Source organism: Pongo abelii, chromosome 16, assembly GCF_028885655.2.
Source record: "Pongo abelii isolate AG06213 chromosome 16, NHGRI_mPonAbe1-v2.0_pri, whole genome shotgun sequence".
Classification (NCBI taxonomy): domain Eukaryota; kingdom Metazoa; phylum Chordata; class Mammalia; order Primates; family Hominidae; genus Pongo; species Pongo abelii.
In genome coordinates, this window is record NC_072001.2 from 15,104,268 (window position 1) to 15,248,446 (window position 144,179).

Genomic DNA, 144,179 nt, shown 5'->3' on the forward strand with positions numbered 1-144,179 from the left:
AGGAGAATTACTTGAACCCAGGAGGTGGAGGTTGCAGTGAGCCGAGATTGTGCCACTGCACTTCAGCCTGAGCAACAGAGCAAGACTCCTTCTCAAAAAAAAAAAAAAAAAAAGATCATATTAACAATTCCAACACAGAAGTTTCAACTAGAAAAAAGTACCTAAAGTGGCAGTTAAAGAAACTGTCAAACATTTCAAACTAAACATTTTAAAGGGATGTGTTTAATATAATTATACCTCAATAAAGTTGATATTTTTTAAAAATGGAAATTCTGGAATAGAAAAATACAATAATAAAATTTAAAACTCAATGGATTTGATTAAAAACAGATTGGGAAGGCCTGTGCTTCCTCCACCTATAAAGGATTAATTTTGTAGAAATTACTTCCTTGCTATAATCAACTAGAAAACGGGACAGAATATACCAAAAAGCTGTTACCAAAAACTGGACAACAGAAAGCCCAGAGCTGGGATCCCTCAGAGAAGCAAAACACTGCCCAGAAGCAGCTTCCAGGCTGCAGCACAGGAAAGGGGAACCCAAATAGAGCCCAAAGAACTTGCTGAGCTCAGGAGACAGATCAGCTATACGTAGGCCAAATGACAAGAATACAGCAAGCTCCAGAGATGAGTCAAGGGGCCCCTTGAGTATCTGTCTGAGTACTGCTCTGAGCATAGGTTAAGAAAACTACAGAATACTGGGGAAAGAAGCACTAGAAAGTAATAAGCAGCATCACCATGATGCACAGTCTGGGAAAAGCCTGTGTTTCCACAAAGAAGGACAGAAAGATCTTCTCATACACCAAGCATCAGGTGGAGTCCTGAGAAGAGTATTGCCTTCGTAGTATGGATAAATGAGCCCAAGGGTAAAGGCTGTGTGGATCAGCCCTAACAAACCTCAGAATCAAGCTTTGAAAACATCAAACTGACCCCATGTAACTTACATGTATGGCAGAACAAAACTAAGGCTCTTTAAAAAAATAAAACAAAATCCTGCACAGAACATAAAATTAACGTCTAGCATTCAATCAAAAATTAGCAGGCATACAACCATGCTCCCATAACTAGGGCAATCAATCAATAGAAATGACAGAATCAATCAACAGAGATGGATCTAGAAGTGATCAGAGATTAAGGAATTCACAGAGAAGGACATTAAAACCTCTTACAGAAATGCTCCCTGTGCTAATAGAAGGAAAGCATGAATGTTATAAAGAGTGAAACAGAAGATATAAAAAGGACTCAAATGGAATCTCTAGAAATGAAAATACAAAAGTGAAAATTGTGATGGATGATATTAACAGAAGAAACACTGCATAACAGTTACAACCATAATCTACAATGTCTAAGCACATAGCTATGCCATGCTCTCTCCCTTAACACTCATGCAGTCTAGGTTTAACAAATAACTGTTTCACGCCCATCATCAGTTGCAGGTTGATCTACAGTCATCCAGTTGTCCAAAGATCTTTCTCCACTCCATTCCTAAGGAAGGGCTCATGAGAACAATACTTCCAAAGTTACAGCTCATTGAGAAGTTTACATGTTTTTCATCTGAAAAGTTGGTTTTGCTAGAACAAAAAATGCTTTACTCACATTTTCTTTTCTTGAGTGTCTTAAACAGGTTACTCAATTTCTTCTTCATAAAGAATTGTCATCTGCTGGGCTCAGTGGCTCACTGCTGTAATCCCAGCACTCTGGGAGGCCAAGGCGGGTGGACTGCCCGAGCTCAGGAGTTCAAGACCAGCCTGGGCAACATGGTGAAACCCTGTCTCTACTAAAAATATAAAAAATTATCTGGGTGTGGTGGTACATGCCTGTAATTCCAACCACTTAGGAGGCTGAGGCACAAGAATGGCTTGAACCTGGGAGGTGGAGGTTGCAGTGCGCTGAGATAGTGCCACTGTACTCTAACCTGGGCAACAGAGTGAGACTCTGTCTCAAAAAAAAAAAGGAATTGTCATCAAAGTCCTATGACTAAACCCTTTTCCTTAAAAAAAAAAAAAAAAAAAAAAAAAAAAAAACTAGTATTACTAGTCTTTTCCAAGAACCAAAGTTAAAAGTTAGTTCTTTAAAACACCAGGCCAGGCACAGTGGCTCACGCCTGTAATCCCATCACTTTGGGAGGCTGAGGCAGACAGATCACGAGGTCAGGAGATCGAGACCATCCTGGCCAACATGGTGAAACCCTGTCTCTACTAAAAATACGAAACAAATTAGGCGGGTGTGGTGGAGTACACCAGTAGTCCCAGCTACTCAGGATGCTGAGGCAGGAGAATCGCTTGAACCCGGGAGGCGGAGGCTGCAGTGAGCCAAGATCACGCCACTGTACTGCAGCCTGGTTGACAGAGCCAGACTCTGTCTCAAACCAAAAGAAAAAAAGAAATTCTTCTAGTCCCTCCCGCACTTTCCATTAAACACATTTCAACTGTGTTATAGAAACACAAAGAGGAATCTAAGAGATATTTCATTAAACATTCTAGGATATTTCTGCTAGTTAACAATATGAAAGCTGGAGTTTTGAAGACTGCCTCAGTGAGCTCTTTTTTTGACTGCCTGATTGAGTTGGAGAAGCTCTGCCATCAAAACTGCTCACAGCCTAACACTATAAGACAACTTAATATGAGCACAACAGAAAGGTTCGAAATTCTCATAAGCTGGAACACTTCCACAAAATTTATAATGGATAAAGTTCATGTTGTAGGTTTTATTTTAAAAACGAAATATAAAAATACAGGAAAAGAGCTGATGTTATTATTATTACTACTATTATCTTAAGAGACATTGCCTCTTACTGTTGCCCAGGCTACAGTGCCCGGTGTGAGCAACAGCTCACTGTAGCCTCAACCTCTCCGGCTCAAGGGATCCTCCCACATCAGCTTAACAAGCAGCTGTGACTACAGACATACACCACCATCCCTAGCTAATGTTTTTTAAATTGTAGATAGAGACAGGGTCTCACTAAGTGCCAAGCCTGTTCTGGATAGAACACCTGGCCTCAAGTGATCCTCTTATCTCAGCCTCCCAAAGCGCTGGCATTGCAGTTGTGGCCCACCATGATCGACTGACCTGATATTATTTTGAAAGCTGCCTATTTTTAAATCTTACAAGCAAATTGACCAACCTATGGGATTACAATTGCCACACGGCTAAATAAGCTAACATATTGCTAGATTTACTTGTTAGAAAATTTAATAATCATAGGTCATATGAAATATCATCTTCCCATGATACTCTGCTAGCACACCATGTCTGCTGCAGTGTGCTCAAATTTGGAATAATATTTCAAAAATGACACTAATCAATAAATGGCTTTGGCAGACAAATGAAGAGTGGAAGACAGAAGTGGCATGGAGAAAACCTGGGGTGGATAAGAAGACAGGAATATGACCATGAAATTGGTCAGATGTGGATTTAGTTCCCTGATCTTGCTACCTTGTTCATCTTCACATTTCTTCTAAAAAACAGGAATACTATAGATAATAACCGAACTCTCTGTAATGCTTTAGAGAGATTACAGGTAGCATTCCTACTAAAAGTCCTAGTAGAGTAGATGTTCAATTTATGAATGTTTTATCTATTTCAGGAAGCAGATTTCATGCAAACCAGTTTGAAAACTTGTACCTCACTGGTCTGGCTTACACATGAAACAATTTTTGTGGTTAACGGACAAAGTGCTTCAAACTTACTACTGTATTACATTTTTTAAATCTCAAAAATACTCACCTCCACCAAAATCTTTTAATAAGATGTGGCACAAGATTCAGTTAGTCCATTCTCCAGGTGACCAGCTTCATAAGCACTACAAATAAGTGAAAACAACACCATTTACAGAGGAATGAAAAAAATAAACCCGTTACCTTATATGCCAAAGTCTGAATCATCAGCCGCCATGGATATACACTTTTGACTTCTTTTAGCAATTAAAAAAATCAACATGACCACAGTAAGGGGTTGAACAGAAACTTCAGGGGGAAAAGGAAGCAGATTTAAAAATGCTCCAACAGACCAGGCACAGTGGCTCACATCTGTCATCCTAGCACTTTGGGAGGCTGAGGCGGGTGGATCACCTGAGGTTGGGAGTTCAAGACCAGCCTGACCAACATGGAGAAACCCCGTCACTACTAAAAATACAAAGTTAACTGGGCATGATGGCACATGCCTGTAATCCCAGCTACTTGGAAGACTGAGGCAGGAGAATTGCTTGAACCCGGAGGGAGGAGGTTGCAGTGAGCCGAGATCACACCATTGCACTCCAGCCTGGGCAACGAGAGAGACTCCATCTCAAAAAAACAAAAAACAACAACAACAACAAAAAACTCCAACAGACCTGTGAACACCACAATAAAGACTGGCCAGAGATTTCCAACATATAGACTATATAGACCAGATACACAATGCTTTCTGTGACTGAAGTAGAGAAAGAGAAGGGATATGTACCCAGAGACCCACAGGTTCAATGTTATTGCACTCCACCCTGTACTTAAAATCCAACTTCCTGGCCAGGCATGGTGGTTCATGCCTGTAATCTCAGCACTTTGGGAGGCCAAGAGGGGGCAGATCATCTGAGGTCAGGAGTTTGAATCCAGCTTGGCCAACCATGGCCAACATGGTGAAACCCCGTTTCTACTAAAAATACAAAAATTAGCTAAGTGCAGTGGCACACGCCTGTAATCCCAGCTACTCGGGAGGCTGAGGCAGAATTGTTTGAACCCAGGAAGCGGAGGTTGCGTTGAGCCAAGATTGTGCCACTGTGCTCCAGCCTGGGAGACAGAGCAAGTCTCAAAAAAAAAAAAAAAAAAAAAAAAAAGAAAAATAATCCATCTTCCTACAATTGTATTCACAGCTATTAGATTTGACACAGACCTGTATACTTGGTGAACTGTACATTAAACAGTTCTGAAATACTGAATGGCATTCCAACTTAAAATGACTTCAGATTAATCCAAATTAAAGCAACATTAAAACTCAAAACAAATACTCAACATCAGGAGTCTAATCAAGGGCCAAACATTTGATTCACCCACTACTAATACTTGTACTTGTATGAATTAGTTCAACCCAAGCAAATGTCTTTTCCTACAAGAATGATAATATTCCTCATCATAACTGTAAAACAACATTTAGTGGTCACAAAAAGTCAATACAATAAAGGCCCTTCTGTCCGGGCATGGTGGCTCATGACTGTAATCCCAGCATGTTGGGAGGGTGGATCACCTGAGGTCGGGAGTTCGAGACCAGCCTGACTACCATGGAGAAACCCCATCTTTTCTAAAAATACAAAAAATTAGCCGGGCATGGTGGCACATCCCTGTAATCCCAGCTACTCGGGAGGCTGGGGTAGGAGAATTGCTTGAACCTGGGAGGCGGAGGTTGTGGTGAGCCAAGATCATGCCATTGCATCCAGCCTGGGCAACAAGAGCAAAACTCCATTTCAAATAAATCAATAAATAAAAAATAAAGGCCATTCTTGCTGTAGAGTTCCTAATGTTTGGAACTAAAACAAAATAAAATACAGCTGTGAATTTCTCAATGCTCATTTTATCATATTAATAAATCATAAGACTGCAATTCTCCTCATGTTCAGTATATATCAGAAGTCTAACCACGTGAAGTAAAATGAATGGGCAAATGTTAGGTATCCAATTCAACAAAACGAGACTCCTAGACAAATCCACAAAATACATTTCCGTATTTTTTTTAAAATACCAATCATTTTATTTAGATAACAAATTAGTTCACTGTTTAACAGTTACCCAAAAACTGTGGAACAAAATAATTACAATGCTCCCCAAACTACAGTCAGAGAATAATGCAGGAAATATTCTCATTTCTATTCTGATCAATTTTATAAATTAAAATAAAAATTAAGAGCACACACACACACACCCACACACACCCACACCCATGCACACACACAAGAATCATACCATATGAATAAAAATCAAACTGTTCTGTTTAGAATGAAAAAGACCAAAGAACTTCTTAGAGGATGTGACTAAGATGCCAGTGACTTACTGTGTATATATAGTCTAGTGTGGAAATACATTCAGCCAGAGTACCCTTAAAGCACTACCAGAACAGATCATCTCTCATTCTGTTACTGATTAATCCACCTGCAGACAGGGTGGTGGTGTGCCTGGTAAACTAAAATGGAACTGAATCATGGGTTTAGCCTTATGACAAAATATACCTCAGGGTAACCAGGACTTCAACAATGAAGTAGGCCAGGTCAGATGGCAGGACAGACTCCCAAACAGACAAGAAGGCACTTTTCTCCAGAGTCTGGTGCTAGCCATAACCAATAATTCTGATTTTCTCTTGCTCTGATCCCAAATTTAATGGCAATTCCCTCTCCCCAAAAGTAAAAATTCAACAGTGACAAAGAGTTATTAAGCATAATTAATACTTAAAAGAGATTAGGAGTCTGAGAGATGGTGAGGATAAATATCAGGGATTTTTTTTTTTTTTTTGAGAGAGAGCGTCTCGCTCTGTCGCCTAGGCTGGAGTGCAGCGGCATGACCTCGGCTCACTACAACCTCTGCCTCCCAGGTTCCAGCAATTCTCCTGTCTCAGCCTCCCAAGTAGCTGAGATTACAGGCAGACACCATGACACCTAGCTATATATATATTTTTTGTATTATTAGTAGAGATGGGGTTCACCATGTTGGCCAGGCTGGTCTCCAACTCCTGACCTCAAGTGATCTGCCTGACTCGGCCTCCCAAAGTGTTGGGATTTACAGGTGTGAACCACCGCGCCCAGCCAATATCAGGAATTTTTTGGTAAATGGTGGTAAAACAACTGGACATCAACATGGGGGAGAACAAAACTCCGTCTCAAAAATTCAAAATGGAACAAACATCTATATGTGAAATCAGAACCAAAAAGCTCCTAAAAGAAAACACAGGAAGAACATCTTTGTGTCCATGGGGTACACAGAGATTTCATTGACTGATTGATTGACTGAGACAGGGTCTTGCTCTGTCACCCAGGGTGGAGTGCAATAGCGCACTCATAGCTCACTGCAGCCTTGACCTCCAGGGCTCAAGACATCCTACCACTTCAGCCTTCTGAGTAGCTGGGACCAGACACACAACACCACACCCGTTTCCTGGAGTTTTTTGGCATTCTTTTTTGTTGTGTAGAGACAAGGTCTCCTTTATTGCCCAGGCTTGTCTCAAACTCCTGAGCTTAAGCAATCCTACCGCCTCAGGTTCCCTGAGTCCTGGGATGACAGGCTTGAGCCATCACACTAGATTTCTTGAATAAAACACAAAAAGTATGAATCACATAAAAAAATTGATACCCCGTCTCTACCAAAAAAATACAAAAAATTCTCTGGGGAGCCTGGGAGGCAGAGATTACAGTGAGCCAAAATTATGCCACTGCACCCCAGCCTGGGTGACAGAATCAGACCCTGTCTCAAAAAAAAAAAAAAACAAAAGGGCTACGACAACATGGCAATAGGATAGAATAGACTAGTGATGTTTGAGAGAGTAGTTTAGCAGAAAACAGGTAAGGGGATTTGAACCCAGAAAAGAAATTATAACAAACACAAACTTAATCTTAAAAGCATTGAAACATTTTTTTCACTTGGAAAGGACACCTGAAACCAGTTTATACACATACATGGTCACACAACTGCAAAACAGCCTTTCCTGTAGGAAATCTCAGATCATGTATGCCTGCTGACACACACACTAATTTCTATATGTATGTACATCAATAACTACTACTCAAAATGTCATTTTTAAAATTCCTCATTTCCTGAGTTTATTTCTTTTAGAACTTACAAAAATAACATACCTTTTTAGAAAGGCCAAGGTCCCCCTTCTTGGGCATAAATCCAGGGTCTAAATCTTTGGATTCAAGAAGTTTCTTAGTTGGTTTTCTTTGACATTTACTTTCATAAAGTCCTGAAATGCATGTATCTTTACATTAAATGATTTAGAAACTGAGCACAAGTTAATTTTTTAAAAATCTGTATACCACACAAAATGAATGTCAATGTTTTTTGATGTTTTCTCCATCATCTTATGGGAAGAGGCAGGATGGTAATTTGATTATAAAATATTAGTAAACAAAACAAGTAAATAGTTCTCAATGCAAGCACAAACTAATGTGAGGGATGTGTGTGTTGACTTTAAATCACAAAATAACTAAGGGAGAAATCAAAGGGACAGAACTATCTTTATAACAACTGATTTTTGGGAGGACAAAATAAGGAGAAAAGGAGTGAAACAGAGCTTGAATAATGGTCATAAATGGACCAAACTTACAGTTTCTGCTCTGCCCCTAAGTAAATAAAATTCAATAGGTAAAAGATAATTCATAGGATCACTCAAGAATTATATAAAAGAGCTGACTTAATAAATCGAGTTTGGCACATAATAGGTACTGAAACAACAACTATCTTTACTATTCTTTCAAAAATCTTTTTTATTATACCCAACTAGTTTAAGCACAATTGGAATCATTTCTTTAAGGAACAACATCAAAAGCTCCTGTTGATAATGTAAAAAAGTTACATCCAAAATTTAAAGGGGTACAGAAAAGAGGATTCTTTCCATTCCTTGACTGCCTAGAATATTCAATAGTTACAAGGTGAATTAGAGACAATGTGTTTAGATCCAACTCTCCCCAGGTGATTTATAAAGAATGATCAAGTGAGAAGTAACTGGTAATTAACTTCTAATGAACTGGTAATTACTATGTGGTCAGGTATATAACATCATACGTTAATACATTATGATCTCCATTTTATAGATGAGGAAACAAGTTCAGAGACTAAACAACTTCCCAAGTAACACAAGGACTGGTGGAGCCAGCACTTGAAGCACAGTGCTTATTCCACTAATGTGCGGTGCCCCTCTTGAAGCCCTGTTATCCTGGTTGTAATTTACACAGTGGCTGATCAACAATCATGAAGAGCAACACTGGAGCAAGGAGCATAGTTATCAAAAATATGTCTTCTTGATAGCGTGCCACAATTCATAGTTAGTAACTATATCTAATTAGCCATCATTGTAAGTATTTCCCAGGACAAAAGGGAGTAGTTTATCGTATATAGATACTATGTTGGCTTTACATCAAAACATACTAAAATCTCCTGCTTCCTCTAATCATACCTGCTCAAATACTGAGACCCCAACCCCACCTTACCTGGCATTTTAACCAGCAATTCCTCAGACTCAAGGGCAGGCCGTGGAGAGACTTCCGGAGCCACAGGTACAGACAAGGTCAGCTGCGGCAACTCAGCATGTCCACCTCCAAGTTCTGACTGAGCCAAGGGGCCTTCCAAAAATGGAACTTCCTTTTTTTTTTTGAGATGGAGTCTCACTCTGTCACCCAGGCTGGAGTGCAGTCGCAGGATCTCGGCTCACTGCAAGCTCTGTCTCCTAGGTTCATGCCATTCTCCTGCCTCAGCCTCCCGGGTAGTTGGGACTACAGGCACCTGCCAACACGCCCGGCTAATTTTTTGTATTTTTAGTAGAGACGGGGTTTCACCATGTTAGCCAGGATGGTCTCAATCTCCTCACCTCGTGATCCACCTGCCTCAGCCTCCCAAAGTGCTGGGATTACCAGCTTGAGCCACCATGCTTGGCCAACGGAACCTCCCTTTCAAGAACCGGAGGCTCTTCCTTGGTTGAAATCAAAGAATTCTCGTCCACCTGCTTGTTCTGAGCACTAGATCGACCTCGGGCTAGAAGGCTTTCCTCTTCACAGCGGGAACTTACCTAAGAACAAAAAATAAAAATAAGAGTCCACAGGCCAAAATTGTTGCAATTTAAGTGTCAAAAAGAATAACGCCCTTTAAAAGGAATGAAATTCTGACAAAGGCTACAAAAAGTGGATGAACCTTGAAGACATTATGTATGCTAAGGGAAATTACTTAGACACAAAGAACAAATATCATATGATTTCAAGTATATGAGGTATCCAGAATAAGAAAATTCTTAAGATAGAAAACAGAATGGCAATTGCCAGGGCCTGAGCAGAAAAGGGAGTTATTGGTTAATGGGTATTGACTTTTAGTTTGGAGAGATGAAAAAAATTATTGAGATGGATGGTGGAGATGGTTGCACAACAATGTAACTGTGCTTCATGCCACTGAACTGTACACTTACAAATGGATAAAACAGGCCCAGCGCTGTGGCTCACGCCTATAATCCGAGCACTATGGGAGGCCAAGGCGGGCGGATCACGAGGTCAGGAGATGGAGACTATCCTGGCTAACACAGTGAGACCCCATCTCTACTAAAAATGCAAAAAATTAGCCAGGCATGGTGGTGGGCACCTGTAGTCCCAGCTACTTGGGAGGCTGAGGCAGGAGAACAGTGTGAACCCGGGAGATGGAGCTTGCAGTGAGCCGAGATCATGCCACTGCACTGCAGCCTGGGCAACAGAGCGAGACTCTCTCTCCAAAAAAAAAAAAAAGGGATAAAATAATAAAATGTTATATATATATATTTATATATATATATAGCATATACATAACATATATATACAAATATATATAACTATATATAACATATAAATATATACATATCTATATATATAACATATATAACATACAAATATATATAACATATACATATAACATATATATAACATATACATATAACATATATATAACATATACATATAACATATATATATAACATATACATATAACATATATATATAACATATAAATATATATATTTTAACCAAAATTAAATAAAGAAAACAATGAAGTTGACTGACATACACTGAAGCTATAATATTGATAAGTCCACAACAGTAATTCAAAGGCAGGGGAAAAGACTGCTCTAATGTCTCCAATTAAAACAACTACTAATGAACTCCTTAATGTTACAATTGGTAATTAATGGGAAAGAAAGAAGCACTTATTCTGCCTTTCAAGTATTTCAGGACAATAATAGAGTCCAGTTAATGAAAGAGACTATCACTTAATAAAAATAGAGAAAATAATAAAACCTGAAAGTCTGCATTTTGTAACCTCTAATAAAATTATTAATATAGGTAAAGATCTTCAACTGGCATTTTCAAGAAACCATCAGGGAAGCTGGGCGTGGTGGCTCACACCTATAACCCCAACACTCTGGGAGGCTGAGGCAGAAAGATCACTGGAGCCCAGGAATTCCAGACCAGCCAGGGCAACACAGTGGGACATTGCCACTACAAAAAACTTGTTGTTAAAAATTAGCCAGGTGTGGTAGTGTGCACCTGCGGTCCCAACTACTCAGGAGGCTGAGATGGAAGGATTGCTTAAACCCAGGAGGTCAAGGCTGCAGTGAACCGTGTTCATGTATCTCTGCACTCCAGCTTGGGCAAGACCCTGTCTCCATTTTAAAAAAAGAAAAAACAAACTGTCAGGGAATGGCTGATGGGAATAAAATATTCCTTTTTGTAACCCTCCATATGCAATATGTTACACATTATCATCTCTGGTATAGTCTAGCTAAAAATGTTCAACTTCAATCTATCAAACTGACAGGTTCTATCTTCCACTTCACAGAGAACAGGAGATAGAGAAAACAATCTAAGTGACACCTATGGGGAAGCAATTACACAAATATAGAGAAGTAGATAACTTTACATGTCACTCTCTTAAAGACATGATCTTGATCAGGAAAAAGAGATTGCTCTGAATTCAAAGGGATTTGAGAACCATAACAACCAGTTACAATGAGTAGTCCTAGACTGAGACCTGGTATGAATAATCCAAAGGTAAAGGTTAGGGGATAATTGGTGAAATCTGAAAGACAGTTGATGTCAGATAAACAGATCTTATATAAGATGTAAGTCTGTTAAATTGATTATAAAGGAAAATGTTCCATTTTTTAACTACATATTAACCTATGTAGGCGTAGAATGTCAAAATGTCTCTAAATACTTCATTTTAAAACAACTGAATTAAAAAATAAGACAAATAAGATGTATTTATTTTTGAAATTAGGGTCAGATTATATATATTTCACTTTATAGCCCATATTTTTACTTAAGATTAAATCATAACAATATTCCTAAGTCATTAAATATTCTTTGAAAGCAAAGAGGGAAAAATATATACATAAAGAAATATAATATGTAGACTCATTTATATATTTCCTGAATAACCACTAAATCCTAAGTACTGTGCTAGAAGCTGAGAATAAAAAACAAGATCCCAGTTAAGGAAATTACTGTTTCATGAAGCTAAAGTATGACACTGAAGATAAAATTGCAGTTTCCTAAGGACCAGTGAAAGTTTGCCGAAATTTTGCAACACACCTTGTGCACCTGCTCCTGTACCTTCTTTTGTTTTTTCTTAGGAGTAAATATTGGATCATATTCTTCTGTATATTCCAAAAGCCACTTGCTTGGCTTCCTAAGGCGTTTCTTCTCTGACCACACAGCTAAAAGATGATAAACAAGTTCAATATTATAAAAGATGATAAACAAGTTCAATATTAATCAAAAAGTTTCAGGAAAACCCACTGTTTTTATGAGACCATCTGGTACTCCCAAAAGTAACCAGATAGGAAACCACACAGTAAAATAGACTATGGCTTAAGATGCAAGAGGCACAAAATGGCTTATGTTTTCTCATATGCAAAAGGAACTGGGGGAGACAAAAGGACTTGTGTTACCTTATATACACATACAACAGAATATATGTGGCCCATCCAATATTAAGGAAAAGGTTAAATTTAAAGCCAGGTCTTATAGTCACTGACACCTGTACATATAAAGCTAATATATACCTAATAAAAATATAGCATCTAGATCAGGTAAACGGGTAAAATACATCTTGAGTTACAGGTTAAGTATGGCTTATCTGAAATGCTTGGGATCAGAAGTGATTCAGAATTTTTCATATTTTGGAATATTTGCATACACATAATAAGTTATCTTGGGGATGGGACCCAAGTTGAAACAGCAAACTCATTTACGTATTATATACATCTTTTATACACATAGCCTGAAGGTAATTTTACAAAACATTTATTTTCTACATTACACAAAGTTTGTGTACAGTGAACCGTAAGAAAGCAAAAGTGTCATTATCTCAGCCACCCACGTGGAATATCTGTGGTTGTTTGGCATTACCATCATTCCTGCCTCTGAATTTATATGCTACTGAGAGGCAAACATTTCCTTACACTTATTCACACATAAGTACTTAACAGTAAAAATGTGACATACCCTTAACACAGTGAGAAAGTAGTGTGTTCAGGGTAGCTACGCAGCACAGCAGCATCACTAGAATACTTGTACCGGCTGATAAAAAAACAGTAATAACAACGTCGGGCTTTGTGTCTCCATCTATGATGCTGTGTTTTGATTGTAAGGTTACTGTAAACTGTTTTATTTGATAAGGTAAGCAGAGGCCAGACCCAGTGGCTAACGCCTGTCCCCAGTACTTTGGGAGGCCGAGGCAGGCAGATCACAAGGTCAGGAGATCGAGACCGTCCTGGATAACACGGTGAAACCCCATCTCTACTAAAAACACAAAAAATTAGCCAGGCATGGTGGCAGGCGCCTGTAGTCCCAGCTACTCCGGAGGCTGAGGCAGGAGAATGGTGTGAACCCGGGAGGCGGAGCTTGCAGTGAGCCAAGACCATGCCACTGCACTCCAGCCTGGGCGACAGAGCGAGACTGTGTCTCAAAAAAAAAAAAAAAAGACTTTCTAATCATATTGTAAATGTGTAACAAGGGCCAAGTACTGTGTATTAAACTTAATAAATCAAAACAACAGGCCCTCTAAGACATAAATGGTGCTTCACTGTATGTTTATCTGCCTAACCCATCACAGGAACTCAATTCAGCATTAAACTGGTTTTAGATCAAGACACTAGAACTCATGTTTAGCAGTTATTAAATTACAATTATTAAGAAAAAACCTTCATTAGGTAAAGTCCTTTACTCCAAAAAGTTTCTCTAAATACATAAACACTAATATAAAAACAATTATTAAAACAACTTTGCCAGAATCTCAGGATTTCAGAAATATGAAAGTACTCATCTCTCACCTCTCCCATCCACTTAAAATGACAAAAACAGACCATTATAGCTAAATCAAAGGACATGTTTAAAGAGAAACAAACCCAAAGAGTAACTATACCAATTCTTGACCCAATTCTCTGTGCTCTGTCTTATGTAACATTACACTATGAATAACAATCCCATCATCCACGACAGCTTTTTTTTTTGAAACAGTTTTGCTCTCATTGCCCAGGCTGGAGTGCAATGGCGTGATCTTGACTCACTGCAACCTCCGCCTCCTGGGTTCAAGCGATTCTCCTGCCTCAGCCTCCCGAGTAGCTGGGATTACAGGCATACACCACCACCCCTGGCTAATTTTGTATTTTTAGTAGAGATGGGGTCTCACCATGTTGGTCAGGCTGGTCTCCAACTCCTGACCTCAGGGGATCCACCCACCTCGGCCTCCCAAACTGCCGGGATTACAGGCGTGAGCCACTGCGCCTGGCCACACAACACAGTTCTAAACACTGGACTCTCATATCTACCAACACTCAATACCTGTTTAAAAAGAAAAAGAAAAATTAGGAAGGGGCAATAACATTTCAGTGTAAGTATCCATGATCAACTACTGCTTAACAGCCTACACGACTTTCGATGAACAGTCAAGGCAGATTACTTAATACTTAAAATGGTTAACCTTAGGGAGTAGTAAAATACACAGACACACACAAGATATTTCAAACACTTCTTTTTGCTGCTGATAAGGAGTTCCAAAAGTAGTTTTTCCAAGCCATTTCCAAATAAAAGTAGATTGGGTGTAAAGAATTGTCTATCGAAATATTACTGTTAGTATTTATTTAATAATCTCCTGACAAGCTTGCAATTACCACGTTAAATAAAAAAATTAGGATCTAAGGCCAACACTCTTTCCTCATATTCTTGATGTGAAAATCTGAGCACTCCTCTCAATAAGGAGTTACAAATACAAAACAAACAGCTCAACTGAACTAACTCTTCTCTCTCCAGAAACACAAACACAAGACCTCATAAAATGAGTGAGTTCCTAGCGGCCATAATTACTGCAACTTACTTCTCCAATTTTCCCCTCCACAGTTAACTCAACAGCTCAAAAACTATCAGTAACAAACAGCAGTCACCATGATATGGTTAGGAGTGTGGCAGATTTCTTAACCAGTAATAATAGGAAAAAAATTTTGCCTATTCATAGATCTCAAGTTTCGTGCACTTGCAAGAAACTAATTAAAAGGCAGCCGTGCACAATCTACAAAAACAGCCATAAAAACTGTTACATTTTAAGTTACAGGAAACAAACCTGCTCCTCTAATTCAGCAAGATACAACTGATCTCCCTTTACATACCCTAAAAAAAAAAAGCCTTGCACAAGAAATTTAAACATGGAAGCAGAAACACACCAAGAAAAAGACATGTCAAACCTCACCTGTATGTCTGTTTTCAACCATTTGGAGTCAAGGCGAGCCTGGGCAGCAAAACAGAAAGATTCAGAGGGCATCTTTTCTCCAGCTTCCTCCCAGGTCTCAGGCCTGCAAGTAAACGTACATGTTGAAGACCTAACGCTTTTTAATAGTTTACAAAGACACTCCCGAACGGTTTAATGCAGAAAAGGAAAAAGAGAGCGAGAGAACAGAAAGGGGGGAGAGAAGAGCTGGGGAGGTGAGTGAAGGGGGGACAGGGAAAGAGGGAAGAGATGGAGGGAGAGGGAGGTGGGGAAGGGAAATCCTCCTTCCAAGGTAGGCAGGGTGTGCCGAGTTTCTGCACCACGCTGACGAGACCTTGAGAATGGACGGTCACAGGAAGCCAAGTCACAATGTCATCCCCCTGCCCTCAAATCGAAAAGATACACACACACGACAGGGAGCCCATCGTTTTAACGACAAATGACAGCAGCATGAATCTGCCGCTTTACCCCACAGCAGGGCGCGTGCGTGAAACAAATCACTCAAAAGGATCGCCTGCAGAAAAACCCACAGCCGCCACCACTTGAGAGACGGAGAGAGGCCCGAGGCTGCGCCGCGGGCGGTCGGCGCGGGCCGCGGTGCGGCCGCCGCGCCCACGCCCGCCTCCAGTGCTCCGCCGCCCGCCAGCCCCGCGCCCGCACCGCCCCCGCCACCGGCCGCCCGGGTGCCCCAGGCCAGGACCTGAAGCGCAGGGCCCGGCCGCCTCGCCCCGCGGGCGTCCGGACGCAGCCTCCCAGGAGCCGCTTGCTCAGCCGGCGCCTGCGATCCCGGCGTCTCTCGTGGCCCGAGGGGCCGACGCGGGACAGCCGCCCTCCGCGTACGGCCAATCGCAACGACGCTGCTCCGCGGGCGCAGCCAATGGGGAAGAGGAGCCCTTCGCTGCTCCTCCGGACTCTCCCGCTTCCAGCAATCCCGCTTATCTTCCTACTTGGAGCGCCCTGGCCGTGGCCAAGGCCAACAGCGGGAGCCGGAAGGCGGGATTTCCGCCGCACGCACGCACGCCTTCACTCCCACGGAGACTGCTTGGCCCGGAGCGCTCTTAATCACGCGGCTGCGGGTGGTCGCGCTCACACAAACTGGAGCTATCCAGGGCGCTGGTCGAGTGGCGAGACCAGCTCCCCTGGGTATGAGAACGGATCTTTGTCTGGTTGGCTGACTCGGGCCTAAGAGCTTCCTTCCTCTGTGTTGAACTGAATGCAGCAGAAGTCTTGAGCAGATTACATGGAGCAGCTGTAGAAGCACGGTGCGGGGAATCAAAGAAGGAAACAGATCTCCAGCGACCACAAAATAAAATTGAAGAAATATAAAACAATATAGGCCGGGCATAGTGGCTCACGTATGTAATTCTCAGCGCTTTGGGAGGCCGAAGCGGGAGGATCCCTCGAAGCCAGGAGTTGGAGGATCCCATGTTGCCAGACTAGGCAACATAGCAAGACTCCATCTCTAAAAAATAAAAATAAAAAAATTTAACAATTACCCAGGTGTGGTGGCACACACCTGTGATCCCAGCTGCTCGGGAGGCTGAGACAGGAGAATCGCCTGAGCCTGGGAGATCAATGCTACAGTGAACTGAGATCGTGCCACTGCACTCCAGCCCAGGCGACAGAGTAAGATCCTGCCTCTAAGAAAGAAAACTACCGGCCGGGAGTGGTGGCTCACGCCTGTAATCACAGCACTTTGGGAGGACGGAGCAGGTGGATCATTTGAGGTCAGGAGTTCAAAACCAGCCTGGCCAACATGGTGAGACCCCTCCTCTACTGAAAATACAAAGATTAGCGAGGTGTGGTGGCGCGCGCCTGTAATCCCAGGAGAATCGCTTGAACCCAGGAGGCAGAGGTTGCAGTGAGCCGAGATTGCACCACTGCACTCCAGCCTGGGGGACAGAGGCTGCGCCACTGCAGCCTTGACTTACCGTGTTCAGGTGGTTCTCCACCTCAGCCTTGCCAGTAGCTGGGACTGCAGGCACATGCAACCACACCTGGCTAATTTTTGTATTTTTTGTAGACAGGGTTTTGCCATGTTGCCCAGGCTGGTCTCGAACTCCTGGGCTCAAGTGATCCGCCCGCCTCAGTCTCCCAAAATGCTGGGATTACGGGTGTGAGTCACTGAACTCGGCTAATAGTAATGAACTTTGAACAGAAGGAAAGATGTTATTATTTTCTTGATTATGTTTTATCTATATTTTCTAATTTTTCTAAACATGTAAAGATAAAATTCTAAAAACTCAATATAACCTCAGAACAAAAAAGTTAGAGTATAAATATTTATTTTAGTTAACTTGTACAAATTTGGTTTCTGGAAAAAGAATGGAATAGATTTTCTGAGAAAAAAAATCCACCACTGGCCGGGCGTGGTGGTTTACGCCTGTAATCCCAGCACTTTGGGAGTCCAAGGCGGTGGATCACCTGAGGTCAGGAGTTCAAGACCAGCCTGACCAACATGAAGAAACCCGTGTCTCTACTAAAAATACAAAAATTAGCCAGACCTGATGACACGCACCTGTAATCCCAGCTACTCAGGAGGCTGAGGCTGGAGAATCCCTTGAACCCAGGAGGCAGAGGTTGCAGTGAGCTGAGATCGCACCATAACACTCCAGCCTGGGTGACAAAAGCAAAACTCTGTCTCAAAAAAAGAAAGAAAGAAAGAAAAGCAGACTGGCTGAAAGGATTAAAGAACAAAATATGATCCACCAATGTGCTATCTACAAGATAAACATTTTAAATACAGAAACAGATTGAAAGTAAAAGGATACAAAGATACAATTAAAATAGTAACCAAAAAAGAGCTGAAGGGGCTGTACTAATATCAAATGTAATACACTTTAAATTAAAGCAGGGCTGGGCATGGTAGCTCACGCCTATAATCCCAGCACTTTGGAAGGTGGAGGCAGAGAGATACTTGAGCCCAGAAGTTTGAGATCAGCCTGAGCAACATGGCATAATCCCATCTCTACAAAAAATACAAAAATTTGGCGGGCATGGTGGTACCCACCTGTGGTCCCAGCTATTTGGGAGGCTGAGGTGGGAGGATCATGTGAGCCAGAGAAATTGAGGCTGCAGTGAGCTAAGATCGGGCCCCTGCACTACACCCTGGGCAACAGAGCGAGACCCCGTCTGAAAATACAAAAAATAAAAAACGGGGTTGAGAGACAAAAAAGGACATCCTTTTTTTTATTATTATTATTTTTTGAGATGGAGTTTCAGTCTTGTTGCCCAGGCTGGAGTGCAATCATGCGATCTTGGCTCACTGCAACCTCCGCCTCCCGGGTTCAAGTGATTCTCGTGCCTCAGGCTCCCAAGTAGCTGGCATTACATGTGCCTGCCATCACGCCCAGCTAATTTTTATATTTTGGTATAGACGGGGTTTCACCATGTTGGCCAGGCTGGTCTCGAACTCCTGACCTCAGGTGATCCACCTGCCTTGGCCTCCCAAAGTGCTGGGATTACAGACGTGAGCCACCATGCCAGCCGAAACCTTCATTTTAAAAAAGGCCAGGTCAGGCACCATGGCTCATTTCTGTAATCCCAGCACTTTGAGAGGCCAACGCAGGCGGATCACCTTATGTCAGGAGTTCGAGACCAGACTGGCCAACATGGTGAAACCCCGTCTCTACCAAAAATATAAAAATTAGCTGGATGTGGTGGCATGCACCTGTAATCATAGCTACTCAGGAGGCTGAGGCAGGAGAATTGCTTGAATCTGGGAGGCGGAGGTTGCAGTGAGCCGAGACTGTGCTACCACACTGCAGCCAGAGTGACAAGAGTGAGATGCCATCTCAAAAAATAAATAAAGGCTGGGTGCCAGATGTGGTGCATAGGCCTAGTTTGTTCACTCCTGTACTTAAGATATAAAACTCTAAAAAACAGTGGGAGGAGGGAGCTTCCCTCTAGAGGCACAGGAGCAGGCAAGTTGGTCCCTGAGCAGTGACTTTATAATAACATGTTACACTGTGTTTTTTTGTTTTTGTTTTGTATTTTGTTTGAGACGGAGTTTCGCTCTTGTTGCCCAGGCTGGAGCACAATGGCATGATCTCAGCTCACAACAACCTCCACCTCCCAGATTCAAGCGATTCTCCTGCCTCAGCCTCCCAAGTAGCTGGGATTTCAGTCATGCAACACCACGCCTGGCTAATTTTGTACTTTTAGTAGGGACGGGGTTTCTCCATGTTGGTCAGGCTGCTCCCGAACTCCTGACCTCAAGTGATCTGCCCGCCTCGGCCTCCCAAAGTGCTGGGATTAGAGGCATGAGCCACCACACCCGGCCTATTTTTTTTTTCTTTTTTAGACAGAGTCTGACTCCGTCACTCAGGCTGGAGTGCAGTAGCGCAATCTTGGTTCACGGTAACTTCTGCCTCCCAGGTTCAAGCGATTCTCCTGCCTCAGCCTCCCAAGTATCTGGGATTACAGGCATGCACCACCACATCTGACTAATTTTTGTATTTTTAGTAGAGATAGGGTTTCACCGTGTTGGCCAGGCTGGTCTCAAACTCCTGACCTCAAGTAATCTGCCCGCCTCAGCCTCCCAAAGTGCTGGGATTATAGGCCTGACCCACCGGGCCTGGCCCTGTGTGTTGTTTTATGTACGTTTCTATATATGTTATATTTCACAATAAACTAAATATTAAAACAAAGAATAACTGATAGCTATGCACAAAGGTATTTAAATTTCACCCTCACAAATAATTATTTATTTTTAAACAGGGTCTCACTCTGTTCCCCAGGCTGGAGTGCAGTGGCACCACCTTGGTTCACTGCAGCCTTGACCTCCCAGGCCCAAGTCGTCCTTCTACCTCAGCCTCCCGAGTAGCTGGGACTACAGGTGCACTCCATCACACCCGCCTAATTTTTGTGTTTTTGGTAAAGATGGGGTTTCACCATGTGGGCCAGGCTGGTCTCAAACTTCTGGGATCAAGGAATCCACCAACCTTGGCTTTCCAAAGTGCTGGTATTACAGGCGTGAGCCACTGTACCCGGCCAAGAATTGTTTCTTCTCCTTACCTAGGTAGAGACCTCTGCAGAAATGCTGGGAGATCTTTGGAGAGGGGAGATTTTTCAAATAAAAAATTTAATACTTGGCCGGGCGTGGTGGCTCACCCGTGTAATCCCACCACTTTGGGAGGCCAAGGCGGATGGATCACGAAGTCAGGCGATCGAGACCATCCTGGCTAACACGGTGAAATCACATCTCTACTAAAAAAATATAAAAAGTTAGCCAGGCATCGTGGCGGGCGCCTGTAGTCCCACCTCCTCGGGAGGCTGAGGTAGGAGAATGGGGTGAACCTGGGAGGCAGAGCTTGCAGTGAGCCGACATCAGGCCACTGCACTCCAGCCTGGGCGACACACCAAGACTCCGTCTCAAAAAAAAAAAAAAAAAAATTTAATACTTTGGGATGCCAAGGCGGGTGGATCACGAGGTTAGGAGTTCAAGAACTGCCTGGCCAAGATGGTGAAAACCCGTCTCTACTAAAAATACAAAAATTAGCCGGGCTTGGTGGCAGGTGCCTGTAATCCCAGCTATTCAGGAGGCTGAGGCAGGAGTATCGCTTGAACCTGGGTGGCAGAGGTTGCAGTGAGCTGAGATAGTACCACTGCACTCCAGCCTGGGCAATAAGAGTCAGACTCTCTAAAAAAAAAAAAATTGATCTAGTTCTAAACCTTATTTTGAATCCACCCGTATTGCTCTGAAATACATTCATCTTTTCTGTGGCTAAAACCTTAAACCCTAGCCAGTAACTCCTATTGCACTTAAGGAAATCCAGTCTCCTTGCTGTGGCCCCTGAACAGGCTGCTGCTTGCCCATCATGGTGCCTCTAGTTTGTGTAAAATGCATATGTTATTTTATAATAAATCATACAAGGCTTTTTTAGTTCTAAAAGGCTATTATTCACTAGTTGCTGTGTGAATCAGTATTTCTGGGTGCATTAGAAATTATTAGAGTTGATGCCCAAGACTCATCTCCACCAGCACAGGGGAGGCATCTGCTTGTTTTATGGTCTGTGACTCTGGGCCTCCTTCTGCTGGGCTCAGTCCTGAGGTGGGTCTGACTCAGCTCAGAGCTGTGCACCCCAGCCGTCCTCCCCAACTTACATGAGTGCTCTTTAGGATGGAGCTGAACAGCAGCTTCTCAAAACCACTTGGCCCCATCACAGGCCCTGAGAACTGATTGGGTCACTCTGGTGGGCTCCCCAGCCCTAGCCAAGAAGGGTTTCTCTAGGGAGCCTGGCCCCCACTCATGAGACCTGGAGCCCCAAAGATCCTGACCAGGGGCCTGCCTCCTCCAGAGAGGGGCCACTCACCCCCACCAAGCTCCCTTCACAGAGACCCATCCAACAGAGCTGAGGAAAATCATGCCTCATAAATGAATAAATACATAAATAAGGATGCCGGGGACCTATGGATTTTGTAATTCCTGAAAGAGGGCAGAGTGGCTGGCTCACAGCAAGCGCAGTAGGAGATACTGCTCACTGGCCAGGCTGTGCTCTGTCTCTTTGCAGGGAGCCCTAGGGGACAAGAAAAGCCAGAGGAGACCAGCTTGCCTAGAAGGTACCTCTCCACCCCTTCTCTGGAGTTTCTGGGACATGAAGCCCACCCGAGGGACACGTGCCTCCTTGGGAGTTGTACCAGGCCTCCTTCCTGATCTGGCCATCCAGTGGTTTTCAGTGCCAGAAACAGATGAATAAAATAGGCCCTTTATTGGATGTTCTTCAGGAACATGCACACTTCTTTGGATATTTCCATCGGTTTATCTGTAGTTAAAGTTAAATGCTGTGTTATACCGAGTATTGGTGAAGATGTAGAGCTACAAGAACTGTCAAGCTGGCAGTAGCATAAAGTTGTATAAGCACATTGGAAACCTGTTTGGCAGCTTCTACTAAAGCTATATCTATGCCTACCTTCAGAAATTCCATCCTAAGCATGTACACAAGAGAAATGAGTGTGTATGTCCACAAAAGGACATATAAAAATGCTCATTGCCATTTCTATTCATAAGAGCCCCAAATGAAAACAACCTAAATGTCCATCAACAGGAGAGTGAATAAGTGGTGATAGTCACATCATGGAATACTACACAGCCAAAAAAGAAAAATGAAGTGGTAGGAACGTTCAACGACATGGGTGAATAGAGGGAGCCAGGTATGAGAGACAGTGCACTGTACCAGCCCACTTAGATGAAGCGCAGGAAGGCAGAACTGATGATGATTGGTCAGAAGAGTAGTTTCCTTTGTGGGAAGGTTAGATCAGGAAGGAGCTCTCTGGGGTACTAGAAATCTGCCGTATCTTGGCTGGGTGCAATGGCTCACGCCTGTAATCCCAGCACTTTGGGAGGCCTAGGCGAGAGGGTCACTTGAGCCCAGGAGTTAGAGACCAGCTTGGGCAACATAGCGAGATCCCATCTCTACAAAAAATTAAAAATTAGCATGGCATGCTGGTGTGCGCCTGTAGTCTCAGCTACTCAGGAGGCTGAGGCAGGAGGATTGCTTGAGCTCAAGAGTTTGAGGCTGCAATGAGCTATGATTGTGCCACTGCACTGCAGCCTGTCACTTCAGTGACTAAGTCAGACCAGTCACAAAAAAAAAAAAAAAAAAGAAAGGAAAGGAAAGGAAAGGAAGAAAGAAAGGAAAAGAAAAGAAACGGCTGAGTGCACTGTTTCACATCTGTAATCCCAGCACTTTGGGAGGCCAAGGCAGCTGGATCACTTGAGGCTGGGAGTTTGAGACCAGCCTGGACAACATGGCAAAACCAAAAACACAAAAATTAGCCAGGCATGTTGGTACATGCCTGTAATCCCAGCTACTCAGGAGGCTGAGGCATGAAAAATCTCTTGAACTCGGCAGGCGGAGGTTGCAGTGAGCCAAGATCGCATCACTGCACTCCAGCCTCTGTGACAGAGTAAGCCTCTGTCTCAAAAAGGAAAAAAAAAAAAAAGAAATCTGCTATATCTTCACCTAAGTGAGGCTATCACATACATTGATATATATTGGAATATGTGTGTGTGTGTGTCTCAGTGTATATACCAAAATGCACATTAACAAAGATTCTGGCTGGGCGCTGTGGCTCATGCCTCTAATCCAAGCTCCTTGAGAGGCTGAGATGGGTGGACCACTAGGTCAGGAGTTCGAGAATAGCCTGGCCAATATGATGAAAGACCTCTCTGCTAAAAACACAAAAATCAGCCAGGCATGGTGGTGCGCTCCTGAAATCCCAGCTACTCAGGAGGCTGAGGCATAGGAATCGCTTGAACCAGGCAGGCTGGGGTGGCAGTGAGCCAAGACCGGGCCACTGCACTCCAGCCTGGGTGACAGAGTAAGACTCTATCTCAAAAAAAAAAAAAAAATATATATATATATATATATATTCCATTAGTAAACGTAGAATTACTGAACTATAAAAATCAGCATTTTGGCTGGACGCCATGGCTCCCACCTATAATCCTAGGATGACACTTTGGGAGGCTGAGGAGGGCAGATCTCAAGGTCAGGAGATCGAGGCCATCTTGGCCAACATGGTGAAACCCTGTCTCCACTCAAAATACTAAAATTAGCTGGGTGGGGTGGTGCGTGCCTTTAATCCCAGCTACTCAGGAGGCTGAGACAGGAGAATCAATTGAACCCGGGAGGCAGAGGTTGCAGTGAGCCAAGATCGCGCCACTGCACTCCAGCCTGCCAACAGAGTGAGACTCCATCTCAAAAAAAAAAAAAAAAAATCACCATTTTGTGGTATTTAATTAATTTATTGAGGCAAAGATGGCAATGGATGAAAATACCGTATTAGATGAGAGGATGATGGGGGATGTTTGCAGTGAAGGAGTCAGTTTCTCACCACCTGAATTATTTGAACTTAGCACCACTAAAAGTGGAGCAATCAGGTACAGAGCGCCTCCAGACCTGATGCAATAGAAATCACTGACACCATCTAGTTTTTTTTCTTTTTTGAGACAGAGTCTCGCTGTGTCACTGAGGCTGGAGTGCAGTGGCATGTTATCGGCTCACTGCAATCTCAACCTCCCTGGTATAAGTGCCTCAGGCTTCTGAGCAGCTGGGATTAGAGGAATCTGCCATCACACTCAGCTAATTTTTGTATTTTTAGTAGAAACGGGGTTTCACCATGTTGGCCAGGCTGGTCTCCAACTCCTGACCTCTAGTGATCCGCCTGCCTCAGCCTCCCAAAGTGCTGGGATTACAGGGGTGAGCCACCGTGCCAAGCCTATTTCATGTTTTAAATATTAAAAAGTAGAACCTGGCCGGATGTGGTGGCTCACACCTGTAGTCCTAGCACTTTGGGGGGCTGAAGTGGGAGGATTGCTTGAGCCCGGGAGTTCAAGACCAGCCTGGGCAACAGAGTAAGACTCCCTAGCAGGGGAAAAAAAAAATTAGAAATTTTGTCTAGGATGCTGTTCAGAAGAATTAGAATAGCAGGTCTGAGACTACTGTCCTCAGAGAGGGCTGCTTGCAAAGCTGGCATCTGGGAACTTGGGTTTAGAGAGGTGTGTCACCATTCCCTACCTAATAAAAGTGGCTCACTGTGCCTAAACCGTTTGTACACACAACACAGTTTATGTTGCTTTCCTTTATTTTATTTATTTATTTATTCATCGAGACAGAGTCTCCTTCTGTCACCCAGGCTGAAGTGCAGTGGCATCAACTCAGCTCACAACAACCTCTGCATCCCAGGTTCAAGCGATTCTCCTGCCTCAGCCTCCTGAGTAGCTGAGATTACAGGCATACAGCAACACACACAGCTAATTTTTGTATTTTTAGTAGAGATGGGTTTTCACCATGTTGGCTAGGCTGATGTCAAACTCCTGACCTCAAGTGATCCACCCGCCTTGGCCTCCCAAAGTGCTGGGATTACAGTCGTGAAGCACTGCGCCTGGCTGCCGCTTTCGTTTGGAATGCTGCTGTTCTTTAGAGTGAGACAAGGGTGAACACTGGTGAACACTGTCTGGGGCGGCCTGGTGGACAAGAAGGCATTGGCCCAGGCCCTGAAGGAGGGTCAGATCCGCGGCAAGGCCCTGGTCATGCATGAGTCAGAACCCTTTAGCTTTAGCCAGGGCCCCCGAAGGTTGCACCCAATCTCTTCTGCACCCCCCATGCTGCGTGGTACAGCGAGCAGGCATCCACCGAGATGCCAGAGGAGGCGGCGCAGGAGATCCGCAGAGCCGTATCCCAGACAGGCTGAAGAACTGTGTCAACAAGGACCATCTGACGGCCGCCACCCACTGTGCCAGCGTGGACCCCGCCATTGTGCACCCTGAGCTCAACGGGGCCACCTACATGTACCCTCAGGGCGTGGTGGGAGTGGCTCCCACTGACATCCCAGCTGCTGTGAAAGGTATCCTGCACATCGCCGTGTCCCTATCCCACAGCCTGCCCCCTGTGGCCCACCCGCCCCACAGGGGCCCCTTCTCCTGGCCAAACTGTCAAGCCCCAGGCAGATAGAGACCACGCCAGTGACCAGTTGTAGCCCTGGAGGATCTCTCCAGCCCGGGCACCTGCGCAGAGGGCCTGGAAACCCTCGGACCAGATTGTGTGGAGGAGGCACCTGTGTGGCAGCCCTGGCACTGCAGAGACTGTCCGGGCTGTCAGGAGGTGGGAGGGGGCAGCGCTGGGCCTCGTGTCAGTTGTCGTCTTCAGTCTTATGGGCACTCTGCCCTGTGTCCTTCGCCTTCCTCATTAAGCAGAAGTCAGTAGTTATTCTCCCACGAATGTTCTTGTCTGTGTACAGTTTTTAGAACATTACAAAGATCTGTTTGCTTAGCTGTCAACAAAAAGGAAACCTGAAGGAGCATTCGGAAGTCAATTTGAGGGTTTTTTTTTTTTTTTTTATGTTGGAGCATGCCCCGGAATGAGGCAGTTGGCAAACTTCTCAGGACAATGAATCCTTCCCGTTTTTTTTTTATGCCACAGAGTGCATTGTTTTTTCTACCTGCTTGTCTTATTTTCAGAATAATTTAGAAAAACAAAACAAAGGCTGTTTTTCCTAATCTTGGCATGAACCCCCCCTTGTTCCAAATGAAGACAGCATCACGAAGCAGCTCCAAGACGAAAAGCTTGGGTGCTGCCCAGCTTGCCCGCAGCCCATCGACTTCTGTCCTGGGGACACAGAGGGTAGCAGCATCCCCGATTGCACCAGTGCCATCCTGCTGACGTGGTAGGCTAGCAAGATTTTGGTTAAAATCATGTTTGTGATTGTAACCATCTGTATGAATTATTTTAAAGAAATAAAAATCTGAGAAAAACAAACAAAAAAAAGAGACAGACAGTGAGGCTACTAAGCAGGGTGGCCTCAGGCAGTGGCCTCACAGAACTGCCTGTAGACCTCTTAAGAGCGACTTGGCCACTGCAAGACAGGACACAGTCAGCTGGGTGGGCCAGGCCCAGGACAAGTTGAGGCTGAGACAATGGAACTTGCACCAGAGATCCAGAACCCTTGAAGGAGTGGACATCTCAGCCAACACCAGCATCCAGGGCTGAGTAGGCACAAGAGAAGACCCCACACAGTGTGGTCAGAGTGAGCTGGAGGACCTGAACTCAGGCCCCAATGCCGCTCCACCTCTGCCAACCTCACTCTGGTCTAGATCCATATTGAGCTCTTGGGCTGCGAAGTGTTACTATTTCACAGAGTAGACAGACAAAAGCAGTCCACTGTTGGCCGGGCACGCTGGCTTATGCCTGTAATCCCAGCACTTTGGTAGGCCGAGGCAGGCAGATCACCTGAGGTCAGGAGGTCAAGACTAGCCTATCCAATATGGTGAAATCCTGGCCCTCTAAAGATTCAAAAATTAGTTGGGGATGGTGGTGGGTGCCTGTAATCCCAGCTACTCAGGAGGCTGAGGTGGGAGAGTCACTTGAACCTGGGTGGAAGTTGCAGTGAGTCAAGAAGGCACCACCGCACTCCAGCCTAGGCCACAAGAGCGAGACTCCGTCTCAAAACAAAAAACAGCAACAACAAAAATTCCACTGTCAAGACAGCAGCGTGACCACATGCTACATCTCTTTCTTCTATAGAACATCATTAGACATACTAAAATCAAAACAAAAAAAAATGTATTTTGAGACAGAGTTTCGTTCTGTTGCCCAGGCTGGAGTGCAATGGCGCGATCTTGGCTCACTGCAACCTCCACCTCACAGGTTCAAGCGATTCTCCTGTCTCAGTCGGCCGAGTAGCTGGGATTACAAAAAATACATATATTTTAAAGTGGAATAACAGATTCATAACTAAGCATGGCATGAAAGAGGGGACCCCCAGGGACTTGAAATGGTAATGTTTTTCTTAAAAAAAAAAAACAAAGAAAGTGTGCAAAACGGATGTCTTCCTGTCACTTCGCACAGCCTACTGTCATAGCACCCCAGCCCCAGACCCCAAACTCACTATCCTGCTCGGGGACCCCCAGAACACACTGAACATTGAGGACACACCAAGTACTCTCCTATCCTCACCTCATTCCTGCAGTAAATGGCTAAAAGAATAACTCAGAAGAGAAGCCAAAAAGAAAATGCACACAGGGAACAGGAGAGGCGAGCAGAGGCCACAGGCTGGAGGCCTGGGCTGATACGCTGTGAAGACATGTCTCTGGGGGCTGCCTGCGGGGAGCAGTCTGCCATTCAAAACACACCTAGACAAGCCTCTCCTAGCAGACAAGGGCAGAACCAGAAATTAACACATGTGGGGGAAGTTATACACCACAAATAGACAGTAAAATCCATGGAAGAACCAAGGGAATGGTGAAGCAGAATGTCAGGAAAGGACTTTATAATGCACAGACCTTAGAGAAATAGAGAAGGAACTGAGACAAGAATCAATTTGAATCCTTGGAAATAAAAAATGTCATGACTGAAATTAACAATTTAGCAATTACTGAACTGACACCTGAACAGAACTTGTAAAGCGTTGTGTGTGTATGCCTGTATACACATGCTCACACATACATACAGAATGAAACTTCAGAATATCAAGGACAAAGAAAAAGAGAAAAAAAGTGCCAGGGAGAAAAGATGATGAATGATGCATATAACAATGAAAATCAGGCCAGTCTCAGTGGCTTCTGCCAGCACTTTGGGAGGCCGAGGCATGTCGACTGCTTGAGCTTAGGAGTTCAAGACCAGCCTTGGCAACATAGCGAGACTTTGTCTATACTAAAAATAAAAAAATTAGTCTGGGCGTGGTGGCTCATGCCTGTAATCCCAGCACTTCGGGAGGCCAAGGCGGGGAGATTAAGAGGTCAGGAGGCTAACACGGTGAAACACTATCTCTACTAAAAATACAAAAAAAAAAAAAAAATTAGCTAGGCAGTGTGGTGAGCACCTGTAGTCCCACCTACACAGGAGGCTGAGGCAGGAGAATGGCATGAACCCAGGAGGTGGAGCTTGCAGTGAGCCGAGATGGTGTCACTGCACTCCAGCCTGGGTGACAGAGCAAGACTCCATCTCAAAAAATACATAAAAATAAAATTTAAAAATTTAGCCAAATATGGTGGTTTGCACATGTAGCCCCAGGCTGAGGTGGGACAATCGCTTGAGCTCAGGAGTTTGAGGCTGTAGTGAGCTATGATCATGCCACTGTACTCCAGCCTAGGCAACAGAGTGAGACCTTGTTTCAAAAAAGACCCCAAAACCAAACAACAAAATAAAATCACAAAAATGAAAATATATCAGATTTCTTTTCATTTCTTAGATGTATTCTGCATATGAAAGACACACATTAAAATTGCAGGTCCAGGCCAGGCGTGGGGGCTCACGCCTGTAATCCCAGCACTTTGGGAGGCTGAGGGAGGTGGATCACCTGATGTCAGGAGTGGGAGACTACCCTGGCCAACATGGTGAAACCTCGTCTCCACTAAAAATATGAAAATTAGCTGGGCATGGTGGTGGGAGCTTGTAATCCCAGCTACTCAGGTGGCTAAGGCAGGAGAATTGCTTGAACCCGGGAAGCAGAGGTTGCAGTGAGCCAAGATTGCACCACTGAACTCCAGCCTGGGCGACAGAGTGAGACTGTCTCAATAATAAATAAACAAACAAACAAACAAACAAATAAATAAATAAAATACAGGTCCAGGTAGCACTCCCAGTGGTCCCACACATCTGTCCCTTGTTTCTACAGTGTTAGGACAGACCTGAGCCCTCCCTCTCTTCCAGCCTCTCCTAACCTCCAATCTCCTCTCCAGTTACAACCTCCAGGACCATCTTCTCAGCCATCTCCTGCCTCCAGGACCAGCCAACCCCATTGTTGTTAGAAATAAGGTTAGCTCCTTATTGCAGAACAACCACGACCTCCCAGATTCGTCAGAATGATTCCACCAAGAAGGAAACTGTGGTCAGCTGCCTGGTCCATGTGTATCGGTGGGTCTCCAGAACTTACAATTCCCTGGGCTTCTATTTCAACCACAATGATTGGCTCTGGAGGGCTTTGGCTGCTTCTTCCATGAGTTGGTTCAATAGAAGCACAAGGGCACAGTGTGTCTCTTGGAAGTGCAAAACCAGCTGCACCATCTTCCAACGTGCACAGAAGCCATCTCTAGATGAGGGGGGAAAACCATGGATGCCATCAAAGCCACCATCGCCTGGAGAAGAATCTGAATCAGGCCCTTATGGATCTGCATGCCCTGGGTTCTGCCCACACAGACCTTCATCTCTGTGACTTTCAGGACAGCCATTTCCTAAATGGGAAGATGAAACTCTTCAAGATGACGGGCAACCACTGCAGTTACCTTTGCTGGCCAGCCAGCCCCCAGGCCCGCCTGCACCAGTCTCCTCTTTTCCAAAAGCCTACCCGCAAGCACAACCAGGGCCTCCAGAGCCCAGCAGTCTTTGAGGGGCTCCTCTGCACCTCCTGGTATCAAGGCTTCTGCCTGACCCTCTCCCTCCAGCCAGTAGGCAGCTTTTTAACCACCCTCCAGCCTTCTCCCAAGCCTTGGACCAAAGGGGAAGAAAGTTTTTAAAGCAAAAAAAAACAAAACAAAAAAAAACAAAAACAAAGAAAAATAGGATATGGAAAAATTGACAGTAATACAACAGAGAGCTCAGAAATAAATCCAAACATATCTGGTCAACTGACTTTTGACAAGGGCATCAAGAGGACACAATGGAGAAAGAATAGTCACTTCTTGGCTGGGTGCAGTGGCTCATGCCTGCAATCCCAGCAGTTTGGGGGGCTGAGGCAGGTGGATCACCTGAGGTCAGGAGTTTGAGACCAGCCTGGCTGACATGGTAATTACGTTTTTTATTTCCAAGAATTCAAATGGATTCTTGTCTCAGTTCCTAATTTCTCTAAGGTCTACACATTATAAAGTCCTTTCCTGACATTCTGCTATTGCCATTCCCTTGGTTCTTCCATGGATTGTACTCTCTTTTTGTGGTGTATAATTTCCCACGTGCTAATTTCTGGTTCTGCGCTTGTCTGCTATGCTAACGTTGAAGCAAGGATGATAATAGAACCTCCCTAAAACTGATCCTGTCCTTGTCCAGGAGCTGAACCCACTTTTGTAAGATGAATGAAAGGCCACAAGATTAGGATTTGGGGTGGGGATCCTGAATTCTGTGAAAATACAGGCATAGTTTCTGTAATCCCTTACTGCTCAGGAGTCATGTGGCCAGAGGTCACAAGATTTGTGTCTTCCCCAATGACTCCTGTAGATAACATCACTCTTGTCTAAGATTGGCCTTTTGGGATGTTTTTCAGACTCACCCCACCTGGACTCAACCTGTGGCCTCATCCAGACATGGACTCAGTGCATGAGGACCATTTCCACACCCCTATGATTGCATCCCCAACCACTTGGGATAACATCATTCATTCTTTTGCACGTGGAAATCCAGTTTTCCCAATACCATTGTAATTCCCCAGTGGGTTCTTCCTGCTTGCTGCACAGACAAAACCAGTTCACTGAGGCCATGGTATTGCAGTAAGGAGTTGAATTAACTCAATGCCAGCCACATGGAAGGACTGGAGTTATCACTGAAATCCACCTCCCCAAAGGCTGAGGTTAGGGTGTTTCAAGGCAAGTTTTGTGGGCAGGGAGGGGACTCAGGAATGGGTGCTCTTTAATGGTTAGGGCTTCTCTAAGTGTGTTCTGAATGGCAGACTGCACCCCGCAGGCAGCACCCAGAGACATCTCTTTGCAGCGTATCAGCCCAGGCCTCCAGACTGTGGCCTCTGCTCGCCTCTCCTGTTCCACATGTGGATTTTATTTTTGTTTTTGGCTTCACTTCTGATTTATTCATTTAGCCATTTACTGCAGGAGCGAGGTGAGGATAGGAGAGTACTTGGGGTGCCCTCAATGGCCAGTGTGGTCTGGGGTCCCCGAGCAGGACAGTGAGTTTGGGGTCTGGGGCTCAGGCGCTATGGCAGTAGGCTGTGCGAAGTGACAGGAAGACATCCACTGCACATATTTTCTTTGGTTTTAAAGAAAGACGTTACCATTTCATATTATATTTGTTTTATGAGACAGAGTTTCATTCTGTCACCCAGGCTGGAGAGCAATGTTGCCATCTCAGCTCACTGCAACCTCCACATTCCAGGTTCAACCGATTCTCCTGCCTCAGTCTCCCGAGTAGCTGGGATTACAAAAAAAAGTACATTTTAAAGCAGAGTAACAAATTGATAACTAAGCATGGAGTGGAAAGAGGGGACCCCCCAAGGACTGGAAATGGCAACAATAGACTATGAACTAAATTTCTCCCATGGTTGATTTGGCCTATGCCCAGGAATGAGCAAAGACAGCAGGCCTGTGAGACTGGAAGCAAGATGGAGTCAGCCATGCTAGACTTCTCTCACCGTCGTCATCTTTGCAAAGCTGGTCTCACCATTTATTGAATTTTTTTTTTTCTTTTTTTGAGACAAAGTCTTGCTCTGTTGCCTAGGCTGGAGAACAATGGTGCGATCTCAGCTCACTACAACGTCTGCATCCCAGGTTCAAGAAATTCTCCTGCCTCAGCCTCACTATGCCTGGCTAATTTTTGTATTTTTAGTAGAAACGGGGTTTCACCATCTTGGGACTCACAACACACATCAGCCCATCTCCTCTCCTTCTTGGCAGGGATGGTCACGATCCACATTTCCCAGTGAAAGAAACCAAAACTCCATTATAGGGTTTCACCATATTGGCCAGGCTGGTCTCAAACGCCTGACTGCAAGTGATCCAAGCGCCTCGGCCTCCCAAAGTGCTGGGATTACAAGTGTGAGCCACTGCACCCAGCCAATTAGGAGGAAATATCCAACATTTAGCCAGGTGCAGTGGCTCACTCCTTAATCCCAGCACTTTCAGAAGCTGAGGTGGGAGGATCACTTGAGCCCAGGAGTTTGAGTCCAGGCCTGGCAACATAGTGAGACCCTGTCTCAACAAAACATTTAAAAATTAGCCAGGCATGGTGGTGTGCGCCTGTAGTCACAGCTACTTGGGAGGCTGAGATGGGAGAGTGTTTCAGCCCAGAAGGTCAAGTAAGCTGTGATTGTGCCACTGTACTCCAGTCTGCATAACAGAGCAAGACCCTGTCTCAAAAAAAAAAAAAACCCAAAATATATAAATAATTGATACAACTCAAAACAAATAACCCAATTTTTTAAATGTTTTAAAAAAAGAACTTGAATAGACCTTTCCTTAAAGAAGATATAAAAATAGCAAGTGGGTATCTGAAAGGTGTTCCGCATTATAGATCATTAGGGAAATGCAAATCAAACCCACTGAGATACCCCCTCACACCCCTTATGACCATTATCAAAAAGTCAAAAGATAAATATTGGCAAGAGTGCGGAGAAATGGGAACTTTTGCATACTATGGATGAGAATACAGATTGATACAGCCATTCTGGAAAAGTGTATGAAGATTTCTACAGAAATTAAAAATAGAACCACCATATGACTCAGCAATCCCTCTTCTGGGCATACACTCAAAGGAAATGAAATCATTACTTTGTAAAGATATCTGTATTCTCATGTTCATTGCAGCCTTAATCACAATAGCCAAGATATGGAAACAATCTAAGTGTCCATCAATGGATAAATGGATAAAGAGACTGTGGCACACATACACAATGGAATATTATTCAGCCCTAAAACAAACAAGGTCTTGCCATTTGCCGCAAGATGGATGAGGCTGGAGGACGTCATGCTTAGTGAAATAAAGCATACACAGAAAATCAAATATTGCATAAACCCATTTATATGTGGGATGTAAAAATGTAAATAAATAAATCTACAGAGATAGAGAGTAAAACATTGTCTACCAGGAGAGGTAGGAGAGGGGAGGAATTGGGGACATGGAGGCCAAAGGATACAAAGTAGCAGGTATGAAGGATGAACAAGCCTAGAGATGTAATGTATGACATGAGGACTGCAGGGAACAAAATTGTTCTGTATGTGAAATTCATGCTCAATGAGTAGATTTCAACTGCTCTTGCCACAAAAGCAATAAGGAAATGGGGAACTATGTGAAATGATTGGTGTGTTAATTTCTTTCAGTATAGGAATCTTTTACAATCTATATATAACCTTTAACATCATGTTGCAAGCCTTAACTATACACAAGAAAATTTATTTTTAAAAAAGAAAAATTGACAGTCAAAGACTGACAAAGCAAAGACTAAGTAAATAAAAACAGGGGTAACTGTATTTATATCTGTTAAACAAAACAAAACAAAACAAAAAATGAGCCACCCACTGAGGCAAGTGCCTGCATCAATAGAGCTTTGTGGAGGCACAATTTGACAACACCCCCAGAAAAAACACAAGCCACAGAAACTACTGTAACCATGCTTTCCAAAGAGGGTTTTGGGAACTCAGCATGTAAAGGGAGAAAGCAGGCAGGAGAGAAGAAAGGGAGGGGGAGCAGGCAGTGAAGGGGTGGTTACATTCTTAGGAAGCTCTAATTAGTGCTCAGTAAATCTTCTTTTACAAAGATAAGGTAAACATTTGAAAAGAGGGAGGAAAGAGTCAATTATGCAGCCATCTCAGGGTAGCCTGAAGAGTGACTGATCTCATTTTCTTGTTCTGTACCTGGGAAGATAAGCCTATAATCAACATTGTCAGTGTCAGATTGAATAGAACTCCGTTTTACGTCTTAAACTGAGGTTGCAGAGCCAGGGTTACAACTGGCATATGCTTATTTTATAGGGGGACATGGATCCTGAAATATTTAGGGGCTAGCAAGGAATGTCCCTGTGAACAGTTTGTAAGGGGGGCCATATGGAGAGGTACGTGGCCTTTGTGGTAGTGGGGACCTGGCTTATGTCTAATGCCATCACACAGGATTGTGAAATGGCAGCTATCTCTTCGGGGAGAAAGAATGGCAGTGTTGCATGACTAAGATCCCAAACTTATGTCTCCCTTAGCATAACAGGTTTGGCAGTTCCAAGAATTTATTTTCTTTTACATATTAAAAAAACTCGAATGAAAGAGCTATGTGAGAGATATAAAGACGGTATTTCCAATGAAAAAAGGGTGCAACCAGCAGGGAGAAAAAGGAATTCTAAATGTGTTTATGCTTGGTAACTTAACCTTAAAACACACAGAACAAAGCTTAACAAACGAAAAAAAGAAATAAGTTGACGATCATTGTGGGAAACTTTAATATCTGTGTCTCAGCCACTGAAAAATAAACATCAGTAAGGAAATAGAATCATTAAAGGATGCATTTAACACGCTCGATCTAATTGAGAGACGTGGTACACTACACTCAACATGCAGAATACATATCCTTTTCAAGTGGAGAAGCAATATTTATAAAAATTAGCCATATTTTTGATCATTGAGAAGACACAAATTCCAAAGAGTTTTAGTTATACAAATATTTAATCAGAGTGGAACTATAAGTTTGGAAATTAAGCAAAACATTTTCAGTATGGTAAAGGGATGAATAAAATCAAAGTTTGCTTTTCTGAAACACTAATAAAATTGATGGCCCCCAGCGAGAATGATTAAGAAAACAGACAAAAGGCAGAAACTCTAACTGCAGACCTTATAAATATTTAAAAAGATAAATGAATAATAGAACAACTTTGAAATTTTATATAAAATGAACAAATTGATTCAGCAAACACAGGATACCAAAATGAATATTCAAATATATGTAATTGAACCTGTAATTAAACACCTTATAAAGAAAACTACAGTCTCACATGGCTTAATAAGTGAATTCTTTCCAAATGCTTAAGGAAGAAATAGCACACATCTTACATCAACTCTGTCAGAAATAGGAGAAGAAACATTTCTCAAATTGTCTAAACAGCATAGCTTTAATACTTCATATTAAAACCTCACAAGTCTGGGCGCAGTGGCTCATGCCTGTAATCCCAGCACTTTGGGAGGCCGAGGAGGGTGGATCACGAGGTCAGGAGATTGAGACCATCCTGGCTAACAGGGTGAAACCCCGTCTCTACTAAAAAATACAATAAATTAGCCAGGCGTGGTGGTGGGCGTCTATAGTCCCAGCTGCTCAGGAGGCTGAAGCAGGAGAATGGTGTGAACCCGGAAGGCGGAGCTTGCAATGAGCCAAGATCATGCCACTGCATTCCGGCCTGGACAACAGGACGAGACTCCATGGCAAAAAAAAAAAAAAAAAAGAAGAAAAACTTAGACTCCACTTTCTCTTGTGAACGTTAAGTACAAAATTACCAAATGAAATATGAGCAAGCCCATCTCAACCACACATAATATGGTATTAATCACATATCACAACAAAGTTGATTTAATTCCAGAAGTGCAATGTTAAACATTCAAAAGCCAATCACTGTTAAGTTACCTTATCAACATAAAAAGATAAGAAAAAACATTGCTCAATCAAGAAAGAAAAAAGCAGTTGATAAAATTCAGTACCTATTCATAAATCTTAAAACCTGTCAACAGAGAGGAAGCAATATGTGAGCTAAACACTCCCCAAGCTGAGAATAGTGACATAACTTATTTGCAGCCAAAAGATGAAAATTGCAGGCCGGGCATGGTGGCTCACGCCTCTAATCCCAGCACTTTGGGAGGCAGAGGTGGGCAAATCACAAGTTCTGGAGGAGTTCAAAACCAGCCTGGCCAACATGGTGAAACCCTGTCTCTACTAAAAATAAAAAAAAATGAGCCGGGCGTGGTAGCACATGCCTGTATTCCCAGCTATTAGGGAGGCTGAGGCAGAAGAATCGCTTGAACTGTGGAGGTGGATGTTGTGACAGTGAGCCGAGATTGTGCCACTGCACTCCAGCCTGGCAACAGAGCAAGACTGTGTTTCAAAAAAAAAAAAAAGAATGAAAATTGAATTGCAGTATAATCTTAAAATTTTTGAGAAATCTACATTTTTCAGCTAAAAAGAGACAGACTCAGCCTTTTGACCTTTCTTCTATCCCTCCTTGGAAGGCAATCCAAGGCCTGGAAAAACAGCAGCCACATTGTAACCAAAAGAATAAAAACATGGCTAAGAAAGTATCAGGAAACTGAAAAGAACCCTGGACTGCCTTCCTCTGCACGTTGTAAGTGACAAAAATGAAATCTATATTTCTTTAAGTCACTGAATCAGATTTATTCTTTCTGCGGCTACAAGTAGCCCTAAATGATGTATTAAATACTAAAATAAATACTAAAATACACACTAAAATACTAACATTTTGGTCTTGAACTGCTGATCTCAGGTGATACACCCATCTCAGCCTACCAAGGTGCTGGGTTTACAGGCATGAGCCATCACACCCACCTCAAAAGCTTTGTGTTTTTAAATATATTAGACATGTCTCTAGTTTCAAAAACAAAAAAAAAACAAAAAAAACCCTTAATAATGTAGGAGAATAAGAGAAACTTTTTCCAAAAAAGAGAAATTATTGTGATTATTTTACCTTATTGGAATGTTGGATAATATAGTCAGCTTTATTAATCATCAAGCATGCTGTAAATTTTCCATTATAATAGGATTTGTACCTCAATTAAGGTGATAAAGTTTTAAAGCTCAGAAAGTGAAAGCCAGCCCCACCCCTCTCCCAGAGTGGCTGGGGACAGCAGTTGCATGGGCGCCTTTCCTTGTGACATCACAGGACCTTCATGACACGTGGCTGCTTGACCCCGCCTCCTTTCCCTTTCATCTTTCTCATTGACCAATGGGCTTGGAGCATTAAGGCCACACCCCTATTCTGCATTCTAGTGTGACCCTGGTGACGCCTCCTCTGGCTCAGTCACACAGCTGCGTGGTACGTGACTGGAGGCATATCACTGCCTTTGCCTGGATCACGCCAATGTGGCCCCAACCCCACCTCCCTCCCCTCCCCATGATGTCAGAGAAAAACCAACAGAGCAAATTGCCTGAGGCCAAGGAAAAGGTAAAACGCATAGGATTGCGGCACCCCAACCCCAACCCAACCCCAGGCCCCCTCTGATGGCAGAACAGCTGTCAGAGTCCGTGTCACTCCAGAGGTACACCAGGCTGGGCCCCCCCAATGCCTCTGGGCTCCCTCAACCAAAATCTTGTGTCAGCCCCAACCCCTGCCCTCACCTGACTTTGAGCGGGTGACTCAAGGGACTCTCTGCTCTGTACTCTGCCCTCACCTCCTCTTGCCTGAAAACTGACCTCCCTGGGCCCTTCAGGTTCATGTTTCCAAGGAACTGGATGCCCCAGCACCTGCCCTCACCAGTCAGCCCAGGGTGACTTTGGGCAGGTGACTCCTGGGGCTCCCCGCTCCATACTCTGCCCTTGCCTACCGCTGCCCCATGGCTGACCTCCTTGGGCTGTTTGGGCTCATGTCTCCAAGTACCTGGGTCCCAACCCTGCGAACCCCAACCCAATCTCAAAGAGGCAACTTGGGCATAGCACTGATGTCACCCGTCCCCCACCACCCCACGGAGGAGTGGAATGTACTGATGGCACAGTCCCTCTAGGAACTGTCATTACTGCTGCAAGACTGGCCTTTGATCTTAGGACCCATCCCCTAAGTGTTCTCACCCCGTTTCTGGTTACGCTGGTTGCAGCACAAATTTCCATCTGGAAGGGGAGTGGGGACCATGTGACCTAGGATCAAGAAGTTTCAGGCTGCCTTACTCCCTTAACACAGAAGTTGACTGTTTGAAAAGCCTACACCTCCCTTGTGAACTCAAAATGTTGACAGTGTCTCTGGGTGGCAATGGGAGGACGGGTTTGGTTTGGTTTTCTCCCAGGCTTCTACTCTCCAGAGAGACTTCAACAGTTTTTCCTAAGTTCTCCACCTCATATTTGAATTCTCCATGGTTCTGGCACCAGAGTGCCCATCAGTCAGTGATCTTTGAAGTGAGATTTGCTCATCTTCTGTGGAAGAGACCTTGGGAAACTGAACTTGACAACTTGAATCTTCCTCATCTCATCTCAACCTGGGGTACTTTCAGTGCCACAGGATACATATGGGGCATCTTTCTGAAGCATCACTTTCCCTTGATTCTCTTGAGAGAGACAAAACATTAATGTTCTTAGGGATGACAGTCACACATATATTTCTAAGAGACTAGCAGACTTCTCTCCAAAATGAAGCTTGGGTTGTCCTCTTTCTGTTCAATTCCCAGATTTAACAGAAAGGCTGCCTTCTGCCCTGAGGATACGTGACTTTTACTTTTCTACCTCTGCCTCTGGTTTTGGTCCCTGGCAGCTGCGGATTTGTGGCAAAATCCCAGAGCTCGGAGGCAGAAGAATGAGTTTCGGTTCCATTATTGCCTTTCTTTTAGCCATGGTATCAATCTCTCTCAGTCACTAAGTGATTGCAACAACACCTTGTACAGTTGTCGGTGGCATTAAATCAGATAGTCTATAAGAGTATTTTGTATAAACTGTAAAGTGACTGTAGGAGCTTGTAGTTCTCATGAGTATCACTGCTCCTCTTTTCCACAGTTTACAGATGATCATCAGTGGAACAGTGCTGGTGCTGGTACCGGAGCAACCGACAGTAAACAGAAGAAAATAAATAATGGCACTAACCCTGAGAAAACCACTTCTGGTGGTTACCATTCACCTGAGGATGTGAGTCTTGGCTGGCTGGTCTCCTGAGGACAAGGGGCACAAGGGGAAGTCGAGGGTAACTGTTGAGATTGTGGAAGGAAGAACTGCTGGGTACTGGTTAAGAATTCTGGGTTTGAATCCTACCTCTCTCTCCATCTGCGAGGGACACGATTTATGGAAAATTGCTTGAGTTCTTTGGACCTCTCTTTTCACATCTGTAAAATAGGGGTGGTAATGTTTTACTTACATGTGTGAAGCTTAAATCAGATTTGTTGTTGTTGTTGTTGTTGTTGTGTTAATCTCTAGTCCAGGGCCTGCTGTAAACTCCTCTCCTCTTTGGGCTTCCATTTCCTGAGGAGGTAGAGTTAGAGTATTAGAGGTTTCTGTTTGCTCTGAGACTCTGGGATTTAAAGATTCACTAGAATGGAAACCTTGGGGCCAAGGGCTCCTGTCTGCCTTTTCCGTCCTATATCCCAGCTGGGAAGAACTGTCCGTGGCCCCTATGTGCTTGCTCAATGCTTGTTGAATGAACACATCTTTCTAAATCACAAGCTAGCAGAAGGGTGGGCTTTTCTCACATTCCATGTCTGAAGGTTTCTGTTACTGTCTTTTCTGGAGAATCTAGTTTCAGACTTTCAGTATTGTGGCTGTGGGCAAAAACCAATAAAGACTCAAATCCTTTTTCTTTGGGCATTAAGGAGAGTTGATCAGTTCGTGTTCCCATTGGGTCTAAGAACTTTGCCCTTAAAATCCATTCCTGACCCCTGCCTACCGCTTCCTGGCCTGGGGAATAGAATCGAGGGGCTACCCTCAGTCACCTTCCTTTGACTCTCCCCACAGAAACAACAGAACCGAGCTCAGCTGAAAGAAGTAACATGGTTTCTTTCTTTGCTCACGACATGACTGCTGGGTTTCGGGGGCACTCAGATGTAGAGGCCCCAGTCTCGTCTCGCCTACTCCCAGTACGGGGAGGAAGGCTCACCTCCCAGATTCCACCCCATCCCCACAGGGTCCCTGATAACCTGGTCCCATGGGTGGGCCTGTCCTGGGGCAGTGGTGCCATTCTGGGGGCATGTCTCTTGCTGTGCCATCTCTGCCTCCCTCTAGTAAGAGCTCTGTCTTCCTCTTCCTATAGGAAAAGCAGGAAAGCCACCAATATCAGCAAGCCCTAAGGAGGCAGCTAGAGGTGAGTGGAGGGTGTGAAGTTCCCTCCTGTCATCTGGAGAAGGTTTCTTTGCTTCTCTTTCAGCACTTGCTTGTCTTTTCTCCCAAAGGCCCAGGATCATACCATACGAATCCTTATGTGTCAGAAAACTGAACTGGAGACAGCGCTCTATTACAGCCAGGATGCTGCTAGGAAATTTGAAGGTGGGAATCTGGGCACCCCATCTTCCTTCAACCTGGCATTTTCACAGGCCTTTGGGCTGCATCTCAAACTCTCTCATTCCAGAAGAATCCAAGGATCTGGCAGGATGCCTGCATCATTCCTGGAACTTTGCAAGAGAGTTACAGCGGGCTCTCTCTGCTGTGTCCACACAGCACAAGAAGGCGGACAGTGTGAGTCCAACCACCTACCCGGTCCCCTGGGAGCCCAGCTTCACAGATGGAGGAATGAGCCTAAAGGTCCCTTCTGCAGGATGCAGTGTCCTGCCCAGAAGACAGCATGGGCCATTTCTTGCTGCTTTTGTATGTGGTTGTTAGAGGCAGGTTGGGGCTGGGTCAGCTGCTGTGAGTGAGTTGCGGGGCGCTGTGGGGAGCGAGCACTGGACACAGAGCTCCGAGGCCAAGTGCCCACCCTGCCCATACTTGGCTGTGCCCTTGGTCAAATCCTTGGTGGGGATTAGGGTACTTGTACCATGAAGGTACAGAAGAGTATCTTTAGTATGTTACCATTTGTGTAGAGAGAGGGAACACATGTACGTGTGTGTGTGTGTCTCTGTGTGTGTACGTATTATGGTAATATACATAAAACATGTTTGTAAGGATTCATAAAAAACTCAGGCGAGAGGAACAGTATTGGGGGGAGATATTTCCCTTCTGTACCTTCTGAGGTTTGGACTATGCCAATGTATCGTTCTTTCAAAAATCAACAAAGGATTAATTTCCTCCTCCTTATCTGTGCCCCTATCCCCACCAAAAGAATGGGTTTAGAGAATCAGATATACCTGGGTGTTGAAATCCCAGCTCTAAGTGATCTTAGGCAAGCACTTAACCTTTAATACCCCATGTTTTTCATCTACACAATAGAGGTGATAATGATAACTGTCTCCTATGGTGGTGATGAGGATTAAATGGGATTGTTAGCTTAGGGCCTGGTGAAGCACTCAATAAAGTTTCCAACAGTGGTAGTAATAATAGCAATAGCAGCATTACTGTAATAATGCTGTATACAGTAATAGTAAAATTTTCTCATCTCTCTGGGCCCCTGTTAGCCAGCTAACAATTCAGTCTTTTTCCCTGTCCCTTCCACCCTTACTGAGTTCTTTGAAAAACAAGTGAGAGCCAGGTGTGGTGGCACATGCCTGTAATCCCAGCTACATAGAAGGCTGAGGAGAAGAATCACTTGAACCCAGGAGGCAGAGGTTGCCGTGCGGTGAGATTGCGCCATTGCACTCCAGCCTGGGCAACAAGAACGAAACTCCATCTCAAAAAAAAAAAAAAAGAAAAAGAAAAAAAAATTATACCATGGACTTGGAAATGCCTTGAGAACATGTCAGGTGGGATTGAGAGGGAGCAAGTGTTACTGTGGAGTAGTCACTGTAGCTGTCATCACTGGTCGGTCAGCTGCTCCTCTGCCTGCTGTATCCTGACTTGACCTTTCTCTATTTGCAGTATATCAAGGAGTTAACAAAGGAGAGGGACGCTTTGAGTCTGGAGCTGTACAGGAACACGTAGGATAGGGGAAGGTGGGATGGGAGGTCTGAGAGCCCTTAGCGTGGGTGGTGTGCTGGGAGGTGGGGGGTACAGGTGAGCATGGCAGGGGGTCATACAGGTTTGCATGTGTGCACAGGGAAGCTCCAGTGCCGGCTGTGCCACTGACTCATGGGGTAGCCTCAGGCAACTCATGTCTTCTCTCTGGCCTGCCACCTGGGACTTTTAATTCCTGGGTCCCTTCTAGTGCCACGGTTCTGTGGTTGTGGGGCGAGGGTAGAGGGTCGATCACCAAAGCGGTCCTTTCTGTTCTTCGTTCATTCCTTTCTCTATTGCCTCCTGCCATAGCATAACCAATGAGGAGCTGAAGGAGAAAAATGCCAAACTACAAGAAAAACTTCGACTCGTAGAAACTGAAAAGTCTGAGATCCAGCTCCACATCAAGGAGCTAAAAAGGAAACTGGAGACGGGCAAAATCCTGCTGCCACAGGTGACCAGCGGCAGCCCCGGGGGGTGTGGGAGCCCCATCCAGCTGGGACCATGGTCTAGGGATCATGCAGGGTATGGGGAGGCTCCAGCCAAGAGCTGGAAAATTTGGGTCCTTGTTCTTGTCCCACCATAGAATCCTCTAGAGTGTGCTAAAAATCTACAAATTGGGACCATGCCTGGGAAATCAGAAAACCTCAGGGTTAGGGCTTAAAATTTCTTTTTAAAGAATCATAGACTAAAACCGTTATTTTATAGATTACATTTATATACCTAGCTTATGAGTCTTTTTCCTTTTGAGGTTCAAACCAACACTTTGCAGGAGGAGAAGATGTGGAATCAGGAGGAGGAGCTACGGGATCAGAAGGAGAAGCTACGGAAGCAGGAGGAGAAGATGTGGAGACAGGAGCAGAGGCTGCGGAAGCAGGAGAAGGAGCTGCGCGAGCTGGAGGAGCAGATGCGGAAGCAGGAGGAGCAGATGTGGGAGCAGGATAAGCAGATGCGGAAGCAGGAGGAGCATATGTGCGACCTGGAGGGGCAGATGCGGAAGCAGGTGGAGGAGATGCAGAAGAAGGAGGAGCAGATGATGAAGCAGGAGGAACAGATGTGGGAGCAGGAGAAGCAGATGATGAAGCAGGAGGAGCATATGTGTGACCTGGAGGGGCAGATGCGGAAGCAGGAGGAGGAGATGCGGAAGCAGGAGGAGCAGATGATGAAGCAGGAGGAGCATATGCGCGACCTGGAGGGGCAGATGCGGAAGCAGGAGGAGGAGATGCGGAAGCAGGAGGAGCAGATGCGGAAGCAGGAGGAGCAGATGCGGAAGCAGGAGGAGCGGATGCGGAAGCAGGAGGAGCAGATGCGGGAGCAGGATAAGCAGATGCAGAAGCAGGAGGAACAGATGCAGGAGCAGGAGGAGCAGATGCGGAAGCAGGAGGAGCAGATGCAGGAGAAGGAGGAGCAGATGCGGAAGCAGGAGCAGATGCGGAAGCAGGAGGAGCAGATGTGTGAGCTGGAGGAGCAAATGCGGATGCAGGAGGAGCAGATGAGGGAGCAGGACGAGAGGCTGCGATTTAAGGAGGAGAGGCTGTGGGATCAGGATGAGAAGATGCAGGAGGAGGAGGAGAAGATGCGGGGGCAGGTGGAGGAGAAGATGCGGGGGCAGGTGGAGAAGATGCGGGAGAAGGAGAGGACGGGAGAGCAGAAGATGCAGGAGGAGCAGTGCTCAGAGCCCTGCCTCCCTCCCTCCGAGGATCTGTATGATACGAGCCACCCTGGCAGCGTGAAGCCTGCACGAGAGGCCACGGAGGGTTCTCCTGATGACAATTGCACTGCACAGCAGATCATGCAGCTGCTTGGTGGAAGGAAGAATGCCCAGGAGCGCCCAGTCTTAGGCAGCACCTCCTGCATCCCATTCTTCTACCGAGGAGACAAGAGAAAGATGAAGATCATCAGTATCTAAAAGCCGGCACTGTCAACAAGGCCTACAGAAGTGTAAGCCGCCACGTGACCTTGTGAATATCGTCTGAGAACAAACTTGAAAAAAGAAAATTTATTTTAAATTGTGGCAAAATACTGGCCGGGCACAGTGGCCGGCACCTGTAATCACAGCACATTGGGAGGCCTAGGTGGGGGGATCACCAATCCCAGCTACGTGGGAGGCTGAGGTTGCAGTGAGCCGAGATCACACCACTGCACTCCTCTCTGGCTGACAGAGTGAAACTCCCATCTCAAAAAAAAAAAAAAAAGAAAAAAATTCTACTTGAGGACTCTAATATCTATGTATGTTTCTATTTTTTTTTTCTTGGTCTTTCTCGTTTAGTCTTGTGTTGTCTTGTCTTATGGCATGCCTAGTAAACTTTTATCTGCCTCCAGAGAGTATTGACTTTGACTTTATGGCACACAATTGGCGTTCAAGCAGATCACCTTCATCTAGTTTGGGACTAAGCTGGCTCAAAGCAGGTTTTAGTTTTTGTGACAGCTGGTCTATTTTTTATTCTTTTGGATTCTTAGGGGTGGCCCTTCCAGGATCCCCACCAAGGTCCCATCTCCTTACTGGGACCCAAATTCTCATTATGTCATTTCAGCCCTGTGAGAGTGCCAAACATTCAGCTAGGCTCTCCAGCCTCTTAACTATCACTTCATACTCAGTTTCTTAGCCTCTTAGCCCTCCACTGTTGACCAATCACCAAATGGGGGAAAGCACTACAGACTGTCAGGGTCACCTCCTAGGCCTGGTCACTCAAGTCCTGGCTGAGGTCTCCAATTACCTTCCAACAATTGTTTTTGATGGTGAGGGGGGACACATTTTTGTCCAGTTTTTCTAACTGTTCCTGTGGGGAGGCTAATCTATAACAAGCTATTCTGCCTTTAATGAATGTTGAAAACTTTTTTTTTTTTTGAGATGGAGTCTCGCTCTGTTGCCCAGGCTCTAGTGCAGTGGTGTAATCTCTGCTTACTGTAACCTCCGCCTCCTGGGTTCAAGCAATTCTCCTGCCTCAGCCTCCCAAGTAGCTGGGATTACACGCATGTGTCACCACCCCTGGCTAATTTTTATATTTTTAGTAGAGACGGGATTTCACTATGTTGTCCAGGCTGGTCTCGAGCTCCTGACTCAGGTGATCTACCCGCCTCAGCCTCCCCAAGTGCTGGGATTACAGGCATGTGCCACTGCATCCAGCCCATCTGTCTTTTTAAAAATATTTCTGATTTGAGGTATTTTATATTCCATGAAATGCACAGATCTGGTTTACATTTTGATGACTTTTAACAAATGTATTACCCATGTAACACACCTCCTTTGAAGATATGGAACATTTCTATCATCCAGAAAGTTCTCCTGTGCTTTCATCCTGTCCGGCACTCCCCCAGCAGCTGATGAACCTGCTGAGGACATTGGTACAGGATTCTGACCTCCCCAAAAGAGCTACTTTGACAAGACTGCTTGCCTTACCCGGCACTAAATCCCTGCCTGCTCTCTCAAAATTTCCATCTTTAAACTGCTTGTACCTATAACCCTCCCACATGAAATCCATAGATAAACCAGCCCACAGCCTAATATTTACTGTATACCCAAGCTTTCAGAAATACGACTCCCAGGAGTGGGGACTGATGGCTGCATCCCCTCCTCCTCCTGGAAGCCTCTACCAGCCTACAGAGCCCACAGAGTAGATCTCACCAGGCAGCTTGAGCCTGAAAGTGCTGCGGAGCCTCCTGCTGGTTCACCCTCACTATGGTGGCAGCTGCACGGGAGCAGCTGGGCTCACCCATTAAGCAAGAAGACATTGGCTTGATACTGACACTCCAACCCCAGCCTGGGCAAGCCTGGCTGAAAGGACCCTTCCTTCTGGTCAGACTGTGGGGAGATGGGCCAGAGCATACACGCTCTACCGCCCTCCTCATGCTTCAGCTGTGCTTCCTTCTTAACAGAGGGAGCAGCTCATGGATTTGGCCAAAGTCTTCTTGAGGGCTGTAGGTTTGACAGGCTGGGTGTGTGGGGGCCACTGTGCTAGAGAGACAGACTGGTGTGTCAGAAGGCAGCCACCTGGCCAGAGGGGGGTCAACCTCCTTGGTAACCCCCTTCCCCCATCTGGACACAGAGCCCTGCACTCTCCACATGTGACTGCTCCCCTCAGAGCTGCCTCCAGAAGAGGGGTTCTAACCCTGTGGGTGGGGACATTGTGTTACTTTACAGTGGGCCATGGCTCCCTCTGATATCTCCAACTCAGAGGCAGTAGAGAGAAGATGAGAAATTCCCTGCACCTCTAGTCCTAGCTACTTGAGAGGCTGAGGGAAGAAGGTCACTTGAGCCCAGGAGTTCAAGGCTGCAATGAGCTATGATTACGTCAATGCATTCCAGCCTGAGCAACAGAGTGAGACCCAACCTCAAAAACAACAATAATAAGTTAAACATAAAACTACCACATTATTGGCCAGGCATGGTGGCTCACACCTGTAATCCCAGCAATTTGGGAGGCTGAGGCGGGTGGATCACGAGGTCAGGAGATCGAGACCATCCTGGCTAACACGGTGAAACCATCTCTACTAAAAATACAAAAAAGTTAGCCAGGCATGGTGGGGGGCGCCTGTAGTCCCAGCTACTCCGGAGGCTGAGACAGGAAAATGGCGTGAACCTGAGAGGCGGAGCTTGCTGTGAGCTGAGATGGCGCCACTGCACTCAAGCCTGGGCAACAGAGCGAGACGCTGTCTCAAAAAAAATAAATAAACATGTAAGCATTCCACATTATTGACCAATTCCACTCCTAGGTATAGACACAAAGAATGAAAAGCAGACACTCAAGACACTTGTAAACCAATGTTCATAGCAGCATTACAACAGTCAAGAGACGAAAGCAACCTGATTGCCCACTGATGAAGGGATAACATGTGGCTTACATATATAATGGACTAGTACTGAGCCTTTAAAAGAAAATTCTGATGCATGTGGATGAACCCCAAACACCTAAGAAGTTCAATAACCCAGTCACAAAAGGACAAATACCGCATGACTCCCCTTATAGGAGACACCTTGAATAGTCAAATTCTGAGACAAAAGTAGAATGGTGGTTGCTTGGGGACACAAGGAGTTAGTGTTTCATGGATACGGAGTTTCAGTCAGAGAAAAGGCAAAAGTTGTAGAGATGGATGGTGGTGATGGCTGGGCAATAATGTGAATATACTTAATGCCAATGAACTGTACACATAAAAATGATTAAAACGGCAAGTTTTATGGTATGTATATTTTACCACAATATGTAAATTTTTTAAATTACATTTTTAAAATTGTTATGAAAAAATACAAATAATCCATCCAAGTCATTTAGAAAAGGAGCATCAGATCAAGCTTTTCAAAGTGCCAAAACTCAGAAGATTACCTGGTTGCTTGCCCCATACCCAGCTGTCCAGAATTGACTTGGCCCTATATACAGGTGCAGGAGTTTCTTCTTCATCTTTTTTCTTTTTGTCATTCAGATCTTCTTTCTTTGTTCCACTTGGTTCGACACTATCATCTGCAGAATTAAAGATTTTTTAATCTGTAACTGCTTTTCAGAATGTCATACCGTTAGTCTCTGCAAATGTCCCTCCCCGAAAAGTTACAACACACATCGTTAACTGAATGGCATGCGGTGTCCCCCACCCCCAGGGCTGTGAGCATGTGTGACTAATAAACTGCTACTTCATCTGTCCAGTGTCAGCGTCCTATGTTCAGCCATCCCATATCCCTAGGGCAGGAATCTTGTAGGGTTATAAACAGAACTTTAATCAACCTCTCCTTGGTTATTTTACTGGTTCCATGATACAAGTTTTTCTGTGCAAAAGATCTGAACAGAAACTTCACAGAGGATACAAGAGTGGCAAAGAAGAACGTGATATTCAGCATTGTTAGCCATTATGGAAGTGCAATTAAAACCACAACGAGATCCCACTAGACTTGTTAGAATGGCTCAACTAAAAAACACTGATAACACCAAGTGCTAACAAAGACACAGAGCAACAGAAACGTGACAGATTGCCAGTGGGAAGGCAAACTAAAACAGCCACTTTGGAAAACAGTTCAGCACATGACCCAACTTTCACACTACTAGGTCTTTATCCTAGGGAAATGGAAACTATATTCACACAAAATCTGTACAGAAATGCTCACAGCAGGATTACAATTGGGAAAGAAAAATGGAAACAACCACAAGGTCCTACAGTAGCAGAATGGATAAACACCATGTTGTACATGCACATGACCAGATACTATTCAGCAATAAAAAGAACTATCAATACACAGAACAGCAGATAAACCTCAAACATATAACTGGGAGTAAATGAAGATGGTTTCAAAACGTTACTTAAAATATGGTTCCACTCACATGACATTCTCAAAAAGAATACCCTATACTGATGGAGAACAGATCAGTGGTTGCCAGGGTACGAGGCCAGGGAACACGTGATAAAAAGGAGCAGCACAAGAGAGCTTTCAGGGTGATGAAACTTCTCCATCCTGATGATGATGGGGGTTACATGAATCTATAGAAGTCAAAATTTACTGAACTACATACCACAATAAAATAAATTTCATATAAGTTTTTTAGTTAAAAAAATGTTGGCTGGGTGCGGTGGCTCACACCTGTAATCCCAGCACTTTGGGAGGCCGAGGCGGGCAATTCACAAGGTCAGGAGTTCGAGACCAGCCTGGCCAACATGGTGAAACCCTGTCTCTACTAAAAACACAAAAATTACTCAGGCTTGGTGGCACATGCCTGTAATCCCAGGTACTTGGGAGGCTGAGGCATGAGAATGGCTTGAACCTGGAAGGCGGAGGTTGCAGTGAGCTGAGATCACGCCATTGCACTCCAGCCTGGACCACTGAGTGAGACTGCCTTTCAGAAAAAAAAAAAAAAAAAAGGAAAATATCTAGGTCCAGGGAGGACAGCTGGAATAGTCTGGTGGAATCATGTCAGAGCAGGGAGCTGGGTCTGGAGGGCTGGAGTAGGGTGTGGCCCCACTCTAGGAAGGAACTAGGAAACGCATCCTTGTTGAAGAAAGAGCAGAGTCCCGTTCTGCAACAGGTGAGCATTTATCTTGATCTGAGAAACTACATGCACATTTAATAAGTCTCACTTAGCCTCTTATTTTCCTTAACAACATGGAAAATGAGAGAACAAACAATTCAGAAGGTTAAGACATGAAATACATTTAATTCAGAAATCATACACAGGAAGGTAGGAAATGAATGGGGGAAAAAAGCAGCTAATGGAAAGTGAAAATGGGCCAGATGCGGTGGCTCATGCCTGTAATTCCACCACGTTGGGAGGCCGAGGTGGGCGGATCACTTGAGGTCAGGAGTTTGAGACCGTCCTGGCCAACATGGTGAAACCTGATCTCTACTAAAAATATCAAAATTGGCCCGGCATGGTGGCAGCCACCTGTAATCCCAGCAGTTCGAGAGGCTGAGGCAGGAGAATTGCTTGAACCTGGGAGTCAGAGGTTGCAGTGAGCTGGCATCTTGCCACTGGACTCCAGCCTATACAACAGAGCAAGACTCCATCTCAAAAAAAAAACAAAAAAACAAAAAGTGAAAATAACCCAACATGTACTATGCAAAGCCTCTGGCCTAACAACAATACATTACCCTTTTAAATCTTTACAAACAACCTTGAAGGAGGCAGGCTTTGTTGTCTCCAGTTTACCAAGGTAGACACCTCGGATCACAGAATACAGAGTAGAACCCAGCCAGAAACACAGCTCAGGTGAGAACACAGGTACTGGCTCTAAATGCCACACTCTGCCCTACGTGTGTGTGTGTGTGTGTGTGTGTGTGTGTGGTCACAAACCACAGCCCAGGGGCCAAACCCAGCCCACAGCCTCTTTGTGTATGGTCTGAAAGCAGAGAAAGTATTTTACTTTTGTTGTTCTTTTGAGACAGTCTTGGCTCACCACAACCTGTGCCTTCCAGGTTCAAGCGATTCTCCCAGGTTCAAGTGATTCTCGTGCCTCAGCCTCCGAGGAGCTGGGATTACAGGCGTGCATCACCATGGCCGGCTAATTTTTTGTTTTGAGTGGAGATGGGGTTTCAGCATGTTGGCCAGGCTGGTCTCGAACTCCTGACCTCAGGTGATCCGCCTGCCTTGGCCTCTAAAAGTGCTGGGATTACAGGTGTGAGCCACCACGCCCGGCCACTGTATTTTATATTTTTTAATAATTGAAAAATAATCAAAAGAAAAACAGTATTTTGTGACTTGCAAACATTCTGAGGACTTCATCTTTTGGTGTCCATAAATCAACTTTACAGAATGAACGTCCCCTGCCCGCTGACGCAGTATTGTCTGTGGCTACTTTGGCACTACAGCTGCAAGGTCCCATGGCTATGACAGAGACCATAGGGTCCATTGAGACCTTAAAATATTTACTATCTGGCCCTTTAGAGAAAGTAGGCCACCCCTACCCTACATCTGGCTATAAATTTTACACGTTAAAAAAATGCAACATTCTTAATTTTAAACTCAGTACACTGGAACACTGCTCATCTCCCTTCTTCAAGATGAAAAGCTTCGACAGTCACCAGGAAGCAGACAAGAACCCTAAGTACACCTGAAGAGTTATTCTCAGGAGCATAAATTACAACATTTTACAACAGCAAAAGCAGGATGAAGTCACTGGAGGGTATGAAAACAACCAAGAGTAATTAGCACCACCAGCTCCAAGACCACACCACATCAGCTTCAAAGTTGTCTACTCTTCCTTTCACTACTGTACACTTCAAAGTAGACACAGAGAAAATCGAACACATACTGCCCAGACACATTGCTTATGGAATGCTGGAGAGAAGGGAAGCGAGACCTGCCATTGGCCAGGTGTGGTGGCTCACGCCTGTAATCCCAGCACTTTGAGAGGCCAATGTGGGAGGATCACTTGCACCCAGGAGATCAAGACCAGCCTGGCCTACACAGCAAAACCCCATCTCTACTAAAAATACAAAATACGGCTAGGCGTGGTAGCTCACATCTGTAATCCTAGCACTTTGGGAGGCCGAGGTGAGAGGATCACTTGAGGTCAGGAGTTCCAGAGCAGCCTGGCCAACACAGTGATACCCCATCTCTACTAAAAAATGTGGCTCATGCCTATAATCCCAGCACTTTGGGAGACTGAGGTGGGTGGATCACGAGGTCAGGAGTTCGAGACCAGCCTGACCAACATGGTGAAACCTCATCTCTACTAAAAATTCAAAAATTAGCCGGGCGTGCTGGCGTGCACCTGTAATCCCAGGTACTCAGGAGACTGAGGTGGGAGAATCACTTGAACCCGGGTGGAAGTTGCAGTGAGCCAAGAAGGCGCCACCGCACTCCAGCCTAGGCCACAAAAGCAAGACTCCGTCTCAAAACAGAAAACAGCAACAACAAAAATTCCACTGTCAAGACAGCAGCGTGACCACATGCTACATCTCTTTCTTCTATAGAACATCATTAGACATAGTAAAAAAAAAAACAGTATTTTGAGACAGAGTTTCATTCTGTTGCCCAGGCTGGAGTGCAATGGCGCGATCTTGGCTCACTGCAACCTCCAGCTCCCAGGTTCAAGCGATTCTCCTGCCTCAGTCTGCGAGTAGCTGGGATTACAAAAAAAAATACATACATTTTAAAGCAGAGTAAAAAAACTGATAACTAAGCGTGGAGTGGAAAGAAGGGACCACCGAGGACTGGAAATGGCAACGTTAGACTATGAACTAAATTTCTCCCATGGTTGATTTGGCCTATGCCCAGGAATGAGCAAAGACAGCAGGCCCGTGAGACTGGAAGAAAGATGGAGTCAGCCATGCTAGAGTTCTCTCACCGTTATCATCTTTGCAAAGCTGGTCTCACCATTTATTGAAGTGAATTTTTTTTTTTTTGAGATGAAGTCTTGCTCTGTTGCCTAGGCTGGAGTACAATGGTGCAATCTCGGCTCACTGCAACCTCCACCTCCCAGGTTCAAGCAATTCTCCTGCCTCAGCCTCCCAAGTAGCTGGGATTATAGATGCCCACCACCATGCCTGGCTAATTTTTGTATTTTTAGTAGAAACCGGGTTTCACCATCTTGGGACTCACAATACACATCAGCCTATCACATCTCCTGCTTGGCAGGGATGGTCATGATCCTCATTTCCCAGTTAAAGAAACGAAAACTCCATTATGGGGTTTCACCATATTAGCCAGGCTTGTCTCCAACGCCTGACTGCAAGTGATCCAAGCACCTCGGCCTCCCAAAGTGCTGGGATTACAAGTGTGAGCCACTGCACCCAGCCAATTAGGAGGAAATATCCAACATTTAGCCAGGTGCAGTGGCTCACTCCTTAATCCCAGCACTTTCAGAAGCTGAGGTGGGAGGATCACTTGAGCCCAGGAGTTTGAGTCCAGGCCTGGCAACATAGTGAGACCGTCTCAACACAACATTTAAATATTAGCCAGGCATGGTGGTGTGCGTCTGTAGTCACAGCTACTTGGGAGGCTGAGATGGGAGAGTGTTTCAGCCCAGAAGGTCAAGTAAGCTGTGACTGTGCCACTGTACTCCAGTCTGCATAACAGAGCAAGACCCTGTCTCAAAAAAAATCCAAAATATATAAATAATTGATACAACTCAAAACAACCCAATTTTTAAAATGTTTAAAAAAAAAACTTGAAGAGACCTTTCTTTAAAGAAGACATGAAAATAGGAAGTGGGTATCTGAAAGGTGTTCCGCATTGCAGATCATTAGGGAAATGCAAATCAAACCCACTGAGATACCCCCTCACACCCCTTATGACCATTATCAAAAAGTCAAAAGATAAATGTTGGCAAGAGTGCGGAGAAATCGGAACTTTTGCATACTATGGATGAGAATGTAGATTGATACAGCCATTCTGGAAAAGAGTATGAAGATTTCTACAGAAATTAAAAATAGAACTACCATATGACTCAGCAATCCCTCTTCTGGGCATACAGCTAAAGGAAATGAAATCATTACTTTGTAAACATACCTGTATTCTCATGTTCATTGCAGCCTTAATCACAATAGCCAAGATATGGAAACAATCTAAGTGTCCATCAATGGATAAATGGATAAAGAGTCTGTGGCACACATACACAATGGAATATTATTCAGCCCAGAAAACAAACAAGGTCTTGCCGTTTGCTGTAAGATGGATGAGGCTGGAGGATGTCATGCTTAGTGAAATAAAGCATACACAGAAAATCAAATATTGTATAAACTCATTTATATGTGGAATGTAAAAATGTAAATAAATAAATCTACAGAGATAGAGAGTAAAACATTGTCTACCAGGAGAGGTAGGAGAGGGGAGGAATTGGGGACATGGAGGCCAAAGGATACAAAGTAGCAGGTATGAAGGATGAACAAGTCTAGAGATGTAATGTATGACATGAGGACTGCAGGGAACGAAATTGTTCTGTATGTGAAATTCATGCTCAGTGAGTAGATTTCAACTGCTCTTGCCACAAAAGCAACAAGGAAATGGAGAACTATGTGAAATGATTGGTGTGTTAATTTCTTTCAGTATAGGAATCTTTTTACAATCTATATATAACCTGTAACATCATGTTGTAAGCCTTAACTATACACAAGAAAATTCATTTTGAAAAAAGAAAAATTGACAGTCAAAGACTGACAAAGCAAAGACTAAGTAAATAAAAACAGGGGTAACTGTATTTATATCTGTTAGTCAAAAAATGAGTGACTGACTGAGGCAAGTGCCTCCATCAATAGAGCTTTGTGGAGCCACAATTTGACGACACCCCCGGAAAAAACACACAAGCCACAGAAACACCTGTGACCTGTGCTTTCCAAAGAGGGTTTTGGGAACTCAGCATGTAAGGGGAGAAAGCAGGCAGGAGAGAAGAAAGGGAGGGGGAGCAGGCAGTGAAGGGGTGGTTACATTCTTAGGAAGCTCTAATTAGTGCTCAGTAAATCTTCATTTTACATAAGATAAGGTAAACATCTGAAAAGAGGGAGGAAAGATCAATTATGCAGCCATCTCAGGGTAGGTGGAAGAGTGATTGATCTCATGTTCTTGTTCTGTACCTGGGAAGGTAAGCCTGTAATCAACAATGTCAGTACCAGATTGAAAAGAACTCAGTTTTACGTCTTCAACTGAGGTTGCAGAGCCAGGGTTAAAATGGGCATATGCTTATTTTATAGGGGGACATGGATCCTGAAAGATTTAGGGGCTAGCAAGGAATGTCCCTGTGAACACTTTGTAAGGGGGGCCATATGGAGAGGTATGTGGCCTTTTGTGGCAGTGGGGACCTGGCTTATGTCTAATGCCATCACACAGGGTTGTGAAATGGCAGCTCTCTCTTTGGGGAGAAAGAATGGTAGTGTTGGATGACTCAGCTCCCAAACTTACGTCTCCCTTAGCATAACAGGTTTGGCAGTTCCAAGACTTTATTTTCTTTTACATATTAAAAAAAACTCTAATGAAAGAGCTATGTGAGAGATAAAGAGGGTATTTCCTAATGATAAAAGGGTGCAACCAGCAGGGAGAAAAAGGAATTCTAAATTTGTTTATGCCTGGTAACCTTAAAACACGCAGAACAAAGCTTAACAAACAAAAAAAGAAATAAGTTGACGATCATTGTAGGAAACTTTAATATCTGTGTCTCAGCCACTGAAAAATAAACAGACAAACGTCAGTAAGGAAATAGAATCGTTAAAGGATGCATTTAACATGCTGGACCTAATTGAGATACGTGGTACACTACACTCAACATGCAGAATACATATCCTTTTCAAGTGCAGAAGCAATATTTATAACAATTAATCATATTTACGATCATTGAGAGGACACAAATACAAAGAGTTTTAGTTATACAAATATTTAATCGTAGTGGAAGTATAAGTTTGGAAATTAAGCAAAACATTTTCAGTATGTTAAAGGGATGAATAAAATCAAAGTTTGCTTTTTTGAAACACTAATAAAACTGATGGCCCCCAGCAAGATTAAGAAAACAGACAAAAAGCACAAACTCCAACCACAGACCTTATAAGTATTAAAAAGATAAATAATAGAACAACTTTGAAATTTTAGATAATGAACACATTGATTCAGCAAACACAGGTTACCAAAATGAATATTCATATATATGTAATTGAACCTGTAATTAAACACCTTATAAAGAAAACTATACAGTCTCACATGGCTTAATAAGTGAATTCTTTCCAAATGCTTAAGGAAGAAATAGCACACATCTTACATAAACTCTGTCAGAAACAGGAGAAGAAACATTTTCCAAATTGTCTAACCAGCATAGCTTTAATAATTCATATTAAAACCTCACAAGTCTGGGTGCGGTGGCTCACACCTGTAATCCCAGCACTTTGGGAGGCTGAGGCGGGTGGATCATGAGGTCAGGAGATCGAGACCATCCTGGCTAACATGGTGAAATCCCGTCTCTACTAAAAAATACAATAAATTAGCCAGGCGTGGTGGTGGGCGCCTGTAGTCCCAGCTACTCGGGAGGCTGAAGCAGGAGAATGGCATGAACCTGGAAGGCGGAGCTTGCTATGAGCCGAGATCACTTCTCTTATTTAGTTCTCTTATTTCCATTGGTTAAAGACCACAATGTGTAAAATATGCATTATCAGATTAGAAAAACAAAACAAATATCAGAAAAACGTTTTTCAAAATAGCATTTGCTAAAATCTATGAGAGAAACTTGCTCTAAAACTTCCTGTTTCAAAATTTTACTGTGTGTCCAACAAGTTCATTTTTCTGGCTGTGGACAGCAGGCCCACACCATGCCACAAACCCACCCCATGCCAGAGACCCACCATGGCCCCATGAACAGGCCAGCTGAGAGCTGCAGCCACTGCCCAGGGCTCCCTGCTCTGTCCTTGGCTTCCTGATCCAACCTGCCAGTGCTTTGCTTTCTCTAAGTGTAGAAACTAAAGACAAGAGCCCAAGTTTACAAAAAGCACATTTTTATTAAATAGAGGTACAAACGTGTTTCATTTTCTAATAAATCTCTTTCACAAATCACCTGCTTTTTTGCTCTTCTTGAAGTTTTTTTTTTTTTTTTCTTTTTTGTGACAGAGTCTGGCTCTGTCGCCCAGGCTGGAGTGCAGTGGCACAATCTCTGCTCACAGCAAGCTCCGCCTTCTGGGTTCCCGCCATTCTCCTGCCTCAGCCTCCCAAGTAGCTGGGACTACAGGCGCCCATCACCACGCCAAGCTAACTTTTGTATTTTTAGTAGAAATGGGATTTCATCGTGTTATCCAGGAAGCTCTCGATCTCCTGATCTCGTGATCCACCTGCTTTGGCCTCCCAAAGTGCTGGGATTATAGGCATGAGCCACTGCACGCAGCCTGTGAAAAACTTCTGAGTATCATCATACCCTCCAACTTCTCCTCTCACCTATATTTAAAAGGGTCTGCTCTTTATCCTAACATCTATACTAGGTAATTTTCAGAATATTCCTTCAATCACCAAACACATTTTTGAGATTCTTGTGCTAGATTTCACTATCTTAATATGAAATCCAATCATCACCCATTAAAATACAATACAGGCCAGGCACAGTGGCTAACGCCTGTAATCCCAATACTTTCAGAGGCCAAGGCAGGTGGATCACCTGAGGTCAGGAGTTTGAGAGCATCCTGACCCAATATGGTGAAATCCCATCTCTACTAAAAATACAAAAATCAGCCAGGTGTGGTTGTGGACACCTATAGTCCCAGCTACTTGGGAGGCTGAGGAAGAATTGCTTGAACCCAGGAGACGGTGGGTGCTGTGAGCCAAGATCGTGACATTGCAGTCCAGTCTGGGCAATACAGCAAGACTCCGTCTCAAAAAAAAAAAGAAAAAATTATTACGTAAATAAATAGGCTGGGCATGGTGGCTCAGGCCTGTAATCCCAACACTTTGGGAGGACAAGGTGGGCAGATGACCTGAGATCAGCAGTTCAAGACCAAGCTGACCAACATGAAGAAACCCCATCTCTACTGAAACTACAAAATTAGCCAGGCGTGGTGGCACACACCTGTAATCCCAGCGGCTCGAGAGGCTGAGGCAGGAGAATCACTTGAACCTAGGAGGTGGAGGTTGCAGTGAGCCAAGATCACGTCATTGCACTCCAGCCTGGGCAACAAGAGTGAAACCGTCTCAAAAAAACAAACAAAAAAACAAAAAAAGTAAATAAATACAATACAGTACAGCTACTACGATTTACCTAAGAAGCTGTTGTAGGAGCTGAACCAGAGGCAAACACTGTTTGCCAGAAGGCTCACAGATCCCCGTATTAATAAGGTCTTTATCCAATGGAGTCCTGCTTCTATGAAATGTTGAGGCATTCGCTTCCTGTTCATCAATTTCTTTTTCCTTCTGTGCTTCTTTTTTGGCCTCAGTATCCTGTAATTCATAAACAGAAATTGTTTACAAGTGATCTCATTAGCAGGTGTGAAGGCACACAGGCTGGCTGAGCCCTGACCCCAATGCCAAGCTATCCCAGCCTCTGTGGCTAACGCACACACCTACCCACAGGCCCCCACCTGCCCTGTTGGAAACCCTAACTCAGTTGTGCGGTTCCAAACAGTGTCTTCTTTTTACAGATCCAAGGTCCAGGCTGCCTCTGCTGATGCTTTCCAACCTCCTTCTGTGAAGTCCCTAAAATCCTTAACCCTGCTACTGGCTCTCACAAAACCCAATGAGATCTGCCCCACATACGCAGCATCCAGCTGCTTTGTAAGGACAAGAAGAAGCTGGAATTCTCACACACACTGGTTCAAATGTAAATGGCAAAGCCACTTGGGGAAACTATGAACACACACTGACCCCAGGACCTAACAAATTCCACTCCAAGTGTTTACCCAAAGGGAGAACATATGTCCACTAAAGTACTTGTACACAGCACAATCGTGGCAGCGCTACACGGCCAAAAACCAGAAAGCTTGGGCGTGGTGGCTCACGCTTGTAATCCCAACACTTTGGGAGGCCAAGGTGGGGGGATCACTTGAGCCCAGGAGTTCGAGACCAGCCTCTGCAATACAGCGAAACCTTGTGTCTACAAAAAAATCAAAAAACTAGCTGGGCATGGAAACACGTCTGTGGTCCCTGCAACACAGGAGGCTGAGATGGGAGGATCATTCGAGCCTAGGAGGACAAGGCTGCAGTGAGCCAACATCAGGTCACTGCATCCAGCCTGGGTGACAGAGCAAGTCCCTGTCTCAAAAAAAAAAAGAAAACAAAAACCAAAAGCAATTAAATGCCCTTCAATAGGGGAATGAACTAACAGTACTACACCTATAAAATGGAACACTTCCCAATAAGAAAAACGAAGTCACAATACACATAACAGTGTGGAGTGAATCTGAAAATCATTCTCCAAGGCAAAACAGGAAAGTGTGCATACTATACAGTTATATTGCTGCAACACTCAGAGCAGGCAAAATGAATCTAATCTCAGGGCAGGGGAGTATCCTGGCTGCAAGTGCCAAGGGCACAGGGATCTTTCCGGGTGACGGGAATGGTCTACATGAGGAACAGGTTACCTGTTAACTTCACTGAAACAGACAACCTGCAGTATTTCATCACAATTAAATCATAACTCAAAAAAATTTTAAATTAGCACATAAGGTCAGTCGCAGTGGCTCACGCCTGTAATCCCAGCACTTTGGGAGGTTGAGGCAGGCCAATCACAAGGTCAAGAGATCGAGACCATCGTGGCTAACACGGTGAAACCCCGTCTCTACTAAAAATACAAAAACTTAAGCAGGCGTGGTGATGGGCGCCTGTAGTCCCAGCTACTTGGGAGGCTGAGGCAGGAGAATGGCGTGAACCCAGGAGGCGGACCTTGCAGAGAGCCGAGATCGTGCCACTGCGCTCCAGGCTGGGTGACAGAGTGAGACTCCGTCTCAAAAATAAATAAATAAATAAATAAATAAATAAGCACATAAAATAATTTTAATTTAAAAAATACTTGGATATGATAAAAGTTGAGTGTTTTACTGTGTTCTGTTATTCTTCACATGTGTGAGTGTGTATTTCCGATCTCAGTGCACCACCAGGTCATGTGTGCCTCCAAGGCCATACCTGGATCTCCGCAGTAATGGCTGCGTGTAAGGCTGACTCCAACCCTCCAGCAGCCATCAAGCTGCCCACCAGAAGATCAATCATGAATTGACGACCTGGACTTATGTTCACTTCATTGCCTGAAACTGAAATAGAAAGTGTGTGGCAATTGGAGTGAAACGCCATCCCCTCCCAGCACCCTGACCCATGCCCTCTCCTGTTCCTTCCCCGAGCCCACCTGCGCAGGGCAGGAGAGCAGAGAGTGCCCGGGCCTGCTCCTCCGTGGTGGGCAGCAGCACGGACAGCCGCTCTGCAGCACGGCCTGGGCAGCCGACTGCACGATGCTCAGCACGTCCGCGCTCCTGGCCAGGGTCACCACTGTCTGGTTAGGAACACAAACAGAAAACCAAAATTAAAAGCAAGTAGATCCCGTAACGTCAGACTATAGAATACAGAAAGACTTACCACAGGGAATCTAGAGTGGCCAAATGTTAAGAAATGTAATACTACTAACCAGAGACAATTCAGAGTATCAATCATTCCATTTCAACTCTCATTCTTAATAAATAAAATGCCCACACAGGAATGGCGGCAGCTGCTAACCAGCTGACAGCCCCCAGGCAAACAAGTCCAGTAACCACCAGGGCCTCTTCCCCAATGCCACTGAGCCCCACACCCACTGGATGACAGGGTGGGCGGCCTCATGAGGCCCACTGTACTCCTCATCTCTTCCTCCAGGGAAGCTGCCATGTGTGTCCTTGAGGGCCTATCCAGGGTGGCGAGAGCTCTACGTACCATTCTCAGTGACAGCCAGGGTTTGAGCGTCCCCACTCCCACACGCCACATCGGTGACCTTCAGTCCTTATTTAAGCCCAGCTACAAGCATCGGAGTGGCCTCATCTTCACTGGAGCCTTCAAACAGATAGGACAGAGGTTACTAAGTCCTGTAAGAGGCCACCTCCTGCTGCACGCTCCCACTCATGCAGAGCAGACATACCGTGGCCCAGCCGGCCGCAGTTCCCGTGGCCCCAGGTGTACAGCTCCCCCTCGGCAGTGATGGCCGCACTGTAAGTGCTCCCGCAAGCGATGTGCACCACGTGCTTCCCGGCCTGCTTTCCAGAGAAGGCGGAGATCACCTTAGGCTCCTCCAGAGACCCTGGGGAGGATGGGAACAAACAGGAATGCCCTTCTTCTTGGTGTTTTTTCTTATTAGCAAAGGAAATTCAATATCCAAATTTAGACCATCACAGCATCAGGCCAGTTTCACCTTCCAGGTACTTTATAAAATAAGGAAGAGAGAATTCCAACACCTAACACCTCCATGACTTTTTGTTCAGTTGGAACCCGATGCCAAGCATGGTATCCAGTAGAAATATAAAAACAGTGTTTGTTAAAGACTCGTATGACAGGCCGGCCACGGTGGCTCCCACCTGTAATCCCAGCACTTTGGGAGGCCAAGGAGGCCAGATCACCTGAGGTCAGGACTTCGAGACCAGCCTGGCTAACATGGTGAAACCCTGTCTCTACTAAAAATAAAAAATTAGCTGGGCATGGTGGTGGGCACCTGTAATCCCAGCTACTTGGGAGGCTGAGGCAGGAGAATCACTTGAACCCAGGAGGCGGAGGTTGCAGTAAGCTGAGATCGCCCCATTGCACTCCACCTTGGGCAACAAGAACAAAACTCCATCTCAAAAAAAAAAAAGAGACTTGTAAAGTCCATTGCAGCTTTATTCACAATGGCCCAAAACCATGGTCCATCTGCAACAGAAGGAATGAATTACCCATACACACAACAACATGGCGTGTTCTCAAGACATCTGCTAAGTGAAAGACGCCAGAAACAAAACACCATACACTGTATGGCTTTGTTTATATTAAATTATAGAAAAGGCAAAATAATAACAACAGAGAGCAGATCACAGGTTGTCAGGAACTAGAGGTAGGAAGTGGGGATCAAAAGGGTACAAAGACGGCCCTGGAAGTGACGGGAGCACCCCATGTCTTGATGGTGGTGACCCAACTGCGTGCACTTGTCAAAACCCACCCAACTCTACATCTGAAACTCATGCATCTGGTTGTATGGAAGCCTCATAAAGCTGACCGACATTTGTATGTATTTGTTAAATGAATATGGATGGAATGAACCCAGCACTCTGCAATCTACACTTTACAAATGAAAAGTATGAGGCAGTGGGGATTAGGGTAGAGAAGTCTTACTAGTTGAAGAAATTGCAAAGTTAGCTACTATGAACCTGACTTTCAAATAACTGATTTGTAACTACTTAATTTACTAATATTTACTAACACTTCATGTTAACTTTCACTAAATGCAAGTTACATACATGTGGTGTAAGGTCTAACATTAAGACCCAATATTACATGTTGCCTTGACATCTGCTATAAACCGGGAGGTTTTAATGGCCTCAGGGCAAGTTTCCCTGCCCCTGATGCCAAACAATTCTCATCACAGTGACCAGGCACAGGTACAGTTCCAGCTTATGCCTGAGGAGTAGGCCCCACTGCCCTGCCAGCCCAAGGAATTCTTAAAGCAATTATTAAAGTCTTTCTGCAGGAACCACAGCCACTCTCGTTACTACACAGCCTGCCTCTCGCAGCCCCTGGTTCTCTGTTCTATCCTGAGCGAAAGACTAAGAAACTTCCGTCCATCTCGTCTGCCCAGCGTCAGTACTGTGGGATGGAAATCCCTCCCACACTGACAAGGTGAAGAGGTGATTAAAACAATACATATAATGGAATTTTACTCATTTAATCCTAAGGCCACTGAAAATTATTCCTAACCTTACTATGGCTATCATATGAGATTTTCTCCACATTTACTTTACATAATGCTTCATGATGCTATTTAAAATCTAGTTTCCCCTTTCCCTTTAATCTATGTGTTATGGGAAATTTCAAACACAAAAAGCAGAGAGAAGGCCTTTTCTGACCAGCTGGGTCCATCATGTGCATATGGCTTTCGAGAGTCCCCTTGGCCAGGCACCCCTCTCCTGCCCTCTTCATTCCCAACACAGGAACCTGACACCCTCAGACAGGCCCTCCCCTCCTCCTCCTGCAACCCAAAGCCTGCTCTCCACTCAAAGCCAGGGTACACCTTAAAAAGACTTCTGCAATTAACTCCAGCCCACAGGCATTTTCTCTTCTTTCCACTATTTACTTAGCCTTTTAAATTTAATTCCCAATTACTATTCTATCTTCAAGGTAAACTCTTTACGTTCCTTAAAAACAATTACTTAGGTTTTTTTGTAGTAGTTTCCCCACAAAAGGCACTCATTTACGGTAGCAAATTGGATTTACAAGCCTTTCTAGAATGAGGCACATCACCAAATAAGGTGATCTGGTTGTTCTGTTTGTTCATGCATGGAACTGTACCAGGGTGTATGTGTGGAGGGCTGGGGGATGACAAGCAGCATACAATTTGCAAGCCTTCAAATTATAAAGCAGCCTTCTGCCACCAAAAAAATAAGTGATCTCATTCTGACTTACAGTTTGAAAATAGGACATCAGAGGGAATGTCCTGAAAGGAATGAGTTGCTTCACTATTCTCAGACCTGGTCCCACTCTGCTCCCTCTCTCTGTAACTGAAGGTCAATCACAGCCGGGAGAGCCTGCAACAGAGATATTTTTTATTCTTAAGAATTAGCCATGAGGCAGGGCCAGTATTAAAGACAGATAAACAGTAAAACTTTCTAAATTTCACTTCAACTAGGTTCCCAAACCACAGATGACAAGCTCCATGTGGTTCACCTGCCCAATTTACTTAGAGGGACTCAGGGGAGTAATCCCAACTGTGACCATTGCTCAACAAACACTGAGCAGCTATTATCTGCCAGGCACTGAAGTTGTAAAGACGATCAAAGGGCCTATCCTCAAGGACTCCACAACTAAGAGAATTAAAAATTCCAAAAATAACCTACTGATATTTTAAACACTTTTAAAGACCCTTATGATTTTCTGCTTATTCTCTTTGTGTGTGGGAGGGGAAGGGTTTGTTTTTTTTGTTTGTTTTTTTTTTTGAGACAGTGTCTCGCTCTGTTTCCCAGGCTGGAGTGCAGTGACGTGATCATCGCTCACTGCTGTCTCAAATGCCTGGGCTGCAGTGATCTCCGACCTCAGCCACTCAAATCGACAGGACCACAGGCGCATACCACCACACCTAGCTAATTTTTTTGTTCTGCTTCTTCTCTCTAAATTTTAACAAACTCTTTTTTGTTTTTTGAGTCACAGTCTCGCACTGTCACCCGGGCTGGAGTGCGATGGCACCATCTCAGCTCACTGCAACCCTTGCTTCCCAGGTTCAAGTGATTCTCCTGCCTCAGCCTCCCGCATAGCTGGGATTACAGACGTGTACTGCCATGCCCAGCTAATTTTTTGTATTTTTAGTAGAGACGGGGTTTCACTATGTTGGCCAGGCTGGTCTGGAACTCCTCACTTCATGATCCACCCATCTCGGCCTCCCAAAGTGCTGGGATTACAGGAGTGGCGCCCGGCCAACAAATTCAATTTTCACAATTGATTTTACTAATATTTGTAATGTGAACTTTCATTAAACATAAAGCATGTTAAAAGTGGAAAAAATACATCTCAAATAAAAGAAAATTATGAAATCGTTCCACCTTCTTAAATAATGTGGAAAACACATAACTAAAGAACAGGCAAAAATGGACTAGTATTCTAATAAAGAAAACCTAAACTAGGACCTGCTTTGCAAAATGATTATCAGTAGGCAACAAAATCACCAAAGTTAGCAAACTTTAAAAATCACACCAACTTGGCCGAGCATGGTGGCTCACACCTGTAACCCCAGCACCTTGGGAGGCCGAGGTGGGAGGATCACCTGAGGTCAGGACTTTGAGAGCAGCCTGGTCAACATGGTGAAACCCCGTCTCTACAAAACACACCTGGACAACATGGTGAAACTCCGTCTCTACAAAAACACAAAAATGATTTTTTTGTATTTGCCGTGAGAGCAGGTGCCTGTAATCCCAGCTACTGGTGAGGCTGAGGCAGGAGAATCGCTTGAACCTGGGAGGTGGAGGTTGCAGTGAGCCAAGATTGCACCACTGCACTCCAGCTTGGGCGACAGGGTGACACTCCGTCTCAAAAAAAAAAAAAAAAAAAAAAAGAAAAAATTGAAAAAATTACACCAACTGAAGTACACAGACACCATTAAACTTTTCACAGCATTTTTGACATTTCATTTTAACAAAGGCTTAGTTAAAGACATGTGGTAAGGGCCCACAATGAGGAACCAGGTCCAGAGATGTTAAGTAACTCGTCACACAGCTGAGGTAGCAGAAGCAGAAGCATAATCCAGGCCTCCTCATCTCTGCCAATCTCAGTCTTCTGCTGAAGAATTTAGAATCACTGTCTGTAGCAAGAAGACCAAATTGTGTAACCTAGTAACAAAGACCCTTCGCCATTTGTTCCAAACCTACCTATTATTATTATTATTTTTTTTAGACGGAGTCTCCCTCTTTCGCAGGGGCTGGAGTGCAGTGGCCCCATCTCCGCTCACTGCAAGCTCCACCTCCTGGGTTCATGCCATTCTCCTGCCTCAGCCTCCCGAGTGGCTGGGACTAGAGGTGCCCACCACCACGCCCGGCCAATTTTTCATATTTTTACTGGAGACGTGGTTTCACCATGTTAGCCAGGTTGGTCTCCATCTCCTGACCTTGTGATCCACCCACCTCGGCCTCCCAAAGTACTGGGATTACAGGCGTGAGCCACCGCGCCCGGCCTACATTTTATTTCCCATACCATATTTCATACATCCTGTGTTCTACCCCGGTCAGCACTCTGCTGCTATTCTAACTTGCTCCTACCTTTCCTCCTCCGTATTTGGTTGACACTAACTACCCGTCTGTTACGGTTACTTTGGTACTTAACTAGTATTGCCTTCACTGTGGCTCCCAGTGAACATGCGGCTTGCTTATATCATTTACTCAACCAACCAACACTTACTGAGCACGTACAATATTCTAGGAGCAGGGGTACAACAGCCCACATGGGGTTATCTCCTGCTAGAGGTAGGGCGAAATAATAAACGAAATAAAGACATTATTCTGGAAAAGTGGCAAATGTTATGGTAAAAAATAAAACATGTGCAGGGCACTGGGGAGTTGAGTTGGGGGATTCTATTTTAATGACCGTAGTTGGGAGGCCTTGCTGAGCAGGTAACACTTGAGCAGAAGCTTCCAAGAGCTTTTTGAAAAGAACAAAGGAGAGAGAAGCAAGTGCAGGGGCTCTGAGGTGTGAGCGGGTGTGCAGTTTCCTAAACAAAGGCCACTGTGGCTGACCTTGAGTGAGGGCAGGTTTGATGCATTCGCGTGAAAAAGCGAGTGTCGGCCGGGCGCGGTGGCTCACGTCTGTAATCCCAGCACTTTGGGAGGTCGAGGCGGGTGGATCATGAGGTCAGGAGTTCGAGACTAGCCTGACCAACATGGTGAAACCCCGTCTCTACTAAAAATAGAAAAGTTAGCCAGGCGTGGTGGCGGGCGCCTGTAATCCCAGCTACTCGGGAAGCTGAGGCAGGAAAATCACTTGAACCTGGGCGGCGGAGGGTGCAGTGAGCAGAGATCGTGCCACTGCACTCCAGCCTGGGTGACAGAGCAAGCCTCTGTCTCAAAGAAAAAAACATCAACAAAACAAAAACAAACAAAAAACAACTTTAGACCTCTTAGTTTTTTTATGAAATCTTTACTGCTTGGTTTCCATTGCTATCTAAGTTAGCTTAGGCCTGGCTCAGTGGCTCACGCCTGTAATCCCTGCACTTTGGAGGCCAAGGTGGTTGGATCGTATGAGTCCAGGATTTGGAGACCAGCAGGTGTAACATGGTGAAACCCCGACTTTAAAAAAAACACAAAAATTAGCCACTGCACTCCAGCCTGGGTGACAGAGTGAGACTCTGTCGCAGATTAAAAGAAAAAAAAAAAAACTTTGTGACACTGGGTTAAGCAAAACTTCTTAGCTATGACAGCAAATCACAGTCCATAAAAAGAACAAATTGATAAACTGGATTTCATAAAAATTAAGAACTATTAGTCTTACAAACACATCATTAAGAAAAAGAAAAAGTTGGCCAGGCACAGTGGCTCATGCCTGTAATCCCAGCACTTTGGGAGGCTAAGGCAAGTGGACCACCTGAGGTCGGGAGTTTGAGACCAGCCTGACCAACAGGAGAAACCCTGTCTCTCCTAAAAATACAAAAATTAGCCGGGCGTGGTGGCGTATGCCTGTAATCCCAGCTACTTGGGAGGCTGAGGCAGGAGAATCACATGAACCCAGGAGGCGGAGGTTGCAGTGAGCCAAGATTGCGCCATTGCACTCCAGCCTGGGCAACAGTGCGAGACTCCATCTCAAAAAAAAAAAAAAGGAGAAAGAAAATGTGGCCAGAAGTTGTGTGTTGTACCTATAATCCCAACACTTTCAGGGGCTGAACAAGGAAGACTGCTTCATCCCAGGAGTTCAAAACCAGCCTGGTAATAAAGTAATAAAACCCTGTCTCTACAAAGAAATTTAAAAATTAGCCAGGCATGTGGCAGGCACCTGTAGTCCCAGCTACTAAGGAGGCTGAGCCAGAAGGATCGCTTGAGCCTGCGAGGTTGAGGCAGCAGTGAGTCAGAGTTGTACCACTGTACTCCAGCCTAGGCGACAGAGAGAGACCCTGTCTCAAGGAAAAAAAAGAAAAATGGGAGGGGGAGGGGAGGGGCAGGGAGGGTACAAAGTGTCCAAAAACTTGAATGTTCTTAGCAGCTTTATTTATAATAACCAAAATGGGAAACAACCCAAATGTCTATCAACAGATGAATGGACCAACAACCAATTAAATCCATACAACAAACTACTACTCAGCGATAAAAAGAAATGAACTATCGATACATACAACAACCTTACTGAATCTCAAAATAATAATGCTGAGTGATGATTTCACAGGTGCATGCATATATACATACCAAAATTTATCAAATCATGCACCTGAAATATGTGCAATTTTTTGCACTTCAATTCTACCTTAATAGAGCTGTTTTACACACTCAAAATGATTTTTCTCTTGACCATGTAATATCCTCCCTTTAGGTACTGTCTTCCTTTCTGTTGAAGTCAAGTTTCTTCAAGAAGTTATGTATACGGCTATTCACTCACCCTTCAATCTAGTGTAATGAGACATCCTCTGGCAAAAACTGAAGCATTTTCTCACTGCCACATACAAAAGCCTCTCTTCACTCCGGAATTTCCTTAGTGTCTTTGCTGCATCTGCCCCTACAGATAACACCTGACTCCTGTGGCTTCAGAGATATTCACTAGCTCCTCCTCTCCTTCCAGTAACTCATTATAAGAGCCTATATGCCCAGGTAGTGTCACTGACCATTATCTTACCCTAATGACACTTTTTCTTTGGGAAGTATGATCCATATGTGCGGCTTCAATGACTTACAGGCATAAGATCCATACCTCAGCCCTGATTTCTTCAGTTTACATGCTGTAATGTCTACATATCACGCTAAAAAAAAAAAAGAGAGAGAGAGAACACTTTCCAGCCTGGGCAACATAGTAAGACCCCCTTCTCAATAAAAGTAAAAAAATATTACCCAGGCATGGTGGCAAGTGGCTGTAGTCCCAGCTACTTGGGAAGCTGAGTTAGGAGGACTGCTTGAGCCCAGAAGCTCAAGACTACAATGAGCTCTGATCATGCCACTGCACTCCAACCTGGACAACAAGACCTCATCTCTTTAAAAAAAAAAAAAAAAAAAGAACATTTTACTTAGCACAGCTTTATGAAGGGCTTTACCAGCAGGTCTCAGCTGACTATTCCTATTTTCTAACCCAATCTATTATCTTTTTACTTTTTTGGTACATATTTTTATTGATGTATGATGTACACACCATGAAGCACACACATCCTAAGAGTATAGTTGATGAAGTAAACATGCTCATGTAATCACTATGCAGATTAAGAAATATAAAACATTACCAGTAACCAAGAAGCCCTCTTAGTTACTGCCTATGCCTCTTAACTAAAATATCCTAAACTCTAAACACATTGGCCTGTATTCTATATTCCCCAAATGTTTTACACACTTTCTTTACTGGACCTTCTGCCCTTCCCCTCCCGACACCATTTTCTCTTTCTCTCTTAAAGCTAAACACAGATCTCTTCCTCTATGGCATTAGCTCATCTTTGCTTACATTACACTCTAAATGTATCACCAACACAATGCTTTTTGCACTGTATTATGCCACCCACTTATTATTCACTTGGTAACTTTTCTGAAAGCAGTGACCCCACAGCACCATTTCTATATGTGTAACAACTAGCCCAGTGTTGCCACAGGAAAGTGTCTCCAATAAAATTCAGAGGGGAGGGGAGAGGGATAGCATTAGGAGATATACCTAATGTAAAATGAAGAGTTAATGGGTGCAGCACACCAACATGGCACATGTATACACATGTAACAAACCTACACGTTGTGCACATGTACCCTAAAACTTAAAGTATAATTAAAAAAAAGAAAAAAAAAGGAAAACTTAAAATTCAAACTTTCTTTGGAGGAAGACCATTTGATATCTACTTTACCTGTGTGTGACATTCATTGCAGATAAATTTTCCTCTTGGCATCTCAGTCAATCCAAGGCACTCCAGGTGGAAAGCCCTGCAGCACTGAGCCTCACATAACAGCAGCTCACCTGATTTTTCACAATTCTGTTAAGAGAAAGAAAACATCTATCTGTTTTTCCATGTTTGAGAATGAAGAGTAAAACCAGTGTCAGTGGGTTAAAATAAACAAAGGTTAAAAGTGGCAGAAAATGAGGTGAGAAAGAGGCAAGGGCCTGTAGTTGTAGATTTTATTCTAGTTACAAAGGTGTACCACTGGAGAGCTTTGCCAAAGGAAAGCTAAAATCAGGTATTCATTTTTAAAAAGATTGTTCTGACTGCTACATGGAAAATGAGTTCAAGAGTAGAAAGGTCAGAAAAGAGCATAGAGATAAACCAGAAAGCTACTGAATGGTTCAAGCAACAGACACTGGCTAGCTAGACTTGGGCCATAAAGTTCCAAAAGAGCTCCCACCAAGGTCTGAACAGCCCTTTTGGGACACATCTAGAACCATCCCAGAGAGAGATCACTTTTCTGAAATAATCTCAGCTAAGATAGGGCCTCACTTAAGACAGGGGCTTAGGAAATAACAACAGGCATCTGTCATTATAAAACACTGTAAGATTTATGTATTTATTTATTTTTTTTTTTTTGAGAGAGTCTTGCTCTATCGCCCAGGCTGGACTGCAATGGTGCAATCTCGGCTCACTGCAACCTCTGCTGACCAGGTTCAAGTGATTCTCCTGCCTCAGCCTCCCGAGTAGCTGGGATTACAGGCACGCGCCACCACGCCTGGCTAATTTTTGTATTTCTAGTAGAGAGGGGTTTCACCATGTTGGCCAGGCTGGTCTCGAACTCCTGACCTCATGATCTACCCACCTCAGCCTCCAAAAGTGCTGGAATTACAGGTGTGAGCCACTGCACTCAGCCTTGTACTACTATGAAAGGCAAACAAGGGGAAAGGTGACTAAATAAGTTTTAGCTTCAAGAACTCATAGAAACAGAATAGGTCTTGATCACTTAAGAATTAAAGCTTAAATAAAAAACTAACTAGGACAGCTTTAGGGAGAAAGGTTAGAGAGGTAGGCTAGAATTGATAGGGGACCCCAGGGACTTTATCAACCTATAGTCTGAGCTATCCTCAAATGTCTGACTCCCCATTATCTACTATTCACATGTAAAAATTGAAAAATAGCATTATACATTGTACTTCGCATATTCAGAGTGCCAATAACATAAGTTTTTATATATAGTGAAAAAAAACTGACCTTCAGCACTTAAATAGGAAAATGTTCATTACAATGTGAATTAGAAACAACATTTTTGCATTAACTAAATGTTATAGACTCATTCTTCAACTGGGATAACCATGTAATTTATCTTTCAAACTGGGACACTTGAGTGAAAGGAAGTGCTATTAATAAATTATGACAGAACAAGGGACCTACACAAAGACCGATCCAGACAAGCCAGGACCACAGGGTCACCTTACCTTTAATCTTTTTATTAAATGATCTTTGCAAAATGTATTTACACTCTGACCTGTCTCACTAAGTAAATAATGGGCATAACTGTTTTTGATGATTAACACTGTTGTTTGGGATCTGGTCCAAGTATGTAATAGTGAAGATAACAGGCAAAGAAATTCAATTGAAATTATATTGGCCACGATAACATTTTCTGGTCTGAGTTTACTTTTTTAGAGATCTCAACTTATTTATCTATTACTATTTATAATTTATGAGATAGGGTCTCACTCGGTCACCCAGGTGGGAGTGCAGTGGCATGACCATGGCTCACTAAAGCCTCTACCTCCCCAGCTTCAGGTGATCCAATGACCTCAGTCTCCCAGTAGGGGAACTACAGGCATGCACTGTCATGCCTGGCTAATTTTTTTTTTTTTTTTTTTTTTCCTTGTCAGGGTTTATTTCATCGGCTAACATTCATTCTCGACCTAGACAAAAACAATTAGATGATTATGACTTGCTTTTCCATCATCAACTCCTTTTTTTTTGTATGAATAACCAAAAAATTTCTTCAACACTTTTTTTTAAGAAGAAGCTATAAATAAATAAAGCTTTAAATGATCCTGGGTTCAAGTTAAACAGTTCCAGTTCCCGAAAAGTTCACAGCCTTGTTTTGTGGGCAGTTCTGCTGTTCCTGGCTTCCCCCTCCAGGAGGGGATGCTTGCAGGTCTGGGGGTCCTGGTGACTAAGCTGTTAGCTCCACTGCCTGCCTGCTTCCATCCTTGCAGCCCTGGGAGGGCCCCAAGTGGACAGAGTCCTTACAATTTAGGAGATGCTGCTGGCGAAGGAACCACTGACCCAAAGCAGGTGGCCTGAATGGGAAGTGCCAGGCTGGACACTCGGGGGCTGAGGGCACTGCCAGCTGCCGCCGCCTCTGGACACCTCAGCCCGGTGCTGGCCCAAGAGGAGACTGCTTTCCAAATGCAGTGAAGAGACCGAGAGAAGACCCGTGCTTCCGTGTGAGTCGGGATGCGGGGCATAAGTTAACACATATTCCAATATGTACAAAACAACCTGCGCTCGGGCCCGTGCACCCAGGAAGCCCATGGTGAAGGTGAGGCCACCTCGAGCCAGGCCTCTGGCTGGGTGTCCACCTGCTGCCGGGAGGCCAAGGTGCCCCACGTGGCTTGTGCAAGACCTCACGATCCCCTTAACACGTTCCTCCACCTCCAAGGAGTGTATCCGCTCCAATGCTGAGTGTCCGAGCAGATTCCCATCGACCCTGACCTCCCTTTGAAAGAACCACACCACAAGATCCCCTTGGCACTTGCTTCCTTAGTGTGATGCATCCACCCAGGGAGGTGGCCCTGCGCGACGCTGGCACACTGTCCACCCTGCCCTGTTGACCATCCTGTCCTTTGACCCCAAAGTAAAATGGGGCCAGTGTAGGAGGCCTGAGGGTGGGGCCCTTATGCCAGACCTCCAGGGGTAGCAACCTCATCTGACCCCAGCTTCGCCTTCCTGTGCTGCAGAAGGCGCTTGCTCCCAAGCCCGTGGTGACCCATGTCTCCACCCCATGGTGGGGCAACTGTGGTGGCTGAGTGGAAGCTGGGAAAGGAGAGAGGACCCCCGCCAACCCCAGCCAATGCCTGGCTAATTTTTATATTTTTGGCAGAGACAGGGTTTTACCATGTTGCCCAGGCTGGTCTCAAATTCCTGGGCTCGAATGATCCACCCACCTCAGCCTCCCAAAGTGCTGAGATTAGTGCTGTGCTCGGCCTATGGTTTCAACTTAAAAAAGAACTAATATCCTCAAGTTTTTTGTTTATTTAAAAGTCTGTAATCTTGACCTCTTGGGCTACAGGTATGAGCCAATGCAGCTGGCTAATTTTAAAAAAAAGACAAACTTTTTAAAAATAGAGACAGGGGTCTCACTGTGTTGCCCAGCCTGGTTTAGAACTCCTGGCCTCAAGCAATCCTGCTGCCTCAGCTTCCAAAAGCACTGTGATTGTAGGTATGAGCCACTGCGCATTGCCTATCTTCAAGTTTTTATATACCAAATTTTAAGAATTACATAGGTACATCAAGACCATTAAAAAAAAAATTCAAATGGTCATTGACTCTACTCACAAAGACTTAAAGGCTCTTTAACAATAAAGTGGAATCCCCTATCTCACAGAGAGGCAATCCAGCACAATGGTTAAGACTCTAAACCAAGTCCAACGGAGCTTAAAGGTTAAAAAAAAGGAGAGGGAGACTCCATATCCAGACGGCCAGGCTTCTCTCATGAATATAAGCAAGCTATTTATCCTGTCTGTAATTTAGTTTCCTCGTCTGCAAAATGGGGATAATCACAGAACTCTACTTATGAGATTATTACAATGACTAAATAATGTAATATTTATAAAGTGCTTGGAACAATACTTCATACATAGGAAATACTGGATAAATATTTATTAAATAAATAAAATATAGATGATAGGCTTTCTAAAGTCACCACGTTAAAGGAAAAATATCTCAAAACTAAAATTACCCTTGAAAAGTTCCTTACAAACCCAAAGATTCTGACACCATGAGGAGTACTGGAGAATTATATTTGAATAAGCCACCAGAGATTCACATATTCCATCTCAGACTTGCTTCACGGCATATATTCCTTCATGGGCCTTAAGGGCAGGTGGTTCACCAACACTAAACTATTTCTCCAAGTATCTTTCTTTGTGGGAAGAAAAAAGGGTCAAATCCTTAAAGAAAGTGACTCTACTGGAATCATCCAAAAGCACTGTTATTCTACCAAGAAACCATCATAAAGAGATGGAGTGGGTTTCCCTTTAAAGATGAACGTGCAATGAAAACACAAGTGGGCAAATATTTCTCTACCTGTCAAACATTCTCCTTGAGTGCAGCTCCTCCACCACGTTCACCCTGCATTGTGTTAGAGGCAGCCATCCCAGGATCGTGTTCTACACCTTCCTCAACAGTCTCCTTGGGGCTTGTGGCCGTCCTGTGAGGCATTAGTTCTCCCTTGCAAAGAAAAAACAATGTCCCACATCTGTATTATTGATGTCTCTTCCATTTGACCCCCTCCCTCTGGGCTATTTGTCTAGCCATTAAGCACTTACAGATGTTCAGCCAATCACTCGGGGGACTGCATGCAACGTTAGTTCTAACCCTGCTGTGATTGGGCGGGTAGTGGGCGGCTCATGCCCTGCCACTAACTGCTCTGAGGCTGTTTGTTCCACTGGAACTTTCTGAGCTGTTCCATTTTAAGGTTTCACTAAGGGAGAGAAAACATTCTTAAGTTTATTTGATTACTTATTTGTCCTTCCAAGGTCAGTGTTTCCTAAATAACGCCCCTCTTGGGCATTCTATTCAAATCGTCCTGGAAAGAAACATTCTGCATCATAATGTGTGATGCTGACCTGACTTCTAACTCTCTTTTAACCTGAGTTGGAAACCCAAAGATCATATCCATGATTGCACTGATGCTTTACAAGGAAATGGTTTTAAATCTTTTGTTTCCTGAAGGTCGATATTCATAAAAATTGTCCTAAGATTAAGTAGCTGATGGTCTCAAAAAATAAGCAAGTAAATCTTCCCACTGATCACAGCAGTCTCAACTTTTTTTTTTATTTAAATAGAGACAAGGTCTCATTGTATTTCCCAGGTTGGTCTTGAAACCCTGTTCTCAAATGATCATCCCACCTCAGCCTCCCAAAGAGCTGAGTGGCATGAGCCACAACACCCAGCCAGCAGTCTCAACTTTTTTCTTTTGAAACAGTCTCACTCTGTCACCCAGGCTGGAGTGCAGTGGCATGATTTCGGCTCACTGCAACCTCTGCCTCATGGGTTCAAGCGATTCTTGTGCCTCTGCCTGATTAGCTGGAATTACAGGTGCACACCACCAGTCAGCTAATTTTTGTATTGCTAGTAGAGATGAGGTTTCACCACGTTGGCAAGGCTGGTCTTAAACTCTCAACCTCAAGTTATTTACCTGCCTCGACCTCCCAAAGTGTTGGGATTACAGGCGTGAGCCACAGTGCCTGGCCAGTCTCAACTTTTATAGGGCAGTATCTAAGTTCCTTCAGGTCACATGTTGAGTTGATATTGTGCTCTCTGGTTTTACAAGTTTACTTAACAATGAAACACATATACTTGATTGGACACCTACAGCACAGGATGTGATGATCTTTTAAAAAGACCATATTGACAGTTGCAATACGTGCCTTGCCTTATTATTAGGATAAGGCTCTACTTTTCCTCCAGGATGCCTTGTGGCCATGAGCCACTTCGGTAGAATAGTGTTCTTAAGAAAACTCAAGGGAAACAGGGATGTGGCCTCTGGTGTGAAAAGTAGCTTCTCTTTAGAAGTTGAAGAGACCAGGAACTGAGTAATACCTCTGAGCATGGAATCTCTTTTGATGAGTCATCATTTTTCACTTTTTTGCATTGCATCTTGGCTGCAGCATGCCTCTGTCGTTTTCGCGTCCTTGGTTTGTCAAATATCTTGATAGTGCCTATGACAGGAAAATAGGTGCTATCTGCTGGCTAATAACACACATGTCCAAAATCTCTTATCCTATTATTAGAATAAAAACCAACCTTAAAACTCATTTAATTCTCCAGCTTTATGGATTAGAAAAATGGGGGAAATAAGAATTGAGACTAACTCATCATGACATAACTAGTTGGGAAATGGCTACATATATGTAACTTCTCCCTCATACAGATTAAATAGTAAGTGTATAGGTTATTACAGAAATTTTAATTTATGTGATTGAAATGACAAATCTTGTAGTTCCTCAAAGGAATTAAATCCTATAGATGAAGGGGAAATGCATTTTACTAGTCATGAAAAGATAGCACTCCCTAGGCTTCAAGATTGGAGACAATAATATCAATCACTATATGATTTAAGGATTAAGGGCTGGGCGCCATGGCTCAAGCCTGTAATCCCAGCACTTTGGGAGGCTGAGGCCAGCAGATCACATGAGGCCAGGAATTCAAGACCAGCCTGACCAACATAGTGAAACTCCATCTCTACTAAAAATACAAAATTAGCCAGGCATGGTGGTGCATGCCTGTAATCCCAGCTACTCAGGAGGCTGAGGCAGGAGAATCACTTGAAACCAGGAGGTAGAGGTTGCAGTGAGCCAAGATCACGCCACCACACTCAACCTGGGTAACAAGAGCGAAACTCCATCTCAAGAAGAAAAAAAAGAAAAAAAGGATTAAGATGGAGAGTTGAGGCCGGGCACAGTGGCTCACGCCTGTAATCCCATCACTTTGTGGGGCTGAGGCAGGCAGATCACGAGGTCAGGAGATTGAGACCATCTGGCCAACATGGTGAAACCCTGTCTCTACTAAAAATACAAAACAAATTAGCCGGGCGTGGTGGAGTACACCGGTAGTCCCAGCTACTGAGGGGGCTGAGGCAGGAGAATCGCTTGAACCCAGAAGGCGGAGGCTACAGTGAGCTGAGATCGCGCCACTGTACTGCAGCCTGGTCGACAGAGCCAGACTCTGTCTCAAACCAAAAAAAAAAAAAAAAGAAATTCTTCTAGTCCCTCCTGCACTTTCCATTAAACACATTTCAACTGTGTTATAGAAACACAAAGAGGAATATAAGAGGTATTTCATAAGACATTCCAGGATATTTCTGCTAGTTAACAATATGAAAGCTGGAGTTTTGAAGACTGCCTCAGTGAGCTCTTTTTTTGACTGCCTGATTTGAGCTGGAGAAGCTCTGCCATCAAAACTGCTCGCAGCCTAACACTATAAGACAACTTAATATGAGCATAACAGAAAGGTTTGAAATTCTCATAAGCTGGAACACTTACACAAAATTTATAATGGATAAAGTTCATGTTTTAGGTTTTATTTTAAAAATGAAATATAAAAGTATAGGAAAAGAGCTGATGTTATTATTATTACTACTATTATTTTAAGAGACATGGTCTCTCACTGTTGCCCAGGCTACAGTGCCTGCTGTGAGCAACAGCTCACTGTAGCCTTAACCTCTAGGACTCAAGGGATCCTCCCACATCAGCTTAACAAGCAGCTGTGACTACAGACATACACCACCATGCCTAGCTAATGTTTTTTAAACTGTAGATAGAGACAGGGTCTCACTAAGTGCCAAGCCTGGTCTGGGTGGAACACCTGGCCTCAAGTGATCCTCTTATCTCAGCCTCCCAAAGCGCTGGCATTGCAGTTGTGGGCCACCATGATCGGCCTGATATTCTTTTGAAAGCAGCCTATTTTTAAATCTTACAAGAAAATTGACCAACCTATGGGATTACAATTGCCACGTGGCTAAATAAGCTAACATATTGCTAGATTTACTTGTTAGAAAGTTTAATAATCGTAGGTCACATGAAATATAATCTTGCCTCCATGACACTCTTTGCTGGCAGATCATGTCTGCTGCAGTGTGCTCAAATTTGGAATGATATTTCAAAAATGACACTAATCAATAAATGGCATTGGCAGACAAATGAAGAGTGGAAGACAGAAGTGGCAAGGAGGAAACCTGGGGTGGATAAGAAGACAGGAGTATGACCATGAAATTGGTCAGGTGTGGATTTAGTTCCCTGACCTTGCCTTGTTCATCTTCACTTTTCTTCTATAAAACAGGAATACTATAGATAATAACCGAACTCTCTGTAATGCTTTAGAGAGATTACAGGTAGCATTCCTACTAAAAGTTCTGGTAGAGTAGATGTTCAATTTATGAATATTTTATCTGTTTCAGGAAGCAGATTTTGGGCAAACCAGTTTGAAAACTTGTACCTCACTGGTCTGGCTTACACATGAAACATTTTTTGTGGTTAAAGGACAAAGTGCTTCAAACTTACTACTGTATTACATTCTTTAAATCCCAAAAATACTCACCTCCACCAAAATCTTTTGAAAAAGATGCGGCAGAAGATTCAGTTATTCCATTCTCCAGGTGACCAGCTTCTTAAGCACTACAAATAAGTGAAAACAACACCATTTACAGATGAATGAAAAAAATAAACCCTTTACCTTATATGCCAAAGTCTAAATTGTCAGCTGCTATGGATATACACTTTTGACTTGTTTTAGCAATTAAAAAAATCAACATGACCACAGTAAAGGGTTAAACAGAAACTTCAGGGGGAAAAGGAATCAGATTTAAAAATGCTCCAACAGACTGGGCACGGTGGCTCACATCTGTAACCCTAGCACTTTGGGAGGCTGAGGCGGGTGGATCATCTGAGGTTGGGAGTTCAAGACCAGCCTGACCAACATGGAGAAACCCCGTCATTACTAAAAATGCAAAATTAACCGGGCATGATGGCACATGCCTGTAATCCCAGCTACTTGGGAGACTGAGGCAGGAGAATTGCTTGAACCCGGAGGGAGGAGGTTGTAGTGAGCCGAGATCGCACCATTGCACTCCAGCCTGGGCAAGGAGAGAGAATCCATCTCAAAAAAACAGAAACAAAAACGAAAACTTAAAAAAAGCAACAACAAAAAAAACTCCAACAGACCTGTGAATACCACAATAAAGACTGGCCAGAGATTTCCAACATATAGACTATATAGACTAGGTACACAATGCTTTCTGTGAATACACTATGCTTTCTGTGACTGAAGTGGAGAAAGAGAAGGGGTATGTACCCAGAGACCCACAGGTTCAATGTTATTGCACTGCACCCTGTACTTAAAATCCATCTTCCTGGCCAGGCACGGTGGCTCATGCCTGTAATCTCAGCACTTTGGGAGGCCAAGGGGGACAGATCATCTGAGGTCAGGAGTTTGAATCCAGCTTGGCCAACCATGGCCAACATGGTGAAACCCCGTTTCTACTAAAAATACAAAAATTAGCTAGGTGCGGGAGCACATGCCTGTAATCCCAGCTACTCAGGAGGCTGAGGCAGAATTGTTTGAGCCCAGGAGGTGGAGGTTGCATTGAGCCAAGATCGCACCACTGAGCTCCAGCCTGGAGACAGAGCAAGTCTCAAAAAAAAAAAAAAAAAAAAAAAAAAAGGAAAAATAATCCATCTTCCTACAATTGCGTTCACAGCTATTAGATTTGACACAGACCTGTTTACTTGGTGAACCGTACATTAAACAGTTCTGAAATACTGAATGGCATTCCAACTTAAAATGACTTCAGATTAATCCAAATTAAAGCAACATTAAAACTCAAAACAAATACTCAACATCAGGAGTCTAATCAAGGGCCAAACATTTGATTCACCCACTACTAATACTTGTATGAATTAGTTCACCCCAAGCAACTGTCTTTTCCTACAAGAATGATAATATTCCTCATCATAACTGTAAAACAACATTTAGTGGTCACAAAAAGTCAATACAATAAAGGCCCTTCTGTCCGGGCATGGTGGCTCACGACTGTAATCCCAGTATGTTGGGAGGGTGAGGCGGGTGGATCACCTGAGGTCAGGAGTTCGAGACCAGCCTGACTACCATGGAGAAACCCCGCCTCTACTAAAAATACAAAAAATTAGCCGGGCATGGTGGCACATCCCTGTAATCCCAGCTACTCGGGAGGCTGGGGTAGGAGAATCGCTTGAACCTGGGAGGCGGAAGTTGTGGTGAGCCAAGATCACGCCATTGCATCCTGCCTGGGCAACAAGAGCAAAACTCCATTTCAAATAAATCAATAAATAAAAAATAAAGGCCATTCTTGCTGTAGAGTTTCTAATGCTTGGGACTAAAACAAGATAAAATACAGCTGTGAATTTCTCAATGCTCATTTTATCATATTAATAAATCATAAGACTGCAATTCTCCTCATGTTCAGTATATATCAGAAGTCTAACCAAGTGAAGTAAAATGAATGGGCAAATGTTAGGTATCCAATTCAACAAAACGAGACTCCTAGACAAATCCACAAAATACATTTCCGCAATTTTTTTTAAATACCAATCATTTCATTTAGATAACAAATTAGTTCATTATTTAACAGTTACCCAAAAGCTGTGGAATAAAATAATTACAATGCTCCCCAAACTACAGTCAGAGAATAATGCAGGAAATATTCTCATTTCTATTCTGATCAATTTTATAAATTAAAATAAAAATTCACACACACACACACACACACACACACCCACCCACCCATGCACACACACAAGAATCATACCATATGAATAAAAATCAAACTGTTCTGTTTAGAATGAAAAAGACCAAAGAACTTCTTAGAGGATGTGACTAAGATTCCAGTGACTTACTGTGTAGATAAAGTCTAGTGTGGATATACATTCAGCCGGAGTACCCTTAAAGCACTACCAGAACAGATCATCTCTCATTCTGTTACTGATTATTCCACCTGCAGACAGGGTGGTGGTGTGCCTGGTAAACTAAAATGGAACTGAATCATGGCTTTAGCCTTATGACAAAATATACCTCAGGGTAACCAGGACTTCAACAATGAAGTAGACCAGGTCAGATGGCAGGACACACTCCCAAACAGACAAGAAGGCACTTTTCTCCAGAGTTTGGTGCTAGCCATAACCAATCATTCTGATTTTCTCTTGCTCTGATCCCAAATTTAATGGCAATTCCCTCTCCCCAAAAGTAAAAATTCAACAGTGACAAAGAGTTATTAAGCATAATTAATACTTAAAAGAGATTAGGAGTCTGAGAGATGGTGAGGATAAATAGCAGGGAATTTTTTTTTTTTTTTTGAGAGAGAGTCTGGCTCTGTCACCTAGGCTGGAGTGCAGTGGCATGACCTCGGCTCACTACAACCTCTGCCTCCCAGGTTCCAGCAATTCTCCTGTCTCAGCCTCCCGAGTAGCTGGGATTACAGGCAGACACCACGACACCCAGCTATTTTTTTTTTTTTTGTATTATTAGTAGAGATGGGGTTTCACCATGTTGGCCAGGCTGGTCTCCAACTCCTGACCTCAAGTGATCTGCCCGCCTCGGCCTCCCAAACTGCTGGGATTACAGGTGTGAGCCACCGCACCCAGCCAATATCAGGGATTTTTTGGTAAATGGTGGTAAAACAACTGGACATCAATATGGGGGAGAACAAAACTCCGTCTCAAAAATTCAAGATTGAACAAAGATCTGTATGTGAAACCAGAACCAAAAAGCTCCTAAAAGAAAACACAGGAAGAACACATTTGTGTCCATGGGGTACACAAAGATTTCACTGATTGATTGACTGACTGAGACAGGGTCTTGCTCTGTCACCCAGGGTGGAGTGCAATAGTGCAATCATAGCTCACTGCAGCCTTGACCTCCAGGGCTCAAGACATCCTACCACTTCAGCCTTCTGAGTAGCTGGGACCAGACACACAACACCACAGCCGTTTTCTGGTGTTTTTGGCATTGTGTTTTGTTTTGTAGAGACAAGGTCTCCTTTATTGCTCAGGCTGGTCTCAAACTCCTGAGCTTAAGCAATCCTACCGCCTCAGGTTCCCTAAGTCCCCGGATTATAGGCTTAAGCCATCACACTAGATTTCTTGAATAAAACACAAAAAGTATGAATCACACAAAAAAATTGATACCCCATCTCTACCAAAAAAATACAAAAAATTATCTGGGGAGCCTGGGAGGCAGAGATTACAGTGAGCCCAAATTATGCCACTGCACTCCAGCCTGGGTGACAGAATCAGACCCTGTCTCAAAAAAAAAAAAAAAAAAACCAAAAGGGCTACAACGACATGGCAATAGGATAGAGCAGACTAGTGATGTTTGAGATAGTAGTTTAGTAGAAAACAGTTAAGAGGATTTGAACCCAGAAAAGAAATTATAACAAACACAAACTTAATCTTAAAAGCATTTTAAAATTTTTTTCACTTGGAAAAGACACCTGAAACCAGTTTATACACATACATGGTTACACAACTGCAAAACAGCCTTTCCTGTAGGAAATCTCAGATCATGTATGCCTGCTGACACACACACAAATTTCTATATGTATGTACATCAATGTTATAACTACTACTCAAAATGTCATTTTTAAAATTCCTCATTTCCTGAGTTTATTTCTTTTAGAACTTACAAAAATAACATACCTTTTTAGAAAGGCCAAGGTCCCCCTTCTTGGGCATAAATCCAGGGTCTAAATCATTGGATTCAAGAAGTTTCTTAGTTGGTTTTCTTTGATGTTTACTTTCATAAAGTCCTGAAATGCATGTATCTTTATATTAAATGATTTAGAAACTGGGCACAAGTTAATTTTTTAAAAATCTGTATACCACACAAAGTGAATCTCAATGTTTTTGATGTTTTCTCCATCATCTTATGGGAAGAGGCAGGATGGTAATTTGATTATAAAATATTAGTAAACAAAACAAGTAAACAGTTCTCAATGCAAACACAAACTAATGTGAGGGATGTGTGTGTGTTGACTTTAAATCACAAAATAACTAAGGGAGAAATCAAAAGGACAGAACTATCTTTATGGCCACTGATTGTTGGTGAGGACAAAATAAGGAGGAGTGAAATAGAGCTTGGATAATGGTCATAAATGGACCACGATTACAGTTTCTGCTCTGCCCCTAAGAAAATAAAATTCAATAGGTAAAAGATAATTCATAGGATCACTCAAGAATTATATAAAAGAGCTGACTTAATAAATCGAGTTTGGCACATAATAGGTACTGAAACAACAACTATCTTTACTATTCTCTCAAAAATCTTTTTAATTATACCCAACTAGTTTAAGCACAATTGGAATCATTTCTTTAAGGAATAACATCAAAAGCTCCTGTTGATGATGTAAAAAAGTTACATCCAAAATTTAAAGGGGTACAGAAAAGAGGATTCTTCCCATTCCTTGACTGACTATAATATTCAATAGTTACAAGGTGAATTAGAGACAATATGTTTAGATCCAACTCTCCCCAGGTGATTTATAAAGAATGATCAAGTGAGAAGTAACTGGTAATTAACTTCGAATGAACTGGTAATTACTATGTGGTCAGGTATACAACATCATACATTAATACATTATGATCTCCATTTTATAGATGAGGAAACAAGTTCAGAGACTAAACAACTTCCCAAGTAACACAAGGACTGGTGGAGCCAGCACTTGAAGCACAGTGCTTATTCCACTAATGTGTGGTGCCCCTCTTGAAGCCCTGTTATCCTGGTTGTAATTTACACAGTGGCTGATCAACAATCATGAAGAGCAACACTGGAGCAAGGAGCATAGTTATCAAAAATACGTCTCCTTGATAGCGTGCTACAATTCATAGTAACTATATCTAATTAGCCATCATTGTAACTATTTCCCAGGACAAAAGAGGGTCGTTTATTGTATATAGATACAATGTTGGCTTTACATCAAAACATACTAAAATCTCCTGCTTCCTCTAATCATATCTGCTCAAATACTGCGATCCCAACCACACCTTACCTGGCGTTTTAACTAGCAATTCCTCAGACTCAAGGGCAGGCCGTGGAGAGACTCCCGGAGCCACAGGTACAGACAAGGTCAGCTGTGGCAACTCAGCATGTCCACCTCCAAGTTCTGACTGAGCCAAGGGGCCCTCCAAAAATGGAACCTCCTTTTTTTTTTTTTTTTTTTGAGACAGAGTCTTGCTGTGTCACCCAGGCTGGAGTGCAGTCATGGGATCCCCGCTCACTGCACGCTCAGTCTTCCAGGTTCATGCCATTCTCCTGCCTCAGCCTCCCTAGTAGCAGGGACTACAGGCTCCCGCCACCATGCCCGGCTAATTTTTTGTATTTATAGTAGAGACAGGGTTTCACCATGTTAGCCAGGATGGTCTCCATCTCCTCACCTCGTGATCCACCCGCCTCGGCCTCCCAAAGTGCTGGGATTACAGGCGTGAGCCACTGCGCCTGGTCTACAGAGCCTCCCTTTCAAGAACTGGAAGCTCTTCCTTGGTTGAAATCAAAGAATTCTCATCCACCTGCTTGTTCTGAGCACTAGATTGACCTCGGGCTAGAAGGCTTTCCTCTTCACAGCGGGAACTTACCTAAGAACAAAAAATAAAATTAGAGTCCACAGGCCAAAATTGTTGTAATTTAAGTGTCAAAAAGAATAACGCACTTTAAAAGGAATGAAATTCTGACAAAGGCTACAAAAAGTGGATGAACCTTGAAGACATTATGTATGCTAAGGGAAATTACTTAGACACAAAGAACAAATATATGATTTCAAGTATATGCGGTATCCAGAATAAGAAAATTCTTAAGACAGAACATAGAATGGCAATTGCCAGGGGTTGAGCAGAAAAGGGAGTTATTGGTTAATGGGTATTGACTTTTAGTTTGGAAAGATGAAAAAAATTATTGAGATGGATGGTGGAGATGGTTGCACAACAATGTAACTGTGCTTCATGCCACTGAACTGGACACTTACAAATGGATAAAACAGGCCCAGCGCTGTGGCTCATGCCTATAATCCAAGCACTTTGGGAGGCCGAGGCGGGCAGATCACGAGGTCAGGAGATCGAGACCATCCTGGCTAACACGGTGAAACCCCGTCTCTACTAAAAATGCAAAAAATTAGCCAGGCGTGCTGGCGGGCACCTGTAGTCCTAGCTACATGGGAGGCTGAGGCAGAAGGAGGTGTGAATCCAGGAGATGGAGCTTGCAGTGAGCCGAGATCATACCACTGCACTCCAGCCTGGGCGAGAGTGAGACTCTCTCTCAAAAAAAAAAAAAAAGATAATATAATAAAGTGTTTTATATATATGTATATTTAACCAAAATTAAATAAAGAAAAAAATGAAGTTGACTGAGATACACTGAAGCTATAATATTGATAAGTCCACAACAATAATTCAAAGGCAGGGGAAAAAGACTGCTCTAATGTCTCCAATTAATGAACTCCTTAATGTTACAATTGGTAATTAATGGGAAAGAAAGAAGCACTTATTCTGCCTTTCAAGTATTTCAGGACAATAATAGAGTCCAGTTAATGAAAGAGACTATCACTTAATAAAAATAGAGAAAATAATAAAATCTGAAAGTCTTCATTTTGTAACCTCTAATAAAATTATTAATATAGGTAAAGATCTTCAACTGGGGTTTTCAAAAAACCATCAGGGAAGCTGGGCGTGGTAGCTCACACCTGTAATCCCAACACTCTGGGAGGCTCAGGCAGAAAGATCACTGGAGCCCAGGAATTCCAGACTAGCAAGGGCAACATAGTGGGATATCGCCTCTACAAAATAGTTGTTGTTAAAAATTAGCCAGGTGTGGTAGTGTGCACCTGTGGTCCCAACTACTCAGGAGGCTGAGATGGAAGGATTGCTTAAACCCAGGAGGTCAAGGCTGCAGTGAACTGTGTTCATGCATCTCTGCACTCCAGCTTGGGCAAGACCCTGTCTCCATTTTAAAAAAGAAAAAACAAACTGTCAGGGAATGGCTGATGGGAATAAAATATTCCTTTTTTTTTAAACCCTCAATATGCAATGTATTACACATTATCATCTCTGATATAGTCTAGCTAAAAATGTTCAACTTCAATCTATCAAACTGGTAGGTTCTATCTTCCACTTCACAGAGAACAGGAGATAGAGAAAATCTAAGTGACACCTATGAGAAAGCAATTACACAAATATAGAGAAGTAGATAACTTTACATGTCACTCTCTTATAGACATGATCCTGATCATGAAAAAAGGGATTGTTCTGAATTCAAAGTGATTTGAGAACCATAACAACCAGTTACAATGAGTAGTCCTAGACTGAGTCCTGGTATGAATAATCCAAAGGTAAAGGTTAGGGGATAACTGGTGAAATCTGAAAGACAGCTGATGTCAGATAAACAGATCTTATATAAGATGCAAGTCTGTTAAATTGATTATAAAGGAAAATGTTCCATTTTTTAACTACATATTAACCTATGTAGGCGTAGAAGGTCAAAATGTCTCTAAATACTTCATTTTAAAAAAACCGAATTAAAAAATAAGACAAATAAGATGTATTTATTTTTGAAATTAGGATCAGACTATATATATTTCACTTTATATCCTATATTTTTACTTAAGATAAAATCATAACAATATTCCTAAGTCATTAAATACTCTTTGAAGACAAAGAGGAAAAAATATATACATAAAGAAATATAATATGTAGACTCATTTATATATTTCCTGAATAACCACTAAATCCTAAGTACTGTGCTAGAAGCTGAGAATAAAAAACAAGATCCCAGTTACGGAAATTATTATTTCATGAAGCTAAAGTATGACACTGAAGATAAAATTGCAGTTTCCTAACGACCAGTGAAAGTTTGCCGAAATTTTGCAACACACCTTGTGCACCTGCTCCTGTACCTTCTTTTGTTTTTTCTTAGGAGTAAATATCTGATCATATTCTTCTGTATATTCCAAAAGCCACTTGCTTGCCTTTCTAAGGCATTTCTTCTCTGACCGCACAGCTAAAAGATGATAAACAAGTTCAATATTAATCCAAAAGTTTCAGGAAAACCCACTGTTTTTATGAGACCATCTGGTACTCCCAAAAGTAACCAGATGGGAAACCACATAGTAAAATAGACTATGGCTTATGATGCAAGAGGCACAAAATGGCTTATGTTTTCTCATATGCAAAAGGAACTGGGGGAGACAAAAGGACTTGTGTTACCTTATATACACATACAACAGAATATATGGGGCCCATCCAGTATTAAGGAAAAGGTTAAATTTAAAGCCAGGTCTTATAGTCACTGACGCCTGTACATATAAAGCTAATATACACCTAACAAAAATATAGCATCTAGATCAGGTAAATGGGTAAAATACATCTTGAATTACAGATTAAGTATGGCTTATCTGAAATGCTTGGGATCAGAAGTGATTCAGAATTTTTCATATTTTGGAATATTTGCATCTACATAATAAGTTATCTTGGGGATGGGACCCAAGTTGAAACACCAGACTCATTTATGTATTATATACATCTTTTATACACGTAGCCTGAAGGTAATTTTACAAAATATTTATTTTCTACATTACACAAAGTTTGTGTACAGTGAACCGTAAGAAAGCAAAAGTGTCATTATCTCAGCCACCCACGTGGAATATCTGTGGTTGTTTGGCATTACCATCATTCCTGCCTCTGAATTTATATGCTACTGATAGGCAAACATTTCCTTACACTTATTCACACATAAGTACTTAACAGTAAAAATATGACATACCCTTAACACAGTGAGAAAGTAGTGTGTTCAGGGTAGCTACGCAGCACAGTACCATCACTAGAATACTTGTACCGGCTGATAAAAAAACAGTAATAACAACGTCGGGCTTTGCGTCTCCATCTATGATGCTGTGTTTTGATTAAAAGGTTACTGTATCCTGTTTTATTTTATAAGGTAAGCAGAGGCCGGGCGCGGTGGCTCACGCCTGTAATCCCAGCACTTTGGGAGGCCGAGGTGGGCAGATCACATGGTCAGGAGATCGAGACCGTCCTGCCTAACACGGTGAAACCCCGTCTCTACTAAAAACACAAAAAATTAGCCGGCCATGGTGGCGGGTGCCTGGAGTCCCAGCTACTCTGGAGGCTGAGGCAGGAGAATGGTGTGAACCCGGGAGGCCGAGCTTGCAGTGAGCCGAGATCATGCCACTGCACTCCAGCCTGGGCGACAGAGCGAGACTGCGTCTCAAAAAAAAAAAAAAAAAGACTTTCTAATCACATTGGAAATGTGTAACAAGGGCCAAGTACTGTGTATTAAACTTAATAAATCAAAACAACAGGCCCTCTAAGGCCAACACAGTGAAACCCCGTCTTTACTAAAAATACAAAAATTAGTCGGGCATGCATGGTGGCTCACACTTGTAATCCCAGCTACTCAGAAGGCTGAGGTGGAGAGAATCACTTGAATTCAGGAGGCGGAGCTTGCAGTGAGCCAAGATTGCACCACTGCAACCAGCCTGGGCGACAGAGCAAGACTGCGTCTCAAAAAAAAAACACTTTCTAATCATATTGGAAATGTGTAACAAGGAGCAAGTACTGTGTATTAAACTTAATAAATCAAAACAACAGGCCCTCTAAGACATAAATGTGCCTCCCTGGGTTATCTGCCTAACCCATCATAGGAACTCAATTCAGCATTAAACTGGTTTTAGATCAAGACACTAGAACTCATATTTAGCAGTTATTAAATTACAATTATTAAGAAAAAAACTTTATTAGGTAAAGTCCTTTACTCCAAAAGGTTTCTCAAAATACATAGACACTAATATAAAAACAATTATTAAAACAACTTTGCCTGAATCTCAGGATTTCAGAAATATGAAAGTACTCATCTCTCACCTCTCCCATCCACTTAAAATGACAAAAACAGACCATTATAGCTAAATCAAAGGACATGTTTAAAGAGAAGCAAACCCAAAGAGTAACTACACCAATTCTTGACCCAATTCTCTGTGCTCTGTCTTATGTAACATTACACTATGAATAACAATCCCATCATCCACAACAGTTTTTTTTTTTTTTTTTTGAAACAGGTTTGCTCTCATTGCCCAGGCTGGAGTGCAATGGCGTGATCTTGACTCACTGCAACCTCTGCCTCCCGGGTTCAAGCGATTCTCCTGCCTCAGCCTCCCGAGTAGCTGGGATTACAGGCATACACCACCACGCCTGGCTAATTTTGTATTTTTAATAGAGACGAGGTTTCACCATATTGGTCAGGCTGGTCTCCAACTCCTGACCTCAGGGGATCCACCCACCTCGGCCTCCCAAACTGCCGGGATTACAGGCGTGAGCCACTGTGCCTGGCCACACAACACACTTCTAAACACTGGACTCTCATGTCTACCAACACTCAACACCTGTTTAAAAAGAAAAGGAAAAATTAGGAAGGGGCAATAACACTTCAGTGTAAGTATCCATGATCAACTACTGCTTAACAGCCTACACGACTTTTGATGAACAGTCAAGGCAGATTACTTAATACTTAAAATGGTTAACCTTAGGGAGTAGGAAAATACACAGACACACACAAAATATTTCAAACACTTCTTTTTGCTGCTGATAAGGAGTTCCAAAAGTAGTTTTTCCAAGCTATTTCCAAATAAAAGTAGATTAGGTGTAAAGAATTGTCTATCGAAATATTACTGTTATTTATTTAATAACGTCCTGACAAGCTTGCAATTACCTCATTAAATCAAAAAATTAGGACCTAAGGCCAACACTGTTTCCTCATATTCTTGATGTGAAAATCTGAGCACTCCTCTTAATAAGGAGTTACAAATACAAAACAAACAGCTCAACTGAACTAACTCCTCTCTCCAGAAACACAAACACAAGGCCTCATAATGAGTGAGTTCCTAGCGGCCATAATTACTGCAACTTACTTCTCCAATTTTCCCCTCCACAGTTAACAGCTCAAAAACTGTCAGTAACAAACAGTCACCATGATATGGTTAGGAGTGTGGCAGATTTCTTAACCAGTAATAATAGGAAAAAAAATTTGCCTATTAATAGATCTCAAGTTTCATGCACTTACTTGCAAGAAACTAATTAAAAGGCAGCCGTGCACGATCTACAAAAACAGCCATAAAGACTGTTAACATTTTAAGTTAAAGGAAACAAACCTGCTCCTCAATATAGCAAGATACAACTGACTTCCCCTTACATACCCTAAAAAAAGCCTTACATGAGAAATTTAAACATGGGAGCAGAAACACACCAACAAAAACACATATCAAACCCCACCTGTATATCTGTTTTCAACCATTTGGAGTCAAGGCGAGCCTGGGCAGCCAAACAGAAAGATTCAGAGGGCATCTTTTCTCCAGCTTCCTCCCAGGTCTCAGACCTGCAAAGTAAACATACATGTTGAAGACCTAACGCTTTTTAATAATTTACAAAGACACTCCCGAAAGGTTTAATGCAGAAAAGGAAAGAGAGAGAGAGAAAACAGAAAGGGGGGCGAGAAGAGCTGGGGAGGGGAGTGAAAGGGAGAGAGGGAAAGAGGGAAGAGATGGAGAGGGAGGTGGGGAAGGGAAAGCCTCCTTCCAAGGTAGGCAGGGTGTGCCGGGTTTCTGCACCACGCTGACAAGACCTTGAGAATGGACGGTCACAGGAAGCCAAGTCACAATGTCATCTCCCTGCCCTCAAATCCAAAAGGTACACACAAGCTTGTTTTAACGACAAATGACAGTAGCACGAATCTGCCGCTTTACCCCACAGCAGGGCGCGTGCGTGAAACAAATCACTCAAAAGGATCGCCTGCAGAAAAACCCACAGCCGCCACCACTTGAGAGATGGAGAGAGGCCCGAGGCTGCGCCGCGGGCGGCCGCCGCGTCCACGCCCGCCTCCCGTGCTCCGCCGCCCGCCAGCCCCGCGCCCGCACCGCCCCCGCCACCGGCCGCCCAGGTGCCCCAGGCCAGGACCTGACGCGCAGGGCCCAGTGGCCTCACCCCGCCGACGTGCGGACGCAGCCTCCCAGGAGCCGCTGGCTCAGCCGGCGCCCGCGATCCCGGCGCCTCTGGCGGCCCGAGGGGCGGGCCGACGCGGGACTGCCGCCCCCCTGCGTACGGCCAATCGCAACGAGGCTGCTCCGCGGGCGCAGCCAATGGGGAAGAGGAGCCCTTCGCCGCTCCTCCCGTCTCTCCGGCTTCCAGCAATCCCGCTTATCTTCCTACTTGGAGCGCCCTGGCCGCGCCAAGGCCAACAGCGGGAGCCGGAAGGCGGGATTTCCGCACGCCAGCACTCCCACGGGAGACTGCTTGGCCCAGAGCGCTCTTAATCACGCGGCGGCAGGTGGTTGCGCTCACACAAACTGGAGCTATCCAGGGCGCGGGTCTAGTGGGGAGACCAGCTCCCCTGGGTATGAGAACAGATCTTTGTGCGGTCGGCTCGCTTGGGCCTGCAGAGCTTCCTCCTGTGTGTTCAACTGAACACAGCAAAAGTCTTGGGCAGATTACACGGAGCAGCTGTGGAAGCACTGTGCAGGGAATCCAAGAAGGAAACAGACCTCCAGCGACCACAAAACAAAATTGAAGAAATATAAAACAATATAGGCTGGGCATGCTGGCTCACGTCTGTAATTTTCAGCCTTTGGGAGGCCGAAGAGGGAGGATCCCTCGAAGTCGGGAGTTGGAGGATCCCATGTTGCCAGACTGGGCAACATAGCAAGACCCCATCTCTAAAAAATAAAAATAAAAAAATTTAACAATTGGCCAGGTGTGGTGGCACACACCTGTGATCCCAGCTGCTCGGGAGGCTGAGACAGGAGAATCGCCGGAGCCTGGGAGGTCAATGCTACAGTGAGCTGAGATCGTGCCACCGCACTCCAGCCTGGGAGTAAGATCCTGCCTCTAAGAAAGAAAAATACTGGCCGGGTGTGGTTTCTTATGCCTGTAATCCCAGCACTTTGGGAGGCCGCGGCAGGTGGATTATTTGAGGTCAGGAGTTCAAAACCAGCCTGGCCAACATGATGAGACCCGCTTCTCTACTAAAAATACAAAGATTAGCTGGGTGTGGTGGCGCGTGCCTGTAATCCCAGCTACTCGGGAGGCTGAGGCAGGAGAATCGCTTGAACCCGGGAGATGGAGGTTGCAGTGAGCCGAGATTGCACCACTGCACTCCAGCCTGGGGGACAGAGGCTGCACCACTGCAGCCTTGACTTACCGAGTTCAGGTGGTTCTCCACCTCAGCCTTGCCAGTAGCTGGGACTGCACGCACATGCAACCACGCCTGGCTAATTTTTGTATTTTTTGTAGACAGGGTTTTGCCATGTTGCCGAGGCTGGTCTCGAATTCCTGGGCTCAAGTGATCCACCCGCCTCAGTCTCCCAAAATGCTGGGCTTACAGGTGTGAGTCGCTGCACTCGGCTAATAGTAATGAACTTTGAACAGAAGGAAAGATGTTATTATTTTGTTGGTTATGTTTTATCTATATTTTCTAATTTTTCTAAACATGTAAAGATAAAATTCTAAAAACTCAATAAGACCTCAGAACAAAAAAATTAGAGTATAAATATTTATTTTAGTTAACTTGTACAAATTTGGTTTCTGGAAAAAGAATGGAATAGATTCCCTGAGAAAAAAAATACACCACTTTGGCCGGGCGTGGTGGTTTACGCCTGTAATCCCAGCACTTTGGGAGGCCGAGGCAGTGGATCACCTGAGGTCAGGAGTTCAAGACCAGCCTGACCAACATGAAGAAACCTCTGTCTCTACTAAAATTACAAAATTAGCACGCACCTGTAATCCCAGCTACTCAGGAGGCTGAGGCTGGAGAATCCCTTGAACCCAGGAGGCAGAGGTTGCAGTGAGCTGAGATCGCACCATAGCACTCTAGCCTGGGTAGCAAAAGCAAAACTCTGTCTCAAAAAAAAAAAAAAAAAGAAAGAAAGAAAGAAAAGCAGACTGGCCGAAAGGATTAAAAAACAAAATATGATCCACCAATGTGCTATCTACAAGATAAATATTTTAAATACAGAAATGGACTGAAAGTCAAAGGATACAAAGATACAATTAAAATAGTAACCAAAAAAGAGCTGAAGGGGCTGTACTAATATCAAATGTAATACACTTTAAATTAAAGCAGGGCTGGGCATGGTAGCTCACGCCTATAATCCCAGCACTTTGGAAGGTGGAGGCAGATAGATATTTGAGCCCAGAAGTTCGAGATCAGCCTGAGCAACATGGCATAATCCCATCTCTACAAAAAATACAAAAATTAGGCGGGCATGGTGGTACCCACCTGTGGTCCCAGCTATTTGGGAGGCTGAGGTGGGAGGATCATGTGAGCCAGAGAAGTTGAGGCCGCAGTGAGCTAAGACCGGGCCCCTGCACTCCACCCTGGGCAACAGAGCGAGACCCTGTCTGAAAATAAAAAAAAATAAAACACGGGGTTGAGAGACAAAAAAGGACATCCTTTTTTTTTTTTTTTTTTTGAGATGGAGTTTTGCTCTTGTTGCCCAGGCTGGAGTGCAATCGTGTGATCTTAGCTCACTGCAACCTCCGCCTCCCGGGTTCAAGTGATTCTCGTGCCTCAGCCTCCTGAGTAGCTGGCATTACATGTGCCTGCCATCACGCCCAGCTAATTTTTGTATTTTGGTACAGATGGGGTTTCACCATGTTGGCCAGGCTGGTCTCGAACTCCTGACCTCAGGTGATCCACCCGCCTTGGCCTCCCAAAGTGCTGGGATTAGAGACGTGAGCCACCACGCCAGCCAAAACCTTCATTTTAAAAAAGGCTGGGTCAGGCATCATGGCTCATGCCTGTAATCCCAGCACTTTGAGAGGCCAACGCAGGTGGATCACCTGACATGAGGAGTTCGAGACCAGACTGACCAACATGGCGAAACCCCGTCTCTACCAAAAATACAAAAATTAGCTGGGCATGATGGCCCGTACCTGTAATCACAGCTACTCAGGAGGCTGAGGCAGGAGAATTGCTTGAATCCGGGAGGCGGAGGTTGCATTGAACTGAGATTGTGCTACCACACTGCAGCCTGGGTGACAGAGTGAGACGCCATCTCAAAAAAATAAAGGCTGGGTGCCAGATGTGATGCATAGGCCTAGTTTGTTGACTCCTGTGCTTAAGATATAAAACTCTAAAGAACAGTGGGAGGGAGCTTCCCTCTAGAGGCACAGGAGCAGGCAAGTTGGTCCCTGAGCAGTGACTTTATAATAACATGTTACACTGTGTTTTTTGTTTTTGTTTTGTTTTTTGTTTGTTTGAGACGGAGTTTCGCTCTTGTTGCCCAGGCTGGAGTACAATGGCATGATCTCAGCTCACAACAACCTCCGCCTCCCAGATCAAGCGATTCTCCTGCCTCAGCCTCCCAAGTAGCTGAGATTTCAGTCATGCAACACCACGCCCGGCTAATTTTGTACTTTGAGTAGGGACGGGGTTTCTCCATGTTGGTCAGGCTGGTCTCGAACTCCTGACCTCAGGTGATCTGCCCGCCTTGGCCTCCCGAAGTGCTGGGATTACGGGCATGAGCCACCACACCCAGACTTTTTTTTTTTTTTTTTAGACAGCGTCTGACTCCGTTGCCCAGGCTGGAGTGCAGTAGCGCGATCTTGGTTCACTGTAACCTCTGCCTCTCAGGTTCAAGCGATTCTCCTGCCTCAGCCTCCCAAGTATCTGGGATTACAGGCATGCACCATCACATACGACTAATTTTTGTATTTTTAGTAGAGATGGGGTTTCACCATGTTGGCCAGGCTGGTCTCAAACTCCTGACCTCAAGTAATCCGCCCGCCTCGGCCTCCAAAAGTGCTGGGATTATAGGCCTGACCCACCGGGCCTGGCCCTGTGTTTTGTTTTATGTACATTTCTATATGTGTTATATTTCAAATAAACTAAATATTAAAACAAGGAATAACTGATAGCTATGCACAATCAAAGGCATTTAAATGTCACCCTCACAAATAATTTTTTTGTTTTAAGCAGGGTCTCACTCTGTTCCCCAGGCTGGAGTGCAGTGGCACCACCTTGGTTCATTGCAGCCTTGACCTCCCAGGCCCAAGCGGTCCTTCTACCTCAGCCTCCCGAGTAGCTGGGACTACAGGTGCACTCCACAACACATGCCTAATTTTTGTATTTTTGGTAAAGATGGGGTTTCACCATGTTGGCCAGGCTGATCTTGAACTTCTGGGATCAAGGAATCCACCAACCTTGCTTTCCAAAGTGCTGGCATTACAGGCGTGAGCCACTGTACCCGGCCGAGAATTGCTTCTTCTCTTTACCTAAGTAGAGACCTCTGCAGAAACACTGGGAGATCTTTGGAGAGGGGAGATTTTTCAAATAAGAAATTTAATACTTGGCCGGGCATTGTGGTTCACCCCTGTAATCCCAGCACTTTGGGAGGCCGAGGCGGATAGATCACAAAGTCAGGAGATCAAGACCATCCTGGCTAATATGGTGAAACCCCATCTCTACTAAAAAATTATAAAAAATTAGCCGGGCATCGTGGCAGGCGCCTGTAGTCCCAGCTACTTGGGAGGCTGAGGCAGGAGAATGACGTGAACCTGGGAGGCGGAGCTTGCAGTGAGCAGACATCAGGCCACTGCACTCCAGCCTGGGTGACACAGCAAGACTCCATCTCAAAAAAAAAAAAAAAAAAATTAATACTTTGGGAGGCCGAGGTGGGCAGATCGTGAGGTCAGGAGATCGAGACCATCCTGGCTAACACGGTGAAACCCCGTCTCTACTAAAAACACAAAAAATTAGCCGGGCATGGTGGCAGGCGCCTGTAGTCCCAGCTATTCAGGAGGCTGAGGCAGGAGAATGGTGTGAACCCGGGAGGCAGAGCTTGCAGTGAGCTGAGATCGTGCCACTGCACTCCAGCCTAGGCGACAGAGTGAGACTCCTTCTCAAAAAAAAAAAAAAAGTAAGCAGAAACATCATCAGAAGCAGTTGATAAGAATTCCAGGGAGTCCTCTAGGAATAAAGAGGCATTCTAAGGGATGGCTTTTTAAAATGTTTCCTCTAAAGTCATCTGTCTCATTAACAACGAGTATTGTCTAGAAGGATCTCCTTTTATTTATTTATTTATTTTCTGAGATGGGGTGTCGCTCTGTCACCCAGGCTGGGGTGCGGTGGTGTGATCTCGGCTCACTGCAACCTTCGCCTCCCAGGATCAAATGATTCTCCTGCCTCAGCCTCCCGAGTAGCTGAGATTACAGGCACCTGCCACCAGGCCCAGCTAATTTTGTATTTTCAGTAGTGACAGGGTTTCACTGTGTTGGCCAGGCTGTTCTTGAACTCCTGACCTCAAGTGATCTGCCCGCCTTGGCCTCCCAAAGTGCTGGGATTACAGGCATGAGACACTGTGCCCAGCCCAAGGCTCTCATTTTATAAACTGACATGATTTCTTTTTCTGTTATGAATGAACACTGTTCTGGTCCTTCAGTAAACCCATCACATACCATTAACCATGTCATCTATAGGTACTTTTTCTGCAGTGTTAATGTCGTCTTCATTATCACAATCACCCTGATTCAGATCAATGTCAGCTCTATCACCATGGGTGAACGAAGAAACCGGAGCCTCTTTGTCAATATTAAAAGCTTTCTTGTTATCCGCTTCTTCCAGCTTACTGACAAACTGAAGGTATATTTTTTGCATATGTAAGGATGTTACATATTTTTCTCACTTTCCTGAAGAAGCCATCAAAATCACCACCTTGTTCATTATCATCAGTGATACAGTTGAAGGTCAGAAGTTGTGCCAGGCATGCAGAGCTGTACCTTTAGTCACTGTGTTGCAGGCACTGACAACTGCATATATGGCATCCTTCACTCCTTTTGAAACCCTTTCACACCCATACATCTATTCACAGCTGCGAGCGTATTGTTCAAGAAAGTGTTTTTATGTTTACTCTTCATCAATCTAGGGATTCCCTGGTCACATGGCAGTGAAGTCACACTTCAGGGAAAGCACACAGCATAAACATTATTTTTGATAAAATTGCAGCTGCAGGATGAGCTGAAGAGTTTTAAGGAGGAACAGTCATCATCCAGTCCAGCTTCCCTGAAATAAGCACCAACTACTGCTACAAAATGTTTGTGAAACCAATCAGAAAAGATGTTCCTAGATATCCATGTCTTTCTGTTAGCATAATAATGAACTGGTAAGAAATTCATGCCTTTAGGGCAGGTGCAGTGGCTCAGGAGCTCGAGACCAGCCTGGCCAATATGGTGAAAGCCTGTCTCAAAAAAAAAAAAAAAAAAAAAAAAAATCAGGAGATGCTTTATCACCACAAATCTTTTTTATTTTTTATTTTTTTTGAGAGATTTTTTCACTCTTGTTGCCCAGGCTGGAGTACAATGACATGATCTCAGCTCACTGCAACCTCCGTCTCCTGGGTTCAACTGATTCTCCTGCCTCACCCTCCCGAGTAACTGGGATCACGGGCACGCGCCACCACGCCCAGCTAATTTTTGTATTTTTAGTAGAGACGGGGTTTCACCACGTTGGCCAAGCTGGTCTCAAACTCTGGACCTCAGGCGATCTGCCTGCCTTGGCATCCCAAAGTGCTGGGATTGCAGGCATGGGCCACCATGCCCGACCCTAGCACCACAAATGTTTAAAATGTTAATATCATGATTTTTCAGAAATTTCTGCAACCAGCCTGTTGAATATTCACAGTTCCTTTCAATTTTCAGTTCATCATGATATATCTTTATTTCATGATTAGTGCACAGTAAGTTGCATGTGTTCACTGCATTGCTGATGGAGCCACTCTCAATACACAATGGAGATCTTCATTATTAGCTTCATGTGGTGTTTTTCTATATTTCATTAACTTCTGTTAATCACCTTCAGCACAGAACATCAACAGTTACCCTCCTGTTTCTTCATATCATACATGGTGGTCATTCTAACACCATACTCTTCTGTAAGATATTTCACACTTACACCACTGTCTAGTTTCTCCAAGAGCCTGACTTACTTTCTGCACTATACATAAACATAAATTCTTCCTCTTTTCTTATTACTCTTATCCATGGGGATATCTGCAGGCTTTCTGAAAAGTTCAACAAAAGATTTATACCACAAAGCAGGAAAAAAATTGTTTTTAATTTCAAAACACAATGAATAATGCAAGGAGGCTTTTGCCCCATGTGGGTTATTTTGGAAAACTTTCTGTTGGTGCATCCAGCCTGCACGTGTGCCATTTTATCACCTTTTATGGCTATAATTGCATGGGAAAATCTGGCCATGCACGTAAAAGATACATCTAAGCTGAAGGGAGCTGGAAGGATAGTTTTTCCCTGGAGGATGTTGAATAAACTGTGCTGTGTTCCTGTGTTCTGACTGACCCATTGCATGAGGTCAATTGTGGAATTTTCTACTTGTGGCATTATGTCAATATTCAAAAAATTTTGATTTTGGAGCATTTTGGATTTTCAGATTAGGAATGCTCAACCTGCATTTTAAACAACATCTCTGTGGATTATGTAGGATATCAGAATGACATTTCAACAGAATATTATATAATTGGCACTACCATGTGAATTTCAAAACCACTTTATAAGCACTTCATCAATTTAGTGTCATATGGTTGTATTATTGTCTCATGCTAAAAAACTGAGAACTGTACATCTAAACAGAATTATCAAAAAATATAACAGACATGGGAGGCCAAGGTGAGCAGATGGTTTGAGCCCAGAAGTTCAAGAACAGCCTGGGCAACAAAGTGAGACCATGCCTCTACTGAACATAAATAAATAGCTGCCTGTGGTGGCACACACCTGTGGTCCCAGCTACATGGGAGACTGAAGCAGGAGGATGGCTTCAGCCCAGGAGATAGGGGCTGCAGTGAGCCAAGACAGTGCCACCGCACTCAAGCCTGAATGACACAGCGAAACCCTATCTGTAAAAACAAAATAATAATAATATATATAATTGATTATATGTCATTAGCTCTATAAGATAAAAGTATATGTCATGTAGGCAAAATGCAGAAGAATAAGATTTAATATATATGCAATTGCTTTATGGATCAAAAGAAAAGAAAAAAATTGAAAGATTAAAAATGGAATTTTGGGTATGGCCTTTAAAAAATCTTGTTACAGGTCGGGCACAGTGGCTCATGCCTGAAATCTCAGCACTTTGGGAGGCCAAGGTGGGCAGATCACCTGAGGCCAGGAGTTCGAGACCAGCCTGGCCAATATGGAAAAACCCCATCTCTACTAAAAATACAAAAATTGTGTAGTGGCGCACACCTGTAGGCCCAGCTACTCAGGAGGGTGAGGTAGGAGAATTGCTTGAACCCCTCAAGATCACACCACTGAACTTTAGCCTCCATCTCAAAAAAAAAATAGCAAAATCTTATCATGTTTTATGATCAAAATATCAAAGTATATATTTTTCTTCAAAGTAATGATGAAAACAGCTAGGCAAAGTGGCCCACGCCTGTAATCCAAGTACTTTCGGAGGCACAGGCAGGAGGATTACTTGAGTCCAGGAGTTCAACACAAGCCTGGGGAACATGGCGAGACGCTGTCCCTACAAAAACTTAAAAAATTAGCCAGGTGTGGTGGGAAGCGCCTGTAGTCCCACTCAGCTATTTGGGAGGCTGAGGCAGGAGGATCACTTGAGCCCAGGAGTACGAGGCTGCAATGAGCTAGGATTGTGCCACTGCACTCCAGCCTGGACAACAGAACAAAACCCTGTCTCAAAGTGGGGGCAGGGTGGTGACTTACACAAACCCATCAAATTAGTTAAGTTTTCTTTTTTTTTTTGGAGATGGAGTCTCACTCTGTCGCCCAGGCTGGAGTGCAGTGGTGCGATCTCGGCTCACCGCAAGCTCCGCCTCCCAGGTTCAGGCCATTCTCCTGCCTCAGCCTCCCGAGTAGCTGGGACTACAGGTGCCCGCCACTTTGCCCGGCTAATCTTTTTGTATTTTTAGTAGAGACGGGGTTTCACTGTGTTAGCCAGGATGGTCTTGATCTCCTGACCTCGTGATCTGCCCGTCTCAGCCTCCCAAAGTGCTGGGATTACAGGCGTGAGCCACCGCGCCTGACAAATTAGTTAATTATTGAGGTGGCAAGGTCATAATTCCATCCCAACGTCTCTCAAAACTCCCCATGAACACTGTTCATTAAAACAGGTCCCTATGCTGTCACATCATGCCCCTTAGCCCCCTCCATCACTACCCTCCTCACACAAATTGGATCTCAGTCCTAGACAGTCTCCTTCTTTTGTCTTCTTCTTGGCAGCTTCCACAGGCTGTGTCTTGTTGCGTTTCCTCTTTTTTTTTTTTTTGAGACGGAGTCTCGCTCTGTCGCCCAGGCTGGAGTGTAATGGCGTGATCTTGGCTCACTGCAACATCCACCTCCTGGGTTCAAGTGATTCTTGTGCCTCAGTCTCCCAAGTAGCTGGGACTACAGGCACATGCCACCACACCTGGCTAATTTTTTGTATTTTTAGTAGAGACGGGGTTTCACCATGTTGGCCCAGCTGGTCTTAAACTGCTGACCTCAGGTGATCTGCTCGCCTCAGCCTCCCAAAGTGCTGAGATTATAGGCTTGAGCCACCACAACTGGCCGCGTTTCCTCTTATAATTGCTGTTTCCACTCTACCTTTGGGGTTTGCTTCTCTCACAGAGTAACTTCTCAGACTAGGTTTCAATCCTCCAGCTCTCTATTTCCTTGCAGCTCACAATGAAACCAGCAGATAGCACAAAAGACTGGAAATTAAAGTGAGAAATTCTGTACTGGGTACATCTATTAGGTGACAGAGACCTTATGGCTCGTAAAACCTAAAATATTTACTATCTGGCACTTTAAGAAAAGTTTACCAACTCTTTTCCTAAATAAAAAATAGAGTAACATACTGAGGCTGAGGCACGAGAATCGCTTGAACCCAGGAGGCGGAGGTTGTAGTGAGCCGAGGCAGCTCCACTGCACTCCAGCCTGGGTGACAGAGCAAGACTCCATCTCAAAAAAATAAAAAATATATAAAAAGATGCATACATTGATTCTCCTTTTTGAGCTCCATCAGACTCAAGCCTTAGGCCCCCAGGGCCAGGGAGAAAGACTTCTTTCTAAAACCCAATCACCCAAAGGTGAAAGAAGCTAGAAAAATATCTTACCGCTCAAAAAATGAACAAAGTGTCAATGCATGAAAGGTTCAGTACGGAATCTTTTTGTGATTTCCAGTAACACAGGTGATTCTGCGTACGGAGAACAAAATAGTAAGACTGGCTTCAGACCTTTTGGTTAGAGGTTCAAACACCCCACTGTCGCTGGCTAGTGAATAATCCGACAGGCATGTGGAGATGCAGCGTACCCTCCTCTCCAACCTCTTGGCACTGTCTTCTCAAAGAGTCACTGCTGCAAGTAAGGGACACATACAGGGTCAGGAAATGACAGCACCGGGTACCGGGGTCCTTGACGCTGGAGCACACACTTTGTCACTGAGTGTTCCAGAGACTCACTGGGACACACACACGGAGACTTGCTGCACTCTAGTTGTTTTTCACATTGGAAAATTGAAGAAATGAACTTCTGGCTACCTCTTGGATTCATAAATCTATTTCCACCCCCTTAATGAACACACGAACATAAGATGATGGTGAGAAGCCCCTCAAATGGCACTTTCTGAAAGCCGCGCACACCCACGAGACACGAAAGCAGCATTAGCCTGATGGGAACAGCAGTGGCGCTCGCCAAGAGGTCATGGTTTTCACTGCCTTCTTTATGCTGTCGGATATTTCCCATGTTTTATACAACAAATACTGCTTTTATACTCAAGAAAAAAACATTTTAGTTATCCAAATAAACGCTGGAAAAATTAGCAACCTTCAAAGCAGAGGACACAGTTGAACCCACACTCATCCTCTGAAAACACCACCTGGGAGGCCTGCGGCCCCGGGGGAGGAAGCTGGGGCTCAAGCCTGGTTGTCTCAGTGACAGCAGGCAGGAGCCTTCCAGCCGCCCTTCTGGGTTAGCACGCTGCTATTCCTGGCACGCTTATTTTTATCTTTCACATCAATTTTATTCAAGAGCCAAAAATAGCCATTGAAATGTTTCCTTTTAACATTTCATCAGCCATTTCTACCCATTTCCTCATAGCAATAAGTTCCTTTTAACAAAACCAATACAAACGTGTATATAATCTTCCCACGCTAAATGCACCTGTGAGCCCAGGAGTCTGCTTTCTGGAGGGGCGCACTCGGCTGGAACACGGAATCAAATTGGAAGCCCCAGCTGGGCACTCCACCGTCACTCAAAGCCAGCTCCCGCTTTCATCTCTGCACTTTTCTTTGGCTGAGTTCTAGAAACGGAAAGGGTTGACCTTTGTGCCTTCCTAAACTGACTCCACTGGCGACCATCTCTCCTTTCAACCAAACTATCATCCACGCCAATGAAATACGAACATGTTCAACAGCACACGGAGCACATGGGGCTGTGGCCTTTGGCCTCGCGAGGTCAAGTGGAGGCCGAGTGAATCTTCCAAAGATCCGCCATGCCACATCCGGGGAATTCGCTGCTTCTCCCCCATCAGCCAGGGCTGGAAGCTGGCCTCCATCCTGGGGTGGCCGGAGTCACTGCCTCTCAGACAGATCAGGACTCCAGACGCCAGCTCTCCTCTTTATCCCCGCCACATGGAAGGACCCAAACACCTGGCCCTAAACTGCAAATGGAAGCACCCCCATCCACTGCATCAACCCCCAGCAAAGGAAACCACCACTACCATTTGCATTCCCAGCCCTGACACGCATGGTCCCCAGACTCAGCTGTAGATGCCTGAAAGGAAATAGCACCAGGTAACGAGCCTAAGCACCTGCAACCACCCTAGCCCAAGGCACAAGTCTGGCCACATTTCTCTCTCATCATCGCCATAGAAGTCAATGCAGAGAGGAAAGAAATGAAGGAGCTAATCCTCGAAGCCCAGGCTGAGTCACTGGACCCACAGGGTGTGTGGAAGTAGGAATTGCCAGGAGGAAGTCCCATCGGCAACTGCCCCGGCTGAGAAAAAGCACAGACTCTACGCTCCACACCCAGGACGCCTGCCCTGGGGCTTCAAGGGACAGAGGTGGGCCCTCACGAGCAGTGCCAGGGAGAGAAGGGTCAAATCTTCCCCATGTTCATGTGAAAATCTCTTTACTCCCTTTTCATCATTCAAGACAGACAGACACTAAGAGCCAAGGATGTGAACACTGCTTGGTAAAAAGGAAGAAAATATAGTAAAACCACAGCATAGCAAAGCTGCTAGGTGGCATATGACAGCAATGAACGCCATTACATTCCAGAAACAAACACATACAGGGAATAAACAGTGAAAGTGTCTAGGAAAGTTCTTAAACAGCTTTTGTAGCCACCATGAATATTAACAATGCGATAATGATAAGGCCAATTGCTAAGTTGTGTTGAAGCACAGCTATAAGATAACCCTCGTTGGCCACACCCCAGCCATCCTGAACACATCCATCCACAGCACAAAGGTATGCCTGGGGCCTGAGCAACAACACTGAGCAAGGGGACTCCCAAGGCCACTTACAGTGAGCACTTCTGTCGAGCCACATGAGAACAGATAAAAAAAAAAAAAGCACAAAGTGAAAACACTGCAGAATTTAAGCCAACAACATTAAATGGAGTATCAGTATCATAAAAACATCAATATGAGCAAAGTCAAGATTTTTACAGGTTTTGATTAGCTAATACTAATGAGTAGATGAAAATAGATAAGTATTTCATAATCACAACACATTTGACTTTTTAAAATCCAGGGAAGACAAAACTGTAACAAAAACGTAAATAGCATGAAAGACCACAGTGTATTGCCCCACTCCTTTGACCTGCCTTCTGTTTCCTCCAATTGATTGAAAACACAAGGAAAAAATCATTCAGAGGCTGGTTTGCAAGTTTGGACAACCTTGATTTTTATCTCACAAAAATTTTGTCTTATTAAGACTTGCTGGGGGACGAACTTAGACCGCAATGTTCCCAGCACAGCTGATACATGATGGGGCAGGGGAGGCGAGGAGCCCCCCAGTGTCCATGCCTGAAGCTGGCTACACAACCCGGCCCTCTGGGGACACCCAGCAGGGTCAAGTATGTCAAGTTTCTAAGGACACAAATAAATATGTCCTTGGAACAACATAATATATATGTGTCCTTGAAACAATGTAATAGATGTAACCTATAAAACTACCACCAGATGGCAGTATCATAAAAAGCTACCACTAGTCGGCAGTGTCACCCAAGAAACCACCACCGATGTCATATAAGAGTCTACCACCAGATGGCAGTGTCACTCGGGAATTTATCGGCGGTGTCATATAAGAATCTGCCACCAGATGGCAGTGCCATACAAGAATTCATCACCAATGTCATATAAGAATCCGCCACCAGATGGCAGTGCCGTGCAAGAATTCATCACCAATGTCATATACGAATCCGCCACAAGATGGCAGTGCCATACAAGAATTCATCATCAATGCCATATATGAATCCGCCACAAGATGGCAGTGTAATACAAGTAATAATCACGAATGACTTATGACTCCACCACGAGATGGCAGTGTCTACACACATAAGCAAATACTTCCCAGTCTGAGAAATTTCGACCATTATAGCATCTGCCACGGAAAGCAAAGGAAAAAATAAAGAAATCAGGATGTGAAATTAAGTCAGCGCTTCTCTCTCCCACTCTGTCTCTCCTCTGTCCCAAAGTGGCCCTTGGGCCTTGTGCAGATTTCATGCCTAACTAGACTGACATTCTGGACTCTCAATCCCTTAAGGAGAAGGTGGTGGGAGAGAGGAAGGAGACTAAGAAAAAAGTCCTAATTGGATATTTCCTTTTTGACTGAACGGAATAAACATGGAGCAATCAACGTGTGGTTATAAAGAGGAACAAAGCTAATGAAGGATACCTGCATGTATGGACTTCAGAAACAATATATCTGGGGATACCAAAGTGTGTTTGCAAACACAGGGGCAGACACCAAAATAGAGATACCAAAAAGCCATGGGGCAGTCTGAGGACATGATGGCCTCTGGTTACGCAGGTAAGTGCCAACAGACTACTATTTTATAGAGTGATGAACCTATCTATTGATCCACCAATCCATCTATCTCTTGGGTAACAGAATGGTGGTGAATGGAGGGGGTCACAGAGTTGACTGCATTCAAGGGTGGAAAAGGTGAGACTCAGTCCAGGTATGTGTTCAAGGTCACACAGCTAGAAGTGGACAGGGCAGGGAACAAAAGCTTGGTCTCCCAGGTGCTAGTTTGAAGCTGTTTCCACTACACCACACTGGATCTGCTCTCTAGTTTTATTTCTACCCTTTGAAGCATAAATACTCCATGGTATGTGACTAGGGTTTCTCAGCCTCAGCCCTCTTGACATTTGGGGCTGGACCATTCTCGAGGGGGAGGGGGTGCTGCCTTGTGCATGGTAGGGTGCTTAGCAGCATCCCTGGCCTACAGTCCCTACACTCGCCAGATGCCAAGAGCATCTCCCATCCCCTTGTTGTGACAACCAAAAATGTTTCCAGACATTGCCAAGTGTTCCCCAGGGGCAGGAGGCAAAAACACCCCTGGCTGAGATCCACTATGCTGCACAAATTATCTAGTGTTTGCCTCAATGGAACATTTAAAACATTTTTGCTGTGCAAATAAAAGTCAATTAAATGGGCTGAACTTCAGGAACGGGAGACCTTGTTCTTGATCCTCTTTAAAACCAAAGGAAGATAAAGTTGCCATGGGTGGCTCACAAAAGCACATGGGATCAATATTCCCTTCGATAGCAGTTTGGTCTTCCAAGCAGGCTACAAGCAGAAAGACCCCAGCTCCAAGGAGGAGCTGAACCAACACCATCTGAATGGATGAGGCTCCACGGAGCTCTGTGTTTTTCCATTTGAAGAACCACCAGAGCAACCAATTCAGTAGAAATGACTGATACTTACAGGCATGTCTTTTGAAATTACCCAATTATTTTCACTTCCACATTTGATAGAATTATGTTCTTGAAAACTATAAAAGATACAGAGATGTCAAAGCAACAAAAGAAGTCGAGATTTCCACTAGTTACAAGCAGACACCTGTTGGCATAATGGTCTCAGGCGGGCACACACTGACGGTTCCATCTCAGCAGGCATGCTGCAAAGGTCACGAAGGCCCTAATCCATCTCTAGCAGCCTCTGAATGTGGAAGACTGTGTGGTTCTTACCCTAGTTTTCAACAATTAAGTATTTTTTGAAAACAAGCCAAATACCTAGGAAAGACAACTTTGTCAACTTCAATGATCTTTCCCCAACACAGATCAGAAAGAGCAGGTGTGTGCTCTTCCCAATCACATCAATATTCCTAAACGTAGAGCTCACCATGGACCTGGAAAGCCAGCCGTCCTCACTCTGGACCCCACAGTTTCCTCCCTGGACATAACCCTTGCCCCGCAGGAGGCCGTGTCCACACTTACTTCCACCCAGGGGAGCGCCAGCTGGTGGGAGTCCTCGCTCGTGCGACCCTTCCCCATCCCCAGGGACCCCGTGTGGCTCAAGGGCCGCCACGCCTGGTAAGTCTTCGTCCCCCAAAGCTGAGGCGTGGGCCCACAGTGTGTCAAGGGTCCCCAGGCCTGGTCCCTCCCAGCTGTCCGCCAGCTGCGCCAGTGGCGAGTCCCGCCAGCAGGGAGGAAGGGCATGTCCAGGGGTGAGCTTGGGGGTGACAGCGAGGACAGGGAGGAGCGGGAGGACAGCGACGCCAGAGACTGGGGTGTGTCCGGGACCACCTCTGCTTGTGGAAGCCGGAGGGACCTGGGGGCTCTGAAAAGGGGGCATCTCACCCCAGCGCATTGAAGGGAATGAGGTGGAAGTGTAGAAGCTGGTTGCCCTCAGCGATGGGCTTCTCGTACTGCGGGAGGCCGTAGATGTCCATGAAGCTGACCGAGCTCAGGGAGCCCCAGCTGGAGGCCAGAGACCACGGCTGCTCTCCGAGGACACTGGCAGGGTGCTGGCACACAGGCTGAAATGAGACAGCATGGCCATCTGAGATGGCCGGGCAGCCACCCCTGCTCACCCTGTGAGCACGGAAAGAGTAGCAGAGAGCAGTCAAGTCGGCAACAGCAGAGACCCGTGCCCAAGTCCCAGTCCCAGTCCTGGCTGGAACACCTACTAGCCAGGTACACTTGCTTAAGCCATTCATCCCCTCTGGGCTCCCACGGGCTCACTGGGGCTGGGGTGAGAACAGTTCCCACCTTGGGCATTGTTAGGAGGAATATCTGAGAAAATGATACATCTAAGGCCCTTGACATTGCACTCTACCATATGGTAAGGGCTGAAGAATGTGCGCAGAGCCATTCTTGAGCAGCCAAATCTTACTAGCTTAAAAAATTCATATGCTTTAAAAAAAAACCCAAAAGAAAAATGTGCATGTGTATAGATGTACACCCCTGAAACTGTTAATTAGGTTACAAAATCCTTGAATACATTTGACTTCAGGCCTCTTACCCTGAAGCCAAATGTGGTTCTCTCCATATTCCCTGAGTCATACAGCAGTAGCATGTTAAATGTATAATGTATCCTTTCTGTGTTAACAACATTTCAGGTGAAGCTCCAGTAGGAGAAAAATAAGCTACAAGAAACGAGTTCACGTACCAGTCATTGGAACACTATGAACAAATACAGTTTTCTCTTTGAAAGTAACCTACCTTTTTAACTGGGACTGGAGGTAGGATGTTAAGCGGGTGGCTTCTTCCAGCTGCATAAGTAGACAATTCCTTTTTTCCTGAAGCAGAATCCTGTAGGTAAGAAAACAGTTGATGAGTACATTTCAAAAAACAGGGAGAATATTTTCATAACAAGACATTCCACTATCAATTCCCTCCAACTGAATCAGGTTGCGATGACCCCCCATTCTCAAAGCACCCAGCTCACAAGGGCCAAGATCACACATCCCTGGCACCCTGAGCAGGGCCTGCTACTCTGTGAAAGCACCAGGCACAGTGCACGGGGGAGGGGATGCCTGAGAAGAGGAGTGGGCACGGGGATGGGTCAATGTGTGGGTGGGTGGCTGGGTGGGTGAGCTACAGGTAGACAGATAGGTGGGCAGCTAGATGGGTGGGTGGCTGGATGGGTGGGTGGCTAGATGGATGGATGGGTGGGTGGGTGGCTGGATGGGTGGCTGGGAGGGTGGGTGGCTGGATGGGTGGGTGGATGGGTGGCTGGGTGGATGGGTGGCTGGGTGGGTGGCTGGGTGGGTGGCTGGATGGGTAGGTGGCTGGGTGGGTGGCTGGATGGGTAGGTGGCTGGGTGGGTGGCTGGATGGGTGGCTGGACGGGTGGCTGGACGGGTGGCTGGGTGGGTGGCTGGGGATGGCTGCTTGGATGGATAGGAGGAGGGTGAAGTGAGCAGAAGGACAGATAACTAGCAGATGAGCTCAAATGCAGAGCACGCAGTCATCTGTTCAAATTCCTTGGAACAAATCAGATTCCCTCATACTAGGCCACCTTCTAGACAAGAACAAATATCATTCTAAATTTATACAGTTAAAACATTAGAAGCAAATGAAACAAAATAGCAGCCGTTGCCATCTCCAGGTTATGGGGTTGGAGGTATTTTTGTTTTCCTTCCTTCTACTTTTTTCTACTTAGTAATTTTCTAGAATAAAATTTGTTCCTACTGCAGTAAGCCCACCACCTAGAATCGAGCCTACCATGGATAGGCACTCAATAAACAGTTGTTGGACAACTCCATGAATAAATATGTTCACCTCTAGAAGGAAACACTCCTGGTTTACAAATGGAAATGACACTGTGATGTGTGGCCACAGTAGGCCCCTTTAATACCTTCCTCATTCCACCAACAGGGAACGGGACATGCTGAAGGGGTTTGAAGAGCTTGGCTAGGTGGGAGTGAGAGGAAACCAGACACAGTGTCCGACAGCAGCCTGGGATTCAGAGAATCCCACCTGGCCGGTCACTCACAAGCTGTGTGGCCTTAGGCAAATGTCTCACCCTCTCTGAGCCCTTAGTTTCATTACCTGTAAAAATGGAGTCCACAATCTCCAGCTCAGGGAACTGATGCTGCATAGATAAAATAATGTACATCAAATGACACGTGATCGACAAAGAGCTGCTATCACCCATAAAGGAAACAGATGTGCCACCAACTTAGGATAAGGAAGACAAACCAGTCTGAGTTTGTTTACATGTTTCAACCACATGCCAGAAATTCTGATGAGCCTTTGTTTCTCTTGATGCAAACAAAATTCCAAATGGTGCCATGCAGAGGCCAGCTGGCAACAGAGTACAAGCATTGTTGCACATGAGCCACGACACAACCCACTTTCAAGTTCAATATCATATATTGAAACCAATGCTTTCCAAAGCATGACTCAAAGACCCTGCAGATCCCTGAAACTCCTTCAGGGGTCCCATGAGGTCCCCTCCTTCCCAACGGCATTCAGTAGGCAGCTAGATGGTCTTCACGTGTTCAGTCAAAATGACCCCATCTCAACTGGCCAAATGCACCAAGGGCCAAAGCAGCTGCCTTCTAGCAAGCCAGATGCTAAAGAGATGGACAGCAAGGGCAAATAATACCACTCTTCTCACTACAGTTTTTTGTTTCAAAAATTTTTATCAGTCATAAAAATATTACCAATATTAACACATAATAAGGTTTTTATTGTCTTTTTTTATTTGTTGAGATGGGGCCTTGCTCTGTTGTGCAGGCTGAAGTGCAGTGGTGGGATCAGAGCTCACTGCAACCTCCACCTCCCAGGATCAAGTCATCTTCCCACCTCAAGCTCCCAAGTAGCTGGGACCACAGGCACGTGCCACCACACCCAGCTAACTTTTGTATTTTTTGTAAAGATGAGGTTTTGTCGTGTTGCCTAGGCTGGTCTCAAACTCCTGAACTAAAGTAATCCTCCTGCCTTGGCCTCCCAAAGTGCTGGGATTACAGGCTTGAGCCACTGTGCCTGGCCTATTGTTATCTTTAATAAATAAATATTTAAAAAATTCCCCAGAGCTAACTTCTAAATTAGTAAATACTGACAGATAAAAATCCACGTAAACACTGACAGGTCCCTGGGTTGGGAAAAATGAAAAACAAAACAAAACAGTTAGAAAAAATAACTTTAAAAAAACTAACACAAACAAAAGCTCTTTGGAATCCACAGCACTTTAACATTGGAATGAGGTTCTGAGACCAAAATGTTTGAGAACAGCTGTAATAAACTCTTGAGTAGAATGTTCTAAGATTCCACTTACCTATGATATTTTAATTTTTAAGGAAAATGTTTTGATAGCTTGTACACATGAAAGTAATGTTTAAACAGCAATTCTGGGGCCAGGCGTGGTGGCTCACACCTGTTATCCCAACACTTTGGGAGGCCGAGGCGGGCAGATCACGAGGTCAGGAGATCGAGACCATCCTGGTTAACACAGTGAAACCTGTCTCTACCAAAAATACAAAAAATTAGCTGGGCGTGGTCATGGGTGCCTGTAGTCCCAGCTACTTGGGAGGCTGAGGCAGGAGAAAGGCATGAACCTGGGAGTCGGAGCTTGCAGTGAACCGAGATCGCGCCACTGCACTCCAGCCTGGGTGACAGAGCGAGACTCTGTCTCAAAAAAAAAAAAAAAAAGAAAAAGCAATTCTGAAGTTCCACTGAGGGGCTTACAGAAAGGCACACTGCTTTGTATGCACTGCCTCATTCCTTACTGGTCTTTGGGTTGTATCCCTGCTTTTCAGATGAAGAAACTCATATAAAGTCGCTTGCCTCTGCTACACAAGTTCAAAGTTCGGTCAGGCTGGCTTGACCCTAAAGCCAAGGCACATTACCAACAAACAGGCATTTCCTTTACTACTGAAAAACATTTCCCCAATTTTCTGTGATACTCACATCCTATCTGATGCTTATCAAGGGCGATATCCTCAAAAACCCCATCTTTTTCAGAAGATGGGGAGCTGAGAGTTTTCAAAGGGAGTTTAAAAGTGAGTTCAAAATACATCCCTCATTGGGCTTTGGAGCTGTAACTTGGAACCCACTCTCACAAGCACCAGGACACTATTAAGTCACAGAGGACCCCAGGGGCAGAGATGACACCAGCAGAGCGTATCCAGTGGCAAACAGTGACCAGCCCCAGGAAGTGATTTGTTGTAGGGAATTTACCCAAGCCTGGTCCAAGGCTATTAACTTTTTTCTTAATGCTTTTCAGAAATTCTAACCCAACCTGAATTCTATTAGCTCAAATCCCAAATTAATAGAATCTAAATTGAGTTCCTACTGAAAACTGGCTCCACTCTTGAGTGACCAGGTAGAATTTCCAACCCATCGCTAAATCCATCAGCACATTCCAGCTCTGTTTTCACACAGATGACATACATTTACACTCATACGTATGGCTCGGTTTTAGACTGCCTTTAGTCATGACTTATTTTCAGATTGTTTTATCTGTAGTGAAAAAAGTTTTAGATCAAATTCCCCCCTTCTATCCAATACAACACATTTGTCATTATACAAATAGGTGCATTTTGGAGTGTGCAAGAGACAGTGCATCTGGGTACAAGATCACACACAAGTGCCCATGAGTGCCACATGTGCAGTCTAATTTTATGCTGGTTATTCTGAAAGTTGCAGATGACTAAAAACGTAACTTCCTTACCAAACAGGGGCCACGCTGGCAATAACTGAGACATCTAAAAACTGGCTGGAAAATAAACTGCTAGAATAAGAGTCTTAGACATTTGCCTGACTTCTGTACTTATATTTTCAACAAAAAGAAAAGGGGTTACAGTTTCCTGGCAGAAAACTGGCCAGGGCCCAACTCCTAAAGCACATAGCCTTGTGTCTCCAATTCAAAGGAAACTAACTTCAAAGAATATTTACCACTGCTATGAAAAGGAGTAGAAAAGTAAGCTAACAGATTAAGAAAATATAAAGTCTAATTTACTGTCTTCATTTACTTTACATAAAGTACTTTATTGTAAAGATGCCATTAAATTATGACAAAGGAAAACGTGACTTCAGGTTCAGCAGAACCAAATTTTTGCTTTTTGATAGATCTTTCATTTTATAATCACCCCTATAATAAAAGCAGTCATCCTTGGAAAGAGGATTTCTCAGGATGACAGGCATCTTGCAATAGAGACGTGGGGTTCTCTGTTGAACATCAGCATCTTGTATAAATGCCTGCCACACACGAACATGAGCAAGCTAAAATAACAAAGGATATCACAAGCATTGACACAAGCCTTCCAAGAGATTATCTAGGTATGTGTCCTTCACCTCAAGCCTGCTCCCTCAGCCCAGGAGATGTGCACCAGCTCCCTCCAGAGATGCCGGCTCTGAGCAGCTGGGAGGCCGCTGCACGTATCATCTGCCAGGGCGGGAGGCTTGAAGGAGGTGAGCATCTCTCTCTTTCTCCCCCCGGATGACACCCCAGCCCAGCAAACGCCTCCCATTTGCTGCTGATAACACTGCAGGTGAGACAGGAAGACTGGGCCCAGCTCTACAGCTGGCACAGCTCAGCCTTAAGGCGCCAACCTCACTCTCTCTGCACCTGGCCCATGCCAGTCTCCTAATGCTGCCAGCCTGTGCTGGGGGAAGCCTCCTACCATGTGGCCCCATACTTGCACACTGCAAGCACCCCTCCATTGAAGGGAGGCGGCGTGGAGAAATGGGCCCTGTGTGTACCGGCACAGAAGGCCCAGAGCTACAAGCGCCCCACCCCCATGAGATGTGCGTGCCAGTGCTTAGCACATGTGGATGTGCTTCTCCCACCAAGGTCATTTAGCAGCAGATTCAGGAAACATGCTTGGGGCGATTAGGTCCTGGTCGAGGGCTCTGAGTCCCAGGACTCAGCACCTGGGCTGGTCTCATGTGAGGCCCCCATGTGTCAAAGCTGGTCTGGCTTTGCTGTCCCCACCCTTGAACCCAGGCATCGGGGCTAACACTGGCTCCATGGAGGGCTGCAGACTTGTACTCAGGGGCCACAGCACGTGTGTGTGCTGGATTTCCACATGTTGACAGCAGCCACAGTCAAAGGAGCATGGGTGTGGGGCCCTGAGATGCAGGCGACATTTGTGGGGCCAAGTCCTCCCCCCTTCACAGAGAAGCAACAGCAACTCCCAGGTCCTCCTATGCAGAACACACATACAAGAATATCAGGGGTGGAACAGAAGGAAATGTTTAGCTGAAAACAAATGCAGCCATGCAAGAGCACAGTAGAAAACTTCAGCTGCACAGTCCCTTTTACATTCAGATTCTCCTCGTGGTTGATTCCAGGTGAAGTGACAGGGCATGCCACCATCTCAGGCAAAATGAAATTCACCTGCCCAGGGCTCTGAGCTCAACTCTCCAGACACCACTGCTTCCCTGAGGCTGCCGTGAGCCCCTCGTGCCAAGCCACAGACTTGTCTCCTATGAAGATGACCCATGAACATCCAAGCATAAAGGACGCCAACAATACAGACACCCATTGTGAAACAGTAGGAGTAAGAGCATCTGAACAGATCCAATCATCCAAGCGTCTATTAGAGTCTCTGTGGAGCTGCTCATGTGAGCTCCGGGGGCGAGACTTTAACACGTGGGGGAGGGGCTGCTCTCCAAAGCCCAGCTGATAGCCACAGAGAAACTGCTGTTAAGTGTGGAAGGCAGGCCCAGCCTTTGACACAATCTGCAATCTCACACAGCAAGTGGAAACCAGGACACACAGCACACGAGGAAAGGCTGAACAACCCAGTGGCACCGAATACCAAAGCCGCCATGCTGGCTTTGCTTGTCCTGCGTGGTGAAGGAGCCTTGGGACAGATGCACGACAGGTGGCCAGCTTCCCAATGCCAGAGAAGAGTAGGCTCTCCTGGTTAGAAATCAAAGTTGGAGAGGAAAGCAGTAGGTGGATACCCACCATGCTCACCATGTCAGGAACAGGGAATTCTTCCCCCCATGCAACAGACCTGCCCGGGCCGGAGTGGGACCACAGCCTGCTCAGGGCACTGTCCCACAAAGGCAGGTGAAAGCACCAAGCACAAACTTTGGGAAGGGTGGGGCATGGTGGGAGGTGGAGGTCACCCATCTTCCCTCACTCCTTCCCCCTTATCACCTCCTGCGTCAGAGCAGAGGCTCCAGAGACCCAGGGAGCAGAAGGCAGTGTCCCCCACCGCATGCCCCTCCTAGACCAGGGAACATCCAGGCAGGAGAAGCCCTGAGCGATCATCAGGAACACCCTTCAGCCACACACAAGCCACCCCGTGGAGTTTTTCCAGCAGGCTTTCCGCTGGAGGTCCTGTCCCCGCTGACCCATCTCTCCATGGCGCTTTGTGCGGAGGTGGCCCGTGCACATCGCAGCTCCTCCTGCAGGTGCTCCCCCTCCTCCTCCAGCAGGGCCACATCTCCCGCGGAGCGGCGCTGTGCAATGATGAGCTGAAGCTCCTGCCGCAGGGCCTCCTTCTCCTTGATGAGCTGCAGCTGGTCCTTGTCAGCCTCGGCCATGCCTGGCCGGGACTCATTGTCAAGCTGGGCCAGCTGCTGCTGGATGTTGGTGACTTTGCAAGAGAGACAGGGAGGAAACAAGGACATCAGCGGACTGAAAACGCCATCTTCACATCGTCTCCACGTTCCACACTGATTCTGTAAACTCCCTTTGCCAAATAAGTAGTGAAATGATTGCACCAAGTGACCCTTACACTTTAAAGGATTTGGAAACAATGTCCTAAAAAAATGGTGCAGAAATCTTTTCCTGAAGCTCCCTTAGCCTGAGATTCGAGATGACAATAACCCCATCGTGCCTGTTCCGAAGACCTGACAAAAAGGCCAGCAGCCCTCAACATGCCCATACTCTGGGCGGCTCAGACTCCTGGTTTCCTATATGAAACTGTCCCAGAGCAGGAGGGAGTCTGCTTGTTTCTTCTGCCCACCCTCATCAGTAGCTAAACAGCATGCTGGACCCCCAGAAGTGCTGCCAGCCTCCCGCCTCCTCAGCTGTGTCTAACCACTGTCAGCCACTTTAGCAAAGTAACAAAGGAGAAATGCACTCATCATCTGGCCTCCTGAAGGGAAGACCTTCGAAGCCCCATGCTCCATGTCTTTTGGTTCTGTGTGCTCCTTCCTGTGCCAGAGCCCCTGGCCATACATGAATTCAAAACACCTTGCAGAGAGCAAGTGGGCACTTGACAAAAGCTGAGTGTATTGAACAGTGAACAAACACGCCTGAAAATATGTGAGAGGATGAGAGGCAGCCCTGTGAGTGTGGATGCTGCTGAGAGATGACCTGGGTGGATGCAAAGCACAACAATCCTCAAGGTGGAAAAACAGAGGCTCCTATCAGTTTCCATGCCTCGAAATTTCCAAATGCTTGCTTGGCAAACAGACTGCATTACTTTTTGTGTCATGAGGTGCTGTTGAATGCAGATTAAGTGAAACAGATGTGGCCTGTATTTTTAAAGCATCCTTTAAAAGTAAGAGTAGAATGTTTTAAGCCCTTTAAGTAGGGTTAAAGAGGAGGGATATGTTTCCAGGGAGAAACTAGGAATGGCAAACTCAACCTGAACCCCATGCTGTGGAGGCCATAGTTTGGAATACTCTCCCAAAAACAAAATCCAAAGGCTTCTCTGAGATCACAAAGAGCTGTGAGAACAGGGAAGTGGCAGGCACACATGGCCCTATATCCTCCGAGGGAGATGCAAGGCAGAGGTGCTCCTGAGACTGACTCCTCCTGTGCCCGCGGTCCATGGCACTAATCAAGGCTGGCTTCCCACCTGCTGGGTCTAGACCTCAGAAGCCTTCTCTACACTATGAGCAATGTGGACATCCCCAATTGACTAGCATTGCCACACACATTAAAACCTGCCACCCAGCCCTGAGCCAAGTCAGGCTCCACCTAAACTAGACACGAGGACAGGGACTCATGAGGATCGGGCATGACTCCTTCTCTAGCCACCAAACGAATCTGAAAGCCCACAGTTAAGGAAAGAAATGGGTACACAAGTTACAGTTTAAATGTATGCATTTTACTCAAGTCCACTTCAACAAGGTAAAGACACTAGTTGAATGTCAGTAGCTTTATTAGACAAGTTATTTTCAAACTTAAAACTAATTTCCGGAAAATGTGTGGGAAGATGGTGCCAAACCATGTCACCAGAAAAACTAATGACAGAGGCAGCTGAACAGGGCTAGGACTCCAACTGGGCTTAAGCATCCACCTACGTCTAATTAGTGTAATTAAAATTTGTGGCAGTCATATACTCAAAGCCCAAGGAAAATACACTCCAAGCAAACCCACAAATAAGTCAGTGCTAAATCAGACATTATACCCAATGACATTTCTGGAACATTCTACAGTAAACCAAGACAAGTTAAGAAATAAATATAAAAGATGGAGAACAATCAGCAAATCTGTGTCCTCATACTTTTTTTCATTTCCATTTATCTGATCCACAGGAAAGTCTACCTGAGCCCAGCTAAATTTTGCCTAACCATTTTGTACTCATGCTAATTATCATACATATAATATAAACAGAAGTATTTTACAAAGCACCCCTTTTGAGTTTTCTGAGCCTTAAATATGAAGAGATCAAGATTCCATTTGAGTCTGCCAGCTCTAGGTTAGCTGCTAGCCTACAAGGATTCAAGCTTTTGAAGGTGGCGGAAGATCCAATTCCAGATAATCATAACCTTTCCAGGAAAATCTCAAGTAATATGCACTATCAGAAAAAAAAAGTGAGAAAAAAATGAATTATAGGAGGGAGGAGAGGCAAAGGGTGAGTTTCAAAAGGGCTGTCTGCTGCAGGCTTAAAGAAACAGAACAGCAGCCCAAATTAAACCATGTCCTGTCACTTCCCACAGCTGGCAGGAAAAATATGCAAGGACATATGGCAAGGGATGACCTCTCCAACAGAAACAAAATCTGGATGAGGTTGACTTCTTGCAACCCATCTGGAAATGTTTGGGGTGTGCTGAATGCTAGGCAAACATTTCCGTGCCTTCGAATTGTGGGGTTTAATAATAAAATTTCAAAACAATGCAACAATGCAAACAATCTCATCTTCATTTTAGAGCTATATGTGAATCTAGAAGAAACTGGAATATATTGGAAAGTTCAATTTCTCTCTTTGTCTCCATGTTCTAGGTGTGAACATTTGGGGCCTGCTTCAGCAAGGTCGAGAGAGGCACATCTGTCTGTCTGTACTGGAAGCCAAAAGCCCTAGGATTCCTTCAACAATCGATTGTTCTTATGTCCCCATGAGACAGACAAGATGGCTTTGCCTTTAAAACTGTGTGATTGTCTACCTTGCCGTGGGCTGGAAACGAGACATCTGCCAGGAGTATCTTTAGTATATTAGGTTTACTTGAAGAAACACACTTCCTGCCTAAGGCTAAACACAGCTGTACTGAGTTTCAATGCACCTTCTTCTACATCCACGCCAAACAGCTGATCCACTGGTTGGAGCCTCACTCCTGTGAGTGCTGTTGTTCCAATTTTGGGTATTAAAAGAAAAACAATTTCCAGAAAGGCTTTTCTTTGAAATATCATTTCAGTGAAATTAAATACATGGAAGTAAAGTGAGGTCATGGTTAAAGTTTGCAAAAAAATAAAAATAATAACTTTCCCAAGTTTTTTGTAAAGAGAACTAATAGCGGCTTAAAATTAGAGAGGATTTTTTTTTTTCTGTGAGTCAACTATATTCTTCAGTGATTCTTATTTTTGAGGGGTAATGCATTTTATGGCCTATATAAAATCTCTCCCAAATGCCTTTAAAAGCCTTAAAATATATGTCCCCATGTCCTGATAGTGAAGAAAGCAAATGTTCAATCAAGCATGCAGTTTCTTATTTATTATGTGATTCCCAAATTCTATTCCCTGAGCAGGTCTAATGTAGACAGACATAAAATATGAATCATTTTTCCCTTATGATTTTTGCCCATACACTTTTCTGTTACAACCCAGGCACCATTAAACCATGCATTTATGCCACAGAAACTATTTAGACTCTCACAAAAAAATGTGTCCCACCCCCCACCATCAAAAACAGTTGTTGGAAGGTAATTGAAGACCTCAGCCAGGACTTGAGTGATCAGGCCTAGGAAGTGACCCTGACAGTCTGTAGTGCTTTTCCCACATTTGATGATTGTTCAACAGTAGAGGTCTAAGAGGCTAAGAAACTGAGTGTGAAGTGATAGTTAAGAGGCTGGAGAGCCTAGCTGACTGTTTGGCACTCTCACAGGGCTGAAATGACCTAATGAGAATTTGGGTCCCAGGAAGGAGATGGGACCTTGGTGGGGACCCTGGAAGGGCCACCCCTAGGAGTCCAAATGAATAAAACATAGACCAGCTGTCATGAAACCTAAAACCTGCTTTGAACTAGCTTAGTCCCAAACCAGATGAAGGCGGTCTGCTCTTACTCCAATTGTGTGCCATAAAGTCAAAGTCACTACTCTCTGGAGGCAGATAAAAGTTTACTAGGCATGCCATAAGACAAGACAACACAAGACTAAATGAGAAAGACCAAGAAAAAAACAATAGAAACGTACATAGATATTATAGTCCTCAGGTAGAAACTTTTTTTTTTTTTTGAGGTGTAGTCTCACTCTGTCACCCAGACTGGAGTGCAGTGGTGTGATGTAGGCTCACTACAACCTCAGCCTCCCATGTAGCCGGGATTACAGGTATGTGCAACCATGCCCAGCTAACTTTTTTAACGGGGTTTCATCATGTTGGCCAGGCTGGTCTTGAACTCCTGACTTAAGGTGATCCACCCACCTAGGCCTCCCAAAGTGCTGCGATTACAAGTGTGGGCGACCATGCCAGGTGAGTATTTTGCCACAATTTAAAATAAATTTTCTTTTTTTTTTTTCTTTTTTTCAAGTTTGTTCTCAGACTATATTCACAAAGTTCCACGGCAGCTTACACTTCTGTAGGCCTTGTTGACAGTGCCGGCTTTTAGATACTGATGATCTTCATCTTTTTCTTATCTCCTCGGTAGAAGAATGGGATGCAGGAGGTGCTGCCTAAGACTGGGCGCTCCTGGGCATTCTTCCTTCCACCAAGCAGCTGCATGATCTGCTGTGCAGTGCGGTTGTCATGGGAATAACCCTTCCCGGCCTCTCGTGCAGGCTTCACGCTGCCAGGGTGGCTCCTATCAGAAAGGTCTTTGGAGGGAGGGAGGCAGGGCTCTGAGCACCGCTCCTCCTGCATCTTCTCCTCCTGCTCTCCCATCCTCTCCTTCTCCCGCATCTTCTCCTCCTGCTCTCCCATCCTCTCCTTCTCCCGCATCTTCTCCTCCTGCCCCCGCATCTTCTTCTCCTCCTCCCGCATCTTCTCCTCCTGCCCCCACATCTTCTCCTGCTTCTGCATCTCCTCTTCCTTCTCCCGCAGCTCCTTTTCCTGCTCCCGAAGCCTTTCCTACTGTATCCACATCTTCTCCTCCTCCTCGCGCATCTTCTCATCCTGATCCCACAGCCTCTCCTCCTTCAATCGCAGCCTCTCATCCTGCTCCCGCATCTGCTCCTCCAGCTCGTGCATCTGCTCCTCCTGCTTCCACATCTGCTCCTCCACCTCTCCCATCTGCTTCTCCTTCTTCCACATCTGCTTCTCCAGCTCACGCAGCTCCTTCTCCTGCTTCCGCATCTGCTCCTCCTGCTTCCTCATCTGCTCTTCCTGCTTCTGCATCTGCTCCTCCTGCTTCCAAATCTTCTCCTCCTTCTTCCGCATCTGCTCCTCCAGCTCGGGCCTCTGCTCTTCCTGCTTCCACGCCTGCTCCTCCTGCTTCTGCATCTGCTCCTCCTGCTTCCTCATCTGCTCCTCCTGCTTCCGCATCTGCTTCTCCAGCTCACGCAGCTCCTTCTCCTGCTTCCACAGCTGCACCTCCTGCTTCCTCATCTGCTCCTCCTGCTTCCGCTCTGCTCCTCCTGCTTCCTCATCTGCTCCTCCTGCTTCCTCATCTGCTCCTCCTGCTTCCGCATCTGCACCTCCTGCTTCCGCATCTGTTCCTCCAGCTCATGCACCTCCTTCTCCTGCTTCTGCAGCTTCTCCTCCTGTCTCCACATCTTCTTCTCCTGCTCCCACATCTTCTCCTCCTCCTCCCACATCTGCTTCTCCTGCTGCCACAGCCTCTCCTCCTGTCTCCACATCTTCTCCTCCTGCTCCCAAATCTTCTCTGCCTGCTCCCACATCTTCTCCTCCTGCTCCCTCATCTGCTGCTCCTGCTCCTTCATCTTCTTTTCCTGATCCTGCAGCTCCTTTTCCTGCTCCCACATCTGCTCCTGCTGCTCCCACAGCTCCTTTTCCTGTGCCCACAGCTTCTCTCCTGTCTCCGCATCTTTTCCTCCTGCTTCCGTATCTTCTCCTCCTGATCCTGTAGCTTCTCCTCCTGCTTCCGTATCTTCTCCTTCTGATCCTGTAGCTTCTCCTCCTGCCTCCACATCTTCTCCTCCTGCAAAGTGTTGGTTTGAACCTGAAAAGGAAATAGACTCATAAGCTAGCTATATAAATGTAATCTATAAAATAACAGTTTTCATCTATGATTCTTTAAAAATAAATTTTAAGCCCTAACCCTGAGGTTCTGATTTCCCAGACAGGTCCCCACTTTGTAGATTTTTAGCACACTCTAGAGGATTCTATGGTGGGACCAGAACAAGGACCCAAATTTTCCAACTCTTGGCTGGACCCTCCCCATACCCTGCATGATCCCTAGACCATGGTCCCAGCTGGATGGGGCTCCCACAACCCTGAGGGCTGCAGTCTCTCACCTGTGGCAGCAGGATTTTGTCCTTCTCCAGCTTCCTTTTTAGCCCCTTGATGTGGAGCTGGATCTCAGACTTTTCAGATTCTACGAGTCGAAGTTTTTCTTGTAGTTTGGCATTTTTCTCCTTCAGCTCCTCATTGGTTATGCTATAGCCAGAGGCAGTAGAGAAAGGAATGAATGAAGAACAGAAAGGACCACTTTGGTGATCGACCCTCTACCCTCACCCCACAACCACAGAATCATGGCACTGGAAGGGACCCCAGGAATTAAAAGTCCCAGGTGGCAGGCCAGAGAGAGGACATGAGTTGCCTGAGGCTACCCCATGAGTCAGTGGCACAGGCGGCACTAGAGCTTCCCTGCACACACATGAAAACCTGTATGAGCCACTCACCATGCTTACCTGTACCCCCCACCTCCCAGCACACCACCCCCACTAAGGGCTCCCAGACCTCCCATCCCAACTTCCCCCATCCTACATGTTCCTATACAGCTCCAGACTCATGGTGTCCCTCTCATTTGTTAACTCCTCGATGTACTGCAAATAGAGAAAGGTCAAGTCAGGATAGAGCAGGCAGAGGAGCAGCTGGCCGACCAGTAATGACAGCTACAGTGACTACTCCACAGTAACTCTTGCTCCCTCTCAATCACACCCGACATGTTCTCAAGACATTTCCAAGCCCATGGTCTCATTTGTTTTCCTTTCTTTCTTTCTTTTTTTTTTTTTTTGAGATGGAGTTTCTCTCTTGTTGCCCATGCTGGAGTGCACAGGCACGATCTCACCTCATCGCAACCTCCGCCTCCTGGGTTCAAGTGATTCTTCTGCCTCAGCCTCCTAAGTAGCTGGGATTACAGGCATGCACCACCGCACCTGGCTCTCACTTGTTTTTCAAAGAACTCAGTAAGGCTGGAAGGGACACGGAAAGAGATTGAATTGATAGCTGGCTAACAGGGGCCCAGAGAGATCAGATAATATTGCTATTCCTATTACTCTTATTACTACCACTGTTGGAACCTTTATTGAGTGCTTCACCAGGCACGATGCTAACAATCCCATTTAATCCTCACAACCTCCATAGGAGATGGTTACCATTATTATCTCTATTGTGTAGATGAAAAACATGGGGTATTAAAGGTTAAGTGCTGCCTAAGATCACTTAGAGCTGGGATTTCAAAACCCAGGTATATCTGATTCTCTAAGCCCATTCTTTCACTGGGGGTAGGGACACAGATAAGGAGAAGGAAATTAATCCTTTGTTGATTTTTGAAAGAACGATACATTGGCATAGTCCAAACCTCAGAAGGTACAGAAGGGAAAAATCTCCCCCCAACACTGTTCCTATCTCCTGAGTTTTTACGAATCCTTACAAACATGTTTTATGTATATTACCATAATACATACACACACACATGTATGTGTGTTCCCTCTCTCTACACAAATGGTAACATACTAAAGATACTCTTCTGTACTTTCATGGTACAAGTACCCTAACCCCCACCTAGGATTTGACCAAGGGTGCAGCCAAGTATGGGCAGGGTGGGCACTTGGCCTCGGAGCTCTGTGTCCAGTGCTTGCTCCCCACAGCACCCCACAACTCACCCACAGCAGCTGACTCAGCCCTAACCTGCCTCTAACAACCACACACAAAAGCAGCAAGAAATGGCCCATGCTGTCTTCTGGGCAGGACACTGCATCCTGCAGAAGGGACCTTTAGGCTCATTCCTCTATCTGCAAAGCTGGGCTCCCATGGGACCGTGCAGGTGATTGGACTCACCCTGTCTGCCTTCTTGTGCTGTATGGACACAGAGGAGAGAGCCGGCTGTAACTCTCCTTCAAAGTGCCAGGAATGATGCAGGTGGTCTGCCAGATAATGGGACTCTCCTGGAATGAGAGAGGTTGAGATGCGGCCCAAAGGACTCCCCCAAAGGCCTGTGAAAGTGCGAGGTTGAGGGATGATGGGGTGCCCAGATTCCCACCTTCAAATTTCCCGGCAGCATCCTGGCTGTAGTAGAGCACTGTCTCCAGTTCAATTTTCTGACACATAAGGATTTCTATGGTATGATCCTGGGCCTTTGGGAGAAAAGACAAGCAAGTGCTGAAAGAGAAGCAAAGAAACCTCATCCAGAGGACAGGAGGGAACTTCACCCCCTCCACTCACCTCTAGCTGCCTCCTTAGGGCTGGCTGGTGTTGATGGCTCGCCTTCTTTTCCTATAGGAAGAGGAAGAAAGAGCTCCTACTAGGGGGAGGCAGAGACCCAGAGCAAGAGACATGCCCCCAGAATGGCCCCCTGCCCCAGGACAGGCCCACCCATGGGACCAGGTTATCAGGGACCCTGTGGAGATGGGGTGGAATCTGGGAGGTGAGCCTTCCTCCCCAGGCTGGGAGTAGGCAAGATGAGACTGGGGCCTCTACATCTGAGTGCCCCCCAAACCCAGCAGTCATGTCATGAGCAAAGAAAGAAACCATGTTACTTCTTTCAGCTGAGCTCGGTTCTGTTGTTTCTGTGGGGAGAGTCAAAGGAAGGTGACTGAGGGTGGCCCCCTCGACTCTATTCCTCAGGCCAGGAAGCAGTCGGCAGGGGTCAGGAATGGATTTTAAGGGCAAAGTTCTCAGACCCAATGGGAACATGAACTGGTCAACTCTCCTCAACTCCCAAAGAAGAAGGATTTGGGTCTTTGTTGGTTTTTGCCCACAGCCGCGGAACTCAAAGTCTGAAACTAGATTCTCTTGAAAAGACAGTAACAGAAACCTTCGGAGATGGAGTGTGAGAAAAGCCCTCCCTTCTGCCAGCTTGTGATTTAGAAAGGTGCATTCATTCAGCAAACGTTGAGCACATACGGGCCAGGGACAGCTCCTCACAGCAGGGATAGAGGTCAGAAAAGGCAGAGAGGAGCCCTTGGCCCCGAGGTTTCCATTCTAGTGGGCCTTTAACTGTCGGGCTCTCAGAGCTAACAGAAACCTCTGATACTCTCTAACTCTACCTCAGGAAATGCAAGCCCAAGAAGGAGAGTTTACAGCAGGCCCTGGACTAGGGATTAACATAAAAACACAATGATAAATCTCATTTAAACTTCACAAATACAAGTAAAACAATACCACTCCTGTTTTACAGATGTGAAAAGAGAGGCCCAAAGAGCTCAAGCAATTTGCCCTAAATCATATCCCTAGGAGATGGAGAGGTAGGATTCAAACCCAGAACTCTTAACCAGTACCTGGCAGTTCTTCCACAATCTTAACAATTACCCTCCACCACCCCTTGGGCCCTCTGTCCCCAAGGAGCCTGGCCAACCAAGACTCACTTCCTCAGGTGAGTGGCAACCATCAGAAGTGGTTGTCTCAGGGTTAGTGCCATTATTTATTTTCTTCTTTTTGGCGTCGCTTGCTCCTGCACCAACACTAGGGCTGGTCTGGGCATGATGGTCTCTCAACTGTGGAAAGGAAGAGCAATGATACTCATGAGAACTACAAGATCCTACAGTCACATCTTGCTTTACAGTTTATACTAAATACTCTTATAGACCATCTGATTTAATGCCACCAACTGTAGGAAATGTTGTCACAATCACTTAGTGACTGAGAGAGATTGATACCATGGCTGAAAAAAAAGGCAGTAATGGAACTTAAACTCAGTTTTCTGACTCTGAGCTCTGGGATTTTGCCACAAATCAGCAGCTGCCAGGGACCAAAACCAGAGGCAGAGGTAGAAAAGCAAATATTAAGCAGGCAGGAACTGTACACTCTGTGGTTTAGAGTTATTCACCCTCACACGTCTGTCAGTGTTAAGAAGTACACCAGTACCTCTCAAATCTTTACATCAATGTATCCTCATGGCAGAAGGCAGCCTTTCTGTTAAATCCGGGAATTTAGCAGAAAGAGGACAACCCAAGCCTCATTTCAGAGAGAAGTCTTGTATACTCTTATAAATCTATGTGACTTTCATCCCTAAGTACATTAATGTTTCATCTCTCAATAGAATCAAGGGAAACTGATGCTTCAGAAAGATGCCCCATATTTATCCTGTGGCACTCAAAGTACCCCAGGTTGAGATGAGATGAGGAAGACTCAAGCTGTCAAGTCCAGTTTCCCAAGATCTGTTCCACAGAAGATAAGCAGATCTCACTCCAGAAACCAGTGACTGAGGGGCACTCTGGTCCCAGAACAATGGAGAATTCAAATCTGAGGTGCAGAACTCAGAAAAAATGTTAAAGTGTCTCTGGAGAGTAGAAGCCTGGGAGAAAACCCAACCCAACCCGTTCTCCCATTGCCACCCAGAGACACTGTCAACATGTGGAGCTCATGGGGGAGGTGTAGGCTTTTCACACTGTCAACGTCTGTGGTAAGGAAGTCAGGCAGCCTGAAACCTCTCTCTTCTAGGTCCCACGGTCCCCATTCCCCTTCCAGCTGGAAACCTGTGCTGCAACCAGAGGAAACAGAAGTGGGCAAGAACACTTAGGGGACTGGGTCCTAAGACCAAAGGGCAGTCTTGTGGTAGTAATGACAGTTTGTAGAGGGACTGTGACATCACTACATTCCACTCCTCGGTGGAGTGGCGGGGGTGGGGGGGACACATGAGTGCAATGCCCAAGTGGCCGCATTGAGACTGGGGAGGGGGGGGTCACAAAATTGGGACCCATGTCCTTGGAGACATGACCCCAAAGAGCCCCGGGAGGTCAGGCTTGGGGCGGCAGGAGGTGAGGGCCAAGTAAGGAGCAAGGAGCCCCAGGAGTCACATCCCCAAAGTCACCCTGTGGCAACTGGTGAGGGCAGGTTCTGGGGCACCCAGGTCCTTGGAGATGTGAGCCCAAAGAGCCCAGGGAGGTCGGGTTTGGGGTAGCAGGGGGTAAGGGCAGAGTATGGAGTTGGAAGCCCCGGGAGTCACCTGCTCAAAGTCACCCTGGGGTGCCAGGCAGGGCAGGGGCAGGACTCATGTGGGGGTTGGGCTGACTGACAAGATTTTGGTGTGGGGATCCCAGAGGTACTGGGGGGGCCCAGCCCGGTGTGCCTCGGGAGTGGCACAGACTGGCATCAGCTCAGCTGTCAGAGGGGGCCTCAGCTTGGGTTAGGGTGCTTGTGCGTTTACCTTTTCCTTAGCCTCGGCCAATTTGTTCTGTCGGGTTTCTTTGGACATCGTGGGTTGGGTAGGGAGGTGGGGGTGGGTAGGGGGGTGGGGATGGGTAGATGAGTGGGGGTGTGTAGGGAGGTGGGGGTGTGTAGGGAGGTGGGGGTGTGTAGGGAGGTGGGGGTGTGTAGGGAGGTGGGGGTGGGTAGGGGGGTAGGGATGGGTAGGGAGGTGGGGGTGGGTAGGGAGGTGGGGGTGTGTAGGGGGGTGGGGGTGGGTAGGGGGGTGGGGATGGGTAGGGGGGTGGGGGTGGGTAGGGAGGTGGGGGTGTGTAGGGAGGTGGGGGTGTGTAGGGAGGTGGGGGTGGGTAGGGAGGTGGGGGTGGGTAGGGAGGTGGGGGTGGGTAGGGAGGTGGGGGTGTGTAGGGAGGTGGGGATGGGTAGGGAGGTGGGGGTGGGTAGGGAGGTGGGGGTGGGTAGGGAGGTGGGGGTGGGTAGGGAGGTGGGGATTGTCAGGGATGTGGGGTTGGGGCCACATCAGCATGATCCAGGTGAGGACAACTATACACCTCCAGTCACCTCTACGTCGCTGTGTGACTGAGCCAGAGGAGGCGTAACCAGGGCTGCACTAGAATGCAGAATAGGGGCGTGGCCTTAATGCTTGAAGCCCATTGGCCAATGAGAAAGATGAAAGGAAAAGGAGTTGTGGCCAGACAGCAGCGTGTCATGAAGGACCTGTGTGGTCACAAGGAAAGCTGCCCATGCAACTGCTGTCCCCATCCACTCCAGGAGAGGGGCGGGGCTGGCTTTCACTTGAAAAACTTTAAAACTTTATTACCTCAGTTGAGGTACAAATCCTATTAAAATGGAAATTTTATAGTGTGCTTGATGATTGATAAAGCAGACTTTAGTATCCAACATTCCAATAAGATAAAGTAATCACAATGTTTTCTCTTTTTTGGAAAAACTTTCTCTTATTCTCCTACATTAGTGTTAAGTTAAAAAAAAAAACAAAAAACAAGAAACATGTCTAATATCTTTAAAAACACAAAGCTTTTGAGCCCGGCGTGATGGCTCATGCCTGTAATCCCAGCACTTTGGGAGGCTGGGGTGGGTGGATCACCCGAATTCAGGAGTTCAAGACCAGACTGGCCAACATGATGAAACCCTGTCTCTACTAAAAATACAAAAGTAGCTGGGCATGGTGGCAGGTGCCTGTAATGCCAGCTACTTGGGAGGCTGAGGCAGGAGAATCCCTTGAACCTCTGAGGCAGAGGTTGCAGTGAGCCAAAATCATGCCACTGCACTTCAGCCTGGGTTACAGAATGAGACTCTGTCTCTAAATATATACGTACACACACACACACACACACACACACACACACACACACACAAAGCTTTCCATTTAATAAGCACTCAAAGTTCTTTACAAGGTTAAAGCAAATACAGGACCCTTCTAAAGTAGGGCTAAATCCTAAGTGATGGGGGAGAGAAAAAGGACATAAATAACTCCCACTCTCATGAGGTTAATCACTAAATCCTATTTTTCTACAATCACCTGGCCTCTAAGCCCTGAAAATGAAACTGAATTTCTCACTGGATACTTGGCTATGACTTGCAATCATGAAAACCAAGAATTGTGTCATGTCACTGTGTATTGATTGTTACCTGGGATCAAGGGTTGACTTTTTCATGATTTGCTCCATTACCTGTGTGCTTCTTATCTCAGACCAAACTAAGCTTTTTTATAGAGTTCTACAATTTACAGTTAGTATGTAAGAGTGGCTCTCAAACATATAGTCTCTGGACCAGGAGCACCTGGGAACTTCTTATAAATGTAAATTCTCAGGCCCCACCCTAGACCTGATGAATCAGAAACTCTGGAGTAGGGCCCAGCAATCCGTGCTGCAATAAGCTGTCCAGGTGTTCAGGAACCTCTGCCATACAGCAGGTAGAAAAATGTGTTTCCTTCTATAGGTCCAAAGCCAGGGATACTATATGTTCTGTCTCAATATGAAACAATGACATGCAATTAAAAGACATAAATCTCCTTCCTATTTCCACCCTCCAGCCAGTGTGTTTTATTTTTATGAGTTCAATAAGAAAACGCGTGGCAATCAGAGATTTCATCTAAAAAATATATTTACAGGTATCAGTTCTCATCCAGCCTGATCTCATCCAATATCATTTCTAGCCTCTTACATCTAAAGTTTTAGAAAAGGATCTTCACATTATAAGACTCAGGCACACTAGGAATTCTATGATAAAAGACAACGTACATCCGAATGTCCAAACTTACTAGAGAAGAAAAGTGGAGTCATTGGCTATATTTTCAAATTGCATTCAACAGGAAATTAAAGTTTTGAATTTTTTTCACCTTCATCCTTCCAAGTTAATAGAATTAAACCAGAATACTCCATTCTTCCACAGCCTGTAGCCAGGCATACTTTTACTGTGTTACTTCTTGCTTTTCAATGGATATAAAGCAAAGTCCTGGTAGGCACATTTTGTATACTTGCAAAGGTGCAAAACTAAACAGTTCCCTCTATTGAATATTAAAACAAAAGTCCTGTAAACCTCAGGTGGTGAGTGTAATACTTCAGCACTAGCACGAAAGCCTCAAATATAAAAAGATACCAAGAACCTCGCTAGCAAACACAAGTAAGCTCTTGGCCGGGAGCAGTAGTTCACGCCTCTACTCCCAGCATATTGGCAAGCCAAGGTGGGGTAAGTCAGGAGTTCAAGACCAGCCTGGGCAGCATAGCAAATTCACTTCTCTACAAAAAAATTTAAAAATTAGCTGGGCATGGCGGCACGCACCTGTAGGCCTAGAGCTACTTGGGAGGCTGAGGTGGGAAAATCGCTTGAGCCCAGGAGTTTGAGGCTGCAGTAGCTATGATCATGCCACTGTATTCCAGTTGGGGTGACAGAGTGTGATCTAGGTATTGCATTCTGTCCTGCTCCTGTTTCCACTAAAATCACTGTTAAAATATGTTCATTCAGCAGGATAGAAAATAAGTGAAATTTGATTTTGGTGCTTTGCTAGCAAAAAATAAATAAATAAAGTGAAATGACAAATTACTTACTGGGAGAAGGTCTTTGTAACCTCATTGACAGATAAAAGGTTTGTATCCTTAGCCTATAAGGAAATCTTTAAAATTACTCAGAAAAAAAAATGATTTCCAGCAGAAAATGGGCAATGGAGAAACCAGCACTTCCCACAAGAATAAAGATGGCCAATGAGCAAATGAAAAGGATTCAAAAGCACTAGAAATCAAAGAAATGTAATGAAAACAATGAGATTTTCTGCTTAAAGATCTGCAAAGATGACAAATGGAAGGGGGAACCTGGAGCTCTGTCCCTGCTGGTGGGAGTGTAAACTGAACTAATTTTTCTACAGGATAATTGGAACATTTCTTTTAAAAATCCTAAAACAGTTTTATATTATTTTCCTCTAGGAATTCTACTTCTATGAATTCAGTGCAAAAATCCTCACTCGAGTCCATTAAAATGTATATACCAGGAAATTCACCGCTAGGGTGGCAACTATTCTCTTAACATACATCCAGCTACAGGCTGGGTGTGGGGCCTCACGCCTGTAATCCCAGCACTTTGGGAGGTCAAGGCGGGCAGATCATGAGGTCAGGAGATCGAGACCATCCTGGCTAACAGGTGAAACCCCGTCTCTACTAATAAAAGACAAAAAATTAGCCAGGCGTGGTGATGGGCACCTGTAGTCCCAGCTACTCGGGAGGCTGAGGCAGGAGAATGGCATGAACCTGGGAGGAGGAGCTTCCAGTGAGCCAAGATGGCACCACTGCACTTCAGCATGGGTGACACAGTTAGACTCTGTGTCAAAAAAAAAAAAAATACATCCAACTATTAAAAATGGTGATGCCAAGATATATTTCTGCCATAGAAACATGCTTAAAATATAGGAATTGACAAAAGACCATATGTTATGATTCTACTTTTTAAAATGTTTATATGCATAAAAAGTGTAAAAAGCAATGAACTGGAATGTTTTGAGTGGCAAAATTAAAGATTTTTCTTTATATTTTGTCCTCCAAATTATTAGAAAAAAATGTGATTTCCTTTATAATCAGCGAGAAGTGTTATTTTCATTTATTTATATTTATATTTCTTTTCTTTTTCTTCTTTTTTCTCCTGTATGTATCCCATGTAGGCTAGAGAGCTTAAATTGCTGCCTCTTGAGGGAAATCAGCCCATTTTCAGGACGTGAAGTACAAAAAGCTGTCCCATCTTCCCTTTATTTTTTATTTTTACTTTACTGATTTACTTATTTATGTTGAGATGGAGTCTCGCTCTGTTGCCCAGGCTGGAGTGCAGTGGTGCATCTCAGCTCACTGCAACCTCCATCTCCCGAGTTCAAGCAATTCCCCTGCCTCAGCCTCCCGAGTAGCTGGGGCTACAGGTGTGCACCACCATGCCCAGCTAATTTTTTTATTTTTAGTAGAGAGGGAGTTTTACCATCTTGGACAGGCTTGTCTTGAACTCCTGACCTCAACTGATCCATCTGCCTTGACCTCCCAAAATGCTGGGGTTACAGGCATGAGCCACTGTGCCTGGCCTGTCATATTATTTCTAAACATTTCAGTGACATTTCAATTAATTTAAATTTAATTCTTACTGACCTGATCTCTTATCCTCTGTTTAATGACATCTTCCAGTTGAAAGATGTTTCCTCTATAATCACAGGTGCTAAAGGAAATACAACATGTATTCATTAGGTAGATATCCACTAAACCACTGATTCTCACATGGTAGTCCTTAGACCCTCAGCATCAGCAACACGTGGGAACTTGTTAGACATGCAAATTCCTGGGCCAGCCCCACACCTCCTGAATCAGAAAGTGCAAAAGAGGGACAGCTATCTGTGCTTTAATAATCCTTGAGATTCTCCCTGAAGTTTGAAAACTACAGAACTAGAATACATATGGTAGTAAGTGCTCATACTTTATCCAAGTTACCTTCCCCTCTTTTCCATTCTCTTTTCCATTGAAATAAAATGAGAGCTCATTTGGACTTAATGGATATAAGAAAGAAGGAATGGAAAACACTTTAAAAAATAATAATAAACATTATTACACACTAATATATGTGAGAGTACTTAGTTGAAACAAAAAGGAGTTTTAGTAAACAGTATTATTCTATATTTGAAAATCAAGGAGAAGTTTATGCAATTTAAAATGTTTACAAACTGCAGTGCAATCTACTATTTGTGAATGTCAGTGTATTAGGAAATGCGTCTACACAATCACAGAGTTATATTTCTTCACAAACTACGAAGAGCGAAATATGTTTTTGTACCTCTTGGTTTCAGTTAGGGACATATTTTGTGCAGTATTTATGTGATTGTGCCTATGCATGATGAATGAATGAATTTCAGTCATACATTGCCTAAATCATAACTTGATGATGCTTGGGAAAGACTCAACAGTTCAAACTTCATGAAGTCCTAATGTCTGTGTTTCAAAACACATCATATTATTAGGATGTAGGGAGATATGTATATGTGCTCCCTGGGGTGGGGATTTCTAGTTACTAGGCCATCTCCATTTTTAGCATTTGGCATCCTCATGACAGGACTTAATGTCCTGTTCTTGCCTTTTATTTTCTGAACTTGCCGCTTTTGCATTCTTTGGGCTCAGTTTAAAGACAGTTACTTTAAGTCCATTTTAAACCCTCAGGCTAGAAATCTGACCACTGTTAATTAGCCACATTATTTGGTCTAATGTTTTTCCTTTATCATTCTGAAACTGGGTTTATCTAATACATTGATAAAGTATTTCAAAGGTACTTTTATCATTGAAATCACTTCACTTTTACCCTGATAAATGTCAATGACTAGGAATGACCTTCAGATAGTGTTTAGCATCTGTAACCAATCTGACAATAATGTGTTCATCAGGTGCTTATGGATTAAATCACACACTGGCATATTTAAGCTAAACGTCAGTCTGGAAAATAAATTTACTATATTAACTGAAATGGCACTCTTTGTGTAGGTATTTGTCATACATTTAAGAAAAAGCTAAAAACAATGGAAATCGTATGACAATAACTTAAGTCTTTCTTCAAAGTGTATGCAGTCTTTTGTGATACCTCATTCAGCTGAGTATTTGTGCTCTTCCTCATTCAGTATAAGGCAGCTTTCAATTTGCTTAGAAGGCAACATTGGAAGGTTAGAGTTCGTCAGAAACAGAATTTTAAAATGTGAGCTCCACTGAATACATTTTAATTTCTGTAGGAAGAATCAAAACACCTATTTAAAGATTGCAAATATAATAATCATTTTTAAAGTATTGGATTAAATCTGATAGGTTTTCCAGAAATGAACAAAAATCAGTTCTAATACCAAAGCTGATTTTTAGAAAATTTGAAAATGTAAATCTGCCCTATCCATAATATAGTTTCTCTAAAACTTTACCTTAAAGAGTCATTTTAAAACAATGTAACTATTAAAAAATGTAACTGTTATCTTAATGTTCTGAAATAAGTTAAAACATTTTAAAATATGAATACTGTAGTATAAAAGAAAGAAACAGTGGGAAGGAAAACTAGAGAAAGAAATGCCAATTCTAGTCCAAAGCTTTATTTGCCAAGTTTTCTTGGAATGAATTTTTCCAGTTTATGAATTCTTGTAAACAGAATGTATAATGGAAATACTGAAAGACTTTTGCCTCACGTGGCATTATTGACTGCTGGTGTGATGCTACTGTAATGTAATAAATTATTAAGTTGTTGCAAAGTGCTGTTTTTGCCTTAAAATTTTATTTTGCATGTCTTGAAAACTATAGTATTGAAGGTATTGATACTGTGCAAATGCTGGGCATGCTTGGCACGAGATAATCTGTTTCATTTTTACAAAATTGTAATGTAACTATGCAAGTGTTTATTAAAAGAACACAAAATTAAAAAGTTATGGGATAAAAAAAGTTATGGGGTGGAAAAGTTACAGGATAAAAAATGTAAAAAAGTTGTGGCAAAAAAACTTGTGGCAAAAAAGTAGAAAAAAGTTTTATGAAAAGTTACAAAAAAAAGTTATGAAAAAGAAGTTATGGGATTTAAAAAAAAAGTCATGGGGGCCAGGTGCTGTGGCTCATGCCTGTAATCCTAGCACTCTGGGAGGCCAAGGCGGGCAGATCATGAGGTCGGGAAATTGAGATCATCCTGGCTAACATGGTGAAACCCCATCTCTACTAAAAATACAAAAATAAAAATTAGCTGGGCGTGGTGGTGGGTGCCTGTAGTTCCAGCTACATGGGAGGCTGAGGCAGGAGAATGGCATGAACCCGGGAGGCAGAGCTTGCAGTGAGCCAAGATTGCACCACTGCACTCCAGCCTGGGCAACAGAGCGAGACTTCGTCTCAAAAAAAAAAAGTCATGGAATGAAAATAAAAATTAAAAGCAGGCCCCTATCAGCAAATCCTGGAGAAGTGGGGCTGGAGTCTCCACCACCACCATGTCCCTACCACCCCTTCCCAGTCACTCCTTTACAATTAGGGTAGCAAGACAAGACCTCTGTCTAATGGGAAAAGACAAACAGACCCTTTGCCACCTTGACCAGGGCTGAGTCCTTAAATTTCTGGATGATGATGATTGTTATTTAAGAGCCAGAGGCTGGTAGAGTTGGTTTGTTTGGAGGAGGCCTCGTGGCCTCCTTACTCTCACCATAGCAACTTTTCCCTCAGTGGGGGCTCCAATCTTCTTATTCAGAGAAGTAGCTGAGGTAGGACAGTGGGGCTAACTGTGGATCAGGTGAGGGCACGGGCTGCTGGGGTGACCCCCCTTCCCCAGTGTACATATTGTGTCTGTAACATTTTGTATATTCCAGAGGGTAGGGCTGCCCCTGTATCCTACCTAGCAGAGGTTGGAGCTGGCACTTGGGAAGGAGGTTCTAATAATTATTTGTGTCTGGGAAACTTATTTATTGCTAGCATTGGACATAGGAAGGAGGCAGGGATGGGGTCGTAGCTTCCCAGTGGTGTGATCACAGATCACTGCAACCTCCAACTCTCAGGCTCAAGTGATCCTCCCACCTCAGCCTCCCGGGTAGCTGGGAGTATAAGCATGCACTACTATGCCTGGCTAATTTTTAATTTTTTTGTAGAGAAAAGGTCTTGCTATGTTGCCCATGCTGGTCTTGAACTCCTGGCCTCAAGCGATTCTCCCATCTTGGCCTCCCAAAGCACTGGGATTACAGGCATGAGACATTGCTCCTGTCCATGAGGTTTTCTCTTTATTACTGTTTTGTTGTTGTTGTTTCATTTTGTTTCATTTTGTTTTTTGACAGAGTCTTGGTCTGTTGCCCAGGCTGGAGTGCAGTGGTGTGATCTCGGCTCACTGCAACCTCCACCCCCTGGTTCAAGCAATTCTCATGCCTCAGCCTCCCGAGTACCTGGGGTTACAGGCATGAGCCACTGCACCTGGCTAATTTTTGTAGTTTTAGTAGAAACAGAGTTTTGCCTTGTTGGCCAGATTGGTCTCCAACTCCTGCCTCAAGCAATCTGCCCTCTTCAGCCTCCCAAAGTGCTGGGATTACAGGGGTGAGCCACTGCTCCTGGCTAAGATCCCATCTCTATTTAAATAAAAAAACAAAATTCAGAATATGTGGAATATAGAACACCAAAGGCCAAAGTTATTTACCTCTCTGGGGTAATCTCTGTAAACAATTTGAAATATATCCTTTCAAGTTCATACTTGCTATGCATATACATACATATACACACATACGTTGACATATTCCCTCTTCCCTGCTGTCATGCTATTAGAGTCTTCTTTTTTTTTGTAGAAATTGGACCAACTCTATGTTCTTTGCTGGCCCAAATTTCTGCTATTCAGTGATGTGTTGCGAAGATGTGTTTAAGTCAATTTATGCAGCTCTTCAATATCATTTTAAAAGGTTATGATATATGATCATATGATCATATGAAGGTATTACAATTTATTCCAACAGTTCCCTTTTGCACATTTAATAATTTCCATTGATTTGCCAGGGAGAACATTCTCATGTCATGGCTAAATCCTTTTTGTACAGCCATCCTTAATTATTTCCTTAAGATAAACTTTTAAATAAAGTTGCTAGATTAGTCTCATTTCTTAAAAAGTTGATTTTTGACAAAATGGGAGAAAATTTTCGCAACCTACTCATCTGACAAAGGGCTAATATCCAGAATCTACAATGAACTCAAACAAATTTACAAGAAAAAAACAAACAACCCCATCAAAAAGTGAGTGAAGGATATGAACAGACACTTCTCAGAAGAAGACATTTATGCAGTCAAAAAACACATGAAAAAATGCTCATCATCACTGGCCATCTGAGAAATGCAAATCAAAACCTCAATGAGATACCATCTCACACCAGTTAGAATGGTGATCATTAAAAAGTCAGGAAACAACAGGTGCTGGAGAGGATGTGGAGAAATAGGAACACTTTGACACTGTTGGTGGGACTGTAAACTAGTTCAACCCTTGTGGAAGTCAGTGTGGCGATTCCTCAGGGATCTAGAACTAGAAATACCATGTGACCCAGCCATCCCATTACTGGGTATATACCCAAAGGACTATAAATCATGCTGCTATAAAGACACATGCACACGTATGTTTATTGCGGCACTATTCACAATAGCAAAGACTTGGAACCAACCCAAATGTCTAACAATGATAGACTGGATTAAGAAAATGTGGCACATATATACCATGGGATACTATGCAGCCATAAAAAGGATGAGTTCATGTCCTTTGTAGGGACATGGATGAAACTGGAAACCATTATTCTCAGCAAACTATCGCAAGGACGAAAAACCAAACACCGCATGTTCTCACTCATAGGTGGGAATTGAACAATGAGAACACATGGACACATGAAGGGGAACATCACACACTGGGGCCTGTTGTGGGGTGGGGGGAGGGGGGAGAGATAGCCTGAGGAGATATGCCTAATGTAAATGACAAGTTAATGGGTGCAGCACACCAGCATGGCACATGTATACATATGTAACTAACCTGCACATTGTGCACATGTACCCTAAAACTTACAGTATAATAATAAAATTTTTTTAAAAAGTTTTTTTGTAGTTTATATGTAACACTGTAGTTTTATATGTACTTGCAAATAGCTATAGTAACAGTAAAAAATGTGATAAAATTAAACTCTTCCACGTATGCCAAAAATACTTTGATTTAGCACTTCATTAAGTGCATGATTACAGTCTCTATATCTTTTGATTTACCTTTCTACCTTTACAATTTTCAGCCCAGATACTTAGAGGTCACATAGTAAATTAAGGTTTTCTTTCTTTAAATAATTTCCATCTTTCTAAATTTGGTGAGTCACAGTAAGTTATTTTTGGGTTGTTGAAATCTGTGGCTTTGTTCTAAATTTGAGCCCAGAAATCATTCCACTTACAAAATATGCTTTGTCTTCCAACATCAGAGTGTCTGGTAGAAGGTGACTGTTCTTGGAATTTAAAAAATCTTAACAGGACAAGAAAAGAATCTAGACACTTTTTCTGTTTCTGATAATATGGCTGAGTAGGTAGACATACTGGATAGTCCTTGCAAAGACATATTTGAACTTGCCAAAAAAAAAAAAAAAAAAAATCCAGAGTCTCTAAGAATGAAGATGAAGTGAAAATCAGAAGGGCTACTGAGAGAATAATGGGGAAGCAGCCCCAGTTACAAGGGACGTGTGCATGTGTTCAATAAAAAGTTTCAGACGTAAAAAATGTTGAGAAAAATAATATAATTGCCCTACAGATACACATCATCAACAATTTTTCATTCATGGCATGGACAGTTTTTTTGTTTTTGTTATTTTTTGTTGTTGTTTGTTTGTTTTTAAAGGTGGGATTTTGCTATGGTTGCCCAGGCTGGAGTGCAGTGGCGTGATCTTGGCTCACTGCAAATTCTGCCTCCCAGGTTCAAGTTATTCTCCTGCCTCAGCCTCCCGAGTAGCTGGGATTACAGGCACCCAGCACCACATCTGGCTAACTGTTGTATTTTTAGTAGAGATGATGTTTCACCACGTTGGCCAGGCTGGTCTTGAACTCCTGACCTCAAGTGATCCACCTGCCTCAGTCTCCCAAAGTGCTGGGATTACAGGCATGAGTCACCACACCTGGCCACAGCCAGTTTTGTTTCATTTATATTCCCACTTCATTTATATACAGTCGTTCTTCTTCTGAATTATTTTGAAGTAAAATCTGTACATCATATCATTTTTTAATTACCTTATATGTATCTGTAGAAGACAAGGAATTTTTAAAAATAAATATATTCACAATGCCATTAAATACCAAAAAATTAGTATTCTGAAAATAGCCACAAATCCAGAGTTCACATTTTCTTGACTTCCTCATAGGTGATTTTTCTTCTAGGTTTTCTATTTAATCAGATAACTGTTTGCTCATATTTACATTCCTTACTGAACAATGTCTAAACTTAAACTGACATAAAACGCAGATGATCTTCTGACCAAATGCTTAGCCTAAGAAAAAACTTCAAACTGCAGGACGAGTCCCTCCAAATATAGAAAGGACCAGTATTTTAATAGGTATGTTAACTAAAATGTAGCAATGTAAGGAGCAGAGCAGGAAGAACCTTTAAGTCCTAAACTTAGAAGTCAATTTCCTAGTCAGTTTTCGCGGTCCTTCCACAACAACCTCTGGCATCTGTTTTCTCTACAATGAAGGTAACAATAGTAGCTATTTCAGAGCAGGAAAAGGCTTAGAGCAGTGCTACAAGAGGGTCGTGGCTATATAAAGTTTAGCTATTTGTATATTGTAGCAAACCAACTTTTTTTTTTGTCAATAATATATTTCTTTTGGAAAACTAGCAGCCTTCTGTTTGGGGACACCTGCAGTTCCACTAAGTGAGCATTGGTGTCTGCTAACCTTTGCCTCTATTTCTCTCAATATATTGTGAAGCTGTTCCTGGATTTAGCAATTTTGTATACTTTCTTTTTCTTTATTATTATTTTCCTTTCCCTTTTCCTGAGACACGGTGCCGCTCTATTGCCCAGTTTGGACTGCAGCAGCGCCATGATGGCTCACTGCCACCTCCACCCCCACCCCTCTCCGGCTCAAGCAATCCTCCTACATCAGCCTTCAGAGTGGCTGGGACTACCTGCGGGGTCCACCAGGCCTGGCTAATCTTTGTGATTTTTGTTTTGTTTTTCCGTTAAGGGTCTGGGGTGGGCCAGGCGCAGTGCCGCACGCCTGCCATCGCAACACCCCGGAAGGCCAAGGCCGGCGGATCACCCGAGGTTAGGAGCTGGAAACCAGCCCCACTAACATGGAGAAACCCCATCTCAACCAAAATAAATAAATAAATAAATAAGCCAGGCATGGTGGTTCACACCTGCAATCCCAGCCACTCAGGAGGCTGAAGCAGGAGAATCACCCTTCGCCCGGGAGGCGGAGGCCCGGGGAACCCAGATCAGGCCACTGCACTCCAGCCTGGGCAACAAGAGGGAAACTCCGCCTCAAAAACAAAACAAAACAAAAACGAACAAAACCAGGTTTCACCATGTTGCCCAGGCGGGTCTGGATCTCCTAGGCTCAAGCGATTTGCCATGCTTAGCCGTCCAAATTCCTGGGATCACAAGCGTGAGCCATGACACCAGGCCGATCTATTCCTGTCTGATTAAAAATTGGGCCCGGCGCGGTGGTTCACGCCTGCGATCCTAGCACCCCGGGAGGCCGAGGCCAGCGGATAACCTGAGGTCAGATTGAGGCCAGCCTGACCAACATGGAGAAACTCCATCTCTACCAAAAAAAAAAAAAATACAAAATACAAAATTAGCAGGGCATGGTGGCTCACGCCTGCAATCCCAGCCACTCCAGAGGCTGAGGCAGGAGAACCACCCAAACCTGGGAGGCCGAGGCTGCTGGGAGCCAGACCCTGCCACTGCACTGTAGCCTGGGCAACAAGAGCGAAACTCCCTCTCAAAAAAAAAAAAAAAAAAAAAAAGAGAGAGAGACTGGGTTTCAGCATGTTGCCCCAGCCGGCCTGGAACTCCTAGGCTCAAGCGATCGGCCACGCTGGGCCATCTGAAGTCCTGGGAATCACAAGGGTGAGCCGCCACACCAGGCGCATCTGTTCTTTTCTGATTAATAAATTGGGCCTGGCGCGGTGCCTCACTCCTGCAATCCCAGCACCCTGGGAGGCCGAGGCGGGCAGATCACCTGAGGTCGGGAGTTTGAGACCAGCGTGATCCACATGGAGAAACCCGTCTCTACCAAAAAAGAAAAAAAATAAAAAGCTGGGCATGGTGGCTCACGCCTGCAATCCCAGCACCCCGGGAGGCCGAAGCAGGCGGTTAACCTGAGGTCAGGAGTTTGAGATTGCCCTGAAGAAGGGAGAAACCCCGTCTGTACCAAAAAAAAAAAAAAAAAAATTAGCCGGGCATGGTGGCTCACGCCTGCAATCCCAGCACCCCGGGAGGCCGAAGCAGGCGGTTAACCTGAGGTCAGGAGTTTGAGACTACCCTGATGAAGGGAGAAACCGCGTCTGTACAAAAAAAAAAAAAAAAAAATTAGCCAGGCATGGTGGCTCACACCTGCAATCCCAGCCGCTCCGGAGGCTGAGGCAGGAAAACGATCCAAACCCAAGAGGCGGAGGCCGCCGGGAGCTGAGACCGCACCACTGCACTCCAACCGGGCAACAAGAGTGAAACTGCCTCAGAAAAACAAAAAAGACCGGGTTTCACCATGTTGCCCTGGCCTGTCTGGAACTCCTAGGCTCAAGGGATTCCCCGCACTATTCCTTTCTGATTTATAAATTGGGCCTTGGGCGCTGGCTCAAGCCTGCAATCCCAGCACCTCCGGATGCCCAAGGCGGGTGGATAACCTGAGGTCGGGAGTTTGAGACCAGCCTTATGAACATGGAGAAACCCCATCTCCAACAACAACAACAAAAACAAACAAAAAACAAAATGAGCTGGGCATGGTGGCTTAGGCGTGCAATCCCAGCCACTCGGGGGGCTGTGTCAGGAGAACCACCCAAACCCGGGAGGTGGAGGCCGGTTGAGCCAAGACCTCACCACTGCACTCCAGCCTGGGCAACAAGAGCGAATCTCCGCCTCAAAACAAACAAAAAGTGACCGGGTTTCACCATGTTGCCCAGGCAAGTATGGAACTCCTAGGCTCAAGCGATCCACCGCGCTCAGCCATCCAAATTCCTGGGATCACAAGCCTGAGCCACCATGCCAGGCCGATCTATTCCTTTCTGATTAATAAACTGGGCTGGGCGCGCTGGCGCACGCCTGCAATCCCAGCACCCCCGGAGGCCGAGGAGGCGGGCGGATAACCTGAGGTCGGGAGTTTGAGACCAGCCTGATGAACATGGAGAAACCCTGTCTGTACCAAAAAAAAAAAAAAAAAAGAAGAGAGACCGGGTTTCACCATGTTGCCCAGGCCGGTGTAGAACTCCTAGGCTCAAGTGATCCCCCGCAATCCGCCGTCCGACGTCCTGGGATCACAAGCGTGAGCCACCAGCCAGGCCGCTCTATTCCTTTCTGATTAATCAGTTGGGCCTTGCACGCTGGCTCACGCCTGCAATCCCAGCAGCCCCGGAAGCCAAGGCGGGCGGATAACCTGAGGTCCTGAGTTTGAGACCAGCCTGACCAACAGGGAGAAACCCTGTGTGTACCAAAAAAAAAAAAAAAGAAAAAGAAAAAAACGAAAATTAGCCGGGCATGGTGACTCACACCTGCAATCTCAGCCATTAGGGAGGTTGAGGCAGAAGAACCACCCAAACCCAAGAGGTGGAGGTGGCGGGGAGCCAAGACTGCACCACTGCACTCCAGCCTGGGCAACAAGAGCTAAACTCCGCCTCAAAAAAAAAAAAAAAAAGAGACCGAGTTTCACCATGTTGCCCAGGCCTGTCTGGATCTCCTAGGCTCAAGCGATCCGCCGCGCTCCGCCATCCAAAGTCCCTGGATCACAAGGGTGAGCCACCACGCCAGGCCCATCTATTCCTCTCTGATTAACAAAGTGGGCTGGGCGCGGTGGCTCACACCTGCAATCCTGTAGCGGGATTTTTAAGGAATTAGATAGACTCGTGGGGTTTAGGAGGACATTATTAATTATTTAGGTGCACTGGCCCAGTCGGATTAACATTTAAAGGATTGAGTACTGAACCAAGAGTTATCTTTCAAGCATTATGTGGGGCGAGGGGGCAGATCTGTGCAGGGGGAAGCATATTATAGAGAAACAAAGATACTTATTTAATTGAAACATACATTATATTATTTTTTACCATTTAAGGAAAAATATGTTTTGTGACTTGAGTTTATTTGTTTAGTGACCTTGTAGTTGCACAGTTAGGGAATTAGTCAGGCATGGTAGCTTACACTGCAATCCCAGCCATTCAGGAGGCTGTGGCAGGAGAGCCACCCAAACCCGGGAGGCAGAGGTCCCGGAGCCGATACCTCGCCACTGCACTCCAGCCTGGGCAACAAAAGCAAATCTCCCCCTTAAAAAAAAAAAATGTGACTGGGTTTCACCATGTTGTCCAGGCCGGTCTGGAACTCCTAGGCCCAACCGATCTGGCGCTTGATGTCTTTAACCTGTGATTGAAAGCATATTAAGATCTTGGGTGTATCAACAGTCCAGAGGTCAAGAAGGAAAATCCTGGGATGTGAAATATTCTGCAACAAGAAAAGCAATTGGAGAGGTAACCAAATTCACTGCAGCTGTTTTGCCCTCTTCTTTCTCCTCTCTCTGTCTCTTTCCTGGAAGTCCCCTAGTAAGAAGTAAAAGAGATAATGGCTTTGGAGTGCATGTTTTTCCTGGAATTGGAAGGAATTTTAACAAAGGAGCCCTTCACAATGAAACCCCCCCACACCCCTGCTTTTCACTTGAAGTAGGACAAGATCGGTGCCCCCACCATCATTCTCCATGTGACCCCAGGTGGAGATGAGGGGTAGACGCTACTGATAAGCTCTTAGCAATTTCCCTGTTTATGGACTCTGAAGCTCCTTAGCTTGACAACTGATGAATAAGTTTTCTTTTGTGGGATAAGAGTAGGTGAACTTTTCCCCCTGAATTCCCATCCTGGGGCCAGGGAAGAGAGCCCAGGATCCCTTCTCTTGGCCTTCACACTGTGGGAAAGAGTACCTAGAGTTAAAAGCCGGATAAATGCCCTCGAACAGCTTTGAAAATCACAAGGTCAGGAGATCAAGGCCAACCTGGCTAACACAGTGAAACCCCGTCTCTACTGAAAAAAAAAAAAAAAATTAGCGGGACATGGTGGCAGGTGCCTGTAGTCCCGGCTACTGGGGAGGCTGAGGCAGGAGAATGGTGTGAACCTGGGAGGTGGAGCTTACAGTGAGCCGAGATAATGCCACTGCACTCCAGCCTGGGTGACAGAGCAAGACTCCGTCTCAAAAAAAAAAAAAAAAAAAAGTGATTATTATATACTTTATTTCAAAGATGAAATGTATGACTATACAGCAAAATAAAATTGGGATAAAAAATAACCTGAAAATCAGGAAACAGGAGAAACAGTCTAAACATTTAGTTTTGTGGTCTTGCCTAATTATTTTTCTTATGGTCAATAAGGAATGATTTAAAGTGACTTTATTCCTGAGCACCTGGAGACTTCTAAGAAGTTTTTAAGAATAATTTTATGTTGAAGAATCATACCACAAAATACTTCCAAGATATATGTGTTGCCATCCTAGTTACTATAAACCAGAGAAAAATGTTCTAATTACTCTTTTTAATGAATATGTACAAAAATGCTTCATTATAAATCTAGAATATAGGAATATGTTCAGTAATTGATTTTTGCAAAAAGTCTGTTATTATTATTTTTCCCTAAAGCAGGGAGAGAACTGTAGCTTCATGATCTGAGATATCAGGTAAGGAAGTCCTCCCCTATTCTTTCTTAAGGTATAAGCTCTTTATATTCCTCTCTCCAGTCTCTCAGAGATAGCATCAAATAAATCCCCTATGCTCTGTTGGCTCCATCCTCGGGGGCAAGTGCTATTTCACATCTCACTCTTAAATCACTTTTGAGAAATAGACATAGCTTCCACCAAAAAGGAGCCCTCCCAACAGACCTCTAATAACACCAAAGGGTTTCCATGTGTGCGCCCTTAAGCAAACATACACAAATGAAATGAATCTATAGATTGATAATGAAGCCAGTTTTTATAAGTGACACATGAATATCAGTCATATTAGACACACTCCTGCTGAGTACTGTAACAAATTTCATTTTTACCACATACATGAATAGCTGTCCCATATATTCATAAAATATAAGAATTTTTTTCTTGATTAATAAACTTAATTTTTTTAGAGTAGTTTTAGGCTCACAGCAAAATTGAGTGGAAAGTAGAAGAGTTCCCATAAACTCCCTACTCCCCTTACACACACAGCTTCCCCCACTGTCAACATCCTGCACCAGAATGATGCATTTGTTATAATCGATGAACCTACACTGACACATCACTATCACCCAGGGTCCACAGTTTACATTAGGGTTCGATAAAATAATTTTTTACAAGTTAAATCCCCCAATAAACTTAACATTACTTCTCTGGGCCATACGTTTTTCTGCATCAGTACAATGGGATAAGAATATTTATTTGGAGCTGGGAGTGGTGGTGCATGCCTGTAGTCTCAGCTTCTTGGGAGGCTGAGGTAGGAGGATTGCTTAAGCCCAGGAGTTTGACACTGCAGTGAACCACGATTGTATCACTGCACTAAAGCCTGGGCAGCAGTGAGACCCTGTCTCAAACAAAATAGAACAAAGACAACAAAAAGGTAATATTTATTTGGAAGGTTTTGTGAGTATTATTTGGGATACATTATGAAAAGTGCTAGCACATTATGAGTATTCAGTTATGGTTAGTTAACTTTATCATTAAGATCGTTATAACCTGTAGGAACTGACACTGCTACCCCAATCCTGTCTTTGAAGGAGCAAACCCATATGGGAGTAAAAATGACTGGCTCCCCTCCCTACCTTGATCCTGTCATCTGAGTCTACCTAATTATGAAACGAACAGGGCTTTAAGTTTTGAACCTATTCCCTGTCATGGTGGGTAGAAAATCAATCACTACACCCCTATTTATAGAACAATCAGAACAGAGGAAAAAACACGATTTTGAATTCCAGCCACACATTAATTGTGTGCCTTCAGGAAAATCACTTAAGCCTGTTAAAATTCATTTTATTCCACTGAATAATAATACATGAAAGCACTTTATATACTTGAATGAACTATGCTCATTTACAGGGTTCTGCGCGTGACACTGCATCCGTAAAACTGAGAAACCAACAAAGTGAGGGCAGAATGAAAAAAGAAAAAAACTTTCAGAATGTTCTTCCTTTCCTCAATGCCATGCAGTTTGTGCAGTCAGCTGATTGGCTGAAAATAGTCACTTTTGATGACTGATGCTTCCTGCTTATGTTTAGTTGGTTTAGGAAGCTCATTAGGGATGCTATCTTGGAGATGAGTCTGGTGGGTAGAATATCTGATGACTCTAAGGCAAATGTACTTCTTTCAGCTGGTAAATTAATTTCTCAATAGACTCAATTTGCTTTTTACCAACTGTCTGGCAATATCCGATATTTGCAATAGTCTTTCAAACACTTGCAATAAAATCTGGCTCACACATACAACCTGTTAGCGGTGAAAGAGAAACATTCATCACATTCAAAATTCTCCAAACATGAGAGCAGTTGAATGTGCTTTAAGCAGTTGAATGTACATAATGATACATCTCTATTTTCCCCTTCCTCTTACAATCATTTACACAGATATGTAAGAAGTAAATATGTGTTTAGAAAGTATTAGTCATCATAGATGTACCTCCAGTCATCTATTCAAATGTAATAATGGTAAAATATGCACTTGTACAATTTTATACTATCAATGAGTATAGGTAGGTGAAAATTAGTGTTGCCAGAAAAAATCCAAACCAGAAAACAGAAAGTATAGAAAAATTATATGTTATGTCATTGATAAACAATTTTAAAATAATATATCATGTGTAGAATAAAAAATTCCATGAATATATACATGCAAATTATACATATATGTGAATTTAATTTTGTTAAAAGGCAATTGGCATCTGCAATTTCATGCAGTCTAAGTGAAACCCATAAAGAATTGTGTATGAAACAGAAAAGCAACAAAGCTCATAACATTTTAAAATTAGAAGTCAGATTCAAAACCCATCATGATCTATTTTAAATTTCTCTCTATAACATTTCAATGGAGACATAAAACACACCTTAATAACATGCCTCACTATTTCATTCACAGCATGACTTCCCTTTCCCCAATGCCCAAACCATGTTCCCATCTACACCCCACCCCACCCAACTCTCACCTCTTCCATTAGCATTATTACAAACATATTTTACAAATCTTATACCAAGCTTTTCCACTCTGTCTCTTTTAAATGTAGAAATATCTTGTATATAAACCTGAATACCACAAATCTTCACATTTATGTTTTCTAAAGCAGTTAAACCTTTTTAGACAATTCTACCTAAAAAGCCAAATGCGCTTGACAATATGTCATGTTATGTTAAGTTGAGCAGATACAGAAGTCATTTCTGTCGGATTTCTTGTCGGTGTTTGCATTAAGTTGGAGCTTTCTGATCTCGGCTCTTGTTGTGCCAGTAA

At 44.4% G+C, this 144,179-nt stretch overlaps 2 protein-coding genes, 1 long non-coding RNA gene and 3 pseudogenes across 8 annotated transcripts; 2 read left to right on the forward strand and 4 right to left on the reverse strand.

Moving 5' to 3' along the window:
• Positions 1 to 3,724: 3,724 nt before the first annotated feature.
• Positions 3,725 to 21,608, reverse strand: LOC129050247 (uncharacterized). The gene is made up of 5 exons (XM_063716331.1): positions 21,552 to 21,608; positions 16,147 to 16,403; positions 15,429 to 15,531; positions 12,275 to 12,399; positions 3,725 to 3,799 (listed from the first exon to the last, which is right to left on the reverse strand). The coding sequence occupies exons 1-5, from the start codon at positions 21,606 to 21,608 to the stop codon at positions 3,739 to 3,741; spliced, it is 603 nt and encodes a 200-aa protein (XP_063572401.1). The 3' UTR covers positions 3,725 to 3,738.
• Positions 21,609 to 24,208: 2,600 nt separating this feature from the next.
• On the forward strand, positions 24,209 to 25,928 carry LOC129050532 (C-terminal-binding protein 1-like; annotated as a pseudogene).
• A 9,075-nt stretch (positions 25,929 to 35,003) lies between these two features.
• On the reverse strand, positions 35,004 to 89,103 carry LOC103889776 (uncharacterized). Of its 6 annotated transcripts, XR_010137303.1 has the most exons (19): positions 88,999 to 89,103; positions 85,593 to 85,717; positions 83,107 to 83,304; positions 81,373 to 81,482; positions 77,243 to 77,319; positions 74,747 to 74,865; positions 73,229 to 73,372; positions 68,864 to 68,989; positions 62,773 to 62,894; positions 60,266 to 60,424; positions 60,064 to 60,180; positions 59,507 to 59,650; positions 59,290 to 59,414; positions 57,431 to 57,609; positions 47,617 to 47,751; positions 45,538 to 45,625; positions 40,411 to 40,517; positions 39,636 to 39,739; positions 35,004 to 35,993 (listed from the first exon to the last, which is right to left on the reverse strand). It is a non-coding gene; the product is annotated as an uncharacterized LOC103889776 (long non-coding RNA). The 6 variants fall into 6 exon arrangements; XR_010137300.1 differs by lacking the exons at positions 39,636 to 39,739; positions 40,411 to 40,517; positions 45,538 to 45,625 and adding exons at positions 39,368 to 39,432; positions 39,533 to 39,603; XR_010137302.1 differs by lacking the exon at positions 40,411 to 40,517.
• On the forward strand, positions 37,592 to 45,044 carry LOC100442551 (golgin subfamily A member 6-like protein 7). Its single transcript, XM_054532023.2, has 8 exons — positions 37,592 to 37,748; positions 39,281 to 39,409; positions 40,524 to 40,574; positions 40,663 to 40,756; positions 40,839 to 40,945; positions 42,221 to 42,279; positions 42,608 to 42,749; positions 43,047 to 45,044. Exons 1-8 carry the CDS (start codon positions 37,665 to 37,667, stop codon positions 44,202 to 44,204), a joined length of 1,824 nt encoding a protein of 607 aa, XP_054387998.1. The 5' UTR covers positions 37,592 to 37,664; the 3' UTR covers positions 44,205 to 45,044.
• A 12,345-nt stretch (positions 89,104 to 101,448) lies between the features above and the next one.
• Positions 101,449 to 109,806, reverse strand: LOC129050533 (protein WWC3-like; annotated as a pseudogene).
• A 7,719-nt stretch (positions 109,807 to 117,525) lies between these two features.
• LOC100462293 (golgin subfamily A member 6-like protein 26) lies at positions 117,526 to 125,130 on the reverse strand (annotated as a pseudogene).
• Between the last annotated feature and the right edge of the window lie 19,049 nt (positions 125,131 to 144,179).

What these genes read in the sequence shown, in the direction of transcription:
- LOC100442551 (XM_054532023.2), top strand. Translation starts at nt 37,665, where the DNA reads ATGTGGCCCCAACCCCACCTCCCTCCCCTCCCCATGATGTCAGAGAAA. An exon ending in TGCCTGAGGCCAAGGAAAAG is followed by an intron (nt 37,749 to 39,280) that starts GTAAAACGCATA and finishes TCTTTTCCACAG; the next exon opens with TTTACAGATGATCATCAGTG. An exon ending in CTGGAGCTGTACAGGAACAC is followed by an intron (nt 42,280 to 42,607) that starts GTAGGATAGGGG and finishes CTCCTGCCATAG; the next exon opens with CATAACCAATGAGGAGCTGA.
- LOC129050247 (XM_063716331.1), bottom strand. Translation starts at nt 21,608, where the DNA reads ATGGGGCCAAGTGGTTTTGAGAAGCTGCTGTTCAGCTCCATCCTAAAG. An exon ending in GGCCGGGCCCTGCGCTTCAG is followed by an intron (nt 15,532 to 16,146) that starts GTCCTGGCCTGG and finishes GTTTACTTGCAG; the next exon opens with GCCTGAGACCTGGGAGGAAG. An exon ending in TACAGGAGCAGGTGCACAAG is followed by an intron (nt 3,800 to 12,274) that starts GTGTGTTGCAAA and finishes ACTTATTTGTAG; the next exon opens with TGCTTATGAAGCTGGTCACC.